This window comes from Neomonachus schauinslandi, chromosome 4 (assembly GCF_002201575.2).
Source record: "Neomonachus schauinslandi chromosome 4, ASM220157v2, whole genome shotgun sequence".
Lineage (NCBI taxonomy): Eukaryota > Metazoa > Chordata > Mammalia > Carnivora > Phocidae > Neomonachus > Neomonachus schauinslandi.
This window is the reverse complement of record NC_058406.1, coordinates 40,640,271-40,784,449: the sequence shown is the minus strand read 5'-3', so window position 1 is coordinate 40,784,449 and position 144,179 is coordinate 40,640,271. Positions and strand designations below refer to the sequence as shown.

General features: G+C 40.5%; 3 protein-coding genes, 1 non-coding gene and 1 pseudogene across 6 annotated transcripts; 3 read left to right on the top strand and 2 right to left on the bottom strand.

Moving 5' to 3' along the window:
• The first annotated feature begins 26,754 nt into the window (after nucleotides 1-26,754).
• Nucleotides 26,755-26,896, top strand: LOC123324636. The gene has a single exon (XR_006539915.1). It is a non-coding gene; the product is annotated as a U4 spliceosomal RNA (small nuclear RNA).
• Nucleotides 26,897-69,101: 42,205 nt separating this feature from the next.
• LOC110575046 lies at nucleotides 69,102-69,419 on the bottom strand (annotated as a pseudogene).
• A 1,812-nt stretch (nucleotides 69,420-71,231) lies between these two features.
• BTF3L4 (basic transcription factor 3 like 4) lies at nucleotides 71,232-101,338 on the bottom strand. 3 transcript variants are annotated; one of them, XM_021684310.1, is made up of 6 exons: nucleotides 101,334-101,338; nucleotides 93,830-93,896; nucleotides 89,844-89,957; nucleotides 75,744-75,945; nucleotides 74,851-74,910; nucleotides 71,232-74,091 (listed from the first exon to the last, which is right to left on the bottom strand). In XM_021684310.1, the coding sequence occupies exons 2-6, from the start codon at nucleotides 93,881-93,883 to the stop codon at nucleotides 74,045-74,047; spliced, it is 477 nt and encodes a 158-aa protein (XP_021539985.1). In that variant the 5' UTR covers nucleotides 93,884-93,896; nucleotides 101,334-101,338; the 3' UTR covers nucleotides 71,232-74,044. The 3 variants fall into 3 exon arrangements, with proteins under 3 accessions (XP_021539985.1, XP_021539984.1, XP_044770448.1); XM_021684309.1 differs by lacking the exon at nucleotides 101,334-101,338 and adding an exon at nucleotides 97,493-97,613; XM_044914513.1 differs by lacking the exons at nucleotides 93,830-93,896; nucleotides 101,334-101,338 and adding an exon at nucleotides 97,493-97,582.
• TXNDC12 (thioredoxin domain containing 12) lies at nucleotides 98,700-132,177 on the top strand. The gene is made up of 7 exons (XM_021684308.2): nucleotides 98,700-98,946; nucleotides 118,679-118,739; nucleotides 125,288-125,340; nucleotides 126,191-126,264; nucleotides 128,528-128,597; nucleotides 129,313-129,396; nucleotides 131,321-132,177. The coding sequence occupies exons 1-7, from the start codon at nucleotides 98,850-98,852 to the stop codon at nucleotides 131,398-131,400; spliced, it is 519 nt and encodes a 172-aa protein (XP_021539983.1). The 5' UTR covers nucleotides 98,700-98,849; the 3' UTR covers nucleotides 131,401-132,177.
• Nucleotides 121,054-122,714, top strand: KTI12 (KTI12 chromatin associated homolog). Its single transcript, XM_021684307.1, has one exon. The coding sequence runs from the start codon at nucleotides 121,092-121,094 to the stop codon at nucleotides 122,148-122,150; it is 1,059 nt and encodes a 352-aa protein (XP_021539982.1). The 5' UTR covers nucleotides 121,054-121,091; the 3' UTR covers nucleotides 122,151-122,714.
• Nucleotides 132,178-144,179: the final 12,002 nt, after the last annotated feature.

The window sequence follows — 144,179 nt, the reverse complement described above, 5'->3', positions numbered from 1 at the left end:
CACTCTTGTCATTACTATTATCTTTGCAAATCCTCCAAGTAGGAAGTGGAATATGATTTTCTAATTTCTATTTTTAATTATGAGAAGTTAAACATCTATTTATATCTTTTATGTTCATTGCCTTTCTACAAATTGCCTATAAATGCTTTATATGTATCATGTTCAGAATCTTCATCCCAGTTTAAGGTTTGTTGTTTTTTACTACATGGAAATCTTCCATTTTTGTGCAAATTCATCAATCTTCTTTATGGATTCTACATTTCACATGATGCTTAGAAAAACCTTCCTCATTCCAATATAATAAAAATATTCACCCATGTTTTCCCTATTTCTATGGTTATTTTTGCTTGTTTTACTCTTTCATCATCTAGAATCTATTTTGGTAGGAAAAGTTCTGTAACTTGCTTTTCTCATTCAGTGATATAGCCTAAATATCTTTCCAGATCCACTACTTCATTTATTTCAACTGTGCATAACAGAATTCTAAAATATACCCATATCATAGTTTATTTAGTTATTTGAATTTATAACTATATATAACTAATATGCTTATTATGTATAATAATAAACTATGTTTATTATATGTAAAATATAATATATATTATATAGTTATATAATATTAATAATAAACTAATATGTTTATTAGTTAAATACAGTTTAGTTTATTAGTTATTTATAGCACTAAGAACACTTACACTTTCCCCTGTTTTTCCACAATTACCAAGAATGCTGCCATGGGGGCGCCTGGGTGGCTCAGTCGTTAAGCGCCTGCCTTCGGCTTGGGTCATGGTCCCAGAGTCCTGGGATTGAGCCCCGCATCGGGCCCCCTGCTTGGCAGGCAGCCTGCTTCTCCCTCTCCCACTCCCCCTGCTTGTGTTCCCTCTCTGGCTGTGTCTCTCTGTCAAACAAATAAAAAATAAAACCTTAAAAAAAAAAAAAAAAAAGAATGCTGCCATGAATACCTTTGTACATGTTTCCTTACATACATTTTTTTTTTAAAGAACAGACCATTTTATTTATTTATTTATTTTAAAGATTTTATTTATTTGACAGAGAGGCACAGCGAGAGAGAGGGAACACAAGCAGGGGGAGTGGGAGAGGGAGAAGCAGGCTTCCCGCGGAGCAGGGAGCCCGATGCGGGGCCCGATCCCAGGACCCCGGGATTACGACCTGAGCCGAAGGCAGACACCCAACGACTGAGCCACCCAGGCACCCCTACGTTTTTGTTTTTTTTAAGATACACATTAAGAAATGAAATTACTGGGCGCCTGGGTGGCTTAGTTGGTTAGGCGACTGCCTTCGGCTCAGGTCATGATCCTGGAGTCCCAGGATCAAGTTCCACATTGGGCTCCCTGCTCGGCAGGGAGTCGGCTTCTCCCTCTGACTCTCCCCCCCTCTAATGCTATCATTCTCTCTCTCAATAAATAAAAATCATTTTAAAAAAAGAAAAAAAAAGAAATGAAATTACTGAGTCATAGTGTGTAACCTTTTTTTTTTTTTAAGATTTTATTTATTTGAGAGAGAGAGAATGAGAGAGAGCACATGGGGGGGGAGGGTCAGAGGGAGAAGAAGACTCCCTGCTGAGCAGGGAGCAGGATGCAGGACTCGATCCTGGGACTCAAGGATCATGACCTGAGCCAAAGGCAGTTGCTTAACCAACTGAGCCACCCAGGCGCCCCAGTGTGTAACCTTTTTTGATACTGACAAATTACCCTCCAAAATGATGTACCTAATACATTTTCATTTTAAGAATTCATTCACACGGGGTGCCTGGGTGGCTCAGTCGAGGCGCCTGCCTTCGGCTCAGGTCATGATCCCAGGATCCTGGGATCAAGCCCCACATCGGGCTCCCTGCTCAGCGGGAAGCCTGCTTCTCCGTCTCCTACTCCCCCTGCTTGTGTTCCCTCTCTCCTGCCTCTCTCTCTCTCTGTCAAATAAATAAATAAAATCTTTAAAAAAAAAAAAAAAGAATTCATTCAGAGGAAGGGGGTTGGGGATGAGCAAAATGGGTGAAGGAGAGTAGAAGATAAAGGATTCCAGTTATAGAATCAATAAGTCATGGAACTAAAAGGCACAGCATAAGGAATATATATATATATATATATATATACTCAATGATATTGTAATAGTGTTGTATGGTGACAGATGGTAAGCAGCTACACTGTGAACATAGCCTAATGTATAAATGTGTCGAATCATTGTTATACATCTGAAACTAATGTAAGATTGTGTGTCAGATATACTTAAATAATGAAAAAACAAATTTTAAAAAAAGAATTCATTCAACAAATATTTAAGTGCTTGCTTTCTTTGTGGTAAGCACTATCCTAGAAGCTGAGTATACAACATAATGGTAACCAACCCAGACAGGGGCACTTGCTGTGGTGATTAAGACTGAAGGCCCTAGAGGGGCGCCTGGGTGGCTCAGTCGTTAAGCGTCTGCCTTCGGCTCAGGTCATGATCCCAGGGTCCTGGGATCGAGCCCCGCATCGGGCTCCCTGCTCTGCGGGAAGCCTGCTTCTCCCTCTCCCCCTGCTTGTGTTCCCTCTCTCGCGGTGTCTCTCTCTGTAAAATAAATAAATAAAATCTTTAAAAAAAAAAAAAAAAAGACTGAAGGCCCTAGAGACAAATTGCCTGAGTTCAAATTTGGGATCAACAAGTACCACATATCTGATCTTGGGCAAGTTACTTTATCCTTGTGCCTCAAGTTCTTTATCAATAACTGATTACTAGTAAGACTGACATATTTTTCCTTTTGTATTTCCTATTCTGTGATCTCTTGTTGAAATCCTTTGTCCATTTCTGTTGGCATGTTGGTACTTTTCTTAATGATTTGACTGTTAAATAGGATACAAATATTTTTTAGCATGACACCTAAGCTTTGACAAATAGGTTATTGGGTTCTATTTGTGGCCAAGTCACAAGAATAGCAATATTGACTGCTGTTTTGCTAAGAGAATTTCAGGTCCTATTTTCCACTTTAAAAGGTTTCTAATTGCTTAGACTTAGGGGAAGGAGGTAAAGAAATACTCTTCAAGCAGTGGAAAATATAAGCTAAAGCTTAGGAGCAATTTCTATCTTATCCACTTTCATCTCCTAAACACCTGGTACAGGTTCTGGCACATAACTCTGGATGAACAATTATTGTCTGAATGAATGCAAAATCTCTTTACTAGGTTACAAGCTCCTTGTGGGCAAGGATGGTGTCATACTCATATTGGTACCACTTCCACAATGCCTCACAATGCTTTTACACAGAAGCAGCATTCAAATGGTTTTACTAAGATCACTATCTCTGTACCTGCATGAAAGTAGCTGAGGTAATCAATGTAAAACAAGCAATCCCTTCCTCATATAAAGATTACACCCTGATTTGCAGGTGCGGGTAGCTCTGTACACAGTCTGGTGTTGTCGGAGTCTCCTTGTATTAAATTCACTACTCATTTCAAGTCTGTTCTAGGGGGAAAAAAATGCCCCAGGCAAGTTATTGTGCCCTGAGCCCATCTAGGCGCTGCTTGACGACATCTGTGCAGTTTTTCTCATGTCTTAGTATCTCTCCAAAGCATTGTTTTCCCTGCATTATTTAAGAATAAGTCCACTTCAGAACACTAGACACAGCTCTTTGGGTCTCCTGATTCTCCCACATACTCTGCCTGGTAGCGCTCTGTTTGGCTAAATTTTACTAGATTGGTTACTTTCCAGATTACCACTCTTGGCGATGTAAGCTTGTAGTTTCATATGAAATAATGAAACAATGTGATATAATGGAAGAACTGCAGGATCCTTACAGCTCGATGACCTGGGTTTGAATACCAGCTCAGCCATTTACTAACTACATGACCTTAATATCCTCAGGTCTCAGTTTCCCTCAGTTTCCAAATGAAGAGATCATCAATAATATCTAATGCACCTATGTCACAAGACTGCCAAACAAGAATTACAAAATTAGATAACAATGAAGAAATGTTTTATAAAGTCTTCTATAAATATGCGTCATTAGTGTATGAAATACGACTCAAAAACTCAACGAAAGGATTCCACCTTGCGACAAGTCACTTCATGAAAGCAAAGAGCACATCTGTCTGGGTCATGGCTGCATCTCCAAAGCCTGGCATATTTATAGAAAAACTAAAAGAATGAAAGAAAATGAAAAAAAAAAAAAAAACAAACAAAAACACTCACCAGTGACCTTAGTCAAATTAATAAATCTCTGAGTTTCAGTTTGCTCATTTGTAAAGTGAGAGCACCACCATCCACATCAAAAGATTGTTAGGAGAATTAAAAAGAAATACTCTCAGGGCACCTGGCTGGCTGTGAGTGGAGCATGTGACTCCTGATCTCAGGGTTGTGAGTTTGAGTCCTACACTGGGTGTAGATATTACTTAAAAATAAAATCTTAAAAAAAAAAAAAGTATCTGTAGAATATAACATAATGGGGGGTGCCTGGGTGGCTCAGATGGTTAAGCATCTGCCTTCAGCTCAGGTCATGATCTCAGGGTCCTGGGATCGAGTCCCGCATCGGGCTCCCTGCTTGGCGGGGAGCCTGCTTCTCCCTCTCCCCCTACTGTTCCCCCTGCTTGTGCTCTCTCGCTCTGTCAAATAAATAAATAAAATCTTAAAAAAAAAAAAAGAATATAACATAATGGATACTTTTCTATTTGCTTCTTCCTAAGCCAGATATGATTTAGAGTTTGGTTATATAAAAGGTAGATACTGTTAATAGTTTAGTAATAATGGGTACTGACTCAAATTATTCTAGGTCAAGAATATCATTTGGTATCAGTAATATTGGCCTCAGAATGAATGGGAAAGTATTGTTTTTTGTTTGTTTTTGTTTTGTTTTCCAGTGTAGTTAACATTTAAAAAATTATTGCCCTTTAATCTCTGCCCTTTAATCTCAATAAAAATTAGTATACTGGTAAAGTCATTATTTAAATACTTTACCTCAGCCATGTTTAAACAGCTACAGTATACTATGACTCACAAGCACATAAAACCTTATAATGAACCACTGCCCCAGTGAAGTTGAATCTTCTCAGAGACAAGTGCTTCTTTATATAATCTAGATGTAACAATTTATTATTAGTCAAAATAATTTAAGCATCAAAGCTATATCAAAACAAATTCCACTTATTGGTCACAGCATATAAGGCACAATGTTTTATTTAGTTATCAACAGTGTTCACACACACAGAATCTAATCCATATTATGCATCAGAGTTAAAGCTAAAGTATGTAGGGCTGCCTGGTTGGCTCAGTCAGTAGAGCATGGGATCCTTGATCTTGGAGTTTTAAGTTTAAGCCCCACATTGGGTGTAGAGATTAGTTAAAAAAATAAAATCTTTAAAAAAATAAAATAAACCTAAAGTATGTAACAACAGAGCCCTAAAATACATAAAGCATAAACTGACAGAAATTAAGAAATAGAAAATTCAACAATAATAATTGTAGGTTTCAATACTCCACTTTCAATAATGAATAAAACAACTGAGGAGAAGATTAGCAAGAAAAGAGAAAATGTAAACAACACTGTAGGTCATCTAGACCTAACAGATATCTACAAAACACTCCATCCAACAACAGTGGGATGCACATCCTTCTCAGGTGCACATGGATCAGGAGAGACCATGTTAAGCCATAAAACAATCTTCAATACATTTAAAAGGACTGAAATCATACAATGGAATGAAATTAGAAATCACTAACAAAAGGAAATTTGAATTCAAAAACATGTACAAATTAGACAACACACTAAATAACCAAGTAACAAATCACAAGAAAAATTAGAAAATACTTTTAACAAATAAGAATGCAAGCATAACTGGGGTGCCTGACCGGCTCAGTCGGTGGAGCATGTGACTCTTGATCTCAGAGTTGTTAAGTTTGAGCCCCACACTGGGAGCAGAGATTAGTTAAAACAAAATCTTAAAAAAAAAAAAAAAAAAAGCAAGCGCAACATACCAAAAAAAATTTTTAAAGCAAAATTTTAAATAATAACCTAACTTTCCACTTTAAGAAACCAAAAAGGAAAAAAAGGAGCAAACTAAACCCAAAGCAAGGAGAAAGAAAGGAAGATTGAAGATTAAAATGAAAATAAATTAGAGAAAAATAAACAAAACCAAAAGGTGGTTCTTTGAAAAGATCACAAAAATTGACAAACCTTTAGCTAGACTGACCAAGAAAAGAGGACTCAAATTACTAAAATCAGAAATGTAAGTGGATACATTACTAAGGGGTGACCTTACAGAAATATGACCTTACAGAAATAAAAAATTATAATATTATGAACAATTGCACACCAAATTAGACAAGCTAGATGAAATGTACAAATTCTTAGAAATAAATTACCAAAACTGACTCAAAAAGACATGGAAACTGTGAACAGACCTATAAATAAGTAAAGAGATTGAATTAATAATTTTTAAATTTCCTATCCAAATCTAGGTGGTTTCAAGCAAATTAATGCCAATCTTCCACAAAAACAAACAAACAAAAAACAGAATACTTCCCCATTCATTCTATGAGGCCAATATTACTGATACCAAATCAAAGACATCCTAAAAAAACTACAGACCAATATCCTTTACGAACATACATGAAAACAACTCCACAAAATACTAGCAAACCAAATCCAGCAACATATAAAAAGGATTATATACCATGAATAAGTGAGATTTATTCTATACCTGCAAGGTTGGTTTAACATATGAAGACTAATCCACGTAATATACTATATTAGTGAAAGAACAAAATGACATGATCTCAATAGACATATTTGACAAATAGAGCATCAATAAAATAATTTTTTAAATGTTAACTACACTGGAATTAAAATAATTAAAACAAATAACCTAATTTAAAAACGGGCAAAGGATTGAAAAGACATTTCTCCAAAGTAAATATGCAAGCAGTCAATAAGCATATGAAAAGATGCTCAACATGATTAAAATCAGGGAAATGAAAATCAACACCCTGATAAGATATCACTTCACAACCACTAGGGTGATTAGAATCAAAAAGATAAACAATATCAAGTGATAGTGAGGATGTAGAAAAAACTGGAATCCTCACACATTGCTGATGGGAAGGTAAAATGCCGCAGCCTCTTTGCAAAACAGTTTGGTAGCTCCTCAAAAAAGGTGAATAGAGAGAGATACCATATGACCAAGCAATTTCACTCCTAGGTAAATACCCAAGAGATTATGTCTACACAAAAATTTGTACACATATGTTCAAAGCAGCATTATTTATAATAACCAAAAAGTGGAAACAACCCAAATATCCATTAACTGATGAATGGATAAATAAAATGTGGTATACACAATGACTACTATTCAGTAATAAAAAGAAATGAAGTACTGATATACGTTACAATATGGATGAACCTTGAAATTATTTTGCTAAGTCAAAGAAGCCAGATGTCATTTATATGAAATGTCCAGAATAGACAATTCCATAGAGACAGAAAATAGATTAGTGGTTGCCAGGGGCTGAGGAAAGATGATGATGGGAAACAGGGAGTGGCTACTAATGGGAATGGGTGTTCTATTTGAGATGATGAAATTGCTCTAAAATTAGACAGTGGTGATAATTGTATAACTCTGTGAATGTACTAAACATCACTGAATTATAATTTTAAGCAGGTGATTTTTATAATATGTGCATTATATGCCAATAAAGCTACTTTTAATTAATTAAAACTAGAAAAAACTATTATTTCTAATCCGCCTGAACTTAACATGCATGCTTGACAATGCCCATCAATCTACCTTATAAAAACCACCATAATGAATCTTTAATTATAAAACAGAAAAATTAGCAATCAGACCTCTCACAACAAATTCACTTTAAGGGCCACAAAACTATTATTTTTCAATGAAATCACATTCTTCAAAACATTCATCAAATGCCAACTATGATAAAATTGCTTAGTTTCTTCAGCAGTTATTTTTAACAAAGGATTTTAAAGTGTTTAGCAAAACTCTATTAAAACTTCCAACTCAATAAATAGCATTTTTTACTTGTTTGGTTTGTTAATCAGGGACTAATACCCTATAATTGCCCAACAGAGCTAAGCAACAGAATTTTAGACATTCCTGAACATTTCCCAAACTTGTAGTTTCATAAAGAGTACCTTCATTAAGCATTGATAATTTTGTCAGAATTAGCTTTCCATGTTAATTTACCATCTTTTACCATGGTGGGACCGCACAAAAGTTGCTTAATTTTTTTTTTAAGATTTTATTTATTTGGGGCATCTGGGTGGCTCAGTCGTTAAGCATCTGCCTTCAGCTCAGGTCATGATCCCAGCCAGGGTCCTGGGATCGAGCCCCGCATCGGGCTCCCTGCTCCGCGGGAAGCCTGCTTCTCCCTCTCCCACTCCCCCTGCTTGTGTTCCCTCTTTCACTGTCTCTCTCTCTCTCTCTGTCAAATGAAAAATAAAATCCTTAAAAAAATAAAAAAGATTTTATTTATTCACTTGTCAGAGAGGGGGGTGGGGAGAGCGCGCGCACACACACACACACACACACACACAAGTAGGATTGGCAGGCAGAGGGAGAAGCAGGCTCCCCGTTGGGCAGGAAGCCCGATGCGGGGCTCGATCCAAGAACCCTGGGATCATGACCTGAGCCAAAGGCAGACGCTTAACTGACTGAGCCACATAGGCATCCCTGCTTAATTTCTTTTTACCTATTTTCCTCCACTAAACTGAGAATAAAAATATCCGCCCTAATCCTTAATTTGATGGCTATGAAAATCAAAAGAAAAAGCACTCTGTAAGGTACAATTATTACCTCCCCCAAATGAAAAAAACTGGTCAAGGAGATGATTAAAATATCAAACACGTCTAAAGAACATAAACCTGGGTGGGATGGGGGTGGCGCATAGTGCTATACTGCGGAAACAGACCTAAAGGTTCTACTTCCAAACAACAAAAAGTAGTATGTCATTGGATTTGCAAAGCTTTTTATATCAATTCTTTTATACTGAACATTAGTAGCTCTTCAAATCTAAAGGAGCATTATCAGTGATAATCTTCCTGGGCAGTAAAGAATCTGTTTTTGTACAAAACAAAAACAAAAACAAAAACAAAAAGGAAAGACTGACTCTTAAAATTATTTTCCTTAAAGCTTTCTAAGCAGCAAGTCACAAAAATGTCATGTTGACCTGTTTAATGTTATTTTTAAAATACTACAAATAATATTTGAGCACAGTAATGCTTTCTCCAACATACCCTAAGCAAACAATACTAAGAACACCATGCTAGGGAGACCTCCACACTTGTCATTAAAGAAACACCAAAAGGACAAATAGAACCATGAAATAACCTAATTTAAATTGCCAGCTGTATCGGGCGCCTGGGTGGCTCAGTTGATTAAGCGACTGCCTTCGGCTCAGGTCATGATCCTGGAGTCCTGGGATCGAGTCCCGCATCGGGCTCCCTGCTCGGCAGGGAGTCTGCTTCTCCCTCTGACCCTCTTCCCTCTCATGCTCTCTGTCTCTCATTCTCTCTGTCTCAAATAAATAAATAAAATCTTTAAAAAAAAAAAAAAAGAAAATATTTTAAATTGCCAGCTGTATCAAATTACCTGACAGTTATATGAGCTTATAAAACACCATGATGTCCCATCCGCAGCCCCATTCCATTCCTAAATACCTTTTAAAAATTATTTTTGTAAAGGAAAAGCTCTGACAGCTTGTACTGAAGACAAAATTGTAAAGAATAACAAAAGAAGAGGGAACACACCTAACGATAAAGGAATTCTGAAAGTATGTTCACAATTTTCAAAAACTCAAACATATTTTCTGGTCAATCTTCTTACAATAAAAGACAACCCATAAGTGGTAAGGAAGACCTCGTTTTACATCAGTTGTATCTTCAAAACATCCAGTAAAATAAATTCGGAGGCTAAAGGTAAACAACTCAAAAAATACATGATTGTGATGCTTCAAAGTAAGGGAGTGGGGACTACACCTAAATACTAAAAATAAAGCTTATAAATTCAAAAACGGTTGAAACTTATCCAGACCAAGAATGTTATATCTGCTGGTATAGGAAATTCCTTCCATTGGGCACTGGTAAATTTATGCATGAACAGAAGGAAAGCCTATCTTTTTGTACAGTCTATGAATTCATCCAAGCATGTATCTACTCAAGCATATATTTACTGATCATCTACCATATATGCTGAAAAGCTGTGCTAAGAGCTCTGAAAATAGGAAACTTTCAGCCCAGTGCAGGGAGGGACCAACAATACAATATAACCCATGACAGATGGGTGCTCAGAGATGCAGCATTTTTTTTTTTAAAGTTAGTTTGTTTGTGGGGCGCCTGGGTGGCTCAGGCGGTTAAGCGACTGCCTTTGGCTCAGGTCATGATCCCAGAGTTCTGGGATTGAGCTCCACATCGGGCTCCCTGCCCAGCAGGGAGCCTGCTTCTCCCTCTCCCTCTGCTGCTCCCCCGCTTGTGTGCTCTCACTCTCTCTGTCAAATAAATAAAATCTTAAAAAAAATAAAGTTAGTGTATGAATATATATATGTATGTATGTATGTATGTAATCTCTGTGCCCAAAGTGGGGCTTGAACTCAAGACCCCGAGTTCAAGAGCCACATGCTCTCTGACTGAGCCAGCCAGGTGCCCCAGAGAAGCAACATATAATTCAACTGAGAGGAAGAAAAACCAAGAGTATCTGAGGTAAACATGGAATCTAAGAAATGAGTCCACTGACTAAGTCATTACTTTTTTTTTTTTTTTTAAGATTTTATTTACTTATTTGAGAGAGAAAGAATGAGACAGAGAGAGCATCAGGGGGGGAGGGTCAGAGGGGGAAGCAGACTCCCCGCCGAGCGGGGAGTCCGATGCGGGACTCGATCCCAGGACTCTAGGATCATGACCTGAGCCGAAGGCAGTCGCTTAACCAACTGAGCCACCCAGGCGCCCTAAGTCATTACTTTTAAGCTTCTCATGTTGACTGATCTAGACTGGTTTTTTTTGTTGTTGCTACTGAGTCATGTAAGTCACATTAATTAGAATATCTTAAAGGGGAGCCTGAGTGGCTCAGTCATTAAGCGTCTGCCTTCAGCTCAGGTCATGATTCCAGGGTCCTGGGATCGAGCCCTGCATTGGGCTCCCCGCGGGAAGCCTGTTCTCCCTCTCCCACTCCCCCTGCTTGTGTTCCCTCTCTCGCTGTGTCTCTGTCAAATAAATAAATAAAATCTTAAAAAATAAATAAAATTGACTTTGAAAGTTCTGTTGGTAGTTGCCATCTTTTCCTTTTTTTTTTTTTTTTTAAGAGAAGTCTGTGCATTTATTGGCTGAACAGGCTACTTGAGAGGAATGAAATGAGAGGAGTGGGTGGCCCTGATGCCAGGCCTGCCATGCTTCACAGCCTTACAGGTGATGGAGAACTCACCAGATAGTGGTCAATCATCTTGGGCTTGATTTCCACTTAGTTGAGGGTCTTGACATTGCACTCACCCACCACACTGCCCACCATCTCAGGCAGTGTTGCTGTTTTAATAAATTATAATAGGGGCGCCTGGGTGGCTCAGTCTGTTGAGCGTCTGCCTTCGGCTCAGGTCATGATCCTGGCGTCCTGGGATCAAGCCCTACATCCGGCTCCCTGCTCGGTGGAGAGCCTGCTTCTCCTTCCCCCTCTGCCTGCCACTCCGCCTACTTGTGCTCTCTCTAACTGTCAAATAAATAAATAAATAAATCTTTAAAAAAAAAAAATTACAATAAAAATACATCCCATTTATAATTAGCCCAGTCAACTTGAGATTAAGTTATCTCCCAATACACTAATTAATTTTGCAATCAGTCTATATGCCAATATACACTGAGTACCTATATCCTCTGTCTTCTCAACTTCTTCCTCTCATGGTCTATAAATATCTTCAGATATCATTTCAGTATGAGATATCTTTTAATCTTTTAATAACAAACATTAACCCTTCTTCAACTCTACATTCCCCTTTAGTTACTACTTTTTGTCTTCTCTTCACAGCCAACTTCTTTTAAAAAAAATAATTTACAGATCCATAGGCACCTGGGTGGCTCTGTCAGTTGGGCTGCTGACTTTTGATTTCAGCTCAGGTCATGATCCCAAGATCCTGGGATCAAGCCTCCTATCAGGCCCCGTGTTCAGAGGGGAATCTGCTTGAGGATTCTCTCTCCACCCCCCCTCCTCCTGCTCACGCTCGCATGCACATGCTCTCTAAATATTTTTTTAAAAATTACAGATCCAACTCTCATTTTCAATCCACCGAAACTCATCAACTTCATCAGTGACTTTCTAATTGCCAAGCCCAATGGACAATTCAAATCCTCATCTTAGTCCATCCACTGGAACAGCACAGGTGACCACGCCTTTTAAAAACTCTTCTCCCTCTCTTCTTTAAAACTTGATACTTTTGGGGCCCCTGGCTGGCTCAGTCAGAAGAGCATGTGACTCTTGATCTCTGGGTTTTGAGTCTGAGGCCTACGTGGGGTGTAGAGATTACTTAAATAAATACTTAAGAAAAAAACCCCAAAACTTGGTACTTTCTGATTTTCCTCCTCGGTCTTTTCTTTTTCTGTCTTCTTCTGTAGGCTTTCCCCCTGTGTATTTCTCAAATATGACTTTTATCCAGTCACGTTCTCAGACCTCTTCTGTCTTTATTCTACTTGTTTTTACTGGATGGTCTCATCCACTCTCATGACTTTAACTACTTCTCCCTAAAGCCTATTATATTTCCTGTATTCCCCAAGTAAAGGTTTCACCATACATTCAGTAATCCAAGGCCAGACATCTAGGAACCATTCTCTTCATCAACTACATCCAATCAATCTCAACAAGCCTTTTTTTTTAAGATTTTATTTATTTATTTATTTATTTGAGAGGGTGGGGGGAGCAGAGGGAGAGGGACAAGCAGACTTTGAGCTGAGCGGGAAGCCCGAGGCAGGGCTCAATTCCACAACCCTGAGATCATGCATGACCTGAACCAAAATCAAGAGTCGGAGGCTCGACTGACTGAGCCACCCAGACATCCCTCAACAATTCTAAGTCTTAATTACCTCTCACACCAGTCTTTCTTCTTTATCTCAGATACTATTACCCTAATTCATACTCTGATTTCTGGCTTAGATTTATTCGATAGTTTCCCAAATGGTATACCTGCCTCTATTCTGGCCCTCCTCCAATCCATCTGCTACACTGACACCAAAATAATTTTCTAAAAGCTCAAATATGACAAATTGGTCTACTATTTTAAACTCTTCATTGGTTCCTCATGCCCTACTTAAGAAAAATAAAAATTCTAACTCCTTTAAATAGTATAATGAAGCTTTTGTTCTTCTAGCCTCGTGCCTTGGTTTTCCACCCCAACTTCTGCCCCTCAACCTTTTCAACCTACAAAACTACCATGCCACACTATTTGCAGTCCCCCAGATATGATATGTTGTTCCACATACTTCCACACATTTGTATACCCAGGCTTTCCTTTAAGATGTCCCTCTCTTTTTTATCTTCACAGAAAACTCCTGCTAATTATCAATACTGAACACTCTTCAGTAAACTCTTGATAGAACTTATCATCCTCAGTGCATCTGGTGCATTTACTTATTCACATATCTGCTTTCCCAACAGCCCTTTAATTCCCAGATGACAAGGCCGTCTTATTCCTCTTTTTTCTTCCTTAAGATTTATTTATTTATTTGAGAGAGAGAGTGAGAGCGGAGGGAGGAGCAGAGGAAGAGAGACAAACCAACTCCGCGCTAAGTGTGGAGCCAGAAGAGTGGCTCAGTCCCAGGACCCTGAGATCATGACCTGAACTGAAATCAAGAATCGGACGCTTAACTGACTTAGACATCCAGGTGCCCTCTTATTCCTCCTTCTATCTCCAGCACTTAGGCACAGTCTTGTGAGAGTAAACATGTCAATGTAACTGTTGTTAAATGAACAAATGAATGAATTAAATACTTCACTGGGCACCACTAAGAAATATAATTTTCCTTTCTCAAAAAGCTTATTGATATGTAGTAGAGGACTAGGAAGACATACTCATGAAAAGTTAGGTAACAATATAAAGTCAGAATTCAGAAAAAATTACCCAATCTTTAAATGGAACAGATGTACAAATATGTTATAAAAACTCAGAGGAAACAAAAAATCACTACAGCTTAGAATAATCTGAGACGACATGGAAAAGCTTTGAAATGAGTATTGAGAGGTAGGATTTGGAAGAATTAGAAAAGAGGAAAAGAATTTTGTTTTAATCTCTAAAAATCAAAACTAATCCTAGGCTGTTTCAATGTATACAACTGTTGCATCATAAAACAAAAATATGTTTCTGCAGAAAAAAAATTGAGCTTTCCTGATTAACAAATCCATCAAATCTATTCAATGAATATATATTTGAGCTTACTATAAGGCCAAGATCATATTGAGAACAAGCGAACAGGGAGCTAGGATGAAAGACTTCATAAGTGCAAGCTTCTGGGTCAAATCTAATAACAAACAAGATTACAATAAAAATCTCTACACAATTTGTGTTTATATGATATATTCATTTATATGATATGTTATATAAATATTCATTTATATGATATAAATATTCATTTCGCCAATATTTGAGCAACTGTTGTGCTCTCAGCACAAGTCTAAACACTGAGAATAAAGCAGCAAGCACACAGGCAAAATCCTGGCTTTCTTGGAGCTTACATTCTAATGGGTAGAAATGGATAATAAACAACATAAGTATGTAAAATATGTGACATAACAGATATATGCCAAAGAGAAAAATAAAAAAAGGAAAGATTGGGGGTTATAATTTTAGACAGAACAGCCAGAGAAAGTCCCAATGACAAGGTGACATTTATGTCAAAACCTGAATGTCAGGGAACAACTCTAAAAATATCTAGGGGAACTCTCTTCCCCTAGAAACATCCAAGAGAAAATAACTAAGAACAGTAACTAATAACAAGAACTAATAACACCCAAACGTCCCCAAAAACATCCAAGAGAAAATAACTAAGAACGTCTAGAAGTTTTTACTTATAAAGGATAAAAGCAACTAAGATAAATTTAATCAGAAGATAATTATAACAATAATACCTAACAATTCCTTTACACTTATGTGTGGCAGTCATGGAAGTATGTCGCTTGTATCTCCCTTCAAGAAAGAACATGCTATTCAGCTGCTAGGCATGCAGTAAGCTGACAGCCTCCAGCTGCAGTCTCTTCAAGATCCCTAGAACCTGAGACCATTCTCTTCCAGGGCAGCCAGCCCCAGCCAACAACTGGTCACATCACAACCATTTCTGTCAAATGCAGGACTCTCTAATGAAGAATTTTTGCTCTAGAGTCTTCACTGGGTCTGAGACTCTGTCAGATCTGAATCACAGTGAGGCCCTCCCTGCCAATTCTGTTCCCTCCCCCTTTACTTTCATAGGAGTTTTCCTCCTCCCCCATATACCTCTTGTATTCCTAACTCTGTCCCAGCATCTGCTTCCAGGAGAACTCAAATTGGCACAGTTGGTACCAGAAATGGACTGAGAAAGCAAAAGGTATAAACTGGGTTTGGAAACTAGATCACTTCCTATCCCACTGCAATGAGGATTTCATCCCGTGTACTATGTGAAATATGGACAGGCCCTTGCACAAGCTAGTGGCCCAAATGCTAAAACTTTCTTAAGAAAAGTGCTAAACTTTCTTGGGAGAATATTCCCAAAGAGGAACACTGTGACTGGTATAATGATTCTGATGTTTGAAATGTGTGAGGGGAACAATGCATGTAAGCACAATGGAAGTGGCTAGCTGTTACGCTGCACTAACTCCTTAGAGAGAGCAGCTAATTAAATACTTAGAAACTAAGTGTCAGGGGCGCCGAGTAGCTCAGTCCATTGAGTGTCTGCCTTCGGCTAGGGTCATGATCCCAGGGTTCTGGGATCGAGCCCTGCATCAGTCTCCCTGCTCATCAGGGAGCCTGCTTCTCCCACTCCCTCTGCTGCTCCCCCCCACTTGTGCTGTCAAATAAATAAATAAAATATTAAAAAAAGAAAGAAAGAAAGAAGCTAAGTGTGAAAGCCAGAGGGTTCTCTGGTAGCTCAAAAGAGGTCCTTATGGCTTACAGTGGGAGAGCACCAAAAGATGAAGATCAAACTCACGATGGTTAGAGACTGCAATGCTTCAAAAATGACTGAATGCTCAGCCAGGACAGGTTTGTTATGTCAAGGTCTGGTCCTGGATTGGAAGACATGGAAGCATGATAGATGGGAGAGGGACATCTAAAATGGTTGCCCCCAAAGATTTTGATTCTCCAGACTGCTCTAAACCCTGAGAGTCTGCAGGGATGACACTGGCACTTCCCACTGTATAGAAACACACTTCAGAGGCCTCTCACCTACAAGCAATAAAAGGCTCCCCTCAGGAGGGACACCCCACCTACACTCCTGGTTGCCATGATAATAACTAATGTAAATCCTGCCAAGGATATCTTGGGCCTAATAAGGAAGAAAAAAGATAACAGCCCAAAGCTGCTGCAAATATTCACCAACATATACCAGCAGAATCAGGGGGAATACTCACAGTGCTAGATTTTGAGGGAACTTAGTCAAGGAGGTCAGAATATTAGACTTATAAGGTAGAGCTTGACTGGGGGTGAGGACACCATTTCAGAATATGGAGTTCCCCACTGTGTCAAGAACCCAGGGTCTGGTATAAACTTGCTGCTACAGTGACTCCTAGAAACCTGAAAAAAAATGGCCCACACTGAATGAAACTGAAATGCCTGAATTGTAGTGCCTAGGTGGCTCAGCTGGTTAAGTATCTGACTCAGTCTCAGCTCAGGTCTTGATCTCAGGGTCATGAGTTCAAGCCCAGCGTTGAGCTCCATGCTGGGCATGGAGCCTACTCAAAAAAAAAAAAAAAAAGGGGAAAAACCTGAATTGACACAGCAGAGGGTAGAACATGGGATTAAAGGGCTCAGGAAAGTGGGTATGCTAGAGTGAACATATTTTGTGAGGTCAGAAGACCCACCAGAGGATTATGTACCATAAAAGGGTGCATAAGACACACCATTCACCAAGGCCATCAGGAATATACTGGTGAGAGGGACACCAGCATCACTAAGAAGTGGTCACTCTCTTCTAAAATACAGGTTGTCACTCTGAAAAACGGTATGGAGGTTCCTCAAAAAGTTGAAAATAGAGCTAGCCTATGACCCAGCAATTGCACTACTGGGTATTTACCCCAAAGATACAAATGTAGTGATCTGAAGGGGCACGTGGACCCCAATGTTTACAGCAGCAATGTCCACAACAGCCAAACTATGGAAAGAGCTGAGATGTCCATCAACAGATGAATGGATAAAGATGTGGTGTGTATACACACACACACACACACACACACACACACACACTGGAATATTATGCAGTCATCAAAAAAATGAAATCTTGCCATTTGCAACAACGTGGATGAACTAGAGGGTATTATGCTAAGTGAAATAAGTCAATCAGAGAAAGACAAGTATCATATGATCTCAGATGTGTTGGAGGAATTTGAGAAACAAGGCAGAGGATCATAGGGGAAGGGAGGGAAAAATGAAACAAGATGAAACCAGAGAGGGAGAAAAACCATGAGAGACTCTTAATCTCAGGAAACAAACTGAGGGTTGCTGGAGTGGAAGGGGGTGGGAGGGATGGGATGGCTGAGTGATGGACATTGGAGAGGGTATGTACTATGGTGAGCGCTGTGAATTGTGTAAGACTGATGAATCACAGACCTGTACCCCTGAAACAAATAATACATTATATGTTAATAAAAAATAAAAATAAAAAAATACAGGCTGTCGGAGTTTGGCTCATTGATAGCAATAGGGATAATGATGCGCTGAAGCAACAGAAACCAGGTGATGGCACTTAAAACCAGAAGCCAGTGGACCACAGTTATCATCATAACTGGCAAGATGGGAAATAGCCAATAAACTTTGACCCACAGGGCGCTGTGGAGATAGTTAACAGAACACGGTGTCATTACAGCAAAACAGGCAGTCAACAGTGCTGCTTAATATATACAATCAAAATAAGGCAAGAATGTATAAGCACAAGGCTAAGGGTGGTGCCCTTAATTAAAAAAACTACTATCCCTTGCCTAATTCCTAGACCTGATCTAGTTTTCAGATCCAGACCCACCAGCTTAAAGAGATGGCTGGTTCCCCAAGAGCAAAGACCCTGCAACATATATATATGTTAAATATATACAAATATATATTTAAATGATTACCCCCAAGTCCTTCTCCAATGACATCTACGGCTATTTACTCCAGTGACTATACAGTGGGAAAAGGAAAATACCCAGACATTTAAAGAACTATTGGTCACAGAGTCTGAGTTGATGTTGATATCTAGACACCTGGAACATCATTATTGCCCTATTATAGGAAAAAGAATACAGGAACTAAGCAAACTCCAGCTACTATAGTGGGGTCCACTGGTCTACAGACCCACCTAGCAGTCATTTTCCCAGGCCCTGAATATAACAAGATTGGCATCCTTAGAAGTTGGGTTAATCCCTACCCTGAGTCCTTGGCCTCTGGAGTAATAACTATCATAGGGGAAAAAGCCAAGTGAAACCTGCAAATATCTAAATGTTTCCCCACCCCTTGGCCAAAATGGCAAATCAAAAACAGTACTGTATAGGGGGTGAAGGTAAGAGGAATGGCAGAGATTAGTGCCACCCTTAGGATCTCAAAGATGCAGGGGTAGTGGTCCCTTTCATGTTTCTTTATTGCCTCTGCAGGAACCAGCTGTATCGTGGAGAATGATTAGAGACTACCACAAGCTCAACCAAGTAGTAGCCATGACCACAGCTGCCCCTACCAGATGTATTATGTTTGCTACACCTGATAAATATATATAGCCTCAGGTGTATGGCATTTAGCTACTGATCTGGCAAATGAGTTCTTTTCTATACCAATCAGAAACAGTTCCTTTCACATGGAATAAACAATCGTATACATTCATGGTTTTTCTTCAGGGCTACATTAATTCTCCTATTCTGTCATAATAAAGTCTGAAGAGAACTAGATTCAAAACAGCACACTGATCCATTTAATCATGCTGATCGTGCAAGATGAACAAGAGATGGCTAGCATGCTGAAGTACATGGTAAGATATACATGTGCTCCAAAGGGCAGGAGAAAAACTACAAGTATCTGAGGACATGTCATTTCAGTGAAGTTTTAGGAATTCAGGAGGTCACAGTCATGCCAACCCATTCCCTCCAAAGCAAAAGACAAACTGCTGTATCCTGCATCTCCCACTACAAAAATGGAACCACAACATCTGGTAGGCTTCTTCAGATGTTAGAGGCAACACATTCTAAACATAGGAATATTGCTGTAACCCATGTACTGAGTGATATGAAAGGCTCACTGCCAGCTTTGAGTAGGGGAAACAACTCTACAGCAAGTCCAGGTTGTAGTGCAAGCAGTCCCTAACCTGTTGGAGATCTAAATGTTGGGAAAAGATACAGTAGAGAGTTTATAGCAAGCCTAAGTGGAAGAATCACAATGCAGGCACCTGGAGATCTGCAAGACAATCATGCTATTACAAAAAAGCTCCTGGTGTGCTACTGGGCTCTGAAAAGAAATTACTTGACCGTTGGGCACTGCATGTCCACAACTGCTCATAATGAGCTGGGTTCAACAGGAATCTCCAAGTTAGAAAGTCAAGTGAGCTCAGAAACAATCCATTATGAGATGGAAATGGTACATCGAAAATCAAACCCAAGTGGGGAACCTGGGTGGTACAGTAGGTTGAGCATCCGACTCTTGGTTTTGACTCAGGTCATGATCTTGGGGTCATGAGATCTAGCCCTTCATGGGGTTCTGCACTCAGCAGGGAGTCTGCTTGGGGTTCTTTCTCCCTCTCCCTCTGCCCTTCCCTCTGCTCGTGTGCTCGTGCTCTCTCTTAAAAAAAATAATAAATCTCAAAAAAAAAAAAAATCAAACCCAAGCAGAATGAAAGGGCCCAAGTAAGCTGCGTAAGTAGGCAACCAAGAGTTCCCTAACGCCTACCACAATTGTTCCAGCACCCATTCCTCAGTTCACATCTATAGCTGTTTGGGGGATCCTATATGACCACCTTGAGGAAGAGATAAAAGCCAAAGCCTGGCTTATAAATGGCTTATAAATGACTCAGTATGTGAATGCAAGCTGAAAAAAGAAACAACTTCATTATAGCCACACTTAGGGCTGACCTTGACAGTGGAAAGGGAAAATCTTCCTAAGGATAGAGCTTCAAATGATGCATCTGGTCATGAACTTTGTGTAAAAAAAAAAGTGGCCAGAGATGAGAATATATACAGACTCATGGGCAATTGCAAATGGACTAGCTAACTGGTCGGGGCCTTTAAGGAAAAAAACTATACAATTATTATAAGAAGGCATGAGTGGAGGCAAATGAATAAACATATGGGAATGTGTAATAGTGCATAAAGCGTGAAAATTCTTTTCATATGTTAATGCCCCCCAAGAAGCATCCAATGTAGAAGAGACATTGAATAACTAAGTGAACAAAATGACTCAGAGAGTTGACATGAGCCACCCCAGAACTGGCATGATGGGGACATGAATAAAGTAGCCAGTGTGGCAGAAACCAAAATAGAAGCAAAGAAGGAGGCATGGACTCCCACTTAGCAAGCCCCAATCAGGCTACCACCCCCTCTGAACATCCAATCTGCGAGTAACAGAGACCAACACTGAGCCCCCAGTATAGCACTATGCCTCAAGCTGACCAACCAGTTACAACATCATATTCCATCCATCTTGAAAAGGCCAGCAGTTGATCACCACAGGTATTCAATAAATACTTATTCCAGGTACGGGTTTTCCTTTCCTGTCCACAGAGCCCCAGCCATACCACTAGCAAAGGCCTTACAGAGTACCTGATCCACAGACATAGAATCCCATATAACATAGCATCCAACCAAGGGAACCACTTCACAACTGAAGGAATTGTGGCAGTGGGCCCATAACCATGGGTTCCAGTGGTCTTATCACATAACAGCAGCATACAAAAGCATCCAGCCTTAATAGAGTATCGAAATGGCTTACTGAAGACACAGCTGATATACCAGATCAGAGACAAGAATGGTGTGCTATCCTCTAGGATACTGTATATGCACTGATTCAGAGCTATGTTCCCAGTAGGACAAACACACAGGTCTGAGAACCAAGGCAGAAGCAGAAATGGCCTCCACTTACCATCATTCCCAATGATCCACTGGAGGACTTGGTGCTTTCCATATGTACAATGCTGGGCTTCAGAGTTAAAGATCCTGGGCATGCTTTTGCCAGGAGACATGTCAAGGATCATACTGAGCTATAAGTTATAGCTGTAGCCAGTGCATTTGGGACTGTCCCTGGACCAAGAGGCAAGAAGAGGAATCACCATCATGGCAGAGTAAATTAACCCTCATCCTCAGAAGGAAGTAGGTCTGCTGTTACATTAATAGGAGCAACAAAATATATGTGGAACTCAGATGATCCATCTGGATACTATTTGATACTTCCTTGCCCAATTGTGACTGTGAGTGGACAAATGCAACCACTCCAGCCTGAGAAGAGTATGGTTCTCAGATACCTCAAAAATGAGGGGTGGGTATTACTAGGTAAACCACCCAGACCAACAGAAATGATAGCTAATGGCTAGGAGAATTTAGACTGAATAGTGAAGGAGACAATGAGAACCACTGTAGCCCTGAGACCAGCTACACAGATGGGGGCTGAAGCCTGTCTCACTAACCCATTTCTTTGAAGTTTCCCATCAAGAAGGGAAGTCCAGGGCTCCTGGCTGGCTCATTGCGTGGGGCACGAGACTCTTGATCTCAGAGCTATGAGTTCGAGCCCCACGTGGGTATAGAGATTACTTTAAAAATAAAATATTAAAATGAGAGAGAGAGAGAAGTCCATGGAACCCTGCAAGAACGGTTTTCAGAAAATGTTTGGAGACCTAGATCCAGCAACATGAGAAATGGACTGTGGCAATTACTTGGCTCTCCCTTCAAGAAAGAATCTGCATTAGGGCGCCTGGGTGGCTCAGTCGTTAAGCATCTGCCTTCGGCTCAGGTCATGATCCCAGGGTCCTGGGATTGAGTCCCACATCGGGCTCCCTGTTCGGCGGGAAGCCTGCTTCTCCCTCTCCCACTCCCCCTGCTTGTGTTCCTGCTCTCGCTATCTCTCTCTCTCTGTCAAATAAATTAAAAAAAATAAAATTTTTAAAAAAAAAAAAAGAAAGAAAGAAAGAATCTGCATTAAAAAAAAAGAAGAGGGGCATCTGGGTAGCTCAGCTGGTTAAGCGTCCAACGCTTGATCTCAGCTCAGGTCTTGATCTCAGGGTCATGAGTTCAAGCCCTGCATTTATAAAAAAAAAAAAAAATAGGGCGCCTGGGTGGCTCAGTTGGTTGGGTGACTGCCTTCGGCTCAGGTCATGATCCTGGAGTCCCGGGATCGAGTCCCGCATCGGGCTCCCTGCTCAGTGGAGAGCCTGCTTCTGCCTCTCTCTCTGCCTGCCTCTCTGCCTACTTGTGCTTTCTCTCTGTGTGTCAAATAAATAAATAAAATCTTAAAAAAATAATAAAATAAAATAAAAGAAGAATTTGCATTTAGGTGCAAGGAGACAGCTAACAGCCTTCAGCTGCTCATCTTGGTTTTCCAGTTGAGGCCAGACTCTTCTGGGGCAGCTCCTAGCCAGTGACTAAACATGATGGGTATACTAGAACCTGGCCATTTCTCCCCACTGCAGAACTCCTCTAACAGGTGATTTTTGCTCTGGAGCTCCCTGTTGGATTGGCTGAGTTTTGTTGTGGTTGTTGTTGTTTTAATCTGTATCACAGATTGAGGCTCTTGTAGGTCAGTTCAGCTTGGACTCCCTTTCCTTTCACTGCATTATCTACTCCCCATAAAATCTCTTGCATTAATTGCATCTCAATATCTGCTTCCCAAGGGACCAAACCAACATATTACGTAATTAGCTCTTTTATGAATCATTTCATTTAACTAAGGTATTACTGCTATTCCCATCTCACAGATGAGAAAACCGGGGCACAGAGAAGTTAACTAACTCACCCAAGATCACACAGTAAAAGCAGAACTAAAATTTGAACCCAGGCAGTCTGATTCCAAAGCCTGAGATTTTAATCACTATGCTAGCCAAGGCATCTCAAGATACTAAGATGAGAGTATTTATTTTACATAATTTTAGGAAGCAAAACAAAAGGATAGATATTACAGAAAAACAGCACTTACCTAAATATAAAATAATTTTTTCTAATAATTATCAGTAACGAACAACAGAAGAGGTGCTTCAGGAAGTAATCAGGGCCTATCACCTGAGGGTTGAAATAGTCATGGATATTGTGAGAAACTTTATAAAACAGATGAAAGTTCACCTAAATCAGTAAAAGATGTACTGCTAAGCATTATGTGGAAAAAGGGTTCCCTGGGCGCCTGGGTGGCTCACTCGTTAAAGCATCTGCCTTCAGCTCAGGTCATGATCCCAGGGTCCTGGGATCGAGTCCCACATTGGGCTCTCTGCTCGGCGGGAAGCCTGCTTCTCCCTCTCCCACTCCCGCTGCTTGTGTTCCTGCTCTCGCTATTTCTGTCAAATAAATAAATAAAATCTTTAAAAAAAAAAAAAAAGGAAAAAGGGTTACCTAGCCAATAAACTGGGTAGTATACTGCTGAACAAAGTTAAACCAGTTTCTTTACTTTTACTCTTCAATTTTTTTTTTAAAGATTTTATTTATTTATTTGACAGAGACACAGCGAGAGAGGGAACACAAGCAGGGGAGTGGGAGTGGGAGAAGCAGGCTTTCCCGCGGAGCAGGGAGCCCAATGCGGGGCTTGATCCCAGGACCCTGGGATCATGACCTGAGCCGAAGGCAGACGCTTAACGACTGAGCCACTCAGGCGCCCTACTCCTCAATTTTTAAAACAGTAAAGTGTATTTATAAATCTCTATCTGAGGGATATAGTAAATTGAAAAACCCAAACTTATCTGACTAAAGAACACTTCCTTGCTCCCGGCCTAGGATGATTTAGTTCCAAAATCAAAATTCACTGATCAAAGTCTCCAGAAGTTAATAAGGAAAAGAATGACAATTTTCTAGCTGGTTAACAATTTTCCAACTAGCCAAAACATCACCTATCTATCTATATGTCAAAATAAGCACCTCTAGGGTCGCCTGGGTGGCTCAGTCAGTTAAGCGTCTGCCTTTGGCTCAGGTCATGATCTCAGAGTCCTGGGATCGAGCCCCGCATTGGGCTCCCGGCTCAGATAGGGAGCCTGCTTCTCCCTCTCCCTCTGTTGCTCCTCCTGCTTGTTCTCTCTCTCTCTTTCTGTGTCAAATAAATAAATATTAAAAAAATAAAATAAAAAATAAGCATCTCTAATACCTTAAGGGTAGAAAGGCTATATAAAAGTTTTGTCACTAAAATGCATTTCATCTTTTATGCAAAACATGCCCTTCTTTGCTTTATCAATAAATCTCTAAAGATCTACAATAATGGGTTCACATTTTAATTACTGAATTCTCACTTTATGAGCAATACGAAAGCTTTATTTCAAGTGTGCTGTTGGTGACCTGGTTATTTTCATATAACACAGCTCTAGATGCTTTTTTCTCAAACGCATATACACTATCACAAGAAAGGACAGAAGAATGGGGGTAACAGGTAGGGAGGAAAGAGGCATCAGTTAAAACTACTCATCCGGCTAATTCCCAAAGTTTCCGTGTTTTTATTTAGAAATATATTCTCTTTACTTATTACAGGGGAAATTTCTATGTAAATTACAATCCCTTGTTTTAATTCTCCTATTTTCCTTGGCCCATTGCCGCCTATTCTTTTTCTCCATTAATGATACTATCGCCATTGCCTGGAGCTGTCCATATGCCATCTATCTTCTCATTCAGTTCTTTGGAAATTTGAATGGAAAATTAAATGTGAAAGGGGCATTAACATCTAGTCCACCACTCATTTTCAGATCATAGAAATGAAGCCCAGAGATCAGTTATTATATTTTTCTAGTAATAGCAAAGCAGTCATTTATCTATTTCAAAAATACATATATGAAAGCTGAAATTCCCAAAATATATGCACATACTTTTTTTTTTTTTGAGAGAGCAGAGAAGAGGGGCAGAGGGAGAGGAAGAATCCCATGCAGGGCTCAATCTCAGGACCCCAAGATCACCACTGGAGGTGAAAACAAGTCAGACCCCCAAGCCGAATGAGCCACCCAGGCACGCCACATTTTTTTCTCAAGCAAAATGCTACATGCCAGTAGTACACTTTAAAGGCAAAAACCACCAAAGTCAACCAACTGAAGTTGAACTCTCCTGATACTTCCTAAAGCACTATGGAATTTTTTTTTTTTTAAGAGGGAGAAGGACAGAGGGAGAGAGAGAGAACCCCAAGCAAACTCCCCGCTGAGTACAGAGCCCAACTCTGGGCTTGATCTCAGGACCCTATGATCATGACCTGAGCTGAAATCAAGAGTCGGACACTTAACCAACTGAGCCACCCAGACACCCCTGGAATATCTTAAGATAAAACAAATACAAAACACATGGAGAGGTTCACATGATGAAAAAGAGTGTAGACTTTGTAGTCAGAGACATATGGTTTGAATCATGGATGTGGGCTTAGGAAAGTCAATAAAAATCTCCATGCACAGTTCCCTTAGTTATAAAACGTGCATGACACTATGAATATTATAGGGCATTTTAAGAATTAGAAATAACATATGTGAAACACCTACCAGAAAGACAGCATACAGTGGTCAAAATTTTTATATTATACAAATAAGTAACAGAAGGTAAAAGAAATCAAGGAAAACTCCATAAACCTGGAATCTTTTCGGGGGGGGCCCTCTACGCTGAGCATGGAGCCCAATGCAGGGTTTGAACTCATGACCCTGAGATCAGGACCTGAGCTGAGATCAAGAGTCTGGCACTTAACGGACTGAGCCACCTAGGCACCCCAAACCTGGAATGTTTAAAGGACTGGATAGTGGGGCATGCAGAAACAGAAAGTGAGGCATGATGATACTGGAACCAACTCATAAAGCGCTGTGCCAGATTAAAGAATCTAAACCTTGCTTTTTATTTATTTTTAACAACTGATAATTTATTAAAAAGGTTGATTTAAGTATCTGCAATAGTGACTTCAACACTGACTCCTGGCTCAATACTGATGAAAGTAATCTGTTTAACAATCTCACAAGGACTGTGCAAATCAATGAGTCACTTGTAGATCCCCATCTGAAAACAATCCCAAATCTTAGCACCCTCACCACAAGGAAGTTTTTCTTGTAGTGATTCTCAGAGTCTTGGTGGGCATCAGAACTGGTCCTTTCACTTTGAGATTCTTTTCCTTTGAACCTCTGATAAGTCAGCACATACCTTCTCCAAATACTTTAGGTTGCAGCTGGTTAGTTCTAATTCGATGAATCACCACCTCTGGTTCCACGGGTGCCTTCCCGGTGTCTTTAAAAGCCATGGCTGAGGGGCGCCTGGGTGGCTCAGTTGGTTAAGCGACTGCCTTCGGCTCAGGTCATGATCCTGGAGTCCCGGGATCGAGTCCCGCATCGGGCTCCCTGCTCAGCAGGGAGTCTGCTTCTCCCTCTGACCCTCCTCCCTCTCATTCTCTCTGTCTCAAATAAATAAATAAAATCTTTTAAAAAAAAAAAAAAAAAAAAAAAAGCCATGGCTGAGCCTTGCGCAGTGGCAGTATCATAGCCAATGAGGTTTATCCAAGGCGCGATTATTGCTAATTAAAAGCCATGGCTGTGGCGAAGTGCAGCTTCCTGACCAACTTGTTCCTTGGTGAGAGCGAGTGAACAGTGGTGAGTCAGGAGCAGGAGCGGGGCGCTCAGAGCTGTAGCTGCAATAGCATCTTCCTCCCAATAGCACCTTCTTTTTTAGACATTGAGCAGAACCTTCCAAGAATGACCTCACAATAATCTCAAAAATAGTTTACTTCAGCTACTAATTAAAAACAAAAATATGGGCGCCTGGGTGGTTCAGTCAGTTAAGCGTCTGCCTTCGGCGGCTCAGGTCATAATCCCAGGGTCCTGGGATCCAGCAGGTATCTGGCTCCCTGCTCAGAGGGGAGTCTGCTTCTCCCTCTCCCTCTGCCCCGTCTCCCCACCCTCCCAAACCCCCCCTCATGTTCGTGGTCTCTCTCTCTCTCAAATAAATAAAATAAAAACACAAAAACACCTACAGGCAGTTATATCACCAGAATCACAAAAAGGTCTAGACGATGTATTCTTAAGGTTTTTCTCAAACTGGCAGTGTTTTGCTTCAACTACTTTTTAAGGGTTGTTTCTCTTGTTCAATTGAAAATGAAAAATGGAGACTAAAATTTACATAAACCCTGACAATGTTTCCACAAAACTTTTAAACTGCTTGCTCTTTATTTTAGTAATGAGAATTGTGAGAGAGCTATGTTCTGCTTAGATATAGTAACAAAAACATATACCATTTACTTTTTCATTTTAATAAACTCTGGCAGAAAAACTACCAAACTGTAACCATGAGAGGTTAGAAAAGAACCATATTACAGGGGCACCTGGCTGTCTCAATCCACAGAGCATGCAACTCTTGATCTCAGGGTTGTGAGTTTGAGCCCCATCTTGGGTGTAGAGATTACTTAAAAATAAAATCTTTAAAAAAAAAACTTAAAAAAAAAAAGAACCATATTACAAACAGAAATGCATACCTCTTCGTTAATCCTAGTTCAAAAGGCTCCAGAACTATTGTTTTTGGTAATTTTCTGTAGAAACTGACATTCAAAACAACTAAAAGACTGTATAACAAATCAGTGAAGCCTTTTAGCTCACTCAGTTGAAAGACCTGAAAGTGATCCTAATCAGGTGGGAAAATACTGTGGGTGATCCACTGCATGTAGAATGAAGGTTCAAACTTGCACTTTGTTTGCTCAAACAATAGTTCCTTGCAGTATTTCCTAACTAGTTTGAAAAAAACTTTAGAAACATTGGCAAGTCATTATTGCTGACTTTAAACTGTGTCCTACAAAACCTCATAGAAAAGCTTTAATATCTTGAATGGGAACAAACAATAGCAGACTATGCTATGTATAATAATAAAGAATAGGGGCACTTGGCTGGCTCAGTCTGTGGAGCATATGACTCTTAAACTTGGGGTTTTAGGTCTTAGCCCCACATTGGGTGTAGAGATTACTTAAAATCCTTGGGGGTAAAAAGAATAAAGAACAATGACTCAACTGTATTTATATAGAATTACATATCATGGAGAGGTAATGGCAATCCTTAAAATCTGTCAGACCTCACTGCTTAGAAATGTAAATGGGTAAACATGCATTGGACTCTATCTTTTTAGAAATTTTTAGCAATTAAAGGAAAACTAAACCTAATGTTTACAATTGCCTTTTGTTAAGAAATATTCTTAGAAGACAGTCTTTCAGTTGGAAATCCCCATACCACTATCCCCATTACCACCCAAAGCGGTTAACTAGTTCTGTCGAGTTCACTGTTTACTAAACAGGAAACTGGAAAGTTCACAGCTTTTATCCTCAAGGTAAAAAAGACTCCATATTATCAAAGAATCTGGCAATTTATCTGCAAGTAAAAGCTTCAACAATTTACCTAATGACTGTAAATGGAAGTTATAATCCTCAAATAGAGGCTTAACTTACAACTTCACACCCACTAGGATGGCTCTAATCAAAAAGACAGTAACAAGGGTTGGTGAGGATGTGCAGAAACTGGAACCCTCTTACACTGCTGGTGGGAATGTAAAATGGTGCTGGTCCTTGAAAAGATTTGAACAAAGAGTTACCTTTTGACCCTGGCAACTAGGTATGTACCCAAAAGAAAGGAAAACATTTGCACATTAAATGCTCATAGCAATATTATTCATAACAGCCAAAAAGAAAAAAATAACCCAAACTGACAAAGGGATAAATAAAATCTGGTATATCCATATAATGGAATATCATTCGGCAGTATAAAGAAATGAAGTGCTAATACATGGTACAACATGGACAAACCCTGAAAACATTATGTTAAAAGAAAGAAACCAGTCACATATCCTATGATTCCATTTATATGAAATGTCCAGAACTGATAGGTAAATCCATATAGGCAGAAAGCGCATTAGTGGTTGCCTAGGGCTGGGTAGATTGGGAGGAAAACAGGAAGTGGATTTCTTTTTGGAGTGATGAAAATGTCTAAAATTTGATGGTGGTGATATCTGCATAATTCTGAGTATCCTAATAGCATTGAACTGTACACTTTAAATCGATTAACTGTATGGTATCTGAACTATATCTCAATAAAGCTGTTATTTAAAAAAAAAGAGCCTAGGGCGCCTGAGTGGCTCAGTTGGTTAAGCGACTGCCTTCGGCTTGGGTCATGATCCTGGAGTCCCTGGATCGAGTCCCACATCCGGCTCCCTGCTGAGCAGGGAGTCTGCTTCGCCCTCTGACCCTCCCCCCTCTCATGTGCTCTCTCTCTCTCTCTCTCTTTCATTCTCTCTGTCTCAAATAAATAAATAAAATCTTTAAAAAAATAAAAAAAATAAAAATAAATAAAATAAAAATAAAGAGCCTTACGTAATATTTTAAATTTAGCTGAAATACATGTGTTCTTAACTTCACATCTTAAAGTTAATACTATTTCTCTAAAGTAAATATTATTTCAAATAGCCAGGAGAACCCAGGACTGAATATACCTCACTTTTCCTAATTAATGAAAAATTCTAGACTCATTTTACCATTTCCTTAGGTCTTATTTCCTAAGACTCCTTCCCTCAAAAGATACTAAATTTTCATTTAAGCTTAATTAATCTTGAAAACCTAGGGCATGGACTTACTACTTCTGTATTTTAAAAAATGCAAAAGAACTACCATCATAGATATTAAGTCACATATCCTTAAGGATACATTATCATAAACAATCAGAAAAAAGATAAATCACCATAGAATTATCAACTAAACTATTATAGTCCAAAGCCTAGAGCCACAAAAGCATTTTTTAAGCTTAATTAGACAAATGTAAGGATTTTCAACTAAAAGATAATTTATAGGAAAAAATTAACATTTTTATAAATAGTTCTCTAATATAAAATCCCAAATGCCTCAAGATACCCATCAACACACATTAAGTTCTCCTTTTCCCTTGCCTAATATGAACCCAGTAACTTTTTCTTGATTTCAATGTGTCCACAGAGATTTCCTCATCTTTACCTTATTTTAGTAAAGGCTGTCAAGAAATATTTTGTAAGTATAAAACATTATAACTGTTCTCATTTTTCCAACAGTTCAGTTTTATAAATGGGCTACTTATAATAATTAAAAGAATTTTAAGTACCACTTAATCTGTAAAATAGGAAATATTTTATAAATAGCATTTTGAATTGTTTTAATTAAATAACATTTATTTATAAAGCATAAAGCCTTCCACTAACTACACCATTAAAATACTAACTCTACTGATACCTTGGTTTCTCCTTAATTTAGCAATCTCTAATAGTTCAAAATTAATCATACTGATTTTATTTCCTAGTTGTAAACTGTATTAATAATGATCTTTCAAGTTCTTTCAAACAGAAGTAAACAAGAAGTATATTTTCCACTTTCAGGGTAACGATGATTTACCAGGACTCACGGGACTGAATTGCAGCTCTGACTTACACATTATATCATTTAATCATCACAATAATCCTATAAGATGAGTTATTAAAGCTTCATTTTACAGAATAATAATTGAGGCATAAAGGGGATAGGAAATTTGTCCAGGGTCCTCCAGGGTATAAGACTGAATCCCATATCTGACAGCTATAAAAATCTAGATCTAATCTACTATAGTTTGTAAGGAAAAGTCTGTTTTGAAAACCCTTCAATTTTTAAATAATGTAAGTTTAATAAATTGATCTGTTTTTGAAAACTAAGTATATGAACTATTTTTATTCAATAACTGCATCTACTTTCTTTTGTTGATTATTATACACTAAGAATGTTGCTCTATATAACACAAGTCAGGTACACCCAAGTAAAATAAAAAACCATGTAAAGTCTGAAAATGAGTAATGGAAAATGAATAAAACTCCAACAATGTAATTAGTGTACCCTATACATAGAGAATAGCTCATTTATTCAGTAAAAATGAAATGGGAAATATGTATAACCACGATCAAAATTGTTTTCTATAAAAAAATTTTTAAGAATTCTAAAAGTAGATTCAGTGTCTAAAAAAATTAAAGCTACCATGTTTTAAGTCACATAGAAATTCTAAACCTTAATTTTTGTTTTTGTTTTTCCCAAAAGAAGGAATGGATGTGAACATCTATTGGGCACCTTCTAAGAGACAGATCCTGAGCTAATTGCTTTTTATTATTTTTTATCTCATGGAACCAGTTCTACTTCTCTGTGATGGGAACTATTACTCCAATTATTACTACATAAGAAGCAACTCAGGATCTAAATGTCGCATTGTTCTAAAAGTTGTAATAAGGATTCCTGCCCACATCTGACTCCATACTCTGCACATCATGCAGTTAACAACCATAGAACACCACACACACACACACCATCCTTTAGGAACATAAGAATTTAAGTTAAAATCCAGGCAATTATCTTTTAAACAAGATTTGTGCCTTGCAACTCGTCTGTGGCCAGCACATAACAGGTGCCAAATAAAAGTTTACTGAATGGGATGAACACTGGTAGAAATGGGATCATCTTCATTCATTTTGTCTATTGTCTAAGCAACTATTGCTTACCAAGCAACATATACAACTTCCTCCTTACAGAATAAAACACTGAATCAGGAATTGGAAGATAAGGGAATGACCACATATAAAAATTACTAATATTCTTAAAAGGTAAGCTATTGGATTAAATATTAGAAGCCTTAAAGAGAGATCCAGCATATTCAACTCAATTACCAACTCTTGTCTGACGCTGCTTTTTAAGAGTTAAACATGTTCTGCTTCCACAGTTGGCTAGTTGCTAGCAGAGACCACTGTTCATTTTTGTGTTTCCTAGAACACCAAAGACAGGACCTGACACTTAATAGCTAAAATTTTATAAAGATCTTCTACAAATTACAAAACCGGTTCAGATGACTTCACCCTAAAAGCCTTGCAAGGCAAGTATAATATCTATCTACATTTTTATAGACAATGACTTCAAAGTCCAAGGAGAGATTAAGTGCAAGATAAGTGGCCAGGTATCCTTCTATAATACCACAGCTACCAGAAAAGGCTCTCAATATATGTTAAAGGGTATTTCAAGGGATAGCTGATTCAATTTTCTTTCTAAGATTGTAAACACCATTATCTGTTGCTATGAGAAATGACTGTATTGCCACTTAAGATTGATAGCTTTGCTAGAAAACAGATACTGTCATTAGGCTTGACAAGGTTAGTTAACTTTTTTTTTTTAAGATTTTTTTAAATTTATTTATTTGAGAGAGAGGATGAGAGGAGAGAGAGAGCACATGAGAGGGGGGAGGGTCAGAGGGAGAAGCAGACTCCCTGCTGAGCAGGGAGCCAGATGAGGGACTCGATCCTGGGACTCGATCCTGGGACTCCAGGATCATGACCTGAGCCGAAGGCAGTCGCTTAACCAACTGAGCCACCCAGGCGCCCCAAGGTTAGTTAACTTTTAACTTATTAGATGGTGATTCTCAAACTTTAGTAGGACTAAGAATCAGGAAGCTTGATAAAAATAAAGATCCTTGGGGCACCATTATCGCTAGAAATTCTGATTCAAGGCACCAGGAATCTGCAAATTTTAACAAGCACTCTCAGCTGATGCTAATGAGGGTAGTCTTCAGAGACACATTAAGAACTGAACTAGGCTTCTGAAACTTAATCTCCCCAATTTTTTTTTAATCAAGCCAGTTTTTTACAGTTATAAATATTTAAGCAAAATCTTACAAAAACAATCCAAGGCTACTCCATCTAACAGGATAGGTCCTCAAAAATGTTTACTACACCAAACCTCCCTAGAACTCATGAGCTCTCAAGTCAGAGGTCTTTTAGGTAGTTACCCAATGTTACTCTGTTTAAGTTGATGAATTCAACTATGACCACAATGTAATTTAGTACAACATTTTTATAAGTCTTACACAAATGACTGGGTGTTAAACAGTAAAAGGGAACAGTTGAACTCTGAACCTAATAGAAATAATAATTAAATCATAATAATTTGATTAATAAAGTAATCATAAATCAATAATTTTTAAATCACCAATAGTGCAAGCCCATTTAAAACTTTAAATGACCATCAAAATGTACTAATTATAGGGGCGCCTGGGTGGCTCAGTCGTTAAGCGCCTGCCTTCGGCTTGGGTCATGATCCCAGAGTCCTGGGATCGAGCCATGCATCGGGCTCCCTGCTCGGCCCCTCTCCCACTCCCCCTGCTTGTGTTCCCTCTCTAGCTGTCTCTCTCTCTGTCAAATTAAAAAAAAAAAAAAAAGTACTAATTATAAAATTATGGGTGACTTTTCCCTCACTATTAAATATTTATTGAATTGACACAGTACCTTTCTGTTTCAAATTTTCTACAGTAAGCATATTTATTTTATTCACGATTATAAGTTTTAGAAGTACTTATTAATCCTACAACCTTCACATACATAATAGGAAAACAAGAATAACCTGTAACCACATTTATCATAAACCATAAACACCCAAACACCTGACTTAAGGTATCCAACTGTAATCATCCCCTTTTTTCCACATTAATACCAGAACATATCACTTAACCTCCAAAATTCAGACCATGTCCCATTTCCATCAGGTATGTTATTAGAATAGTTAGCACGACTTTTTAAAATCCTCTTGTCATCCGTTCTGTGGATCTATTTAGGTGGAACATTTTTGTACCAAGAACTGAGGCATTAAAATATTTACACTCTCTTATTAGGGAGAAGGGGGAAAGACCATTGTAAAAATATATATATATTTTTTATAATTGTATTTATGTAGGAAACTTGGCGCAAAGATAGAATGGGGCTTTCTCCAAGCCAGACCACTCTCAGAGGCAAAATATAATGTAATAGAAAGCGGCGGGGATGAGCCACTGGCAGGTGATGAAATTTCAGCTCAAATAAAACGCAAACGGTTGTTTTCAACGCAGTCAGATCGGTGAAGGACACTCGGGAGTACTGGGGGCTCTCAGGGCCCCGCACTTTCCGCACTCCAATTCTCACCAGCCCTCCCGACCCTCCCCCCGGGACTTTGCGGGACTCGGTATGGGGCGCGGAAAAGCCTACGCTGTTTGCAAACAGGCGTCCTCTGCCTCCCTCTAGGATGTACGTGCCGGGCCCGGGATAAGAGGCTGCGCTCGGCCCGGGCCCGGGGCCAACCTGAAGGGTGCCAGTGCCCCCGCCAACACCCCCGCTCCACACACCCGGCCGCGCCGGAACCAAGGCCAGGGCGAGGGCTTCCCGGCGGCGCGGGGCCTAGTCGCCCCCCACGCGCCTCCCGCCTCCCGGGGGACGCGGAGAAGAAGGGGTGAGGGCCCAGAGCCGCGGGGTGGGGGAGGCGGCCGCAGCAGCAGGACGCCCCGTCCGCCCGGCCCGAGGGCTGCTGCCAGGGCCCTTCCCCGCGGCGGAAGGCCAGAGAGCCCGGGACCGCGCGGCGCCACACGCACCTCGAACAGCGGCCGCCGCCGCCACAGCATGGCCGAGGGGGTCGTCCCTGAGTCGACAGTCTCCTCCGGAGGGCACCGGCGCGGCCCCAGGCGCCGCCGCGAAGCCTCCCGCTCTTGAAGGGGTTGTGGTCGCCGCTGCTACTGAGGCCCAGCGCCCGCCGAGCCTCATCGGGCTCACGGGCCGCCGCAGCCACGCGGTTCCCGGAGGAGCGCCGCTGAACCAGGCCGGGGCGCAAGGCTGCGGCGGGACAACCGAGGTGCTGCAGGCGGGGATCCTCCGCGAAGCCTCCAGCGTCGCCGTGGCCGCTCCTGCCGCCGGCGCCGCTGGGCCACAGCGCCCCCTGGACCCCACGCCCGGCTACGGCGCCGGGACTGCGGCGGCCGCCCGGGCACGAGCCGCAGGGAACGCGGGGGAGCGTGGCCTGGGGATGGCGGGGGCCCGGCGCTAGCCGCGCTGCCCTCGGCCCGCCCCCGACAATGCCTCCCGGGAGGCGGAAGCCCCTCGATCCCCACCGACCGTGGCGGGTGTCCGCCCCACCCCCCACTCCTCAGGCCGTGAGCGCCTTTGCACCTTTTCCTTCTCTCCAGAAGGTACATGAACGTTTCTGTCACTCGGACGTTCACCTGAGAGCAGGAGGTGAGGGAATCTGCTCGTTTTCATCTCTCATGATTCGAGAAGGATCCCTTCTAGCCCTTCAGTGTGTCTGGGTGTAAGAAGAGTGACCCAGAACTAGCAGTTTTTCCATACACACACACAAAATCCTCTCCCAAAACAGATGAATTGTCTTTGACCTTAACTTTTTTTGGATCTAGAAATTTCCTACAGATACCAAATCCTTAATCCCAAACTGCCCCAAAATTAGAGGGGAAAAAAAAAATATATATATATATATATACATATATATATGCTGAGCAAGAAAATAGCCAACGGGTTGTCCTGAAATTCATAAACAACTTAAAGGTAAGAAAAAAACACCCATCTTTTCTAATTTACCCTTCCCCCACCTCTACCTCTTTCATCCCAACCCCTGTCAAATCCCAGGTAAGTCTCTAAAGGAAGGAAATCGTTACATAGCAGGGGCTGTGCAATGGTTTACAGATACCCCGTATTCGATCCCATTCAAGCTCTAGAGTGCAAACATCAGAACCAAAAGAAATAGAAACAAAAAGACCGTCAGAAGGGAAATAGGGCAAGAAATTCTCCAAATCCTCTGGACCCAATTTCCCAAGTAACAGTACATTATTTTATCATAGAGTGCTATAGTAGAATGAGCAGGGACTTTGGTGGCTGACTCTTCCTGATATTATCAATTCCAGCTCTGTCATGTTTAGCTTTATGACCCTGGGCAAGTTATATAATATTTCTGAACCTGGGTTTTCTAATCCCTGCCTTGCTGGTTGTTGTGAAAATTGGAAATGATTTATGTGAAGGAACTGGCCCAGAGAAGATAGTCAATGTTAGTTCCAATTATTGTTGGTTCCAAAACACCCTCTCCCTCTTTCTTAGATTCAAGATTGTTCCCATCTGTTTTTGTTCTTTCTCAATCTCTGTGTGTAAATATATCCCTATCAAAAGATGAGTGCACCAAAAAGGGAGGGGGGGAAGATGGTGCATTGTTCTTTGTCATGCCTGGTCTGGGTAAAGTTTTCCTAAATTTCACTAATGGATTTATATAACATCCCTCCACTGAGGAAAAATAGAGCTTAATACAATGGATGCTATAATATTCTATTGCATAGCAGATTTTAGCATAAAGCTAGTATATTTTTCTGTACATAAAAATTACAAGGCAATCTCACCTTACCTTGGGTTATGTCCTAATAATAATAAATCTTTATTTATTATTTTTTTAAGATTTTATTTATTTATTTGACGGAGAGAGACACAGCGAGAGAGGGAACACAAGCGGGGGTGGGGGCGGAGAGGGAGAAGCAGACTCCCCGCTGAGCAGGTAGCCAGATGGGAGGCTTGATCCCAGAACCCTGGGATCATGACCTGAGCCAAAGGCAGACACTTAACGACTGAGCCACCCAGGCGCCCCTAATAATAATAAATCTTAACAAGAAAATTATATAAGGTCTCTGGAAACTTTCAAATAATAATTTAGCAGCCACCTTAGAGAAAATATAACCTTACAGCTCTCTTCCAATCAGTAAGCTGTTCCTGTTCCTATACAATCCGGACTGTGCCTTCACCACCTACTTCTGAGTCACATTACCAAAAAAAAAAAAAAAAAAATCACTATCCCCTTTTTATAACAAGAGAAACTGGGGTTCAGAGAAACTATGATTCATCCTTATAACAACTCCATGAATTAAGTACTCTACTACCACCATTTTACATGTGAAATACATCCAACCTAGGGGAAAGCTGGAAGTGGAAGTAGACCCTGAGATTCTTTCAGTCTCCCATCTGATGCCCTAACAGTCCTTTTTGCAATATTTAGAAAATGCTATAAGAGTAAGTTACTAAAAATTTTCAATCTAGAGAAATGGGCCCTTTCATTTAGATTAGTTTGGCAGCCCAACATTAGCAGTGCTTTCAAAGCCTGGTTCACTACCACCACAGGAAATCTGCATTTGTTTATGCATAATCATGCTACCCAGGGTGTAGCTACTACATGAAGATGATTCATTTGTTCCCAAGACCAGTTTCCTCTTGCTTCACACTTTCTCTCCTTCTATTCAAATATGTTGCTGAGAGAGACTATCTTTATCATCACTACCACTTCCTGATCATAGTAGTCTACTGTAAATAATTTCATCTATAATTTCATTCCATCATTCAACTCTTCCTACCCAGTTTGCTCTCTGCTCCTGAAATATCACATCTGTTTTCCTCTCCTCTACTATAAATCTTTTTCATTTTAATCTTTTACCTGCTGTCAGTTGATTTGGTTACCGCACTCTCAATTTTGCATTGATTTCCACAACTATGCAGTGACTCTAAAATACCTCTTTATTCCCAATCTGGTAGACCTTTCCATTTTCATTTTTATGCCATATACATTCTGTAGAAAGCCAGTATTCTAAGAATAGTTTCTTCACGTGAGTTTAAGCTGTAGCACCCCGATCAAAATTTTCTTTGCCTTTAAAATTTGTTCTTAAAAATTGAGGCCTTGGAGCACCTGGCCGGCTCAGTTAGAGAAGCATGCGACTCTTGATCTCAGTGTCCTGAGTTTAAGCGCCGTGTTGGGTGTAGAGATTACTAAATAAATAAATAAATAAACTTTAAAAAAAAAATCAGGCCTTTTACTTGTCACTTATACCTCAATAAAATGGAGGGAAATGAGGCCAAAAAGATACCTATTTCCTGGCTTTGTGAAAGGCAGAGGAGTCATCCTTAACTCTCGTGTTTCTGTCATGGACAATTGGTCACTGAGTCTAATAAATTCTACTTCTTGCTGTTATTGAAATTTCTCTCTTGGGGCGCCTGGGTGTCTCAGTCGGTTAAGCGGCTGCCTTCGGCTCAGGTCATGATCCCTGGGTCCTGGGATCGAGCCCCACGTCTGGCTCCCTGCTCAGTGGAGAGCCTGCTTCTCCCTCTCTCTCTGCCTGCCTCTCTGCCTACTTGTGCTTTCTCTCTCTGTGTCAAATAAATAAATAAAATCTTTAAAAAAAAAAAAGAAACTTCTCTCCAACTCCACTGCCACCCACTTTGGTCTAGGGCATATGGTTAATAAATTATATGTGCAGTGAATGAAAAGGAGGAAAGAGGAATGAATATTATATTTGTGTATGAGTATATATATTGTATAAGAGTTTGTTTAAAAGAAGGCACAAAACCTCTTTCATGTTCCCAATAATCCTTGTGCTTCCCAATTTATAGCACTTACTACACTGTCAATCTCTGTTTACTTATATGTCTCTCCTATCAGATTTTGAGCCCTGTGAGCCAGGTTCAGTGTTTCATTCTTCTCTGTGTCCCCACAACCAGTCTCAGCATAGAGTACAGCTTAGAGAAAGTTAAACTGAACTAGGCTGGTTTAGCCTGATGTGCATCAAGCTAGTGCATTCCACACATTCAGTGACTTTTTAGGTCTTTCTCTTTAACTTTCAGGGCCCACCAAAGAGTAAGACTCCCCTCCAACAGGTGATTGCCCTGCAGCCCAGAACTGCCCCTAGCCTGCTGTCGCTGGGTTCCTCCACACCCCTCTGAAATCACCAGCCACAGCCAGGAGTCAAACCCAGAATTCACAATATTACCAAACTAGCCCTAGAGCAGACCATGAGTCAGTAAAGCAGCACAAACTTAAAAACGGTATTGGGGACGTTTGGGAGCTTGTTTGGTCAATTGAATCATTTAAAAAAGAACAAAGCAATTCCCATTTTGGGAATCAAATATAAGTAGGTGATTAAATATGTGAACAAAGATATATGCAAAAAGATGTTTATAATGTATTTTATTGTAGTTTAAAACAAAAATAAAAGGAAAACTGTAAATGAGTTAAATGAATTATAGTATACTCAAAGAAATACTATTCATTAATAATTGTGTTTTTAAAGAATTTTAAATGACATTGAAAACTGCTCATGATGGGATGCCTGGGTGGCTCACTAGGTTAAGCAGCTGCCTTCGGCCCAGGTCATGATCCCAGGGTCCTGGGATCGAGTCCCACATCGGGCTCCTTGCTCAGCAGGGAGCCTGCTTCTCCCTCTCTCTCCCTCTGCTTGTGCTCTGTCAAATAAATAAAATCTTTAAAAAAAAAAAAGAAAACTCATGATTCAATATCAAATTAAGAAAAACAGTGTTAAGGGGCATCTGGGTGGCTCAGTCAGTTAAGCATCTGCCTTCGGCTCAGCTCATGATTCTGGGATCGAACCCCATATCAGGCTCCCTGCTTAGCAGGGAGCCTACTTCTCCCTCTGCCCCCCATTGCTTGTGCTCTCTCAGTTTCTCTCGTTCTCATTCTCTCTCAAATAAATAAGTAAAATCTTTGAAAAGAAAAGAAAAACAGTGTTAAGTAAAAAAGGCTAGTGTATGATCCCAATTATGTTTTTATATATTTATTTAGAAAGAAATAGTTGAAAATGTCATAATTTATGAGGTTTTTTTTTTTAACTTTTTTAAAAAGTTAATTTCAGGGCCCCTGGCTGGCTCAGTTGGTAGAGCATGCAATTCTTGGTCTTGGGGTCACGAGTTCAAGCCCCATGTTGGGTGTAGAGATTACTTAAAAAAAATTTTTTTTAGGGGCGCCTGGGTGGCTCAGTCGTTAAGCGTCTGCCTTCAGCTCAGGTCATGATCCCGGGGTCCTGGGATCGAGCCCCGCATCGGGCTCCCCACTCTGCGGGAAGCCTGCTTTTCCTGCTCCCACTCCCCCTGCTTGTGTTCCCTCTCTAGCTGTGTCTCTCTGTCAAATAAATAAATTTAAAAAAAAAATTTTTAAATCTTAAAAAGAAAAAGTTAAAAAAATAATTTCAAAATATAATTTCAGATGTAAAGAAAAGTTGCAAAAATACTACAAAAAAATCCTATATATTTCTCACCCATATCTAACCACATTTGCTTTATTATTTTTGCTCACTTTCTTACATTTGCTGTCATTCTTGCTCTTTCTTCTATCTCTATAGATAGATACACTTATAGATGTATAAGCAAACTATTGTAATTATTTTCTGACCCATTTATCCCTAAATATTTTTCAGTGCATTTCCTCAAAACAGAGTACAAATATCACAGTGCAATTAGCAAAATCAGAAACTTATCATTGATACAATACTATGATTTAATCTATGATATTATTCAAATTTTGCCAATTGTCCCACTAATATTCCTTTACAAAATAAAATAATTGTTTTTTTCTGGTCCAGGATCCAGTGCAGGATCACACATTATAGTTAGTTGTTAAATCTCTTAAATTTTCTTTAATCTGGAACAATTTCTCAGTCTTTGTCTTTTATGATCTTAACACTTTTAAAGAATACAGGCTATTTATTTTGTAAAACACCCCTCAATTTCAGTTTGTCTGATTTTTTTTATTGATTAGATTCAAGTTATGCACTTTAGGCAGGAATACTGCAGAACTGATGTTGTATCTTTCCTAATGCATCAGGAGGCATGTGAAATCTGTATGTTCCTTCACTGGTGATAACAACTTTGTTCACTTGTTTAATCAAGGTGGTATCTGCCAGGTTTATCCAGTGTTAAGTAACTAGTTTGCTTTTTGTAATTAATAAATACCTTGTAGGGAGATCATCTGAGACTACACACAGGTTTTAACATTTATTGACAATGCTTGCTTGAAACAGTTATGACTGTAGTCATTGCCAAATGGTAATTTTGTAATTCCATCATTATCATTCCCCATACACTTTTTTTTAAAGATTTTATTTCTTTGACAGAGAGAGACACAGCGAGAGAGGGAACACAAGCAGGGGGAGTGGGAGAGGGAGAAGCAGGCTTCCTGCTGAGCAGGGAGCCCGATCCCAGGACCCTGGGACCATGACCTGAGCTGAAGGCAGACACTTACCGAGTGAGCCATCCAGGTGCCCCCATTCCTTATACATTTTTTATTTGCCTTCCTACTGCACAGGAGAGCTTCTTGCTTCTCCCGCATTTATTCATTTATCAATTTATTGATTTATTTCAGAATGAACTCATCAATTTTTATTTTATTCTATGGATTGTATAATCACTGTAAAAATACTTTCAGATTTGGCTGGCTTCTATGTTCTTTTATCATCTTATCATCATTTTTTAAGCATTTCCCTTACTTTCCAGCACTACATCCCAGAATTACTTTGTGCTTTCCCAGACTCTAGAATCACCCATTTCCTCTTTTTTAAGATTTTATTTATTCATTTGAGACAGATACAGAGAGAGAGAGCATGAGCAGGGGGAGAGGCAGAAGGAGAGGGAGAGGCAGACTCCCCGCTGAGCACGGTGCCAGATGAGGGGCTCCATCCCAGGACCCCGGGATCATGACCTGAGCCAAAGGCAGATGCTCAACCATCTGAGCCACCCAGGCACCCTAGAATCACCCATTTCCTCTTATAACTCTAGTTCCATTTAATGAAGAATGATGTTTAAAAATCAAGATCTAGGGGCACCTGGTTGGCTCCGTTGTTAAGCGTCTGCCTTCGGCTCAGGTCATGATCCCAGGGTCCTGGGATTGAGCCCCGCATCGGGCTCCCTGCTCAGCGGGAAGCCTGCTTCTCCCTCTCCCACCCCCCCTGCTTGTGTTCTTTCTCTTGCTTTGTCTCTCTCTGTCAAATAAATAAATAAAATCTTTAAAAAGAAAACTGTGATCTGATTTAGCAAATAAGTCACTCATATCATTGACAAATGAGTGAATTTCCAATAGAGGTCTTCATTGTTTCACTTTCTTCTTTTTTTTTTTAAAGATTTTATTTATTTGACAGAGAGACGCAGCGAGAGAGGGAACACAAGCAGGGGGAGCGGGAGAGGGAGAAGCAGGCCTCCCATGGAGCAGGGAGCCCAATGCGGGGCTCGATCCCAGGACCCTGGGATCACGACCCAAGCCGAAGGCAGACGCTTAGCGACTGAGCCACCCAGGCGCCCCGTTTCACTTTCTTCTTACTCAAGAACAAAATATTAACCTTCATGTCAGAACTATACTCTGAGAGCCAGTAATTACATATTATTTAATTACTTGTTAAATTTATTTACTTCTTATCTAATTAAACATCTACCATCCTCCTAGCCAGGAACATCAATGATCCTAGAATCCAGCATCTCCTACCGTTTTACATGATGAGGGTGTGAAACCCAGGACCTGCCCTAGGTCACAAACAAGTGAATGGATGGATGATCAACATTTGAATCATGTGTTGCTTTTACATTTTAACCCACCTACCTGAGTATCTAGGAAAATATGTTTTCTGTGACATGCCAGAGTGGGGATGGGCAGTGCAAATATGTGAAACTGTTGTCACTCATTTAGCTAGTAAGCCCTTCTCTCCAAGGTTCTAACAATGCTGTGTACCGGGCAGGAGTCAGAAGAATCAGGACACAGGAAGAGACTAAGTTCCTCTCCCCATCTGGGCAGACAGCAATAGGGCAGGCAAACAAGCCATGTCTTACTTTTGGACTTTTCTCTCCTCTTCCTACACCCTGAAGCATTGAAGAGATTGGGGAGACAGTCAGGCTTCCCTCAAGTCAGGGATTTAACAGGCCTGGCCCCAAGAGAAAGGATCAGGTTCAGACTTGGCCTCCAGACCAAAACTCTCCCCTTGGCCTCAATCACTTAGAACATCACTTCAGTGTTACCTTATTTACTCAGTGTATGTTTGTGAGGTGAGCCAAAGATTATTAATAATAACAGACCTTTACTTTTGCATACAACCCTTTGTACATGTACCGTCCTGTTTGAGCCCCATAATAGCCCTTTAGAGTGAGTAGGGTAGGGGTTAATAAACCTATTTTATAGATGAAGAAATGAGGCTCAAAGACCAAGGGTACCCAAGTTCATGGAGTCAATTTCAGGACTGAAACTAGGAATACTGACACAAATTGTAGTCGTCTTCCAGGTACTGTAGCACAGGCCTAGAAGCATTCACAGAATTATTATTAGTGACAGTTATCAATAATAATAAATAGCTACAATTTATGAGCATTTATTGCTCATTGCACTAAGTGCTTCCTTTGCATTCTCATTTAATCCTCGTAACAGTCATTTGAAGTTGATGCTGACTTCTCCATTTACTAAGAACCTGAGGTTCAGAAAGTTTAAGGAATGGGTCCTTGATCACATAGCAGAAGTCTCAGAGCAAGGATCTGAACCCAGATTTCAGCTTCCAAAGATCATACTCTTAAGCTCTTGAATATTATGAGATCATGAGGGGAGATCATAATGGGAGCAGGGAGATGGTTGAGAAACAATTATTCAGGAGGGTTCGGGAAGCTCTTTTTGAGGAAGTGACTTGTAAGTTGGGATCTGAAGGCCAAGTCCCAGTTAGCCAGGAGACAGCATGTGGAATGGCCTGATGTGAAAAAGCACCTGGGGAACTGAGAGTCACCAGTGTGGCTGGAGTGACGTGAGTAAGGAGTGAGCGTCAAGAAATGAGACCCAAGAGAGTGGGCAAAAAATCAGGTCACAAAGGGCTGGTAACCCATGATAAAGATTTGGGATTTTCTTCTCAAGAAAAATGGGAATCCTTGGAGGGTTTTCGATCAGGGAGGGATGTAATTCAATTTATGTTTAAAATATCACTGGCTTGGGCGCCTGGGTGGCTCAGTTGGTTAAGTGACTGCCTTCGGCTCAAGTCATGATCCTGGAGTCCCGGGATCGAGTCCCGCATCGGGCTCCCTGCTCAGCGGGGAGTCTGCTTCTCCCTCTGACCCTCCTCCCTCTCGTGCTCTCTGTCTCTCATTCTCTCTCTCACAAATAAATAAATAAAATCTTTAAAAAAAATAAAATAAAATAAAAAAATAAAATAAAATATCACTGGCTTGGGGCGCCTGGGTGGCTCAGTTGGTTAAGCTTCTGCCTTCAGCTCAGGTCATGATCCCGGGGTCCTGGGATTGAGCCCTGTGTTGGGCTCCCTGCTCAGCGGGAAGCCTGCTTCTCCCTCTCCCTCTCCCTCTGTCTGCCACTCTGCCTACTTGTGCTCTCTCTCTCTCTGTCAAATAAATAAATAAAATCTTAAAAAAAATAAAATAAAATATCACTGGCTGCTAAGAGGCAATGGAATTGTAGAAATAAGATTTGAAGCTTTTTCAGAAATCCAAGCAAGATGGCGGCTTGGATAAGGTCTCAGGTAATAGCAGTGAAGAAGGACAACTTTGAGTAGATGAATTTGCAGTATGTGCCAGATACTGTCAAATGTATTTTCTTATTTAAGCCTCACAACAACCCAGTTGTGTGTTTCACAGATTTTTTATTTTATAGATGAGGAAGTTGAAATTCAGAGAGGTTCAGCTTCCCTATCATGCTTGCCTCTGTTTAACAATGATCATCTTGGGGTGTCTGGCTGGCTCAGTTGGTAGAGTATGCAACTCTTAATCTTGGGGTCATGAGTTTTGAGTCCCACGTTGGGGTAGAGTTTACTTAAAAAGAATTTTTTTTAAATGCTTAAAAAAAAAAAAAGGATCATCTTATCTGCCAAGTAAAGAAATGGATATTCTGAACCCAGAGTAGGTGTCAGGGTGATTAGCATGTTAAAGCCTCTGTCTAAAAGATTGCAGTCTTTTTCACAAGAAAGAGGTCAGTCTAGCTAGGGAATGTCTGTGGTTAAACAAGATTACATAAACTAAAGAACTGCGTTTGTGACTTAGCACAAAATCAGACTATCGGGACCTCTAGATTCCAGTCAGTGTGTAACTTCCTATTGCTGCACAACATGAACAATTTAGGCTCCAGAAAGATAAAACTGTAGATTGATAGAGTTTGAAAGGCTCCTTACAGACAGCAGGACACAAGTGAGAAAACTAAAAACTAAAGTTCAGAAATGGGGAAGAGCTTGCTAGGGTCACTTAGAATGATAGTGGCAGAGTTGGGGCTAGAACTGGGTCTTCTGACTTCCAGCCCACAGTTCCCACAGAACCAAGCTCTGCCATCTCTTTGATAGGCCCAAAGATCCTTTTACATTGGGATATTCTGTACCAAATGAATTCCAGGTAGAGAAAGTGTGCTTTTGAGTAGAGGAAAGAAGGCAAATCTCACTTCTGCTCCTAAGAGGTCCCTGCTAGAAACACAAGAGTCACTATCTTCCCACATTACAGCCTCTTAAATCCCCAAACATAGCCTACTCCTGAGAATGCTGGAGAAGGGGCCAGAATTTTCCCTAAGATTCTGGGCTCCTATTCCTCCCTCTCTATTCCCTTCTTACTCCAGGTATTCTCTTTTCTCTTAAAAGCATGCTTCTGGGAAAGCATCTTCTATCAGTTACCTTCATTTGGGCATGAATTAAAGAGAAGTAAATACTAATAAGGCAAGGGTGCTAAATTCTGCCTCTCACTGCTGTGTGACGCTTGGGCAAATCATTGCTCTTCTCTGGGCCTGTTTCCTTATCTGTATCATGAGGGTACTGGACTTAATTTCTGAGAGTCCTGCTAGTTCTGATCTAATGGAATCAGAACTTAGTTCCCCCAACTCCAGGTTCCTGGCACAGTGTAGGTTCACCAGAGCTCATGGTTACCAGGTGAAGTGAAGCCTTATCATCAACTGCTGGCCCTTTCTGCTTCCCAACCCCCTCATTGCTCCCCTAGAGTCTCAGCTGATGACTGGAAGCTTCCAGGATTCAGATTCTTTTTCTTCTCTGTATTCAGCGAAGGAGCCTCAGCCCCCACCCTTGGTCTTCATACTCATACTCTGAGTATAATTCTAAGGAGGCATTTTCCTGCCTTAAAATGTCTCCTCTCTCCACCAGGAGGAAGTGAGCTGTTGGTGAAAGAGCAAGAACATTGGAATAAATAAGACTAAGTTTAAATCTTGACCCTGTCATTTTACCAGCTCTGTGACCTTGGGCAGGTTACCCCTCCATCCTTGGATCCCCAGGCCTTGCATGCTGTGAAGATTAGAGATAATGTCTGTAAAATACCTGTAGAAGAAAAGCATATTGGGGCACCTTGGTGGCTCAGTCAGTTGAGCGTCTGCCTTCAGCTCAGGTCATGATCCTGGGGTCCTGGGATTGAGCCCTGCATCTGGCTCCCTGCTGGGCAGGGAGCCTGCTTCTCCCTCTCCCATTCCCCCTGCTTGTGCTTTCTCTCTCTCTATCCAGTAAATAAAATCTTAAAAAAAAAAAAGAAGAAGAAGAAGAAAAGCACATAATCTCCTTTTCACATAAGGGGGAAAAAATCACATTAAAAATAGAGTATTGGGGGGCGCCTGGGTGGCTCAGATGGTTAAGCGTCTGCCTTTAGCTCAGATCATGATCCCAGGGTCCTGGGATCGAGCCCCACATCGGGCTCCCTGCTCTGCGGGAAGCCTGCTTCTTCCTCTCCCACTCCCTCTGCTTGTGTTCCCTCTCTCTCTGTGTCTCTCTCTGTCAAATAAATAAATAAAATCTTAAAAAAAAATAGAGTATTAAGAGAGCCGATCTTCTGTTTTCTTTCTATGAGGTTTTTTTTTTTTTAATTAGGGTAATGCCATCTAACAGTTTATTTTCTTTTTCTTTCTTTTTTTTTTTTTGAATGTGAAAACTCTATTTATTATTATTTTTTAATGGGCTCCACACCCAACCTGGGGCTTGAACTCACAGCCTTGAGATCAAAAGTTGCATGCTCTACCAACTCAGTCAGCCAGGCGCTCTGTGAAAACTCACTTTAGTTCTGGCTTACTTTCCCCACATTCATTTTCTTTTTAATCCTTCCCTTGCTTTTAAAAAATCTTGTTGAATTATATATAGTTTTGCAAGTCATCTTTAATCCTTCCTGGATAAGGTTAGGTTATAAATAAACATCATTTTTTATTTTTAAATTTTTCTTTTTTTTCTTCTTTCTTTTTAATTTAAATTCAATTGGTCAACCTATAGTACATCATTAGTTTTTGATGTAGTGTTCAATGATTCATTAGTTGTAACAGTTTATTTTCTAAAAACAAAATGCAGTGTAGTTTTTCCTCCTTCCACATGCCTAATACATAATTAGTGCTCAATAAATTTTTATTATCATTAGAATTACAACTGTTGATTGTAAGTCCAGTGAATCCACTCAGAAGGTTCTGAATTCTCTCTGAAATAGAAATCTGATTCAAAACTCTCTCCTGCTGCGGTGCCTGGGTGGCTCACTCATTGGGCGTCTGCCTTCCGCTCAGGTCGTGATCCCAGGGTCTTGGGATCAAGCCCCGCATCAGGCTCCCTGCTCAGCGGGAAGCCTGCTTCTACCTCTCCCACTCCCCCCTGCTTGTGTTCCCTCTCGCTGTGTCTCTCTCTGTTAAATAAATAAATAAAATCTTAAAAAAAAAAAAAAACAACTCTCTCCTACTGAAAAATCTTCTGTGGCTCGTCATAACCTGTATGGTATAAAGCCCAAACTCTATACTGTCAATTAGAGTTCTTAACACTCTGGTCCCAACTTGCTTTTGCAATCTGGAGCCTCTGATATAGTTAAAAATCAATCAGTCAATCAATCAACCATAAGATTTTGCATCCCACCTTAGCCACTTAGCCTTTTTCTTTCTCTATAGTACTGGGATAGTACCTTCTACCTTACAGATTAAATAATAGTAGCTTATGTTAATGACTAATTATTGCAGTTATTAAGTGCTGGCTACTGTGTAAGAATTTGACAGATTTACTTAATTCTGACAAGAATCCAGTGAGGTGGGCACTTTTATTTTCAGAAGAGAAAACTGAAACTTGGAGAGGTTAAATAATTATTAAATGTATCGGTTATCAAATATAACACAGACTTAAACCTGGGTCTAGCTTCTATAACAGTCCATGGTGTCAACCATTGTATTATAAAGTCTTCCTTGAGCCTTCTTTTTTAAAAGGACTTTGTACACAGGGAGGCTGTGAATATTGGCTATTAATCACTGTTTGCACTTCCTCCTTCCATGGACCTGATGCTCTGATTAACAGAGAAATTTAGTGCTCAAAGGCACTTTGTGGGGCTTGAACTCTCGACCCTGAGATCAAGACCTCAGCTGAGATCAAGAATCAGACACTCAACTGACTGAGCCACCCAGACACCCCTCAGACACTTTTATTTATTTATTTATTTATTTATTTATTTACTTACTTACTTACTTATTTACTTATTTATTTATTTATTTAAGTTTAGGGGTGCCTGGGTGACTCAGTCAGCTAAGTGTCTGCCTTCGGTGCAGGTCATCATCTCAGGGTCCTGGGATCGAGCCTGCGTCGGGCTTCCTGCTCAGTAGGGAGTCTGCTTCTCCCTCTCCCTCTGCCTCTCCCCTCTGCTCATGCTCTCTCTCTCTCTCAAATGAATAAATAAAATCTTTAAATTTTTTTTAAAATAAGGTTTTTTAATTTAAGTAATCTCTACTCCCAACGTGGGGCTGGAACCCACAACCTCAAGATCAAGAGGCACATGCTTTTCCAACTGAACCAGCTAGGCGCCCCTCTCTAAAGCACTTTTACAGTTCTCTGCCTTTGTTCATATTGTTTTCTTTGCCTGGAGTGCTCTTATTCCCTTCTCAAAATTATACTCCTTTCACAAGGTAGGAGATCACCTGATCTGTGAAGTCTTCCCTAACATACTGGCATATCCCTCATCCCCTCAACTCTAGGCATTAAGACTTCTCCATCTTTATCTTCTTGGCCCTTTCCACTTGGCAAATGTTCAGTAGGTAATTGTTGAACTCACTAATCGCAAATAATTTATTATAAATTCAGTGAAACCAGTCAAGGGGGTTTTCTTTCTAATGGGTCTTCAAGTGTGCCAGAGAAAATCTAAAGTGATTGTTGGACATTGCTTAGGAGAAAAATAGCAGTGTAATTCAAGCCATGTCCAACACATGGCACAGCAGTCATGGTCAAAGCAGCTAGAGAAGTGCTCGTTAGAAGAGAGTGAGGGAGAGGGGTAATAACAATAACCAGCATTGCATAATTGCATAATATTCACATTGCTCTTCCATATATATTATCCACATAAATTTTTATTCCTATTTTACAAATGGGAAGGGAAATGAGGGAATTGTTCCAAATCCCAGACTCTTTTTGGAACATAATACCAATCAACCAGGTAAGGTGATTTCAGGGTCCTCCAGAGGCCCTGTGATTTTCTTTCCAAATTACCACTCCTATTTCTTAAAAGTATGTGAAATGTCACATTAGGAGCTTCAACTCTTTGGCTGAGGCTTTAAATTTTAAATATTTAAACAGAGGAGAGGGGCACCTGGGTGGCTTATTCCATTAAGCCTCCAACTCTTGGTTTTGACTCAGGTCATGATCTCAGGCTCTGCGCTCAGCTCTGAGTCTGTTTGTCCCTCTCCCTCTGCTCCCCCCCCAACTCATGTGTATGCTTTCTCTCTCTAAAATAAATAAATTTAAAAAAATAAATAAATGGAGGAGAGGAGAAAGAGAATGTATGAAATATTTTGATTCATTTATACTTTATTATAAAAAGTTTCAAATACATTCTTGAGGGGCACCTGGGTGGCTCAGTCATTAAGCGTCTCCCTTTGGCTCAGGTCATGATCCTAGGTCCTGGGATCAAGCCCTGCAACCTCGGCAGGAAGCCTGCTTCTCCCTCTCCCACTCCCCCTGCTTGTTTCCTTCTCTCGCTGTGTCTCTCTCTCTGTCAAATAAATAAATAAAATCATATATATATATATATATATATATATATATTCTTGAGAGCCACTTACTTGACCTAAGTGTGTTGGATGGATGCATTGAGAGTGCATAAGGGAACTGGGGACCTGAAGAAGAGCCTCAAAGTTGAGACAGTAGGTGGGGGAAAGGAAGGGGAACTGTAAGAAGTTTCATTAACGGGGCGCCTGGCTGGCTCAGTTGGTTAAGCGACTGCCTTCGGCTCAGGTCATGATCCTGGAGTCCCTGGATCGAGTCCCGCATCGGGCTCCCTGCTGAGCAGGGAGTCTGCTTCTCCCTCTGACCCTCCCCCCTCTCATGTGCTCTCTCTCATTCTCTCTCTCAAATAAATAAATAAAATCTTTAAAAAAAAAAAAAGAAGTTTCATTAACGTAATAATTTTGTCATGGGCCAAGCTGGTTCCCTATTACTGTAGCCATTGCCAGAGGACTCCATTCATCAAGGAATTTGTTATCTTAGGAATATGAGAGCATGATTCAGACGGTGTATAATTAAGTAGTAATGCCTGGGAAATTCTCAAGAAACCTTTCTCAGCATCCTCTGATAGAAACTAGAAAACGAAGAGTCAAATCTGGGGTTATATGAAATCTGGAGTAAAATAGTAAAATCTGCCATTCCAAGTTTGACACTGTAATTTAGTGTTAGAATCTCAGACATTGATAGAACTTGGAGGTCAAAAATAAAATACAAAAGTCACAGATTAGAACTTGGTGTTCTAAATATAGATCTTGAGGGGTGCCTGGGTGGCTCAGTCATTAAGCATCTGCCTTTGGCTCAGGTCATGATCCCAGGGTCCTGGGATGGAGCCCTGCATGGGGCTCCCTGCTCAGCGGGAAGCCTGCTTCTCCCTCTCCCACTCCCCCTGTTTGTGTTCCCTCTCTCGCTGTGTCTCTCTCTGCCAAATAAATAAATAAAATCTTTAAAAAATAAATAAATATAGATCTTGAGTTGCCATTATTGAAATTCCTAAAATAAAATTTCTGGTTGTGATTTAGGAATCTAATTATAAGGATGCCTGGGTAGCTCAGTCTGTTAAGCACCCGATTCTTGATTTCGATTCAGGCTGTGAGTTCGAGCCCCGTGTCAGGCTTCACACTGGGTGTGGAGCCTGCTTAAGGTTCTCTCTCTCCCTCTCCCCCTCCACACTCCTCATCTCTCTCCCTCTCTAAAAAACAGAACAGAAAAGAAAAGAAAAAAAAAGGAATCTAATTATAGGATTCAAGTTCAAAGAGTAGAGCCTATACTTTCAGTAGCAGAATTTTGGATTCCAAGTAGCAGCTGAGTTCTATTGATAGAATGCTCAGGTTCAGAGAATGGAACCTGAAGTTTCAGTAGTAGATATTGGAGTTCAGTATCCAAATCTCAGGCTCTGAATTTGGAGCCTAGAGTTCTAATTGTAGAATGTCAGGTTATGAGAGTAAAATCTAGAGGTCCAATAGAATTTCAGTTTCAGAGAAAGAACCTAGAGTTCCTGAACTAGAAACTGGAGTTACAAGATTAGAACATGGAATTATATTATTAGAATCTTGGATTTGGGGATGGGAACTTCAAGTTCCAATAATACAGTACTGAAGTTTGAAGGCTTAGCTTGAAATACAAGTATAAAATATGGGATTCAGATAGCACATCTTGAATTTCAGTAGAGACTCTTGAGGTGGTGTAATGGAACCTTGAGGTGCAATATTAAATTATGAATTTTGAAATTGGAATCTAGCTTACTAGATTACTATTAGAATCAGTGATAATGCTAATGGCTAACATTTATCAAGTGCTTACTATGTGCCAAGCATTGTTCTAAGTGCTTTACATGTATTATTATTATTGTTGTTGTTATTACTGCATTTAATGCTCACAAAAAAAAATCTGCCAGGTGAGTTCTATTATTACTATTCCTGTTTTACAAATGAGAAACTGAGGCACAGAGAGGTTAAATAACTTTCCAAAAGTCACACACCTGGGAAGCACAGAGATGGTATCTGACCATAAGCTGTGTGCTTCTAGAGCTCATGCTTTTAACCACTATAAGTACCTCTAGATACTAGAGTCTACAACTTTGAATTCCATTAGTAAAGCTTGAGGTTTAACAAATAGAACCTGGAATTACTCTACTCTGGATTCCAGTAGCAGCGTCTTGAATAATCTTTATGTCCGATGATAGAATGAGGGACTTACACGATAGAATCTGGAGTTCCAAACATAAATTATTCATTTCTGTTGTTAGAGTTCCAAATGAAGAATCTTGATTTAGTCTCAATAATGGGAGTCCAAAATTCTGCTACCAGAACTTCAGCCTCAGCTCTGAACCTTCAGGTCTAATCCCAATAATAGAATCTGTATTTCTGAGACTAAAGTGTAAGTTACTATAGTAGAATTTTAGTTTCTGAGAATGAAATCTTGAGTTTTATTTTATTTTATTTATTTTTTTAAAGATTTTGTTTGTCAGAAAGAGAGAGAGCAAGCATACAAGCAGGGGGAGAGGGGGAGCAGCAGGCAGAGGGAGAAGCAGACTCCACAGTGAGCAAGGAGCCCAGTTCGGGACTCAATCCCAGGACTCTGGGATCAGGACCTGAGGCTAAGGCAGACACTTAACCAACTGAGCCACCTGGGTCCCAAAACCTTGAGTTGTTTTTGTTTTTGTTTTTTAAGATTTTATTTATTTTTGTGACAGAGGGAGAGAGCAAGAGTGGGGTGGGGGGAGGGGAGTGGGGAGGGGTAGAGGGAGAAGCAGACTCCCCACTGAGCAGGGAGCCCAATGTGGGACTCGATCCCAGGACTCTGGGATCATGACCTGAGCCAAAGGCAGACACTTAACAAACTGAGCCACCCAGGTGCCCAAACCTTGAGTTTTAATAGTAGAACCTTCAGGGGAGACAAAGTCTTGGGGTTTTAATAGTAGAATCTAGAATTATTAAAGTAGATTCTTGAGTTCCAAGACTGGAAACTGGGATTCCAGTAATGAAATCTTAAATTGTAATAGCAGAATGTAATGTCCAATATTAAGATCTTGAGTTCAAAGAGTGCAACATTTTGTTCCAAAAGTGAGATATGTGATTCCAGAAATAAAACCTGGAGTTCCAATGTTAGAATCTTGAGCCTTGACAATAGAATCTGTGATTATTAGGATATTAGAATCTGGAATTTAGGGAATAGAATCTGGAGTTGCTAAAAAGAAGTTACAATTCCAAAAGCAGCATCTCGGGTTGTAATAGACGAAATTGTTTGCTGAATGGGAGAATATGGGACTCAAAGAATACAACCTGGAATTTTGAACATAAATTATTAGGTTCCTAGAGTAGAATCTGTAGTCCAACAGTAGAATGATGGTAGAATGTGGACTTCCAGTAGTAGAATCAGGTATTCTCAGACCTGGAGGTCCAATATTAGAATCTGGGGTTCACAGACTAGAACCTGGGGATTCCACTAGAGTTGCCATTGAAGAATTCTAGGACTGAATGTAGAACTTGGAGTTATATTGGTGGAATCTTGATGTAGTTAGTTTTCATCTGTTTTCAACCCTTATCCTGTATTAATGGTGAATTTATTGTGCCTCAGCAACAATCACTGTTTGCTGTTCACTGAGGGAGGACTCTTTTATTTTTTTATTTAAGATTTTATTTTCAAGTAATTTCTATGCACAACGTGGGGCTTGAACTCACATCCCCAAGATCAAGAGTCACATGCTCTACTTACTGAGCCAGCCAGGCACCCCTCAATGAGGGAGGACTCTTAATCAGAGAGTAGGATTTTGACGGCTACTCTCAGAAGTGTATAGAATTGAATGTAACCTCCCAGTGTTATTTGGCTCTAGAGGAAAGAAGTCTTCCAATCAATGAGCCATGTGATTAGGCCTATGTTATGTGCTCTGAGGCATTCCAAAGAGAAGACCCTGTCCTTGTCGTGAGAAGCTAACCATGAATAAGACAAGACAAGCCCAATATAGAACAGAATGTAATCCAGTGCTAAACTGCGTGGGCTGGCATTATTCAAACGGAGGGAAAGAGATCAGAATAAGCTGCAACAGTCAGGGAGACTCCACAGAGGAGCCTTTCAAGGCATTTCAAAGGTAGGTAGAGGATGTGAGGGCGATCTGGCTGCGACATCTGTCACCCCATTGATCGCCAGGGTTGATTCGGCTGATCTGGCTGGCTAGGTGGGTGTCCCCTTCCTCCCTCACCGCTCCATGTGCGTCCCTCCCGAAGCTGCGCGCTTGGTCGAAGAGGACGACCTTCCCCGATAGAGGAGGACCGTTCTTCGGTCAAGGGTATATGAGTAGCTGCGCTCCCCTGCTAGAACCTCCAAACAAGCTCTCAAAGGTAGGTAGAGTTTTTTGTTGTTGTTTTGTTTTTGTTTTTTAAGATTTTATTTATTTGACAGAGAGAGAGACAGTGAGAGGGAACACAAGCAGGGGGAGTGGGAGAGGGAGAAGCAGGCTTCCCGTGGAGCAGGGAGCCCGATGCGGGGCTCAATCCCAGGACCCTGGGATCATGACCTGAGCCGAAGGCAGACACCCAATGACTGAGCCACCCAGGCACCCTGGTAGGTAGAGTTTAAATAGGCAAAAGAAGGCAGGGCATGTCAGGTGGGAAAATACTCAAAGAAAACATGGAAGTATGAGCTAACATGGTATGCGCTAGCAATTTTTCAGCGAAGAAATATTTATGGAGTGCCTACTACTCACCAGGCACAATGTAGGCCCTGGAAAAAGAAAAAGAAAAATCACAAGTAGTTTCTGCCCGAGGACATCATGTGGAAAAACAAGTATAATGACTTTGGCATTAGACATACCTGGGTTTGAAAAGCAGGCTCGTTAACCTACTAGCTATGTGACTAAGCAAGCCCCTTTATATCTTTGAGCTAGTCTCTTCCTTTATACAAAGAGGATAATGATACCTTCCTTAAAGTGTTATGTAAGGATTGTGTTCTTTTTTCTCCACATTCTCACCAACACTTGTTGTTTCTTGTATTTTTTATTTTAGGCTGGTCATATTATTATTATTTGCTGAACCATTTGAGAACAAGTTGCAGTCTCATGACCCTTTACCCATAAATAACTTCAGCATTTATCTCCTAAGCAAAAGGACATTTTTAAACATAACACACGTCTCAATTTCAGGAAATTTAACATTTGTTAAATATTTTTGTCTAATATATAGTCCTTACATAATTTTCACTCATTGTCCCACTGATGTCCCTTAGGTCAAAAAACAACTCTCCACAAATATTTTCACTTTTCTGCATGGTTAGGGCTTTCTGAGGAAGAAAAAAAATCTATAAAACCTGGTTTGAATAGCAACCCTAAAGAGAGAGACATCTGGAGAAATAAAAAGTCTTACCTTCCTCACTTCTCAGCTACTTGTTAACATTCCACCAAGGTGAAGTCAAGATCTTTCCTACCTTTCCCCAGATAGGAAGTGTATACATTCCAAGCCAAGATCTCTCTGTCCATCTCTGGAAGGAAGGATGGGCAGCAATGAAGGCCATTCTAGATAAGCTTTGACTCTCCTACTTACTTAGCTCTGTTTCCTTGAGAAGGCTGCTAAATCAGTTGTGGTTCAGCTTCCTCATCTATAAAATGGAAATGATAAGAGCACCTACTTCATACAGCTGTTGTGAGAACTCAAGAAATATGAGCTATACTTTATTCATAGAGCTCAATAATGATTAGCTGTACTTTATAACTATAATTTTTCTAAATTCCAGTTTCTTTATATGGAAAAGAGGGCTAGTAATATCCATTCAATAGGGAAGCTGTTGAGGACTAGGTGACATAATGTCTATAAGGCACCTAGCATAGTAATGAGCACAGAGAAGCAATCATTAAATGGTAGTTTTCAAGGCTGGGGGCAAAGGAGGAACATGATTACTGGGAGGATTATCAGTATTGTAAACTCCCTGAGGATTGTACTGTTTATCTTACTCATTAGCTCAGGCCCAAACACAATACCTGTCATGTTGGCTTTGGAGTTAGACAAACCTATTTGTGTTTATATTCCAGCTAAGACACCTGCAAGCTGTGTGATCTTGGACAAGTTACTCAATCTCTCTGATCCATATTTTCCTCACTGATAAAATAGGGATAGTAGTACCTATCTCAAGGTTGTTGTTGGAATTAAATAGAATGATGGGTGTAAACCTATCTGATCTCACCTTAGATGATGATTAAAAAAAAAAAAAAAGTAAAGCCCATGCCTGCCCATTTATGTATGCACTGCAAAATATTTTTCTGATTACCTTCCTGTGGTGGCCATGAGAATGCGACTTGCAAGCCTCCACCTCAGTGCCACTTCAAATTTTGCCTCCAAAACAGGACTTTTAAAGTGCCTGGAGATCTGTATATGCAAACTTGAAAGCTAAAATAAATCAAAATTAAATTCTAATTCATTAAACAAAGTCATTATAAAAAGTAACTATGTAGTTTAGTAAATTCGAAGTCATGACTGGATCATGTTCTGGGGGATAGGGCACAATCAAAGCTGTGGAAAAGTTCACATCCTTAGATTTTAGTTCTATTTTATTAGGCTCAGGCAATAAGGTTAAGGAAATGACTCTCACAAGCAACCGCCAAATGAGTTTCATTGTTCTGCTTTATTACCACCACCCCCAAAACATCCTTCAAGCCCCTGAGGAAGGAAGAAAAGGCAGATAAGAGACAAAATAACACAAGGGTCAAGGTAAGAATCCTCTTGTACCCTTCATGAAGGTCAGGGCTGGGGAGTCCCTGGTGCCGGCAACTAGTGCCTGGGCAGGGAGCAGAGAGTTTTATTGAGGAAGCCATTTAACGCAGAGCCACCTCTGGGTCCTATTTGCTGTCCCATTTTTTCTAGGAGGTGGGAGTGGGCGAGGTATCCCAGTACCACTAGAAGGTCTAATTAGACAAAATGAACATTGAGAAGTTTATCAATGGCCTAGATTCTGGCTCTCTGGATTCAGTCATAGTCCAGATAACCTGACCTTGGTGGCCAGTCATTCCACAAAGATACATAAGGTATGAATGTTCTTATACCCATTTTGTAAAACAAATGTCACACTTTCACAAACATTTTTTGTTATCTGCAGAAAGGAACTTCGATTTCTTTTATTACGTGGTATACATTTTGCAAAAATTAGGGAGACATATATTAAAATCCAACACATGGTATTCAGTCATAATAGAAACCTGACAGTAAAATAGAAGTCTGGCATCTTAAGGACCAATTTTCCGCCTGTGCCTCATAGTGACCTAGTTCCTTTGTAAGTCATTGAATGAATGGGGGCGCCTGGGTGGCTCAGTTGGTTAAGTGACTGCCTTCGGTTCAGGTCATGATCCTGGAGTCCCTGGATCGAGTCCCTGGATCGAGTCCCTGGATCGAGTCCCGCCTCGGGCTCCCTGCTCAGCAGGGAGTCTGCTTCTCCCTCTGACCCTCCCCCCTCTCATGTGCTCTCTCTCTCTCTCATTCTCACTCTCTCAAATAAATAAATAAATAAAATCTAAAAACAAAAAAAAAGTCATTGAATGAATGAAGTAGCAAAAACCAGATTTGAATTTATGTCTAATTCCTGGACCCTTTTTCATTTTACTTGGCCATGTTATACTTAATAAGCAGTCCTCTCTAAATCCCATGAAAATTATTCTGTGAGAGGAATAAATGCTAATGAGTAAAATAGAAAGCTGTCATTCTTGTGCAAAGCTAAAGCACTGACCCTCCATAAGTGTTAAATAACAATGGTAGTAATCCACCAGTGGCAGCTGGCTTAGAAGTTACAGAATCACATAGAATTCCAGGGGGTAGAAAAGATCATTAAAGTGATCAAACCCAGGGATTTTCAAATATGTTCATGTAATAGAGGTCCCAGAAGTCACAGGGCTCTTTGCAAAACATCACATTACTAAGAGCTAATATCATTACATAAACAAGAAATGATTTCACTAGCAGACACAGCATGGTGTAATGGGAAGAACCAGCCTTTGAAGTCTCACAGATCTGAGTTTTCCATTCATTAGCTTGTGACTTTGAGTAAGTTAATTACTCAGGTTGGTTAACCTTTCTGTGCCTCTGACCCTTCATGTGAAAAATGGGGAAAGCAAATCCCTGTTTCAGGCTTGTTAAGGGTTACTTTTGACATGTGTATGGTTTACACATTGACAAGTGGTAGCTATAGGTCCATAATTTTGTACCCAAAATGCTCAGAGCCAGATTTATTTCAGAATTAGGAATTTTTTTGGATTTAAAAAATGTAACCTAGGACACAGGTCATACAAGTAAGACCGCAGGTGAGTCCAATTTTTATGTTTCTGCAGCTTGTACCAAATTTATTAAATTTATTTAAATATTTAAATATATTAAATTTATTAAAAATATACTTTTTTTCAACCCATCTTGTTTTTTTTCAAAAATTGTATTTATTTTTGCAAGAAAGAGAGAGAGAAAGAGCGTGCGCACAAGTGGGGGAGGAGTGGGAGAAGCAGACTCCCTGCCAAGCAGGGAGCCTGATGTGGGACTCAATCCCAGCATCCTGGGATCATGACTTGAGCCGACGGCAGATGCTTAACCAACTGAGCCACCCAGGCACCCCTCAAACCATCCTGAATTTAGTTGGGATTTTGGACTTTGGATAAGGGATTGTAAGCATATATTATTATTTGAAGATAACATGACTGTTATATATATGTAGATCTCCAAAGTCTAAGAAAATATGTGTTTTTTATGAAGGCTGTGTTGGTGGCACATTCAAATCCTTTTTACCAGTTGATGCATCCATTCTCCAGTAACTGCCAGTGTTGGCTGTTAACAACTCAGTTTTTCCCCTTCTTGGGAACTTGTCCTCAACCAAACAAGAGCCATCTCTCTTGGGGGCTAGGGAGGTGGGGAGAATTGTCAATTGTCTGACATAGTCCCATGTCTGAAGAGATTAATTTTGGGGTACAATTCTTGTTTCAGAGTTTCCCTGTGGGATTAGATTGAAGCTGGTCTTCAAATCTACACTGTTCCTTAGTCTTTCTCCCCTCTCCTGTGTTGCTTCTCTCTCCTTGTTTGAGCAAATCCTTCAATAAATCACTTGAACCAGAATCCCTATTTCAGGCTCTGCTTCTAGGGAACCTAACCTAAGACATCTGTTGCCAAGAGTTGCTCCTAGAAAGCAGATTCTAATGATAGTGTTCTGGATTTGGATCACACGAAGACTGTAGTACATGGGGTATGAGATTACCTGACATAATGTAGAGGTAATTGCAGTCTTTCACCTGTAGTGACTTGGGGTGGGATACAGCTAGAAGGGAGGGGATGCTCAGTGTAATAGGTGCAATGTCTCAAGCATTTGAAAGATACATGGGAAATAACAACTATAAGGATTGTGGAAGTGGATGACTGTTGCTAAGAGCCATTGATTAATTGATGAAAGAAAATGACAGGCTGAAATCTGTTAATCAACAATTCAAAGCAAAGGACCTCACTGTTAGTATTTAAAGAGACCCTCATCTCTTAGGCACCTGGGTGATGCAGCTGGTTAAGTGTCTGACTCTTGGTTTTGGCTCAGGTGTTGATGTCAGGGTCGTGATCTCAGGGTCGTGAGTTCAAGCCCCGTGTGGGGCTCTGCGCTCGTTGAGGAGTCTGCTTAAAATTCTCTCTCCCACTCCCGCTCTCTCTCTGTCAAATCAATAGAGAGAGAGAGAGAGCGCACACGCACGAACACAAGCAGGCAGAGTGGCAGGCAGAAGCAGGCTTCCAGATGAGCAGGGAGCCCAACGTGGGGCTCGATCCCAGGACCCTGGGATCATGACCTGAGCCGAAGGCAGGCACTTAACTGACTGAACCACCTAGGCACCCCAATAAATAAATCTTTTTAAAAAAGAGAAAAAAATAAAGAGACCCTTATCTCTTGCAGCCAATGGTCAGAGACAATTAATTACAAAGCTGAATTGTGAGAATTGGAGAATTTTAGAAAAGGCTGAATTCTCAATGTAGGAGAGTCTCCTCATAAAATTTGGGTCCTGATAGGGAAGAAGTAGGACCCGGAGATTTGAGGTAAAGATATCTAAGTAGATGCACTTGAGAAATAAGGGAATTTTGAATCCCAAAATTCCTCTGAATCTTCTTGTAACTGAACTAACATGAATTCCCTTCTTAGTGAGTCACAGGTAGAAACTATACCAGGTGAGTTGTCATACAAATGAAACTTTATTTGCAGCAAATAAGGAGATACAGGGAATAACTTCCAAAGCCATGACTCTCTGAGCAAGGGTGAATGGGTTTCTTTTATTTAGGGTCAGGATAAATATTTAAATAGGGAAGCTTTATCATGTGTGTAGAGGCAAGTATAAGATCACATTTGTGCCTTAAGAAAACATGCCTGAACAGATATTGTATGTAATGTAAAGGAAGCTTATACTCTTCCTTGGGTGGAGATTTTAATACTATAATGAGGTAAAGGTAATTGTCAGTCATTCCAGAGGTCACGCCACAGCTTCTCTGCACAGGTGCAAGTTGGGGGCTTAGCTCAAACTGGTCCGGGTGATCCGGGCCACCAGAGCTCTTCTGCTTGCAGAATAGTTTCGGTTTCTATCACGGGATGTTATACCAGTCTTTTGTTTGAGTGAAGAAATGAACTGGAAAGAAGAGGTTAAGGGAAAATGTGGGACAAAGGTCTGTGGGTACAAGCAGGTGAGCAATAAAAGTCAGATCTTGGGGTCTAGCTGGTGACACTCTGGGCCTATAGAAATGACCCAGTCTCTCAGGAGGGAAGATGAAGGCTCATCCCTCCCCACTTTATAGGTACCTTATAAAACAATATAAGTCCCCCTCAGGATCTGTTCCAATTTCTCTTCCTGGCCATGGATCCATAACTAGAATCAAATAGCCCAACTAGGCAAGATTATATCCCAAAGTAGCTATAGGACCTGACTTACGTATAATGACAAGTACCAGGAGAGCATGCCTGAGAGCTGGATAAATGGGGTTGGGATTTAAGGCTGAATAAAGAAGAATTCAGGAATATCAGGGGACTCTTCTACGAGTGAATTAATACTCTGCAGGCTCCGAGAGATAGTTTTACACTGCTGGGATGGTTCCTTGAAGCTTGAAAAAAGTGATAACCCAAATCTGTATTAAATCCAGTAGACAGGGGTGCCTGGGTGGCTTAGTTGGTTAAGTGTCTGCCTTTGGCTCAGGTCATGATCCCAGGGTCCTGGGATTGAGCCCCGCGTCAGGCTCCCTGCAGGGAGCCTGCTTCTTCCTCTCCCTCTGCCCCCCACTCCGCTTGTGCTCTCTCACTCTCGCTCAAATAAATAAATAAATAAATAAATAAAATCTTTAAAAAAAAATAAGTAGATATGCCAGAACTGCCAAGAAAAACTATGGTTAAAGGAATCAAAAGGCTCAAAGAAGTGGGCCTACTATAATGAATCTATTATCTAAGACTGAAAAATCCACCAGTTGATCATGCTTTATGGAAGGGCCTGGAGGACACTCCATTTACTGAAGCAACAAGGAATGCACTAGATAAGGAAAGTACTAGCATCATTGAGAATCTTGTAGCAACTGTTGTCTCTAAGTCTGGACTGATGGCGGGAAATGAGCTCCTTAATAGCAATGGGGATAAGATCTCAGACTAGCATAGGCCAGATGGCAGTACTTAACCATTAGAAGAAGGGTGGACTTAACGTCAAAATGGTAGCCAGGGGGGTGCCTGGGTGGCTCAGTCGTGTAAGCGTCTGCCTTCGGCTCATGTCATGATCCTGGAGTTCTGGGATCGAGCCCCGCATTGGGCTCCCTGCTCAGCGGGAAGCCTGCTTCTCCCTCTCACACTCCTCCTGCTTGTGTTCCCTCTCTTCCTGTGTCTCTCTCTGTCAAATAAATAAAATCTTAAAAAAAAAAAATGGTAGCCAGGGGGGCGCCTGGGTAGCTCAGTCGTTAAGCGCCTGCCTTTGGCTCAGGTCATGATCCCAGGGTCCTGTGATTGAGCCCTGCATCGGGCTCCCTGCTCTGCAGGAAGCTTGCTTTTCCCTCTCCCACTCCCCCTGCTTGTGTTCCCTCTCTCACTGTCTCTCTCTGCCAAATAAATAAAAATAAATTTAAAAAAAATGGTAGCCAGGAAGGTCTGGCTGATGGATTTTGGAGATAGTTCAGAGAATATGTTTTTCTCAGGGCCAGTATAGATGGACTGCCTATTATATATAACTAAAGGAAGTCAAGAATGGATAAATAGGGCGCCTGGGTGGCTCAGTCGGTTGAGCGACTGCCTTCAGCTCAGGTCATGATCCCAGGGTCCTGGGATCAAGTCCCACATCGGGCTCCCTGCTCTGCAGGGAGCCTGCTTCTCCCTCTCCCACTCCCCCTGCTTGTGTTCCCTCTCTCGCTATGTCTCTCTCTGTCAAATAAATAAATAAAATCTTTAAAAAAAAATAAAAAAGAATGGATAAGTAGACAAAAGACGAATAATGTATTATTTTACTTATATGAGGCATCTGTAGTAGTCAGATTCATAGGAACAGAAAGTAGAATGGTGGTTGCCAGGGCCTGCGGGGATGGGTAGATAGGGAGTTATTTAATGGGTATAGAATTTTAGTTTTGCAAGCTGAAAAAGTTCTGGAGATCTCTTGCACAACAATGTGAGTAAACATTACTGAACTGTACATTTAAACATGATTAAGGTGGTAAATTTTATGTTGGTTCTTTTTACCACAATTAATTTTTTTAATTATTAAAACAAAGTGGATGAGGGGCGCCTGGGTGGCTCAGTTGGTTAAGCAACTGCCTTCGGCTCAGGTCATGATCCTGGAGTCCCGGGATCAAGTCCCACATCGGGCTCCCTGCTCGGCAGGGAGTCTGCTTCTCCCTCTGACCCTCCTCCCTCTCATGCTCTCTGTCTCTCATTCTCTCTCTCTCAAATAAATAAATAAAATCTTTAAAAAAAAAAACAAAGGCATTAAAAAAAAAAAAAACAAAGTGGATGAGAAGGCTGAAATCAGCTGTCCTACTGGAAAGTCAAAAATCTTTGCTTGTTGTCAGACTCAGAAGCTATCAACTGAAGGAGACCAGGATTCCATGAGGAAGGACCCTGCAAAATCACAGCAAATAAATATGGTAGTGACTCCCCCAGCCCATCCCCAAGGGGAACTAAGGCCATTTATTCAGATAACTCTATATTAGAGTAAGGAAAATACCCGGATCTTTTTAGGGTTGTTGAATACAAGGTCCAAGTTAACACTGATACCTGGGGACATAAAGCATTAACATGGTTCTCTTATTGAAATAGGAGCATATGTGAATCAGGTAATAAATAGAGTCTTTGGCCAGGTATGTCTCACAGTGGTTCCACTAGGTACATGGACCTACCCAGTTATTTTGCCTGTTCCTGAATGTATAATTGGAAAGGGCATACACAGAAATGGAAGAACCCTCACATTAGTTTCTTGACCTGTAGAATAAGAGCTACTAAGTAATATTAAGAAAGGCCAAGGGGCGCCTGGGTGGCTCAGTTGGTTGAGCGACTGCCTTCGGCTCGGGTCATGATCCTGGAGTCCCGGGATCAAGTCCCGCATCAGGCTCCCTGCTTGGCGAGGAGCCTGCTTCTCCCTCTAACCCTCTCCCCTCTCATGTACTCTCTCTCTCTCTCTCATTCTCGCTCTCTCAAATAAATAAATAAATCTTTAAAAAAAAAAAAAAAAAGAAAAGCCAAGTGGAAGCCCTTGAAACTGCTCCTCGACAATGGCCAACATATATAAAAAAACCTGTCACATTTTAGGGGATTGACAGAGTCAGTCCTTTAAAGAATGCAAGAATGATGATCCCTGTCATATTCACATTTAATTCACCAGTCTGCCTCTACAAGAACTGGTAGATCATGGCAGATAACAAGTAGACGAACACAAACTTAATCAAGTAGTGGCTCCAACTACACCTGCTGTGCTAGATGTGATACCTTTCTAGAAGAGATTAACAGGGGTGCCTGGGTGGCTCAGTCGTTAAGCGTCTGCCTTCGGCCCAGGTCATGATCCCAGGGTCCTGGGATCGAGCCCCGCATCGGGCTCCCTGCTCAGCGGGAAGCCTGCTTCTCCCTCTCCCACTCCCCCTGCTTGTGTGCCCTCTCTCGCTGTGTCTCTCTCTGTCAAATAAATAAATAAAATCTTAAAAAATAATAAAATAAAAAATAGAAGAGATTAACAGAGGCTCAGGTACATGGTGTGAGCCATTGATTTGGCAAATGTGTTCTTTTCCACACCCATTTGAAAAGATGATCACATAAGATGAGCAACAGTAAGCATTCATGGTCTTTCCGAATTGTCATGTTAATTCACATGCTCTCTGTCCATAATATAGTCTAAAGGGATCTGAACTTTTTGAACATCTTGCAGAACATGATATTGGCCCAGTATGTCAATACCATCATGTTAATCAGACACCATAAGAAGTATGTGGTGATTACTCTGGATGCCTTTGGTAAGGCATATGCACTCCGGAATGTGGGGGAGAAACCATACAAAGATTTAGAAGTTGGTGAAGTTTTTATGGGTTCAATGATCTGGAACTTTTGGGGACATTCCCTCCAAAGAAAAGAACAAACCATGCAAAAGTACCTCTTTCCACCAAGAAGGAAACACATTTGGTACGGTTCTTCGGATTTTGGAGGTGGCATATTCTGCACTAGGAAATACTGCTATGACCCATTTATCAGTGGATACAGGTTAGTGCCTTTGATTGGGTCCCAGAGCAAGAAAGGACTCTGAATGGTCAAGACTGAGCTACAAGCAATGTTGCTGCTTGTGCTATATGACTCAATAAATCCCATGATACTTGAGCCATCTGGGGGAGAGAATGACACTGTGTGTCTCTGGCTACCAGTTGACTCAAATATTTGGTCATCTATGCATTTCTAAATTAAATTGATTCAAGTTTACCTTATATGTGCTTACTGTATTCCAGGCCCTGTCCCGGACACTGAAGACACACAGATGTAATAAATCCTATTCCCTGTTCCCAAGTAACTCAGAGTCTAATTTTACTCTTACTCTTGCATGCTATTTGATTCATCCATTCCTCTTTCCTTTCTGGCATTTGCTAAGATTCAGGTAGTAACAAAGAGGGGTCAATGGGGAAAAACTTCAGAACAATTCTATTAACAAAAACTATACTACAAATTGGGTCAAGACCACCATAATTTGATTTGAACAAGCCATATTAGTCATGCTTTAATAATAAAAACTCATTTGCTGAGTCCCTACTATGTGCACACACTTCATATGCATTTATTTTCCCCAATAATTCTGCAAGGTATTATCATCTCTCACTCTCCACATGGAAAAATGGAGGTCTAGGCAATTAAGTAAATCATCCAAGTCATATACAGAGTAGTGGAGCTAAGATTTGAATGGACGACCACTGCTGGCACCTCAAACCCTCTTAACATTACATACCGTACTACCTTCGTGCTACTTTCAGTGGTCCATAGTGTTCTGAAAATACCGTAATCTATTCCAACTCCTTCATTTAACATTAAATTCTCATCCGACACTCTCCAGTGACAGTGAGCTCTTCAAAGCAGTCCTTTTCATCTATGATCAGGAGATTCTTATAGAGGAAATGCAAATGTCTTCTCTCTAGGATCTTTTAGTTACATGGAGTGCTCACTCAAGCTAGCTTAAACAAGCAGTAATGGTGGCAGAGGGAGGTATTTTAAAAACACAAAAATCTCACTGGCAAGTTAGCAACCCAGGGACAGAAAAAGGACAGCTAGACTTCATGAGGACAGGACTTTTGAAGCCATTTTCTGAGGCTGGTCTTTCTCTAGGATTGTATAACCTACCATTGCGCTTCATTCTTACCAGCTTCCCCAGCTTGCACATGATGCACCATTAGTACTCTAGCCCCATCCTTCTTGACTTTTAGTTCAAGAGTCCATTATTATCTGACTCAGTCTAATTTTAGTAGAAAATCTTTAGAAATAAACGGATTGGCCCAGCTTAACCTATGGATTGGATCTTGGATCATTGTTCTACCCTTGGTCTGACCACCTATGCCTGGGGTGGAGTCACCCTGAAAACATGGCTGTCTGGGCTTGAGCAGGATTTTTGGATCAATAAAACAATTTCAGAGGAGGGTCTGAGCTGGGTTTAACACACTATGGTAACAACCTTGTATAGAAAACATAAAGATGAACATCTTCTATGACACTTAAAGTCTGTGGCACTTACCGGGTTCATGGTATGATCTTTTATTTTCTCTGTTTGCTGTTTTCTAACCTTACTGTAAGTACCATGGAGGTAGGGATTTGCTCCTATCCATCTCTGTCCCTCAGAGCATCTATCCGAGGGTTCTCAACGTTGTGGCCTTGGGGACAACTTGATGCTGAGGTAAACTATTCATAGTATTTGTGATGGGGTACAATCACCTATTATTGGCTGATCTCTCAAACATGGGGTACTGAGAGGCATGCTGACACTTTTTTTTTAAGAGGGGGTCGGCAGGGGGAGAATCCTAAGCAGGCTCTGCACCCAGCACGGAGCCAGACGAGGGGACCAATCCCACAACCCTATCATGACCTGAGCCAAAATCAAGTGTCAGATGCTTAACCGACTGAGCCACCAAGGTACCCGGCACTTTTTTTTTTTTTTTATTGTGGTAAACTATACATAAAATTTACCACTTTAACCATTTGTGAGTATACAGTTCAGTGGTATTAAGTACATTTATGTTGTGCAACCACCACCACTATCCATCTCTAGAACTTTTTCATTATCCCAGACTGAAACTCTATCCATTTCCCTCTTCTTCCAGCCCTTAGTAACCACTGTTCTGTCTCCATACATTTGACTACTCTAAGTTACCTCATATAAGTAGGATCATACAATATTTGTATTTTCATGTCTGGCTTACTTCACTAAGCAGATTATCAAGGTTCATACTTATTTTAGCATGTACCAGAATTCCATTCCTTTTTAAGGCTGAATGATATTCCATTGTATGTATATGCATTTTGTTGATTCCTTTTTTTTTTTTTTAAGATTTTATTTATTTGACAGAGACAGCGAGAGAGGGAACACAAGCGGGGGGAGTGTGAGAGTGAGAAGCAGGCTTCCCACTGAGCAGGGAGCCCGATGCCGGGCTCGATCCCAGGACCCTGGGATCATGACCTGAGCCGAAGGCAGACGCTTAACGACTGAGCCTCCCGCATTTTGTTGATTCTTTCATGTGTTGTCAGACGTTTGGGTTGTTTCTACTTTTTGGCTATTGCAAATAATGCTGTAATGAACATGGGTGTAAAAACATTTGTTTCAGTCTCTGCTTTTGAGTATATACCTAGAGGTAGAATTGTTGGATCATATGGTATATCTTTAATTTTTTGAGGAATCACTATACTGTCTTCCTCAGTGACTGCATCATTTTACAATCCCACCAACAATGCACAAAGGTTCTAATTTCCCCACATCCTTGCCAACACTTTTTTTTTTTTTAAGATTTTATTTATTTGCTTGAGAGAGAGAGAGAGCATGAGCAGGGAGAGGGGCAGAGGGAAAAGGACAAGCAGACTCCCTGCTGAGCGGGGAGCCTGACACGGGCCTGGATCCCAGAACCCTGAGATCATGACCTTGAGCTGAAGTCAGACACAACCAACTGAGCCACCCAGGCACCCTGACACTTCCCCCCCGCCAAATAACCATTCTAATAAGTGTGAAGTGGTAGCTTATTGTAGTTTTAATTTAATTGCATTTCCCTGATGATTAGTGTTGTTGAACATTTTCTCATGTGCTTACTGGCTATTCGTGTATCTCCTTTGGAAAAACATCTATTCAAGTCTTTTGCTCATTTTTGAATTAGGTTGTTTTTTGTTATTGAGTTGTACTTATATATTGTAGACATTAATTCCTTGGCAGATATATGACTTGCAAACATTTTCTCCTATTCTTTTTTTTTTTAAATTTTATTTATTCATTTGAGAGCAAGAGCTCGAGAGAGCACAAGCCGGGGGGGGTGGCGCAGAGGGAGAGGGAGCAGACTCCCTGCTGAGCAGGTAGCCCTACGAGGGGCTCCATCCCAAGATCCTGAGAGCAGGACCGAAGCCGAAGGGAGAAGCCTAACCAACTGAGCCACCCAGGTGCCCCTCAGTGTAGAAGTCTTTTGCCTCCTTGGTTAAGTTTGTTTCTAACTATATTATTCTTTTTGCTGCTGTTATAAATGGAGTTGTTTTCTTAATTTCCTTTTTAGTGTATAGAAATACAACTGATTTTTGTATGTTGGTTTTGTATCCTGCAACTTTGCCAAATTTATTAGTTCTAACTTTTTTTGTAGACTTTTGTTTTTTAAATTTATTTTTAAAGATTTGTTTGAGAGAGAGAGAACGAGCAGAGGGAGGTGCAGAGGGAGAGGGAGGAGAGGGAGAGAAGTAGACTCCCTGCTGAGTGTGGAGTCAACATGGGGCTCGATCTCACATAGTGATCTGAGCCGAAATCAGGAGTCAGATGCTTAACCTACTGACCTTATTATTTTTTTAAATGATCTCTACACAATGTGAGGCTCGACCTCATGACCCTGAGATCGAGAGTCACATGCTCTTCCAATTGAGCCAGCCAGGCACCGCTAAACTTGTTTTATTTTTTTGTTTGTTTGATATTTAAACAGAAAAAGTGTGTCTGCAGGATAAATTCATCACCATCTTGCTCAAGTTTACAGAATATTTTTGACAAGGTATGCCTAAAAGGTGGCAAAATTTTCAGAAGAAACACCAGTGTCAAAGAGATCAACATATGCAACCTAAGAGTTTTTGCCCAAACACTTCCAACTAAGGATCCTATCCCAGGTATGCAATATATCTAAGTTTATAAAAGTCAATTCCTGAATATACAAAAAATTACAAATCCTACTTTAAAAAAGCTTCAAACTTACTTTTTAAATAAGTCTTAAGATAGGTTTGACTTACAGACTAATGTTGAGTGATATTTGAGTATATATGAGGTTATCTGTAGGCCACATAATTTTTATTTCAGTAAACATTTGTTGAATGGTGTGGGGTGATGTTTAGTGTTTAGACTCTAGAATTTGATAGATCTAGATTGGAATCCTTGTTCTCCCACCAATCAGTTGTGTAACTTTTGGCACCTTCCCTAAACCATTTTTTCTTCCTCTTTAAAGTAGGATGGGGGCGCTTGTCTGGCTCATTTAGTAGAGCACGCAACTTTTTTTTTTTTTTTTAACATAACCTCAAGATTTTATTGTCTTCATAATATAACAAAATATGAAGCTTAGAACTGGATCACTTGGCCCTTTTTCTTATCTCCTCCCAGTTCAAAATGCTTGCATCTCTTAATAGCCAGCATCCTCTTAGATCTGCAGTTGGGCTCAACACATTCAAGCCTCAGCACAATCTTCTTTGTAGTTTTAGACTTTTTCTGGAAAATTGGCTTAGTCTGCCCACCATAGCCACTCTGCTTCCTGTCATAAAACGCCGCTTTCCCTGGGCATAAAGAGAATCTTTACCTTTCTCGTGCTGTGTCACTTTGTGGTTGGTGCTTGCCACACTTCTTGCAGAAAGTTTGGCAGGTTTTAGGAATGTTCACCATGTTTGCAAGAGTGCTATCGGCACGGAAAGTAGAGCATGCAACTCTCGATCTCAGGATCATGAGTTCAAGCCCCATGTTAGGTGTAGAATTTACTTAAAAAATAAGTAAAAATAAAAAAAGTAGGATAGAGTATCTGTCCCACTGGACTGTTTGAGAGTTCAATGAGATAACTCTATATCCAACAGTTAAGTATTCACTCTGTATTAGTTATGATCATGAGTAGACTACATGTTGGTTACTATACTATATGTTGGAGATAAAAGATGTATGACACCCCATCTGCCCTCAAGGTGCTCATGATCTAGAGGGCAAAGCATAAAGAAAATTAAATAATCTTAATATTGTACCATAGTAAAAATATGTGCAAAGGAATGGAAGCTTGAAACAGAATGGCATGTTGGAGATAAATGTTTAAGGCTGTGACATGCTCAGATATGAAATTTAGGTAGTTTGTCTCCTGTGTAGAGAATGAACTGAAGGGAGTAACTCATAAGCAAGACCAATGGGGAGGCTATGATAATCCAGGCAAACTCTTATCTGGCAGAGCAATAAAGGTTGAACTGGAGGGTAGCAGTGTAGAACAGAGCCTTGCTATGCCTAGAACCGTGAACTTTCTGCCATGGCTTGGGAGATGACACACTTGAATCCTCTTTCATCTTCACGTTAACCATTTAAGGAGTTCTAAGGAACCCTATTTGACCATTTTCCAGGCACCATTTTACAGAAGAGGAAATAGGTTCAGAGACCAAGGCCATCACTGCACTATTACAGGGGCACTATTCACACTGTATTCTATGAAAATGGTGCTCCCTGGAACACAACAAATATGAATGATGGCCCCTGAAGTTGTGCACTACAGCAGCCATGTTGGAAAGGTTACAGCACGGTAGGTAATGACACTGACCTCTGGCGCGAGCCAAGCTACTCATGCTGTTTGACAAAGTCCAAGTATGGGGGACGATCCTGAAAACAGGAGACCCCACAGCTGGCTCCTGCTATTCTCCTTCATTTTGTTTATGGCAATCTTTATAATTGTGGGAATATTTCTGGGGTTTCATGATAAAGTGACTACTCATCTTAGTTACGCCTATCTAAGCAATCATAATGAAACTAATTCCACGAAGATTTAGTTTCTATAGAACAAAATAACAAGACGGTCACGCTCTGTCTAGCACCTTTCTCTTTGCGTACTGTTTTTTAGTTTTAGTGAAAGCCAATAAGCAGAAATCAATAAAGGTCATGTTAATCATTACAAAGGAAAAATGAAAGAAGGCTATGGCTATAATCCAGAAAATGATCTAAGATTTGGAAAAACAAAAATATCTTAACATATAAATAAAGTTCCTCCGAGGCTGTCAGGAGGAGATGCTTGCAACCTGATCCTGTGTCTGTGTCTCCTCATTCGCCGACGCCGTCCTTTCCTACGAGAGACCCACCCCGGCTGGAGCTGGACTCCGGCAGACCTCTCTCTAAAAACCTGTGCATTTCCTACTATACCATACTGTCTAATCATGATGTCATTTATGGACATATAGCATAGTTAGGTTAAACACTGAATTACAACAAAGAAGCAAATCAAACACAGCCCAATATGGGTCTTCTCAGGAACCTGGTATGCATATTAAATTAATAGAATCCCATAAATACTACTTAACAACAAATCAAAGTGCTCGATGTATTCTTTTTTTTTTTTTTTAAGATTTTATTTGTCAGAGAGAGAGCACAAGCAGAGGGAGCGGCAGGCAGAGGGAGAAGCAGGCTCCCATTGAGCAAGGAACCCGACGCGGGACTCGATCCCAGGCCCCTGGGATCATGACCTGAGCCAAAGGCAGACGCTCAACCGACAGAGCCACCCAGGCGTCCCAATTCTTAAACCATTACTTAATAGGAAGAGTAAGATTAAAACAAGTATAGGGTCCCAACTATTTCCTTTGGGCCTCCCCAAGACAGATAAATGAGGACCTTCACATGAATGGAAAGGACTAATCACAAAAACTAAGACCATGAATCGATTTTGTACAGACATTTCTTGAATTATTCCCAAATTTTAAGGTGAATTTTCCCAGAAAATGTTTATTCTATAGTTATCTTGGCAATAAATACATGATCTTCGTAGAAAGTATACATTTAGTAACTACCTTATATTAAAAAGCTGTGTAATTAATATTTATGCCAAGAACACTATTTACAAAAGTTTCATCCATACTCTTATCCATGCTTGCTCACTCTGAAGGCAGGAACACTTCTTTGGATTAAGATCTCAATATGCTTTGTCCAGGAAAGGGGAAGGTATGAAAATACAAAACAAAAAAGAATACTGGCTCATTGCACCCAAAGGAAGCTAGCCATTAAGAGTTGTTGTCCATAGGATAAAAGGAAGTACTGACCAGAGCTCCTCTGGGTGAGTAGTTACAATGTGATCAAAAAGGAAAAAGAGTAGAGTATATACATACAAAAAAGCTTTATGGGTCTTGATAAAAACAGGCATTTCTGAAAATATATAAAATCAGTTCCTTGAGAATTTTCAGAAATGAGATTCACCGAACTACAGGAGCAGAAAAAATATTAAGCTTTAGAAACATCTTACTTGTCTGATGATGAACTTCAGAGTAGTTAGGTGACCTGCCCAGGTCACATAGTTAAATGCCAAGCCTGGACTAGGATCCAAGTATCCTGACTTCCAGATGAGTGCTCTTTTTTCATTTGCTATACTATCTCTTATATGTCCTTAATCACTTGGAAGTCTACGTAACTCTCTCTGATCCCACAATGTGCCCATCAGGGACAGTCAGAGGAAAAGAATTCTGGACTATGTAGATCATTTAGAGCTACTAACCTAACAATGGATGAAACATTATTTCAAATAATGACTGGGCTGAAATTCATCTGGGGTTGGGGAGTAGAGAGGAAATACAAAAGAAGGAAATTCTGTAGACAATAATAAGAGAAGCACAAGAGGAAATATTTTCCTCTTTTGTTATTTTATTACTGTTACTTTATTTTGTAGTTAAGTTCATATATTATATAAAACAGCAGGAAAAACGAACAAATTTATAAAATAAATTGAAGTGTCTGGATGAAAAAAATAGAAGAGCTTTGCCTTCTTGTCTATAGATCTCTTGATATGTTGTTGGTCTTGCACTTTAGATATCAAATAAAGATATCTAGCTTGAAACAAAAGTAGATATGCTGCAAGGTTAAGCCATAGTTAGTTTGCTGGTGGGCCAGGAAATGATAGATTTTCTAAATCTTATCCTTAAATATTGGCTGTAACAAATGCTGATATAGCAAAATGCAAGCTTTTATCATCAGACAGCAAGAGGGAAACTTGAATTAATGAATGCAACTTACCTCCAAGTCCTCTGAAAGGAGGTGAAAAAAATAAATACTGTATTTTACTAGTGTTCCCCCAAAAGCATTACTCTAAGCATGCAGGAGGATGCTGTGAGCAGCTACAACAGTAAGATCCAATCCAGAGGTAGGTTCAAGACCAAGAGTAGGAGAGTGACTGAAGAAATCCTCCTGGAGCCAGTACCATTTCATAGAATGACCATTTGTGCTGGGGAATGAGTCTATGGCCTATCTTTTTCTGACTCAAAAGGACACTCCTAATTTTAACCTTGCTGAAAACAGGCATTTTTGCACCTGCTATTAAGAACAGCTAGTATACAGGATAAGGCTGGCATAAAATTATTTAGCAAACACATGCTAGCTATTCCAGTTTGAAATCTACCAAACTATAGAGTCAAGGGGGAAATAAAAAGTTGAAGATGGAGCTGCTGTTCCTCAAGATGAGGGAAAAATGTCTTACCAAAAGAGGGATTAGGCACTCACTTAACTCTATATGGAGAACATCCTTCTCAGGCTAGGTAGAAGATGAGGAAGAGCATTACCAAAGGCTGACCAGGCCACTGGGAGACCAAGAGGAGAGGGAAAAAGGCATTTAGGAAGAAAGCTAGAAGAAAATCTTCTGGGTCTGACTAGGTAAGTGAATCTAAGGCAAATGCACCAAAGATACGCTACCCCCTATGCCAACACAGAGCTGGTGGCAAAATATCTCAAGACATTTTAAACCCAGAGAAATGTATAAAAAATATGTTAACAAAGCAAATTAAAACCAAACTTCCAAGGGTAAAATCTCCTCAGATCTGAAATCCAAGATACTCACTTTTCATTAATTCTGTGCATTATTAGAAAAAAATTAAAAATAACAAATGTAAAGATTTGTTTTATTTTCTACTGGGGGAAGAAGGAGGATAAATAGAACTGTTTTCCAATTTGCTCTCCACTGTATACACACATACCCACATACATACATAAACATACACATACCAAAAATACCCCAACAAAAAAAACAAAACAGAAAACTGAGAATCAAACACCAAAACACCCTCAAACTGCACCAATACTTCGTATTTTGACCGAAAGAATAGATCCTGGGAGGAAGTGCAAAATGCAAAATCAAATGACCGAAAAATGCTGAACAAACAGCATTATTAATATACAAAATATTTATATTACTGAACTAGTAACAGTTGATGTTCTCCATGTCTGTAAAACTTTGGAACCACATAGCTGATTTGTTAAATCTAGTCCATGCCAGCTTCCAAACTCCAGAAAAACTTTTAGTTAGCTTCATTCTTTGATGCCTCATCAAAATTTTCTACGAGATCTGGAAAAAAAAAGTAAATGAGTTAAAGATATAAAAAAAGAAAAAGAGGTAAATTAAATTCCTAACTTCTAACCCTAATAAAAACCAAATTGTGGCTATTAGAATTTGCCTAAAAACATACAGGACAAGAAGCAGAAATGAACTAGTGGCATTTCACTAATAATGCTTCATTTACCTGCTTTTAAAACAGTAATCCTAAGGAAATGTTAGTCTTTTTTTGTCTGTGCAAACTAAGGTGAACAGCATTTTCATATGTCAATCACAATTCCCACAGAAATGTTTTAACAATAACCATGCAAATTTAAAATCACAGTGATTCTAATTTAACAAATGCAGACAGCAGAGCTTTGTGTGACAATTTCTAAGTTCTTTTTTTTAATTTTTTATTTTTAAAGATTTTATTTATTTATTTATTTGAGAGAGTGAGAGAGAGAGAGCACATGAGAGGTGGGGAAGGTCAGAGGGAGAAGCAGACTCCCTGCCGAGCAGGGAGCCCGATGCGGGACTCGATCCCGGGACTCCAGGATCATGACCTGAGCCAAAGGCAGTCACTTAACCAACTGAGCCACCCAGGCGCCCCAATTTCTAAGTTCTAAATGGGAGGACTTTTATTCTTTTTCATTACATTGTATCCATATTATTGTGAATCAATTTATATTCATGAACTCACCATCAACAAAAATTAAAAGTCATTATACAATGAATTAAATGAGATAGACAGGCTGCTAAAAATCTTAGAGCTAAGGAAATGTCACTTACCTGGAACATCATCATCCTCTTCATCAATGTCTTCTGGTTTTGGTGCTTTGCTATCCAACACTACAAAACGTTTATTTTAATATTAGTTCTTGAGAACAAAGGCCTTTACAGAACACTTATAATGTTCATTCTTTTCTCCTGTCTAAATCTTATATAGTTGTTCAGAAAAAGCCAAAGATTGTCTGATCTAATACCATATTTTTTACTTAACACTAAAATCAATAACACTTTAACTTCATTAGGTATATACTAAATATAGTTGGCAGTTTCAATGGGCAGTGAAGGTAAAATTTATTTGGAAAATGAAGTAATTCTGATGAGCTGGAATAAAAAGACATTATAGTTAATTTATTCTACAAATTCCATATGCTTGAAATCAAAAATCAATATTCAAGACTTTCCATCTCTTCTGGTGTAAGAAAGTACCCAGCTATGTAGTATGGGCACTGATGTAAAAGGCTCTTTGATTTTTAGGGGTGACAAGACACATTTGAAACCAGGGCTATTGTGGAAATTCACAACTTACAGTTACCATGCCTATAGTTCAATCAACAATATTAAACAAAAATACAGTTCTCTAATAACAATATCTTCTTCTTGTCATTAGTCAGAAGTGAATATCAAATACTGTCTGTAAAATGTGGTCTGTAGATCTTTTAGGTAGTTAACCTCTCAACTCTATTATTACCAGAATGTATCCATATATTGTATATGCTACATTGCACAGTTTTTAAAGAAACAAATTCAAAAATTTATGAAGCATATGAGCAACATTTTTAAAAGTAAAATTTACATACAAGTAAATCCTTCCAGCATAAAATGGGACACCTTTTAAATCATTAGGTTCTTTAGATTACAGTGGAGAAGGAAAGATACTAAACTGAAATACCTACCTTGCCGAGGGAACTGTTCAGCTAACTTCCTAAGACTTGTTAAGCTGTCAGCACCAAGCTGACTTAATATTCCAGGAAGCATTTCTGTGATTGGTTTGGCTTCTGCATGACCAGTAATTGCAAAGGTGTTAGCAGAAAGGGAAGCTTGGACTTTGGGATTGTTGAAATGAATAACTGTCCCATCATCTTTAATCATGTTCACCTGTATGATCATAAAAGAAAAATGTACTTCACATATTTGGTACAACTAAAACAGTATCTGTTTAAATAATAATTTAGCCAATTATTATTATTTATTTATTTATTATTTTGAACAATCCCAAGGTAGTAACTGTCTAAGCTGTAGATATGGGTGGAAAAAGACCCTAGCAGCAACAAAGTAAAATGGTGTAGATGGCACAAATTACTAGCATGGTCAAGAAACAGTCATTTTATTATAGAATCTAGATTTTAAATTCAAAGACTTCTACTATGAGAAAGAAGTTCATGCCACATTTTAAAAATAATGGAATTATCAGCCAAGAACTGGCTTCTTAATGAAATTACCCATTGTCTTACCCAATTTACACTATCAAACTAAATTGGTACATTTGGTGGGTGGGGTAGCATCATACTTAGGCAACAAGTTGTAAAGGGGTAATAGTGTATGGTAAAAAATAACCACTGAAAATCCATAAAGAACACTCAGAAATTTAACCAGATGTTTCACTCCTTTGAACACTTAAGTAAATTTACAAAAATTTCAATTTGTTCTCCTCATGTCATTCTTTTTTTTTTTTTTTTAAGATTTTATTTATTTATTTGAGAGAGAGAGAATGAGAGACAGAGAGCATGAGAGGGAGGAGGGCCAGAGGGAGAAGCAGACTCCCTGCCGAGCAGGGAGCCCGATGCGGGACTCGATCCCGGGACTCCAGGATCATGACCTGAGCCGAAGGCAGTCGCTTAACCAACTGAGCCACCCAGGCGCCCTCATGTCATTCTTTATAAAAGATTTTGTCAGTTCCTCTAACTCTTTAAGTATAGCTTCTCAACAACCTTCAATAAGCCTTGTAAATGTCAAAGAAGCTTTCCAACCCACTTGCCTGGCCACTTGAACACGCTTTATCAATCACCTTTAAAATCATCCTCACAGGGCGCCTGGGTGGCTCAGTTGGTTAAGCGACTGCCTTCGGCTCAGGTCATGATCCTGGAGTCCCTGGATCGAGTCCCGCATCGGGCTCCCTGCTCGGCGGGGAGTCTGCTTCTCCCTCTGACCCTCCCCCGTCTCGTGTGCTCTCTGTCTCTCTCATTCTCTCTGTCTCAGATAAATAAAAAAAAAAAAAAAAATAAAATCATCCTCACATTCTTTTGGTAGCTTTCACCCACATGAATTGACTGTTTCAGATTTGATTTTTTTTTTAAGATTTTATTTATTTATTTGACAGAGAGAGAGCAAGAGAGGGAACACAAGCAGGGGGAGTGGGAGAGGGAGAAGCAGGCTTCCCACGGAGCAGGGAGCCCGATGCGGGGCTCGATCCCAGGACCCTGGAATCATGACCTGAGCTGAAGGCAGAGGCTTAACGACTGAGCCACCCAGGTGCCCCTCAGATTTGATTTTATCCACTGCCTGAAAAGGAAGGTTAAACATGCGCTATTTAAAGTATTATTTTTCTCTCTCACTCATGCACTTTCTTATTGTGTTTTAGTAAAGCTAAATTTGCATAAGTTACATGTATAAATAATGTGATTCCACTAGTAGTTGATTCCACTGGGTAAGTTACCTTGATGGTAACATACTTATTATATAAAAAAGGAAAATTAACTCTTGGCTACTTTAGAAGCATTTCATGATCCATCCAAAAACTGCCCTTGTCACAATCAAGCAGAGATGCTGAGTGTTCTCCATGGTCAGTGGAAGTGGGCTTTTCTTCCCAGTGATCACCACCACTGATAGCACCAGAAAGGAAGGGGAACAAAGGGGCTTCTAAATTTCAGGCAAGACCTGGAACACAGAGAAAATAAAGGCAAATCCCCTGGAAAATTGTAACTAAGATCTACAAATAATTTCCAAATTTTCTCTGACAAAAATCACTCTCTGAATTCTATACCGTTCCCTGTATCAGTATTGCAATTAAGGTTCTATTACACACATTACACACAGTAAGCATTCAATCCAGCTGTTCTAAACAAATACCATTGTGAGTTAAAAACAATTTATATTGACTTTAGAAAAAGATAAATTATACAGTTCTGAAGAGAATTATAGCTTAGGTAGAAAAGTTTAACAGTAAAGTGGCCGAAAATTTGGAAGAGGAATGACTTGAGAAGGAGGTGGCATAGTGGATATGGAATGGAATGCTGTTCTGTATCTATCCTAGAGTCACATAATTCTAGTATGGGAAAAGAATAAAGATATGGTAGGACTCTATATTCTAAATCAAGACCAAATCTCTGTAATATGTCCAGGCATGAAAAGAGTCTGAAATATTAGTATTTGAGATATTATTATTTACAAATGTTAAAGTCACAAGAGATGTGAAATCAATATTGGTCCCAAAGTCAGGCCATATATTTGTTGAACTTGGAGGTTTTCTAGTTCAAATCCCTTTTAGAGAAATAAATACTAAAGACAAGAGCTCTTGGTTAAGCAACATATCCAAGGACAAATAGTTAGTCCTTGAACATGGGTCCCCAACATTCCATTTAGTTTCCTTCCTATGATGTCATTCCCATTCTTTTTTTTTTAATTTTAAGATTTTAATTTATTTATTGAGGGATATAGTGATAGAGCATGAGGAGGGGAGAGTCAGAGGGAGAAGCAGACTCCCCGCTGAGCAGGGAGCCCGATGCGGAACTCGATCCCAGGACTCCAGGATCATGACCTGAGCTGAAGGCAGTCGCTTAAACAATTGAGCCACCCAGGCGCCCTGTCATTCCCATTCTTTTTTTTTTTTTTTAAGATTTTATTTATTTGACAGAGACAGACAGCGAGAGCAGGAACACAAGTAGGGGGAGTGGGAAAGGGAGAAGCAGGCCTCCCGCCGAGCAGGGAGCCCGATGTGGGACTCGATCCCGGGACCCCGGGATCATGACCTGAGCCGAAGGCAGACGCTTAACGACTGAGCCACCCAGGCGCCCTGTCATCCCCATTCTTAAAAATGTTTATTTGCCTATAAAAATTCAATTCTGTGGCCCTGTGAAAGCTCGCCAGAGAATTATTTATCTCAGAACATAGGCTAAATGGAGAATATATGGATATATATATATATCCATAGATATATGGATATCCAAGATATATGGATAATATATATACAAAACAAGTAAGAAGCTAATACAGCCCCCCCCCGCACCCCCATCTTGAATTTTCCTCTGTTTAAGCTTCTTTACCAAAGGCTAAATGTTAGGTCATATTTTACAACCTGATAAAGGTCTTTGTAGTTTAAAATATGTTGAGTTTAGTGTGAAAAGCAGGATGAATCCCATCTTAGGCTGTGAAATAGAAATAAATTTATAAATGGTTGTTTTAAATAGGGTTGCACAAAAGATGTAGCTTTGTGAATAGAAAGGTCCAGATAGGGGTGGAGAGTTTAGTTCATTTTAGAATAGAGAATGAAGTATTAGAAGTTAAAGGCTAGAATATTTTATTTCTAGCTACCATTCCTTCCTCTCTACTGAGCAAATAACATGGTTACATAAGGCTCCTAGATGCAAGCTATATTAGAGATTATCAAAGGATGAATTGTTGGGCTGAGCAAGATCAGTTAGACACTTCCCCACCAAAAGAAGGGATAAGGAACATGTTAAATTCACAAAGCAAATTGTATGCATTTCATATGGAGACTTCACTTTTTCTAGTGATTTTACTGCTGTGTGGTCAATATAAGTAGATCTATATATAGTATAAAAATAAGGAGCAGACAAGGAAACAAAGACTATTAAACTAGCTACTGTACCAGCTCAGGTCCTTTTCCAATCAAACTCCTTTATATCAAAATGCTTTTTCAACTTTAACAGGTAGCTGAAGGTAAAGAATGCTACTTGTGTCATGGAGGAAGTAGCATTTTTTAGACCCCAGTCCACACCACCAGATGCCCTTGCTCTTATTTTTTGCTCGGATAATACTGACATGTTTTGTAGTTATCAAAAAATATTGTCTCTCATGCCTAGAACATTTACATATGCTGTTCTCACTGTTTAGAAGAACCTTTTTCTGCTTCTCCATCTTGCAAATTCCCATTTATCCAAGACTTGGATCAGATGCTTCTTTGTGAAGATTTAGGATTGTTTATGCACTTTCTGCACTTCATGGATATTGCAACTATATAGAATTGTCTTGTAGTATAATTGTGTTTGCAAATCTTTGACTTTATAGAAGGTGAACACCTTCTGATCAGAGACCACGCCTTACTAGACACAGTACGCCCCCAAGTGTCCAGTACATAATAGTCACTCAAATTTGCCAAATGAATGGACACCTCAAATATAATTTATTTTAAAATCTTGGATGCTGTCAGACTTCAACTCCCCAAATGCTAAAGGGTCATCTCAAGTTTTAGAAATAGCTCCAGTAGTGCTCTTAATGAAGATGCCCAGAACCTCCTGAGCTATATTTTAGGCTTGGCTTTTCCTACTGTTCTGACTTTTCAGAATCAGCCAGAATGCCCTACAGCATTCAGGGGCATTTTAAGTCATTCTTGGCAACAGCTAGGTGGCCCCATTATGCTGTTATCAAAACCTTACAACTCCTGCCTTCGCTGATCTCTGAGTAGGGCACATGTATTAATCACAGGAACCTTCTATTTGTAAAGCTGATGCTTGCTTTAGTTCTACACAGCAGTAAGTTTTTATGGCTCTAGGAGGCTCACCAAGTTACCACTGATTCTACAGCTCTTGCTGATAACTGCCCTCTCAGTTCAGAGAGGAAGTTTAAATTCATCCATGTGATTTTTTTGTATCCAAGTCCCCATAGGCAGGGTGGCTGCAGATCTGAGAATTGACAGTTGTCTTAAAAATCAAGTTTTACTGCTACTCCTTCCTGCATGTAGTGGCATTTATTTATCTATTTATTTTTAAAAGACTGTATTTTTAAATAATCTCCACACCCAACGTGGGGCTTGAACTCACAACCCCGAGATCAAGAGTCATGCTCTACCAACCGAGCCAGCCAGCCGCCCCTGTAATGGCATTCAAATGTTTATCAGGCAATTCATCTTTTATTGCCTTACTCCTATATCTTAATGGGTGAAATAATAGACATTTTAAGAATAAGGCACATAGGGGCGTCTGGGTGGCTCAGATAGTTAAGCGTCTGCCTTCGGCTCGGGTCACGATCCCAGGGTTCTGGGATTGAGCCCCGCATCGGGTTCCCTGCTTGGTGGGGAGCCTGCTTCTCCCTCTCCCTCTACTGTTCCCCCTGCTTGTGCTCTCTTGCTCTGCCAAATAAATAAAATCTTTAAAAAAAAAAAAAAAAAAAGGCACACAAGGGATGCCTGGGTGGCTCAGTCAGTTAAGTGGCTGCCTTCGGCTCAGGTCATGATCCCTGGATCCTGGGTTCAAGTCCCGCATGGGGCTCCTTGCTCAGCAGGGAGCCTGCTTCTCCCTCTGCCTGCTGCTCCCTCTGCTTGTGCTCTCTCTCTCTCTCCCACGCGCATGCACTCTCTCTCTCTAGCAAATAAAAATAAATAAAATCTATAAAAAAAAGAATAAGGCACACAAGCATCTGCAGTTTTGTGAGGCTAACGGACTGTAAAAGTTTGAAGATTCTGGCCTTGGCGCATACTTCCATAGGTATCTTTCACATTCAGTCCTTCTAAGCTCAGCACCTGCTTATTTCTGAAGGCTAGTATGAACATAACCTATCATTGTTGATATGAGCTAAAGCTAACAGCTGTCATTAAACTGTGATAATGCTAGGATCATTTTCTCTTATGCTCTGGAGGCAAGAGTCTGATGAGATGGATTCTCCACAGCTATGCTTGTAGATAGTATAAAATGGCACAACCTTTTTGAAAAGCAATTTGGCAACATGGACGAAGAATTCTAAAATGTTCATGCTCATTCAGCCAGTTAACTGTATTTCCAAGAATCTCTCTGAAGGAAGTCAGAGATAAAGATACGTATTATGTATATTGAAATCAAACGTGATTCTTTTATTATCAAAGCAGTATTATAAATTAAGAAATGTTAAATTATGGTATATCCATTTATTGGAATATATGTAGACATCTACACTGATGATTAAGAAGGGTTTTTTTTTTTTCAAGATTTTTATTTATTTGAGAGAGAGAGAATGAGAGAGAGCGAGTACATGAGAGGGGGGAGGGTCAGAGGGAGAAGCAGGCTCCCTGCCGAGCAGGGAGCCCGACGCGGGACTCGATCCAGGGACTCCAGGATCATGACCTGAGCCGAAGGCAGTCGCTTAACCAACTGAGCCACCCAGGCGCCCCGAGAAGGGTTTTTTTTTTTTAAGATTTATTTATTTTAGAGACACAGAGAGAGAGCGAGAGAGCATGAGCAAGAGGGGCAGAGGGAGAGAGAGAGAGAATCCCAGACTTCACACTGAGCGTGGAGACCCACATGGGGCTCGATCTCATGACACTGAGATCATGACCTGAGCCAAAACCAAGAGTTGGACATTTAACCGAATGCACCACCCAGGTGCTCCAAGAAGAGTTTTTTAGGGCGCCTGGGTGGCTCAGTCATTAAGTGTCTGCCTTTGGCTCAGGTCATGATCCCAGGGTCCTGGGATCGAGCCCTGTGTTGGGCTCCCTGCTCCGCAGGAGGCCTGCTTCTCCCTCTCCCATTCCGCCTGCTTGTGTTCCTTCTCTCACTGTATCTCTCTCTGTCAAATAAATACATAAAATCTTTAAAAAAAAAAAAAAGAGTTTTTTAATGATATGAAACAATTTTTTTTTTTAAGGTTTTTATTTATTTGACAGAGAGAAAGACAGCCAGAGAGGGAACACAAGCAAGGGGAGTGGGAGAGGGAGAAGCAGGCTTCCCATGGAGCAGGGAGCCTGATGCGGGGCTTAACCCCAGGACCCTGGGATCATGACCTGAGCCGAAGGCAGATGCTTAACGACTGAGCCACCCAGGCACCCCATGAAACAATTTTTATAATATAATGCTATTTGGGAAAAAAAAAAAAAATCCAAATTGTGCAACTAGCTATAATCTCAAACATGTTAAAAATACATGCATATAAAGATGGGAAAGAAATACAAAACTAAAAGTAGTTATTTCTGGGTAATGGGGATTATGATCAAATGTTAGTATCGTCTTCATATCTTCTGTATACCCATAACTTCCTACAATAACTATATATTTTAAAGATATTTGTTTATTTGAGAGAGACTGCAGGTGCATGAGCGGGGAAGGAGCAGAGGGGGACAGGAAGGGAGAAAGAAAGAATCTCAAGCAGACTCTGCACTGAGTGTTAAGCCCAACACGGGCTTTGATCCCACCACCCTGAGATCATGACCTGAGCTGAAACCAAGAGTCAGATGCTCAACCAACTGAGCCACCCAGGCGCCCCTACAATGACAAAATATTTTTATATGGAGGGGGGAAGCTATTTTACAAACAGAAAATGTTCATCAACAGATGAATGGATAAATGTGGTATTATCCATACAATGGGAAATTATTCAGCTGTAAAAGGAGTGAAGTTCTGATACATGCTAAAACATGGATGAACCTTGAAAACATTATGCTAAGTGAAGTAAGCTAGACACAGAAGGACAAATATTGTATTACACGATATATCTACAACAGGCAAATTCACAGAGACAAAAAGTAGGTTATAGGCTATCAGGGGTTGGGGAAGAGGGGATGGAAAATTATTGCCTAATGGATATAGAGTTTTGGTTTGGGATGATAAAAAACTTTGGAAATAGGGGCACCTGGGTGTCTCAGTCAGTTAAGCGTCTGCCTTTGGCTCAGGTCATGATCCCAGGGTCCTGGGATCGAGCCCATCATCAGGCTCTCTGTTCAGCGGGGAGCCTGCTTCTCCCCTCCCCCTCTGCCTGCCAGTCCCCCTGTTTGTGCTCTGTCAAATAAATACATAAAATCTTAAAAGAATTTAAAAAAAAAGAAAAATTTTGGAAATAGATAATGGTTGTGGTTACATAACACTGTGAATATAATACCATTGAACTGTACTTAAAAATGGTTAAAATGGCAAATTTTACGTTACATATATTTACCACAATAAAAAAAATAGTAAAAAATAAAACAAAAACCCAAAAAGCGGGGATCTTAAAGTAAGGCTGCTATGGAATAAGGTGAATGGGACATGGTGTTTCCCTTTTACTCCCCTGAACTCAGAGCTGTCCACCCATTGGCACCTGAGGCTCTGGATGGAGGAAGAAGGAATTGTGGTTAAGGGTCAACCAAGGTCCTCCTTCTGGTATAAGTGGTTCAGGAAAAGTAAGAACCAGGAAGAAGAAAATATAAACAGTAATATTTATGTGTACAATTACAATATTTACATTCTCAGCCCTAAGTGTTTTCCTGAGCTCCAGCATCCTATGGCTAACTTTTTTTTTATAAGTAATCTCTATGCCCAACATGGGGCTTGAACTCACAATCCTGACATCGAGAGTTTCATGCTCCACTGAATGAGCCAGCCAGGCACCCCAATGACTAACTTCTTGAGAACAATTCCATCTCAAATAATCAGTATCCCTTAAGAACTTAATAGGCCCCAAACAAACTCATCATGGGAGTCAGCATGCTACAGACTATAAATGAATAAACACGGTCCCTGCTATCAAGACTCTTACAATCTGAAAAAAAGACTAATTGGTTAATAAGTAACCTTTATATCCCACAATATGAGGTTGTCATTAATAAATGTATTATGGCAGAGCAATTTAAGCTAAGGGCAGTGGAAGTACAGAGAAAGGGTTGATTAATTAATTAGGCCTGGAAATAAAGGAAAAGTTTCAATAGAGGCAGAATTATATCCTAGTTACAACAGAAGATGTCCTCTGAATATAAAACTCTATGAAGCAACTAGGACATCCGGATCAGAGATTCAGATATTTGATGACATTTACTACCAAATAAATCTGATAAAATCAATCATTTCTGGGAAATGGAACAGATCCCATTGTTGACAGATTTATGTTATCAGGTAAAAACAGGTGACAGCATAGTCACTATATTCAACTAGATTACCAAATAAGCTCACCCAAATACCTTCAAATGTCATAGAATATAAAACATTTTTAGAAACTTAGTTCTGGATTATAAATCTCTTGGCATCTGCCTAGGAATGACCTCCTAAAACCTAGGCTTTTGTATGAAACAGTCTCTGACACTCCCATATCCCTACTTTTTGACAGCGTTGGATTTCTCTGTCTTTGGTAACATGTGAAAGAAATCTATGATTAATTTATTACACCAAATCAACAAACTAATGAATACATAAAAGAACAGAGAAGCTTGACCTAATCAAAACAGTCCTTCAGTTTTTAAAGTTTCTAAAGAGGATATAAATTAAGCTTTGGGAGGGAGAAAAAAATCACCAATACCAATAGCTTAGAAAGTAAGATTAGAACTTTTCTTGGCAGAAGTACATTCCGTGAATTTTTGGAAGCCACCACTAATCTCCCTGTTCCCCACCCACCAAACTGAGTACTTTCTACTTGTTTGATGTTTTGAAGGTCTAAGTACGGAAAACATTGTAATATTATTTTTTGTTTTACAACAATGGCAATGGTGTCTTCTCTTTTTGAAAGGTTTTATCTGCTTTTCTTAAATTCCTGAAAAACAGAAAGATAGTACGTTCCTTAAAGGTCAGGACTTTTTTTTTTTTAAGTAAACTCCATACCCAATGTGGGGCTCGAACTCATAACCCAAGATCAAGAGTCCCCTGCTCTACTGATGGAGCCAGCCAGGTGCCCCAGAGTTCAGCACTTTGAAACAGGTTTCAAACATTCCAAATAAAAAATAACAAAATTATAATTAATGTGTTTCTTCTATTCTAAGATATATTTTTTCACATCTTAGTTCTGAAAACTTCTGTACATATGTTTTCATGTTTACATTTAATGCAGTAGTTTCTTTTCTCCTTCCAAAGAGCTGTTTTTAAACCAAGTGTGTGTCATTTTCTTTAAAAAATTTTTGAAAAAAACTCTACTTTAAACTTAGTAACACAAACATAATGTTTGAGGCAAGCCAGGTTATATATAGTATACTAGATATTCCTACACAAAATCTGCAAAGTGTTACATAAAGTACAAATATCTTAGAGCTCTCAAAAAAACAATTTTAGAAAGAGGGAAAGAAGGAAAAAAGTAAAACTTCCCATCTTAGCTTCAAATATTCAGAAATTTTACAGCTGTTACCTTGCATTGTTAATTATCTTTATGTATATTTTCTCTGTATAGTCTGTGAGGGCTGGAAGACATCACCCAGGGTTGGGTGCAATGAGAGTGTGTATGTGCTTATTATGTAGCACTAATTTCTTTCCTTTTTTTTTTTTTTTAAAGATTTTTTTTTGGGGGGGGGGGGGAAGGAGCAGGGGGAGGGGCAAGCAGACTCCTCACTGAGCATGATCCCAGGACTCTGAGATCACGAGCCAGGGGCCGAAGTCAGACGTTTAACCGACTGGGCCATCCAGGCGCCCTTGTAGCATTAATTTTCTGTGCAATGTTTTGGAGCTATGACTCCTCAAAAAGTTAGAACTGCCATCAGTAGTAGCAACAAAAAGGAATTCACATCACAGTTTAATAAATGCTGTAATAAAAGTAAATACAGGGCATTATGAAGGCATATAGGAAAGGCATCTGACCTTTCTTTACACAAATGTGTAAGTGTGCTACCAGGAAGGTTTCTGGGAGAAATAATGCCTGCATTAAGACCTGAAAAAAGAGAAACATCAATGTCCTCGGAAATACTTACAGGGATTTTTTTTTATATGTAATAGTGTAACTAATGCATTCTGCATGGTAGGTGTTCAATAATACAAGGTATAAGGCAGATTCTTTCTTTCTTTTGGTGGGGTGTTGAGGGATAAGCGGGGGAGCAGGAGGAGAGGAAAAGGTCAAGAGAGGATATAAGAAAGTGCAACTGAAAAGACCAAAAGCAGGATAAATTGATGAACAGAACGAACTCTGGTTTTAACACTCAGAATCCAGCACTTACTAGCTAAGTGATCTTGGGCAGGTACCTAATTCTGTCTCAGCTTTCTTCTCTGCAACCAGTAACAACAACTGACTCAAAGAGAGTTATCCCCCTGAAATGGGATAATACATATTTGTCTCTTATCTAATTAGTTTCCCTACTAGACTGTAAGCTCCAAAGGACAGAGACTGTGAATAATAACTTATAAACTACTATCTAGCAAGTCCTTGGCAAAATGCTTGGCACACAGTAGATGTCCACTAAGTTTTGACTATCATTACTTTATTAGAACAATTTTAACTACAAAAATATCTTCACCTCAGCACTGCATTGTTAACACGTTTGGCTGTATTCTGAAAAGATCAAAGACTGTTAACTGATTGGTTTCTTTATTTTATTATAAAACATTTATAAAATTAATGCTATCTGACCACAAAAAGTTTTATTAATTATAAGAACCATAAAGTGTCCCAAATCTGAACAAAAACATTTAGAAAACCATGCCCTTGGAGATATTACATAGTTAAATCTATACTTCAAGGAGGTATAAATAGAATCTTTTCCTCTCTCTAAAGGGTGTTTTTCAACCAAGGGTGACTTTGTCCCCTAGGGGGCATGTGACAAAGTCTGAGGACATTTTGGTTGTCATAACTGGGCGGGGGGGTAAGTGGGGCTACTGGTATCTAGTGGGTAGAGGTCAGGGAAGCTGCTTAAACATCCTATAATACACAGGACAGTTCCCACAATAAAGAACTAGCTGGTTCAAAATGTCAATAGTGCTGAGGTGGCAGGGCGGTGGGGGGGGGGGGGGGGGGGGGGGGAGTCAGAGAGAGAAATGTATGCAAAGATAGAAGATTGCCAGAACAAGGGCGCCTGGGTGGCTCAGATGGTTAAGCGTCTGCCTTCGGCTCAAGTCATGATCCCAGGGTCCTGGGATCAAGCCCCACATCGGGCTCCTGGCTCAGCGGGGAGCCTGCTTCTCCTTCTCCCTCTGCCTCTCTCCCTGCTCATGCTCTCTCTCTCTGTATCTCTGTGTCTCAAATGAATAAATAAAAAAAATACATATTAAAAAAAAAAAAAAAGAAGATTGCCAGAACACTTATAAGTTGTTTAGGTTTAACATTATCAGAGTTATTGTCCATTATTACTACTTTTTTTTTTAAACCAAGCTTTGGATTTTTTTTTTTTTTTAAGTTTTTTTATTTTTTATTTGACAGAGAGAGAGTACAAGCAGGGGGAGAGGCAGGCAGGGGGAGAGGCAGGCAGAGGGAGAGGGAGTCGGAGAAGCAGGCTCCCCACTGAGCAGGGAGCCCGATGCCAGGCTCGATCTCAGGACCCTGGGATCATGACCTGAGCCGAAGGCAGACACTTAACCGTCTGAGCCACCCAGACACCCCAAAGCTTTGGATTTTTTTAAGAGAGGTTTAGATTTTTTTCCCTCATATATACTCCAGATAAAGAGAATGATCTCTCTGAGAATTATTTTAGGTCAATAAAAATATATAAAAGCTTTCAATAGCTCAAAAGAAAAAAATGCATATAAAATGTTTAATTTCAAGACTTGCAAATGAAGTTCTAATCTTTTTTTTTTTTTTAAAGATTTTATTTGAGAGAGAGAGAGAGAGAGCGCACATGAGAGGGGGGAGGGTGAGAGGGAGAAGCAGACTCCCTGCTGAGCAGGGAGCCCGATGCGGGACTCGATCCCAGGACTCTAGGATCATGACCTGAGCTGAAGGCAGTCGCTTAACCAACTGAGCCACCCAGGCGCCCTGAAGTTCTAACCTTTATCAGAGTAAGAATGCACAGGCACATCAAGCTAAAAGGAAGAAAAGATACATGTGTCTTACATTTTCTATTTTATCAGTATACTAATTTTGAAAGTACAAAGCAGATTAAAATGATGTGTTAATATTTATTCATATATGCACAGTAGAAGGAACATGTAGCCATTTCACTGCCTTTTCTTTGGTACTCTGCTATTCATTAGTGATCCTTGCCTTCACATTATTTCTGATCTGTTTTATAGCACATATGCATTAATGATCTGTTAAAAATCGTGAGGTGGTACCACACATAGTAATGATATCATTAAATACAATTTAACTTAAACATTCAATTTAATTTATAGTAGTGAAAATTTAAACATTGGTTACTATTAGAAATGGAATTATTAGGTAGAAGTGAATCTAGATGGTAACAGATCATAAATAGCTGATGTTATCATTTTTCTTGAGTATCTTTTGAAATAACATCAGTCTTTGGCTTCATATTTGAGAAAAGCAGTATCACCAAAATATAATAAGATGATTTAAAAAATTTAACCAATAATTTCTGGAAAAGGTCTAATAAGAAAACCAATCCAAGTAAAGCTATTGCTAGAGCTTCTTGGCTGAGGTAATAAAGAGATACTGCTGAGTAGAAAGGGGAAAAAAAATCCACCTTATTTGAAGAAATCTTGGAGTTTCTTTATTTCTATGTTATTAGAAAAAAATATCTTATTTTGCATGAAAATTCAAGAGCAGTTCCATAATTTTGTCACATATGCCAAATATTTTGAGTCAGAAAAGTATGATGAGGGCGCCTGGGTGGCTCAGTTGGTTAAGCGACTGCCTTCGGCTCAGGTCATGATCCTGGAGTCCCTGGATCGAGTCCCGCATCGGGCTCCCTGCTCGGCAGGGAGCCTGCTTCTCCCTCGGACCCTCCCCCCTCTCATGTGCTCTCTGTCTCTCTCATTCTCTCTGTCTCAAATAAATAAAATCTTAAAAAAAAAAAAAAAAAAAAAAGTATGATGAATTCCTTATCTGTCAACTAAAAACATTTTTTTACAATCATCCATTTCTATACAATAAGCAAATTCAACAACTAGTCCTTCAAAGACACGTGACTGACAATATCTGATTCTTCTAAGCTGATATTTTACATTTGAAAAGTGTAATTATTTGTGAATGTGCTATTTGTCCACATAATTTAACAATTTATAAAATGATCATACCTCTTCAATACCAGCTATATTATTCACAGCCAGTTTTTTTAGAGAACTCTGAAGTTTTTTGTCATCAGCCGTAGCTGTTCTATGTACCACCTTCTTCTTTCTGCGAGCTGTACCCTGAAAAATAACCAAACAGAAGTGTTAGGATGCCTAGCATCTGGCAACTGCAGTCACATGTCTTCCTACTCACAATACTCTAATTAAAAACCACATAAGAAATCGCTGACTTAATAGTAATGACTAAGAAGACTGCTCAGAGTTGTGATTGTCAGCCTAACCCAAATTTCTGAGGGCCAGTTCTAGTCAGTTCTTATTTTTTCCAATATCCATTTATCATTTCAATATATTATATTTTAAAACTTTTCTAATTAAAAAACAATTGTGTTTTATAACAACTTCCAAACATTACAAGGAATGCTTTTTACAATACCTACCATTCCCTGACAATAAAGTTAAATCTAAAGATATTCTGAAACATTGAAGATTCTGACATAATTAAGAATCAAATGCCTACAGCTGAGTGTTCTACATTCCTAGAATCTAGGAATGAAAAAAATCAAGTTCTTAGTTCAAGGAGCATACATTATAGCGGGATGGAAAAGTCAATAAATATATAAACAAATTAGATCCTTTCAAATGGGATAAGGGTATTAAGGGAAAAAAAACCCAACACAGTACTAAGAGTATTTATTGGGTGGGGGCAGAGCACTACTTTATTAGAATGTTCAGGGAAGGCCCTCTGAAGAGGTGACATTATGAGCTGAGACCCATAGGAAGATCTAGGGGAAGAGTGATCCAAGCAGAATGAAACAAGAGTGAACCTATTGTTTCTACAGAAAGAAAGCAGGTCAGTCATGGTTTTGGCAGAGTGAACAAAGGGGAAGGAGGAGGAAAATGCAATCAGAAAGATAGGCAAGGGCCAAATCACGTAGCCTAGAATGCCATGGGCAGGAGTTGGATTTTATTCTAGCTGCAATACAAAGGTTTAAGCATGGGAATGATTTGATCTCATTTATGATTTTTGCAGATGACTGACACTGCTGTGGAAAATGAACTATAATGAGATCAATCAGGAAGCTACTGCAGTAGTCTTGATGAGAGGAAGAGTTCTGGCAGTGGAGATGGTGAGAGCTTAGACTGTCAGAAGAATCAACATGCTGATGGACTGGACGTGGGAAACGAGGAAAAAAGGAATCTAGAATGATGCTTAGAATATTGGCCTGAGCAAACAGTTTGACAATTATACTATTCACTGAGATAGAAATAGCTCATTTCTAAATGGTTACTTTGAAACTCTAAATATATATTTCCACTGAAAAACTATTTAAAATAATGGATTAAATTCCTGGGCCAATTAAAAAAAATATAACCTAAAGCAGAAATAAAACATTACCCAAAGAAGCCTAAGTCTTGAGGGCTAAATCTTTCTGAGACCTGGCAGGAGGAAAGGAAGAGAGGTTTCCATCTCTGGGTAATTCCTGCAGTACTCAGGGAATCAGCTTTATAGAGAGTAGGTATGGGCTTCAGTGTCAGCAATGCTGGTGGGAGTGGAAGAGACTTCTGTGAGTAGCAGCAGAAGTTGTGACAAAATCCAGTTGCTGAAGGATGGATTAAGGGTGACTACTTTCATAGATGGTCATTTATCTGTGAAGTGTTCCTGACTCAGGGATAGCTCAACTGCTTACTGTATGCCTCAAATGAAATGATCCTCAGGTACCTCAAATTCAACATGTCTAAAAGCTTATCAGTCCATCAAACTATTCTTCCTATATTTCCTAAGTTTTATAGCTGGTGGTACCACCATATACCTAGTCTTTAAAACCAGAAATCTGGGGGTCATCCTAGACTCTTCTTTTTCCTTTTCGTATGAGTTATGTCATTCCAACTCCTAAATTTGTGTTCCATATACTTCAGCAGCAGCCTCTCAATTGTTCTCCTCTATGCCAAACTTCCATTTCATTCCATTTTCCATGTTGCCAGCACCTACTTTTCTAAAATGACTGTTCTTAAAATCCTTCAATAGTTGCCCCTTGCCTATAGGATAAAATCCTATACTCCTTAGTATGGCATATACAACCTCAAATTACCTGGTTGTTTCATCTCCTACCATTCTTTATCCATTACATAGTCTAAACTCTTTTTTTTTTTTTTTTTTAAAGATTTTATTTATTTATTTGAGACAGAGAGAATGAGAGAGACAGAGAACACATGAGAGGGGGGAGGGTCCGAGGGAGAAGCAGGCTCCCTGCTGAGCAGGGAGCCCGATGCGGGACTCGATCCAGGGACTCCAGGATCATGACCTGAGCCGAAGGCAGTCGCTTAACCAACTGAGCCACCCAGGCGCCCCATAGTCTAAACTCTTAACTGTACCAAACTAAAGCAAGCCATTCCGTTAAGCACCATGCTATCACAGCATGCCTTAGCATGTGTGAGAATGACGATCCCCTTTTCACTCTACCCACTTACCCTCACCTTTCTACCTATTGATAAATTCATTTGTTCTCCAAATCTCAGCTCAGTAATGACTTCCTTGCTCTCCTAGGCAAGAGCACCTTATACTTCATTTTAACATTTACTATTCTGAAGTGTAACTGTGAGCATGTCTCTCTTCCAAGCTAAGCTGTGTCAAGAGAAGAAAATCTTGGGCACCTGGGTGGCTCAGTTGGTTAAGCGACTGCCTTCGGCTCAGGTCATGATCCTGGAGTCCCGGGATCGAGTCCCACATCGGGCTCCCTGCTCAGCGGGGAGTCTGCTTCTCCCTCTGACCCTCCTCCCTCTCATGCTCTCTGTCTCTCATTCTCTCTCTCTCAAATCAATCAATCAATCAATCAATCTTTAAAAAAAAAAAGAGAGAGAAGAAAATCTTGACTAGTTATCTACTATGTGCTTGGCACATAGTAGGTGCACAGTAAACTAGTTAAATGAATGAATGTGCCAACCACCTGGTTTAAAATATATAATAGTGATGTGCTGAATCAAGCTCTTCCAGGTATATTCTATGGTTCCTGAATATCCCTAGTTTTTGCATCGGTATATTACATTACACTTGATGCTACAATGTGACCACTTTGCTTACATGAATGTGTTAATATGACTCCAGAGTCCTATAACTGTATCGCTATGGAAGGAGAAAGTACGAGTCACTTCTTCCCTTCCCCTTCTATCTCCATCCCTAGGAGCTATGGTTATCATCAAAGTAAATGAAAAGGAGAGCTGCTACACAGTATCCTACCTACTCCCTTCCCAGGTCTGAGCTGAGTACTATTCTCACTTTTCCCTTTACAAAGATTGTACTGGGCAGAGATAAAGGCAGAGTATTCTCCTTGAGCTGGGGGCTAGAGCTGCAGGGAATCAAAGATTCTCAGAATGAGCTCTTCCTTAGCCTTCAAAGTACATGGAATAAGAATGTTTGTGCACATATTGACCAACATAGAAGAATAGGCAGGAATTTGGGAGGAAAACCTAGCAATGAACAAAACGTACAATCAGCTTGAGCATTTCCAGTTAAACCTAATAAACCTAACTGTAGAAGTAGGTGTATCCAGTCAAGATGAGGTAAACTCAACATCTGGGATGCCCTGCAAATGAGGGCATAACAGCTATCATTTATTAAGTATCTACTCTGTGCCAGACACCATGTTAGACGTTTTATAAGTATTACTCTAATCCTCAGAAGCATCTTATGCAGGATTATGTCTATTTTGCAGATGGGAAGATGGAAGCCTAACAAGGTCAGATAACTTGTTCATGTCACATAACTACCAGATGTTAAGAGGATTCAAACAAAGGTGGCTATTTCCATTGCACTACCAGACAAAGAAGTTTTCTAGTTACCTATTTTAAATCTAGACAAGTTATTTTCAAATTGAAATGTGGTTTGATCTTGATTATTGAAAAGATTTTAGATTTTCAATGACCACAAATCCAAAATACTACTACTGTCTGGTAATAATACATTCTCCTCTCAATTTTTCTTATGCCACACTCACCTTGCCCCCTATCCGGACCTGAGCCTGAAGTTTGGCTAACTTTTCTTGATTCATGCTGTTGGTAAATCTAGGGGAGAAAAATAGATTTGTTAAAGTTACCGTTTACCAAAATAAAATATCTGTTTATGCAACAGTACCTTCTGGTTCACTAGGCTTGCAATATTCATCACCACCATGATCATATTAATACCGTCTATATATTCTTAATAAATATTAATAACTTGTTCTAGCTTCATAAACCAGATATTGAGAACCAAAATTAAGTGTAAGACCACAAGGGAGTCAAATATACGAACAGAAAATAGAATGGGACTCAAAGTTACCTATTTGAAGATCCCTCCTTAAAAACAAAATTCACGGGGCGCCTGGGTGGCTCAGTCAGTTAAGCGTCTGCCTTCAGCTCAGGTCAAGATCCCAGGGTCCTGGGATCGAGGCCCACGTCAGGCTTCCTGCTCAGCGGGAAACCTGCTTCTCCCTCTCCCTTTGCCCCTCTCCCATGCTCATGCTCTCTCTCAAATAAATGAATAAAATCTTAAAAAAAAAAAGACACCAAAACAAACAAACAAAAAACCCACATCAAAATTCAGTTCTTTGGCATTCAGTAAAAGCTACCCAATTAGAAAATCTCTAGACAAGCCAGTTTTTTTCCCCCGGAGATTTTTACAGCACAGAGCAGTTACCAAATGTTATTAACACAACCTTTAAGCAGACTTTTTTCTCCCAAATCATAAATGAACATATATAACCTTGTAACCATAAATAGAACCCCCCCCCAAAAAAAGCTGGACAAAGAAGAAATTCAACAATAGGCTCTCTAGCTGTCAAGATATGAGGTAGTCATATCTTCTATTCAAGGTCAGATGGTATGTTAGTAACAGGAAAAGAGAGCCAGATTTTCAGACATTCAGCACTGTAGCAGCCCTTTCCACAGAGTTCATTCAATATCTTGCACTGATATAGTATGTCACACTTGTCAAGATATTCTTGCATACATGGTAAAATGCTTCACTGCACAATTTGATAAAAACATCTCTGCTACATTAATTCTAAATTTTTGTGTGTGTTTGGTTGGGGGGGGGGGAAGAGATTCTTAAAAGTAAGCTTTTTAAGGTGAATTTTGATTTTGAAAATTTTAAGAAAACTGTAAAGTCATAAATCCTAATCCGATCAGTGATATTCCTACCAAAGAAAAAAGTTCTTACGTTTATAATGGGTTGTAACATTCCACACTATATAAACAAATAAAAGCCAAGGTTAAGGGGCATCTGGGTGACTCAGCTGGTTAAGCATCTGCCTTCAGCTCAGGTTGTGACCCCAGAGTCCCTGGATTGAGCCCTGCATTGGGCTCCCTGCTCAGCGGGGAGTCTGCTTCTCCCTTGCTCATGCTCTCTCTCTCTCAAATATATAAAATTCTTTAAAAATAATAATAAACCAAGTCTTCTTTTACTTGTTCTGTGGACCAACAGACCATTACTAAGATATGAGGGAATAAAAGCTGTTAACTAAACTTTTATGACCAATTCTCTAACCTCTTTATAATTATCATTCACATGAAAAAGATAATGTCTTTGAGAGATGAAAGAGAATCAAAGATTATATAAGTACTAACTATTCTGTATTTTGACACTGTACTTTAGCACTAACCCATATATATATGTTTCAAGGCTAAAGTCCAGTTCCCAAATAACATTCAGAATTTATGATTCCTCAATCTTTGCCCAGCACTGTATCACAATGCTCAGCAGCTAAAAACATTCCTTTACAGGAGGAATACAAAGCCAGAAGGCTTAGGTGTGTACCAATCTCAACTCAGCCACAGACTTAAATTTGCTGATGCAAATCCCAATGTCTATACTCAATATCCACAGAAAAGGATCAATATTCACTTTTCCCAAAGGAATATGGCCATGAAAGTATAGCGAACTAACAAGAACCTAACATTTTTTTTTTTACAAAAAAAGGGGCTAAGTGAAAATATTAGAACTAGACACAGGGTAAACCTTCGGGAACTCTTCTACATTTGAAGTAACAATCCCAAGAGAAGAGATGGAAGACAAGAGATTGAAGTCAAGATGAAGAGCCTTGACTTGTTCGAAACAAAAGCAAAAACAAAATTAACTCTTTATATCAATGTGTAGATGAAAGAACAGATTCCATTCCATGTAATCAGTACAACAGAAAACTTGTTCCCAAGAATTATCTCAGAGAAAAAGCATTTTAGGGAGGTTATAAACTCGGGGGGTGGGGGGAGAGGAAGAAAGGTGGTCCTTTGGCTACTAACAGGTTGGGATGTGTGGAATTGAAGTAGTAAAGAGGACTGGACTCAGTGTATGAGAGATGAGCTGCCAAGCTCGAATCTGGACTAGACCTCAAAGATCACCTGATTTAATTCCCTATTCCTCAATAACCTTTACTTCATTGTACCCATTATTTCTGTTTTGTATGTGAGGCCATCTCAAATACCTGCAAGCAACAGCAGGGTATAAATAAATTATAAACAAATAAAATAGTTCACCTCCCTCCTAATTTAATAAATCTGGAAATGAGGGTCCAAAAGTGAGAAGTAACTTCCTAAGAACATAAATTATTGAATTCTTCCTTGGGGATCCTAGGATCGCTTAGTCCTTTACTCAAGGACTCAAGAAAGATGTAAATAATGAGGTTATAATCAGTATTTATTGAGTGCCTAAGTTCCAAGCATTACGGTAGGCACTTTCACCATGTTTACATATCATGTTTACACATAGATAAAATAATTTCAACCTTTAGTCCCAACTTTTTATTATGTGGCATTTCTCTAAGAGAGGCACAAGTTTTGGAATCAGAAGGATGAAGGTTCTACCGCTTAGGACTTCAGAAAGGTATTTTACTTTCTGAACTTGTGTTCCTTCTGTATTAGAAAAGGTTTATCACCACACAACTCATACGGTTGTTTTTAAGGGTTAAAGGTTAAGTTATCAAGTACAGGGTATGGCTCACAGTAGATACTCAAAAACTGGTAACTATTGTTACCACTCCCGAGGGGACAGCTATGGTGTAAGTGAAAGAACGTGGGAACGGAAGTTGAAACCGCCATTCACTAGCTGTGTAACAGGGTGCCCGTCGGTCAATTTCCTGACAGCCTACTATGCATCAGGCAGTGTGATGGGGCTATCGAGATGGTCAAGGCAATTTCTCAGGGAGGGAAGCAGAATTGTAAACAAATACTGCCATTACGAGGTGAAGAGAGCTGCAACAGAATTCAGTCCCAAGCGCTTCGGGCCGGGGGCTGCTAACCTCAGTTTCCCTATCTGTAGAGTGGGAAGATCAAATGAGATGACAACAGATAGGCTGTTGTCAGAGCATTGTTGTTGTGAATAAAGTAGGGTAACAGGAGAGAGGCGGGAGGCCACCCGCCTCCTGGGACTGAATCCGGGCGGCAATAGCGCGGGCCCCCGCTGGCCCCCACAGGGAGCGGTGGTGCTGGGGACCTTCCCTCAGGTGCCGACCCCCAGCTGCGCCGCCGGTAACCGACAAGCCAAACCAGCCGCCTCCGCCCCCACTCGGCGCGCCACAGCGGAAGTGGCAGCCCGAGTGGTTGGCGGGTGTCGGAAGAAGAGGGCGGGGGGAGACCGTGCGCAGCGGCCTATGGCCGTGGAGTGGCGGGACCGCCGGGGGTCTCACCTGAAGCAGGGAGGGTCCTCCAACAACAGCACGCGGCAAGAGCAAGATGGCTGCCTCAGTCGAGACAGAGAAAGACGACGGCAGCAGCGGCGGCGGGAGCGGGGCCCACGTGACACAACCGGCTCCGCCTCTCTCTCTCACCAGAGCAGCCTATCCCGGGGAAGGCATATACGAACTACAAAACCCAGCCTGCTCTGCGCCTCCCAATAGAAATGCGACAGGCGCAGGTGGCCGCATTGCATTCTGGAGCTTGCAGTCTCCCGAGAATTCCATTGTGTCTGTGCCTACAAATTTGTAGGGATCCTAATTAAAAAGAGGTGTGTGTTTTTGTTTGGTTGTGTACTTTTGTCGCGTGTCTTTCACTAAGCATTAACTCCGCACTGTCGGACTCAACTAGTGCGGACTCATTAGTATGGAGACTCAACTAGTCTCCACTCAGAGAGGAGACGGGAAATTTTGACCTGTTATGTTGTTTAAGAAAAAAAAAAATTGAGAAAGAAATATTCAACCCACAAAGTTTAAAAACAACAAGGCAAGTAGATTTAACCAGAAGAAGCTTTACGCTTTAAATGCCTGCAGTGACTTTTGTCCTAGTTCCCTGAAGAGCTAGGTCAGTTTTGCAGTAAGAGATCCGAAGTTTGGTTTTCTCGGAGCTTGCATCAATTGGTTGCATCATCCCTGAGTGGAAGAACTGCTGCTGCAAGGAAAAATAAGGTCCAGCGTTGCTTCTCCAGCAGGAAGAGGGCATTCTTGTATGGCTCGAAACCATGCACTGCAGAACAGTTTTGCCAGGTCTCCTCGTGGCCCCGGCAGGAATTTAAGAATGAAATCTGGTTGTCTAGTCTTTTTTTATTTGCGGAGCAAGAAAGGGGAGGCCAATGGCAACACGCCCACTGTTGGGAGCCGCTTACTTCACCAATCAATAATTGGCGTTGTGAATATTAAGTGCAGCGGTTCTTGGGGGGAGGGGCTCGCTTGCAGGCAGAAGCAACCAGCAACCAGGTTCTCCGGAGGCCTCTCCCCACCGCCTACCCCCGCTATCTCATCCACCTTTTCCATCTCGGTCTTCCGACTGAACACCCAGAATCGAAGGGAAGCAGCTCGCGCTGGAGAGCAATTCCCTCACCCTTCTACGTGATCTGCACCTTTAAACTTACTCCATCTCAAACCGGACCCCGGAGGCACCACCCACATCCGTCTAACATCACTTCCTCCAGTGTTACGGGGGGGGGGGGGGGCGGAATCTGGGAATGCGAGGGGTTGGGCTGAGCCGCACTTGGGGAACGGCGCGGACCTTGTGCTAGGGCTCTGGCCGTCCTCCGCCTGCTCAGCCCAGTGGCCCCGTGCATCTACCACCATGGAGCTGCGGTCTCATCTCGGGGCCACCTGTTTGCTGGGCTTCAGTTTCCTGCTTCTCGTCACCTCTTCTGCTGGACATATTGGGCTTGGAAAGGGTCAGACCAACTTCTTATCTTAATCTTTACTCATACCGGGCCCAGCCCAGTTTAGCCCTCTTCTTGTGCTAACACGATTCCCCTCCCGTTCTATCTCTTAAGCCACGCCAGATTTCTTTTTATCCTCCCTAACCGCTCCTGGATTTTGAGGATTTCTTGGGGGTAGGGAGTAGCGGGTTTGGGGAATGTTGAGATGAGGAAGTTGTGCTGGAGGCCTCCCTAAATTCTTGGGTTGGGAGTGAGGAATCACCCTTAAATTAGGGATAGCATGTTTAAGAGTCCAGCATAGGTGCCTAGCACTTGGTAAGTCTTCAGGAACATTCAATTACCTTCTCTTCTGGGAGAAATAGGGTCTCTGGACAGCTGCATATGCAGAGATCCTTTCCCTGGCTCTGAGATCCCCCTTCTTACCTCTTTCCTGAAGAGCTGGGTTATTGCCTCCTCTGTACAGGTCTTGAGGAGAATAGGACCTGCCTACCAGGAAGGTGTGACTGGTATATAAAGAAAGGCCAGATGAAGGGTAGAAGGTCTGATGTTAGAGGGTAACTAACAATTGTCCTTGGTGTGCTTCAGTCAGTGTGTCTGAAGAAACTGAATTTTTTTGAGGAGTGAGGGGATATGGTTATGAATGGGGGATGGGAGGTGTGACCCCCTACTCCATCCCCTTCTCTACATCATTTGTACTCAGGGTTTGTGCTTTTTCTAAGTGGAAGAGTAGTAGCATGGATTCCTTTCTTCCATTTTTTGTACTGACCTTACTGGATGGAATGATTCTGATGCAGTCCTGCTGTTTTAAATTCTTTTTCTATATCCTCCCTATTTGCGTATTTATTGGTAGGTGATGAGTTGGGTGGACATTCAGTGTGCCTGAATGTGGTCACTCCAGCAAATAATTTTTGATCACCTACCGTATTCCAGGCACTGCCCTAGGCACTAGGGATATAGCAGTGGACAGGACAGATAAGGTGCCTGTTCTCACAGAGTTTATATTCAAGTCAGAGATACAGAGAGTGGACACATGAACAAGAACAAATTAAGAAGCAAGATAATTTCAGCTAGGGACAAGTGCCATAAAGAAAGCGAAACTGTGATGGAGTAGGATGGCTGGGGAGGATAAAGGAGCCAGCATTACATGAGCTAGAAGCCAAAGAAGGCTTCTCTGAGAAGGTGATATGTAGGTTTCCATCTCAGTGATGAAACTGCACGGTGAATTCTACTGGGCCAGAATGTTTTCAGTACTGACAATCCCGTTTTAAAACAGATTACTGTATATTTAGCACAAAATTATAAGTACCAAGGGAGGCAGAATATGGTGTTAGGAGTGTGAGTGTAGATCTGAGTTTTATTTTACTCTGCTATTGACCATCTGAGAGACTTAGGGCAAGTTGCTTAACCTCTCAAAGCTCAGTTCCTTATCTGCAAAATGGGCATAATAATAACTACCTTGGACCCTCAACAAATAATTTATTCTGTTCCAGTTACTGTTAGGTAATACCTTGGAGTCACCTATTTAGTATCTTTATTCCTTGTTAGATGTTAAGTCATGTGTGGTTGTTCCAGTTGCCATTGCTGCATAATAAATGACCCCAAAATTTAGTGGTGTAAAGAAATCATTTTATTATGCTCATGATTCTGTGGGTCAGGAATTCAAACAAGGCACAGTGGGAAAGGTATGTCCCTTGGTTCCATGTTTGGGGCCTCAGCTGAGCAGGTTTCTTCTCCATGTGGTCTTTCTTCATGGTCTCCATGTGGGCTTCCTCACAGTATGACAGCTGGATTCTAAGAGTGCCGCCCCAAGAGAAAAAGGTGGAAATGTGTTGCATTTTTGTCATCTAGCCTTACAAAGTCACATAGCATCACTTCCACTGTAAGGGCATGTTCAAGGGGAAGGACCCCCATGGAAGGAATGTTGAGGTCACTTTGTAAGAAAAGCATGTGGAGTGAGAGAGATTATTGAAAGTGTGGTCTGCTGCAGTAAGCCAGGACCATTTCGGTCTCATTCATGCTCAGGAATAGTGTTGGAAGAAGAAATGAATGGTATACCTGATCACTGAGATCCCTGTCTTTTTTTCAGCGTATAGTCTGAAGACTGTCAAGGCAAGTAAGCAAGCAATTGCATACACTGTGTATCTAGTGTAGGAGGGCAACTGGAGGCAGGAGGGCTGTGTTGTGAGGATTAAGTGAAAAAATAGACACTTCATATCCTGTTACAAACTTAGAGAGTATTTAGTTAATATTTATCATTATGCCCTCCCAAGGAAGAATATTTAATTGTTCCTGAAAGGAATTAATAATTTTTCAAACTTTTGTTTTTTTGTGTCTCTTGGGTACAGATTCTTGGGAAATAAATTATAGCCCACCTACCCCAGCTCCCCAAAATGTGCTACCTGAAGCAGGGTTCCTGAAAATCTTCATGAGTTAAGATTTCTTCCCAAATGTAAAAAAAAAAAAAAAAAGATTTCTTCCCAAATGTTTCCAGAAGATAGCCTGTTGGTTTGCAGAGAGGAGAAACTAAAAGACTAAAGAGACTAAAAGAACAGGAAGTACGGTGGTGTGCTGTGAGCACTGGATGGGAATCAGGAGGCCTGCATTTTAATGCTGGTCAGACCAGGTAGCCAGCTGTGGTCTTCCCTGGGGACTCTTTATTGAATGAGAATATTGAACTAGAAATAATTCCTAAGAGTCCTTCCAGCTCTAACATTATAGTGTGCTCAAATACAGTTGACTCTTGAGAAACACAGGGGTTAGGGGTGCTGATCCCCCCACACCCTATAGCCAATCAGCATATAACTCCTCCAAAACATTACTGATAGCTTTCTGTTGACCAGAAGCCTTACCAATAAGATAAACAGTCGATTAACACATATTTTTATGTTATATGTATTATATAATGTTTTTATATAATATTTATTTTATTTTAATTTTTATTTTTTTTAAAGATTTTATTTATTTGACAGAGAAAGCACAAGCAGAGGGAGTGGAGAAGCAGGTTCCCTGCTGAGCAAGGAGCCTGATGTGGGACTCGATCCCAGGACCCTGGGATCACGACCCGGGCCGAAGGCAGCCGCTTAACCGACTGAGCCACCCAGGCGTCCCTGTTTTTATATAATAAAGTAAGCTAGAAAAAAGAAAATTAAAATCGTAAGGAAGAGAAAATATATTTATAGTAGTGTACTGTAAAAAAAAAAAATCCATGTATAAGTAGATTCATGTGGTTCAAACCCATGCTGTTCAAGGGTCAACTACAATTTTGTTGTTCTCTGTGTCCTAAAAATTTGGAATATATCACCTATGGGGAGAATTGTAATGAGTAACATTTTCTGTACATTCACTATATTCCAGGCACTGTACTGTGCATTTTTCATGTATTGACTGGTTTAATCCTCATATAACCCTCTAAGAGTAAGGGTAATACCTTTTCTCATCATCCTCATTTTACAGAAGAAGAACCTAAAATGGGGCAAGGGAGTCACACAGCTAGTAAATGGACTCTCTGGTATACAAATCCTAGAGGCTATGCTTTTAACCAGAACACCATTCCTGCCTCTGAGTGCAGAAACTCCTTTGAAGACTTCACAGGAGAAATGAGAAAGCTGTTAATGGAGACGGTTCATGTGCTCTCCAGCCTGAAACAGAGATGGATGACTTTGTCAAGTCTCTGGAATAAAAATTTGGCACTGACACATATGAAGTATTTACCTTCCACACTGTGCATGTTCCCAATAACCCTATGGGATAGATCATTTTGTTAGTCATATTTTGCGTTTGTGAAAATAGTCAGAGGATGGAACTAGGCTTCCAACCCAGGTCAGTTCCACGACAGTTGGACTCTCCTTTCTTAGCCACTGTGTTATTCTACCTCTCAGGTACGGTGTTGCTTGTTTTAGAGGCTTGGCCACCAGCTCTGACACTTGACCTTTTGTTTCGTCAGCTTGGGAGGGGGTGGCTAATACTTTTCTGATGTCTTTCACTTACATTCTTGAAAACAATTTTAAGATGAAGGGCTTGGGAATTCTGATGTAAATTCTGTGTTTAGAAATGGTCCCTTCCCCTCCCCCCTTCTAAAATTAATGTTTTAGGAAAGGAGCAACTGGATGTGGGAGCCTTCAGCTCACTTTGCAGATAGTGGCGTAAATTAAGTGGCTGTACGTGTGACACTAGGAAATTGGACTGTCTTCCGATGTTCCACGTTGGCATGTGTGCATGCATGGGTGGTGTCAGGGAAGTAGGTGATTTTTTTTTTTTAAAGACTTTATTTATTTGACACAGAGAGATAGTGAGAGAGAGCACAAGCGGGGGGAGGCAGGCAGAGGAAGAGGGAGGAGCAGGCTCCCTGTGAGCAGGGAGCCCGATGCGGGACTCGATCTCAGGACCCTGGGATCATGACTTGGGCCGAAGGCAGACGCCCAACGACTGAGCTACCCAGGCACCCTCAGATCTGAGTGTTTTCATTCTGCTTTGGTGAGGCCATATTCATTCATTTGTTCACTTAACCTTTGCTAGAGAGGCAGTATAGTAGTGTGTGGTTAAAGTACAGACTCTAGAACTTTACCACCTAGGTTCTAATCCTAGCTTTGCCATTTAATGCCAGTGTAACCTTGGGCAAGCTGTTTAAAGATTTTATTTATTTATTTGACAGAGAGAGACACAGCGAGAGAGGGAACACAAGCAGGGGGAGTGGGAGACGGAGAAGCAGGCTCCTTGCTCCACGGAGCAGGGAGCCCGATGGAGGGCTCGATCCCAGGACCCTGGGATCATGACCTGAGCCGAAGGCAGACGCTTAATGACTGAGCCACCCGGGCGCCCCTGGGCAAGCTGTTTAACTTTAGCTTCCATATCTGTAAAATGGGGATAATTAGGGCACCTGGGTGGCTCAGATGGTTAAGCATCTCCCTTCAGCTCAGGTCATGATCCCAGGGTCCTGGGATGGAGCCCCGCATCGGGCTCCCTGCTCAGCGGGGAGCCTGCTTCTCCCTCTCCACCCCCCCCCACGCTTGTGCTCGCGTGCTCTCTCTCTCTCTCTGTCAAATAAATAAATAAATAAAATACTAAAAAAAAATAAAATGGGGATAATTAGAATTTCTACCTCATAAATTTATGTGAAGATAAGTTAACACATGTAAAAGCATGGAAAACAGTACCTGGCATATAATGAATGCCATATGAGTGTTAGTCATTATTAATATTATTGTTGTTATCATTGTATTATGGTGATTATCACAAAGTAAGCATTCAAAAAATGGTGTGGTGATTACTACTATTATGAAAAATCCAGTGTACTTTTTAAAAAAATTATTTTTATTTAAATCCAGTTAATTAACATATAATATATTATTAGTTTCAGAGGTAGAGGTCAATGATTCATCAGTCTTATATAATACACAGTGCTCATTACATCACGTGCCTTCCTTAATGTCTATCACCCAGTTACCCCACCCCCCTCCCTCCTCTCCCAACCAGCAACCCTCAGTTTGTTTCCTATGATTAAGAGTCTTTTATGGTTTGTCTCCCTCTCATCTTGTTTTATTTTTTCTTCTCTTCCCCTATGATCCTCTGTTTTTTTTCTTAAATTCCACATATGAGTGAGATCATATGATAATTGTCTTTCTCTGATTGACTTATTTTGCTTAGCATAATGCCCTCTAGTTCCATCCACGTCATTGCAAATGGCAAGATTTCATTCTTTTTGATGGCTGAGTAGTATTCCAGTGTGTGTGTGTGTGTGTGTGTGTGTGTGTGTGTACACACCACATCTTCTTTTTTTTTTTTTAAAGATTTTATTTATTTATTTGAGAGAGAGAGAGAATGAGAGACAGAGAGCATGAGAGGGAGGAGGGTCAGAGGGAGAAGCAGACTCCCCACCAAGCAGGGAGCCCGATGCGGGACTCGATCCCGGGACTCCAGGATCATGACCTGAGCTGAAGGCAGTCGCTTAACCAACTGAGCCACCCAGGCGCCCCCACACCACATCTTCTTTATCCATTCATCTATCAATGGACATCTGGGCTCTTCCCATAATTTGCCTATTGTGGACATTGCTGCTATAAACATTGGGGTGCATGTGCCCCTTCAGATCACTATATTTGTATATACCCAGTATATATATATATATAGTATATACCATTATATACTGTAAATACCCAGTAGTGCAGTTGCTGGGTTGTGGGGTAGCTCTATTTTTTAATTTTTGAGGAACCTCCATACTATTTTTCAGAGTGGCTGCACCAGCTTGCATTCCCACCAACAGTGTAAGAGGGTTCCCTTTTCTCTGCATTGCCAACATCTGGTTTCCTGAGTTGTTAATTTTAGCCATTCTGACTGGCGAGAGGTGGTATCTCATTGTGGTTTTGATTTGTATTTCCCTGATGCCGAGGGTTGTTGAGCACTTTTTCATGTGTCTGTTGGCCATTTGGATGTCTTCTTTGGAGAAATGTCTGTTCATGTCTTCTGCCCATTTCTTGATGGGATTATTTGTTCTTTGGGTGTTTAGTTTGATAAATTCTTTATAGATTTTGGATACTAGCCCTTTGTCTGATATGTCATTTGCAAATATCTTCTCCCATTCTGTTGGTTGTCTTTTGGTTTATTGACTGTTTCCTTTGCTGTGCAAAAGCTTTTTATCTTGATGAAGTCCCAATAGTTCATTTTTGCCCTTGCTTCCCTTGCCTATGGAGACGTGTCTAGCAGGAAGTTGCTGTGGCCAAGGTCATAGAGGTTGCTGCCTGTGTTGTCTTCGAGGATTTTGATGGATTGCTGTCTCACATTTAGGTCTTTCATCCATTTTGAGTCTATTTTTGTGTATGGTATAAGGAAATGGTCCAGTTTCATTCTTCTGCATGTGGCTGTCCAGTTTTCCCAATACCATTTGTTGAAGAGACTCTTTTCTTTTTTTTTTTTTTAAAGATTTTATTTATTTATTTGACAGAGAGATAGAGAGAGAGCACAAGTAGGCAGAGTGGCAGGCAGAGGGAGAGGGAGAAGCAGGCTCTCCGCTGAGCAGGGAGCCCGATGCAGGGCTCGATCCCAGGACCCTAGGATCATGACCTGAGCCGAAGGCAGCCGCTTAACCGACTGAGCCACCCAGGTGCCCCGAGACTGTCTTTTTTCCATTGAATATTCTTTCCTGCTTTGTCGAAGATTAGTTGGCCACAGAGTTGAGGGTCCATTTCTGGGTTCTCTATTCTGTTCCACTGATCTATGTGTCTGTTTTTGTGCCAGTACCATACTGTCTTGATGATGACATCTTTGTAATAGAGCTTGAAGTCTGGAATTGTGATGCCGCCAGCTTTGCTTTTCTTTTTCAACATTCCTTTGGCTATTTGGGGTCTTTTCTGGTTCCTACAAATTTTAGGATTATTTGTTCCAGCTCTGTGGAAAAAGTTGATGGTATTTTGATAGGGATTGCATTGAATGTGTAGATTGCTCTAGGTAGCATAGACATTTTCACAATATTTGTTCTTCCAATCCATGAACATGGAACATTTTAACATTTCTTTGTGTCTTCCTCCATTTCTTTCATGAGTGTTCTCTAGTTTTCTGAGTACAGATCCTTTGCTTCTTTGGTTAGGTTTATTCCTAGGTGTCTTATGGTTTTTGGTGCCATTGTAAATGGGGTCAATTTCTTAATTTCTCTTTCTTCTGTCTCATTGTTAGTGTATAGAAATGCAACTGATTTCTGTGTATTGATTTTGTATCCTGCCACTTTGCTGAATTCGTGTATGAGTTCTAGCAATTTTGGGGTGGAGTCTTTGGGGTTTTCCACAGAGTATCATGTCATCTATAAAGAGTGAGAGTTTGGCTTCTTTGCCAATTCAGATGCCTTTTATTTCTTTGTTGTCTGAGTGCTGAGGGTAGGACTTCTAGTTCTATGTTGAACAACTGTGATAAGAGTGGACATCCCGGCCATGTTCCTGACCTTAGGGGAAAAGTTCTCAGTTCTTCCCCATTAAGAATGATATTCACTGTGGGCTTTTCATATATGGTTTTTATGATATTGAGGTATGTTCCCTCTATCCCTACTCTGTGAAAGCATGCTGTACTTTATCAAATGCTTTTTCTGCATCTATTGAGAGGATCATATGGTTCTTGTCCTTTATTTTATTTATGTAGTGTATCACATTGATTGATTTGAGGATGTTAAACCACCCTTGCAGCCCATGAATAAATCCCATTTGGTCGTGGTGAATAATCCTTTTAATGTACTGTTGGATCCTGGGGTGCCTGGGTGGCTTAGGTGGTTAAGTGTCTGCCTTTGGCTCAGGTCATGATCCCAGGGTCCTGGGATCATGCCCCACATCAGGCTCCCTGCTCAGAGGGGAGCCTGCTTCTTCCTCTCCCGCTCCCCCTGCTTATGCTCTCTCTCTGTCAAATAAATAAATAAAATCTTTAAAAAAAAATGTACCATTGGATCCTATTAGCTGGTATCTTGGTGAGAATTTTTGTATCCATGTTCATCAGGGATATTGGTCTGTAATTCTCCTTTTTTTTTTTTTTTAAAGATTTATTTATTTATTTGAGAGAGCGAGAATGAGAGAGAGAGAGAGAGTAAATGAGAGGGGGGAGGGTTAGAGGGAGAAGCAGGCTCCTCGCTGAGCAGGGAGCCCGATGCGGGACTCGATCCAGGGACTCCAGGATCATGACCTGAGCCGAAGGCAGTCGCTTAACCAACTGAGCCACCCAGGCGCCCCTGTAATTCTCCTTTTTGGTGGGGTCTTTATCTGGTTTTGGGATCACGGTAATGCTGGCCTCATAGAGTTTGGAAGTTTTCCTTCCATTTCTGTTTTTTGAAATAGCTTCAGAAGAATAGGTATTAATTCTTCTTTAAATTTTTTTTTTTTTAAGATTTTATTTATTTATTTGACAGAGAGACATAGCGAGAGCAGAACACAAGCAGGGGGAGTGGGAGAGGGAGAAGCAGGCTTCCTGCGGAGCAGGGAGCTGGATGTGGGACTCGATCCCACGACCCTGGGATCATGACCTGAGCCGAAGGCAGACGCTTAACGACTGAGCCACCCAGGCACCCTAAATTTTTTTTTAAGATTTTATTTATTTATTTGACAGAGAGAGACACAGCGAGAGAGGGAACACAAGCAGGGGAAGCGGGAGAGGGAGAAGCAGGCTTCCCACGGAGCAGGGAGCCCAATGCGGGGCTCGATCCCAGAACCCTGGGATCACGACCCGAGCCAAAGGCAGATGCCCAACGACTGAGCCAACCAGGCGCCCCCTTCTTTAAATGTTTGGTAGAATTCCCTTGGGAAGCCATCTGGCTCTGGACTCTTGTTTGTTGGGAGATTTTTGATTACTGCTTCAATTTCCTTGCTGGTTATGGATCTGTTCAGGTTTTCTATTTCTTCCTGATTCACTTTGGTAGTTTATATTTCTTTCAGATTGCCTAATTTGTTGGCATATAGTTGCTCATAATATGTTCTTCTAATTGATTGTATTTCTTTGGTGTTGGTTGTGATCTCTCCTCTTTCATTCATGATTTTATTTATTTGGGTCCTTTCTCTTTTCTTTTTCTAAGTTTGGACAGGGGTTTATCGACCTTATTAATTCTTTCAAAGAACCAGCTCCTAGTTTTGTTAATCTGTTCTACTGTTCTTTTGGTTTCTATTTCATTGATTTCTGCTCTAATATTTATTATTTTTCTTCTCCTGCTGGGTTTAGGCTTTATTTGCTGTTCTTCTCCAGGTCCTTTAGGTGTAAAGTTAGCTTGTGTATCTGGGATTTTTCTAATTTTTTGAGAGAGGCTTGTATTGCAATGTACTTCCCTCTTAGCACCACCTTTGCTGTATCCCAGAGGTTTTGAACCAATGCATTTTCATTCTCATTAGTTTCCATGAATTTTTTAAATTCTTTAATTTCCTGGTTGAGCCATTCATTCTTTTAGCAGGATGCTCTTTAACCTCCAAGTGTTTGAGTTCCTTCCAAATTTCCTCTTGTGGTTGAGTTCAAGTTTCAAAGCATGGTGGTCTGAAAATATGCAGGGAATAATATCAGTCTTTTGGTATCGGTTGAGACCTGATTTGTGACCCAGGATGTGATCTCTTCTGGAGAAAGTTCCTTGTGCACTTGAGAAGAATGAGTATTCTGTTGTTTTAGGATGGAATATTCTGAATACATCTGTGAAGTCCATCTGGTCCAGTGTATCATTCAAAGCCCTTGTTTCCTTGTTGATCTTCTGCTTAGATGATTTGTCCACTGCTGTGAGTGGGGTGTTGAAGTCCCCTACTATTAATGTATTATTATCAATGCGTTTCTTTACTTTGGTAATTAATTGGTTTATATGATTGGCTGCTCCCATGTTGAGGGCATAAATATTTACAATTGTTAGCTCTTCTTGTTGGATAGACCCTTTAAGTATGATATAGTGCCCTCTACATCTCCTATTACAGTTTTTGGTTTAAAATCTAGTTTGTCTGATATGAGGATTGCTACCCCAGCTTTCTTTTGAGGTCCATTAGCATAATAAATGGTTTTCCACCCCCTCACTTTAAATCTGGACGTGTCTTTGGGTCTAAAATGAGTCTCTTTTTTTTTTTTTTTTTAAAGATTTTATTTATTTATTTGAGAGAGAGAGAATGAGAGAGAGCACATGAGAGGGGGGAGGGTCAGAGGGAGAAGCAGACTCCCCGCTGAGCAGGGAGCCCGATGCGGGACTCGATCCTGGGACTCCAGGATCATGACCTGAGCCGAAGGCAGTCGCTTAACCAACTGAGCCACCCAGGCGCCCTAAAATGAGTCTCTTGCATACAGCATATCGAAGGGTCCTGCTTTTTTATCCAATCTGATACCCTGTGTCTTTTGATTGGGGCATTTAGCCCATTTTACATTCAGAGTAACTATTGAAAGATATGAATTTAGTGCCATTGTATTACCTGTAAAGTCACTGTTTCTGTGTATTGTCTCTGTTCCTTTCTGGTCTATGTTACTTTTGGGCTCTTTCTTCACTTAAAGGATCCCTTTTAATATTTCTTGCAGGGCTGGTTTAGTGATCACAGATTCTGTTAATTTCTGTTTGTCCTGGAAGTTTTTTATCTCTCCTTCTATTTTGAATGACATCCTTACTGGATAAAGTCTTCTTGGCTGCATATTTTCTCATTTAGCACACTGAATATATCATGCCAATCCTTTCTGGCCTGCTAGGTCTCTGTGGATGGTCTACTGCCGGTTGAAAGTTTCTACCCTTGTGGGACCTCTTGTCCCGAGCTGCTTTCAGGATTTTCTCTTTGTCGCTGAGATTTGCAAATTTCACTATTATGTCGGGGTGTTGACCTATTTTTATTGATTTTGAGGGGGTTCTCTGTGCCTCCTGGACTTGAATGCCTATTTCCTTCCCCAGATAAGGGAAGTTCTCTGTTATAATTTGCTCAAGTATACCTTCTGCCCCCCTCGTCTTTCCTCTTCTTCTAGGATCCCAATTATTCTAATATTGTTTAGCTTTATGGTATCACTTATCTCGTGAATTCTCCTTGTGATCGGGTAGTTGTTTATCTCTCTTTCTTTCAGCTTCTTTATTTTCCATCATTTTGTCTTCTATATCACTAATTCTCTCTTCTGCCTCATATATCCTAGCAATTAGAGCTTTCATTTTTAATTGCATCTCATTAAAAGCCTTTTTGATTTTGACTTGATTTGATTTTAGTTTTTATTTTTCCTGAAAGGGATTCTCTAGTGTCTTCTAAGCTTTTTTCAAGCCCAGCTAGTATCTTTATAATCGTCATTCTGACTTCTAGTTCCGACATCTTACTAATGTCCACACTGATTAGGTCCCTGGCAGTCAGTACTGCCTCTTGTTCTCTTTTTTTGAGGTAAGTTTTTCCATCTTGTCATTCTGTCCAGAGAATAGATGAACAAGAGAACAAAGTACTAAAATGGCAACAATGACCCTAGAGAAATAAACACTAAACAAATCAGAAGAGACCCAAAATGAAAAAAAAAAAAAGAGAGAGAGAATATAATCAGACAGGTGAACAGAACAGAGCAATACACTGGATCCTGTATGTATTTTGGTCTGTTTGTTAGAAAACTGATCCCAAAATTGAAGAAAGAAAAACTTACATATGTATAAACATAAAATTAAATATAATGAAAGGATAGAATGTAACTGTAAAAATGAAAATTAAAAAACAAAAAAAGGAATATAAACAGACAGGTGAACAGAACAGAGCAATACACTGTATCTTGAGTGTATTTTGGTCTGTTTGTTGGAAGAAACTACATCCCAAAATTGTAAAGAAAGGAAAACTTCTATATATACAAAAATAAAATGAAATACAATGAGAGGATAGAATAACTGTAAAAATGAAAATTAACAAAGATTTTTTTAAAAGTTGATAAAATAAGATATTAGTCGAAAAAGGAAAGAGAACAAAAAAATTAAAAGACCAAAGAATCGTGGGAAAAAAACCGTGAATTCTATATACTATTTTCCCTTAGTGCTGGAGTTTTGCAGTTCTGTGTGATTGGTAAACTTGGTCCTAACTGGATGTTCTCACTGATTTTCTGGGGGTGGGGCCTGTTGTGCTGATTTTCAGGTGTCTTTTCCCTTGACGGAACTATACTGCCCTTGCCAGGTGAATTGTTTCAAACTATACCTCTAGGCTTATTCTTAGGGATAATGCAATAGGGCAGTTATGCATATATTGGAGCACTGAGAAAACATGTTAATTAGGAATCAGGAGACCTAAATTCTGGTTGTGGCTTACTTTGTGGTTTTGGGTAGCCTCTTCTTTTTTCTAGATCTTCCTAATATGAGAGGATTGCACTAATCTCTAAGTTTGTGCTATCCTAATACAGTAGCACTGGCCTCATGTCACCTTTAAGTTTTTTTGTTTTTTTTTTAATTTATTTTTTTATTATGTTGTGTTAATCACCATACATTACATCATTAGTTTTTGATGTAATGTTCCATGATTGATTGTTTGCATATAACACCCAGTGCTCCATACAGTACATGCCCTCTTTAATACCCATCACCGGGCTAACCCACCCCCCCACCCCCCTCCCCTCTAGAACCCTCAGTTTGTTTCTCAGAGTTGATAGTCTCTCATGGTTTGTATCCCCCTCCAATTTCCCCCCCTTCATTCTTCCTGCTATCTTCTTCTTCTTCTTTTTTTTTTTTTTAACATATAATGTATTATTTGTTTCAGAGGTACAGGTCTGTGATTCAACAGTCTTATACAATTCACAGCGCTCACCATAGCACATACCTTTAAGTTTTAAATTAATTAAAATTGTAAATTCATCTCTTCAGTTGCATCAGCCACATTTCAGGTATTCAGTAGCCACTTGTGGCTAGTAGCTACCATCTTGAACAGTGTAGATATAGAATATTTTCATCATTGCAGAAAGTTCTATTGAATGGTGCTTGAACAGGGTCTTTCTTAATAATAACCCCCTATGACTTTTAGCTCTGTCAGCTAGCTTCTTTTTTTTTTTCTTTTTTAAGATGTTATTTATTTATTTGACAGAGAGAGAGACAGCGAGAGAGGGAAGGTGGGAGAGGGAGAAGCAGGCTTCCTGCCAAGCAGGGAGCCTGATGCAGGGCTCAATCCTGGGACTCGAAGATCATGACCTGAGCCGAAGGCAGACGCTTAACCACTGAGCCACCCAGGCACCCCTGTCAGCTAGCTTCTTAGTAGCTCAGGTTTATGGAGAAATTTAATTTTACCTGATACTAATCTAGCTTCTCTGACTTTCTTTTGGGTGACATTTGCCCAATATATGGTTTTAATCAACTTACTTTGAACTTTTTCAAGTCCTTGTTTTAGATACTCTTCTAAATGTTATAGGGGTAGTTTTTTTTTTTAAAAAAAACTAAAATCTGACAATTTCTTTTAACTTTAACTGACAAGTTTAGTCCACTCATTTTTATGGTGATTATTGACAGAACTGGTCTTTTTTAAAAAGATTTTATTTATTTATTTATTAAGATTTTATTTATTTGACAGAGAGAGACACAGAGAGAGGGAACACAAGCAGGGGGAGTGGGAGAGGGAGAAGCAGGCTTCCTGCATAGCAGGGAGCCCGATGCGGGCTCAATCCCAGGACCCTGGGATCATGACCTGAGCTGAAGGCAGATACCCAATGACTGAGCCACCCAGGCACCCCTATTTATTTATTTATTTATTTATTTATTTATTTATTTGAGAGAGAGCGAGAGAAAGCACATGAGAGAGCTGGGGGGAGGAGCAGAGGGAGAGGGACAAGTCGACTTTGCGCTGAGTGTACAGCCTGATGGGGCTCCATCACATGACCCTGAGATCATTTCCTGAACCAAAATCAAGAGTTGGACACTTAACCGACTGAGCCACCCAGGCACCCTGACAGAGCTGGTCTTATTCCTCTCATCCGGTTTGCATTGCTACTGTTTTTTCTGTGCTTTTTTCTCCCCTTACTTTAAGGGTTGAGTATTTTATTGTTCTTTTTTGTTTTATCTCCATTATTAGTTTGGAAGTTGGCACTCTAGTTTTATTCTTTTGGTGGTTACTTTTGAAATTTTACTTGCATACTTACAAAATCTAACATTAATATCTTAAGCCTCCAATGGTAAGAGGGTCTTAAGAATTTCAACTTGAGTCACCTCCTCTTTACTTATAAGCAAGTATTCAGTGCTTTAGTTTTGTCTTTTCTTTTAACACTACAAATTGAGTATTAGCATTTTTTGCACAGATATTATTTAGATTTATCTACATTTTTACCAGTTTATTTGCTCACTGTTCCTTGTATCTAGGTTTTCTTCTGGAATCATTTTCTTCCTGAAATGTGCCCTTTATTTATTCTTTTAGTTTCTCTGGTTCTTTTCTCCTAGGTGACTATTTCATATTTCCCTTTGTCTTGGGAAGTATTTCCCAATACTTCCTGTACAATCTTTGCTCTCAGCTGGTGACCATACTTCCTATTTAACAGAAAACAGAAGCAATTGGAAGAGGACTTTCAAAAATTGTCATCACTACATCTACCCACCTTCTAACACCAGTGTCCATATATTTTTCCTCCCCTGTCTGTGCTTCTAGCAAAAGCCAATCCCTCTATTTGGGTACTCACTTCCATTTCCTTTCACCTACTCAGGATATTTTTGACTGTTCATTCTTGTCCTATAACATCAATTGTCCTACCTTTATTATATCATTTCTGTCAGCTTTCAACATCCCTATACTTTCCTCCATATTGAATTAAAAACTCTTCCTCAACTCACTGCTCCCTCTAGCAATTGTCCCTCATACAGCAAAATTCTGTGCAGGAGTTGTAGGTACTCCTCTAATTCTTCCCCTGGGTTACCTTGATTTTGCTCTAAATAACACTAAAGTCTTAATGTTTCTTTCCAAAACTCAATCTAGGGGCGCCTGGGTGGCTCAGTCGGTTAAGCGTCTGCCTTCGGCTCAGGTCATGATCCCAGGATCCTGGGATTGAACCCCACGTCGGGCTCCCTGCTCTGCGGGAAGCCTGCTTCTCCCTCTCCCACTCCCCCTGCTTGTGTTCCCTCTCTCGCTGTGTCTCTCTCTGTCAAATAAATAAAATCTTAAAAAAAAGAAAAGAAGGACACCAGTTATAATGGATTAGGGCCTACACTAATGACCTCATTTCAATTTAATTATCTCTTTAAAGACCCTGTCTCCAGATACAATCATATTCTGAGTTACTGTGGTTTAGGACTTCAACATATCAATTCGGTGGGGTAGACACAATTTAGTCCATAATAACATATATCTGCCATTACAGAATCATACAGAATAGTTTCACTGCTATAAAAATTCTTTGTTCCACCTACTCATCCCTCCCTCCCTTGTGAACCCCTGGCAACCACTGATCTTTTTACAGTCTTCATATTTTTGCCTTTTTCAGAATGTCATATAGTTGGAATCATATATTATGTAGCCTTTTCAGGTTGGCATTGTTCACTTAGCAATATGCATTTGAGTTTCCTCTGTGTCTTTTTGTGGCTTAATAGCTCATTTCTTTTTATCACTGAATGTCCATTGATTTTGTATTTCAACAATTTTTTTTTTTTTTTTGAGACAGAGTGGGGGGGGGGGGGGGGAGGGGCAGAGGGAGAGGGAGGGAGAGAGAATCCCAGGCAGGCTCTACACCCAGCGTGGAGCTTGATCTCACAACCCTGAGATCATGACCTGAGCTGAAATCAAGAGTCAGACACTTAACTGACTGAGCCACCCAGGAGCCCCAACAAATTTTTTTATGTAGGCTCCATGCCCAATGTGGAGCTTGAACTCACAATCCCGAGACCAAGGGTCAGATGCTCTACCGACTGAACCAGCCAGCCACTCCTGTATGTTTAATTTCTAAAAGGTCTATTTGGTGCCTTTATAGATTTGCCTGTTTATTTCCTGTGTTGCATTCCCATTTTTGTGATCCCCTGTGTTATTTCTTCAAATATTCATACATAGTTATTTTGTATCCTATGGCTGATCATTCTAATATCTGAAGTCCTTAGGGTCTAAATCTATTTGTTGCTTCTGTTGATTCTTACTTGTGGTGGCTTGTTTTCATACATGTTTGGGGATCTAGGATTGTGAACTCATAATTATTGTTCATCTTTGGCTGTTCTAGAGCCCTAAAGAGGGGAGTACTTTCCTCTAGACAGGTTTGGCATTTGATTCATCTGGAAACCTAAGGGTATTACCTCTTTAGTCTTTTTTGAGTTGGTTTAATATGAGTCTCAGATTTATCTCCTCCATTTTGCTCTATTGTAATGGATATTTCTTTGAGGTCAGTCTTCCCTTTTGCTTGTTGCTCACTATTCCTCATCTGGTTTCAGTTTATTTTGTGTTTGTGTTTATCACTGTGAACCCAGTGAGTACATTTTGAAAGTCCATTTTATCTGGGATTTTATTGTTCTGTAGGTGGATATCCCTCCAGACTGTCTAGTTGGGCATCCCACCAAAGCAGGATTCAGTTTCCTGAGTTTAGGTATCGACAGGTAGAATGATCAGTCACATTAGGCACCTTCCAGTTCTCCCAGTTTCACTCTCACTTAATCACTGACTCGTCAGGATTGGACTTTGGGCCCTAGGCAAATGACACATTTTCTCTTGGCTAGCAACTCACTGCTGTTGGGAATGAAAAGTGATGATGATTAGTTTGGACACTGCCTCCCTTTGCTAATCTGGATGATCTCTTTATTCCCCTGCAGTAACAATGATGGAAATTTGAATTTATTTCAAGGAAAGAAAGGCCTGAAAGATAGTATAATAACTGAGAAGTCATAAAATTGAAGTTTAAATCCCAGCGTGGGCATTTACCAGCTATGTGACCTGGTACAGGTTGTATAACTTCTCTGAGCCTCAGAAGTCTCAAGCTGTAAAGAATAACAAAGCTGTGGGCGCCTGGGTGGCTCAGTCGGTTAAGCGACTGCCTTCGGCTCGGGTCATGATCCCAGGGTCCTGGGATCAAATCCCACATCGGGCTCCCTGCTCCGTGGGGAGCCTGCTTCTCCCTCTCCCACTCCCCCTGCTTGTGTTCCCTCTCTCGCTGTGTCTCTCTGTCAAATAAATAATAAAAATAAAATCTTTAAAAAAAAAAAAAGAATAACAAAGCTGCTATGTACTGATCATTTATAAAATGCTGAGCAGTGTGCTAAGATAATATATACAGCATTGTTTTTTAAGATTTTATTTATTCATTTGAGAGAGAGAGACAGAGAGTACAAGCAGGGGGAGAGGCAGAGAGAGAAGGGAAGCAGGCTCCCCGCTGAGCAGGGAGCCAGATGCGAGCTTGATCCCAGGACCTGGAGATCATGACCCTAGCTGAAGGCAGACACTTAACCATCTGAGCCACCCAGGTGCCCCATATATAGTGTTTCTTACGTAATATTCAGTAACAATCTTATGAGATGTAGATATTATTATACCTGTTTTACTGATGAGAAAACAGTATAGGGGAATATACAAAGGGTTATTGTGGGACGCCTGGGTGGCTCAGTCAGTTAAGCGTCTGCCTTCCGCTCAGGTCATGATCCCAGGGTCCTGGGATCGAGTCCGCATTGGGCTCCTTGCTCAGCAGGGAGCCTGCTTTTCCCTCTGCCTGCCGCTCCCCCTACTTGTGCTTACTCTCTCTCTGTCTCTCTCTCTCTGACAAATTTAAAAAAAAAGAAAAAGAAAGAGTTACTGTTCAGGCCAAATTTAAGTGAGATAACATGTATTTAACATGAGAACATATAAGGTGACCAATAAATGACAGCATTATTATGATCACTCAACATTTTCCAGATACAAAATTAAGTCACTTACATGATATGACCTAAAGAAGATTCATTTACTCAATAAATATAATGGAGCACTTACTATGGCCATGTGTAGTGCTCAATGCTGGGGAAACTGGAAGGAATAAAAGAGATATGGTCTCAGCCCTTAGGGAAGGTCTCAGCCCTTTAGAGTGAGGGAGACAGGCACATAAACATTTACAGTTCAGCCTGGGAAGTGCTGTGATGGGGCAAGAAGGTGGTGCTTTGGGAGTCAGAGAAGATTTCTTTTTTAATATTTTATTTATTTATTTAAGAGGGAGAGAGAGAGAGAGCGCGCACACGCACGCTCCCGTGAGCAGGGGGAGGGTCAGAGGGAGAAGCTGACTCCGGGCTGAGCAGAGAGCCTGATGCTGGGCTCAATCCCAAGACCTGGGAGCATGACCTGAGCTGAAGCTGGATGCTTAACCGAGCCACCCAGACGCCCCGGGAGTCAGGGAAGATTTACCAGAAGTAAAGATGCCCTCTAGGAATGAATAGGAAGTGAGGGTAGAAGAAAAGACCAAGGAGGCAGCCAGTTTAAGGAAATGAAAGTAGTTTTGTATATAGGATTTTAGAAAAAGCCTGGAAAGTGAGCCTGAGGAGATGGGCAGATGTCATATTCTGAAAGGCTTTGTAAATCCTGCTATCAGATTTTGACCTTTCTTTTTAGGTAATTGGGAAGCCTCTGAAAAGTTTTTACCCAGCAGAGATGTGATTTTTTTTTTTTAAAGATTTTATTTATTTATTTGAGAGAGAGAGAATGAGAGAGAGCACATGAGAAGGGGGAGGGTCAGAGGGAGAAGCAGACTCCCCGCCGAGCAGGGAGCCCCATGCGGGACTCGATCCAGAGACTCCAGGATCATGACCTGAGCTGAAAGCAGTCACCTAACCAACTGAGCCACCCAGGCGCCCTAGAGATGTGATTTTAAAAGATCACTCTGGCAGAAGTGAGGGGAATAATAAGAGTAGCTTTAAATACATTATCTCATTTAATCTTTACACCAATGCTTGAAGGTAGATATTATTATCTGGACTTAGAGAATTTACTACATTCACACATTTCATAGGAAGTAGAGCCACATACCCATGTATTTCTGACCCTAAACCTATGTTGCTGTATTGTCTCCAACTAGTAATGATTTGTATGACCTACTTTATGTTTACTCTATGGAAAATTCTCATTCATTCTTATAGTATTATTTGCATACTCAGTGTTAGTTTACAAAGCACTTCACAGCCATTATTTAATCTCCTTAAAAACTATGGATTAGGTGGTGTTATCTCTATCTTATAGGATGAAAGAAAACTGAGGCTTTAGGTGGGATTGTTCATGGTCCCATACACCTAGAAAGTGGTGCAGCTGGGACTTGAACACCATGCTTTTGACAGACAAAAGCTTTTTTATGCGTATCTTGTGACCATGCCATGTTTCTTTTTTGGGTCTTTGCCCTTTGTTCATGGGTAAATGTTTATAAGGCTCTTTCCTTCCAGGTTTTGGAGATCACATTCATTGGAGGACACTAGAAGATGGGAAGAAGGAAGCAGCTGCCAGGTACAAGATATGGTTTTGGTTTACTTATGGTGGAAGGGGCACCTGGCTGGCTCAGTCAGGTAGAGCATACAACTCTTGATCTCAATGTCGAGAGTTCAACCCCATGTTGGGCCTAGAAATTACTTTTAAGAAAAATACATTCAATAGGTTATTTATGCTGGTGAAACATTTTCCAGGCATCACCTTAACATTAATTTCAGGTGAAGGGATATGCCAAAACAGAGCCAGAACTGAGTAGTTGCCTGATGATAACAATACTACTATTCCTACTACTACTAAATGCTTATTATGCGCCAGACACTGAATTATGTGAATTAACTCATTTAATTCTCACAACAGCTCTTTTGAGGTGGGTATTGCTGTTACCTTCATTTTAGAGATGAGAAAACTAAGACACAGAGCAGTTAAGTAACTTGCTTCAGATCACACAGCTAGTAAGTGGTGGAGCCAAGATTCAAACCCCCAGGCATTCTGGCTTCAGAGCCTGCACTCAGCCAGTAAAGCATACTGCCTAACAGTCTCAAGTTGAATAGTCTTTTTTTTTTTTTAAGATTTTATTTATTTATTTGACAGAGATAGAGACAGCGAGAGAGGGAACACAAGCAGGGGGAGTGGGAGAGGGAGAAGCAGACTTCCCGCGGAGCAGGGAGCCTAACACGGGGCTCGAAACCAGGACCCTGGGACCAAGACCCAAGCCGAAGGCAGACGCCCAATGACTGAGGCACCCAGGCGCCCCTCAAGTTGAACAGTCTTAACTTTCAATTAGTTTTAGTGTATGCACTGATGCAAATAACTGATAAAGGAGGAAGAAAAGGCAGAGCAGGGGAGGGAAGGCTAAAGCACTGATCTAAGTGCTTTACATGCATTAATTTATTTAATCCTTATAACCTATGAGGTTGGTTCAGCCTGTGAAATAAGAACTGTTGTTATTATTTTATGAGAGAGGAAATTGAGACACACAATGATTAAATAACTTGTCAATAGATTACACAGTAAGTGACAGAGCCAATACTTGAATATTCTCTACTATACTGTATTGGAGAGACACAAAGACCCAATATATGTGCATCTACTTTTTATACACACATACTTGCACAGAAACACACTTCTGCACCTGCAAAATTACGTTGACTTCTGAACAATGCTGGGGGGTTAGGGGTGCTGACCACCCGCTTAGTCAAAATCTGCATATATCTTTTGAGTCCCCAAAAACTTAACTACCAGTAATCTGTTGACTGGTAGCCAACCGATAACATAAATAGTCAATTAACACATATTTTGTATGTTATATATATTACATACTATATTCTTACAACAAAGTATGGTAGAGAAAAGAAAATGTTAAGAAAATCATAAGGAAAAGAAAATACATTTATTGTACTGTGCTGTAAAAAAAAAAATCTGCATTACAAGTGTACCTGTGCAATCCAAACCCATGTTTTTCAAGGGCCAACTATATTGTGCTTGTTTTTGCTAGAACGGATCCTACAGCTTCATGGCTTTGAGTCTCACACATTCTGTAGAATAGGGTTGCCAGATTTAACAAAAATAAAGATGCCCAGTTAAATTTGAATTTCAGGTAAACAAGAAGTAATTTTAAATATGTCCTGTTCAATATCTGAGACATATTAAAAACATTTTTTTGTTGCTTATCTGAAGTTCAAATTTAACTAGGCATCCTGTATTTTACCAGGCAACCTTACCCAGGAGAAAAATTTGTTAGCTTTCAAGTTCCTATTCTTAGATAAAGTCGTAAGTGATTTTTGGGGGCAGTTTGTTTTTCTCCTCTACTTTTACATCCCAACCTACTCTATCCATAATAGTATTATCTTACTCAGCTTGTAGGTACTTGATTTTTCCCATTCAGACCCTTAATCTCCTACGGGGGAACTGATGTTCATTTCAGAATTCCCAGTCGTGGAGACGTTTAATGATTGAAATGGCTATTGAGTAAACAGTTACTGAGAGTCACTGGGTGTAAGGTATGAAGGGGAACTAGCATTTATGAATTGTCTTTTTGTATGCTAAATATGGTGCTGATTGTTTTTGCAATGTTTAATGCTCATTAAGGCCCCATTATAAATGGTTGGGCATAGTCTTTGGCCACAGGGAGATCACATTCTTTGGATGCCTATTTGACATAAATAACTGATGTCATTCTAGTTTCCATCACCCTTCTGAGACAACAGGTCCTAGATTTAGTTGGAGTAGAACTCGTGTTTCCATAGCAACAGTAGGTCCTTTAAGAGTCGAGAGGACAGGAAGTGCAGTTTGCCCTTCCGGTTTGCGTCCGTGACGTCGACACCCCGGAAGTTGACGCTACGCGGATGCACATGGCCGCGCCCTGTAAGGATGCCGCTCGTTGTGTTTTGCGGGCTGCCGTACAGCGGCAAGAGCCGGCGCGCGGAGGAGCTCCGTCGGGCGCTAGCGGCCGAGGGCCGTGTGGTGTACGTGGTGGATGACGCGGCGGTGCTGGGCACGGAGGACGCGACCGTGTACCGCGATTCGGCCCGTGAGAAGGCGTTGCGCGGGGCTCTCAGAGCCGCGGTGGAGCGGCGCTTGAGTCGCCACGATGTGGTCATTCTCGACTCGCTTAACTACATCAAGGGATTCCGCTATGAGCTCTACTGCCTTGCGCGGGCGGCGCGCACCCCGCTCTGCTTGGTATATTGCATACGGCCGGGTGGTCTGAGCGGGGGACCTCGGGAGGCGGTTGCGGCAGACAACCGAGGCCAGAACCTCAGTGTGAGTTGGAAGCCGCGCACTGAGGAAAGAGGGAGACCTCTGGCGGCTGGCAGTAGTGTCCTCAGGGAACCCCAAACAGTGGACTTTGTAGTAAGTGGAAGAACCCAGTCCGACGTACCTAAGGAACTGGAGCAGGAGGAAACCAAGGCGCCCGATCTCCCAGCTCTTGTGACTCCAGATAAATCTGCAAAGCGTGTGTCTAGTGCCTTTTATCCTCCAGAACTTATGGAAGCCCTAATGCTGCGCTTTGAGGCTCCCGACTCTCGGAACCGCTGGGATCGGCCCCTGTTCACCTTGGTGGGCCTGGAGGAGCCGTTGCCCCTAGCAGAAATACGGGCTGCCTTGTTTGAGAACCAGGCTCCCCCACCCCATCAGTCTACACAGTCCCAGCCCCTTGCGTCTGGCAGCTTTCTGCACCAGTTGGATCAGGTCACGAGCCAGGTGTTGGCGGGACTGATGGAAGCGCAGAAGAGCGCGGTCCCTGGAGACTTGCTTAAGCTTCCTGGCACCACGGAGCACCTGCAGTTTACCCGGCCTTTGACCATGGCAGAACTGAGTCGCTTCCGTCGCCAGTTTATTTCCTACACCAAAATGCATCCCAACAATGAAAACCTGCCTCAGCTGGCCAACATGTTTCTGCAGTATCTGAGCCAGAGCCTGCACTAACCAGAGGGAGTGGATGGGGGGGTCGAGGGGAGACATGGCTCCTCATCTAACCTCCACTGCTCTCTGTTTTTCTTGATAGGGTAATCTCAGGGTCTGCAGAGCATTTTGGTGTGTGGTACTAGAGCTGTTGTGACTGATTTACTCACGCTTTCCTTTATGCCAGGCCTTGAGTTTACAGCATAAATTGAGACTAGAAAAAAAGTGGAGAACTGGCTTGGAGGATCTTGGCAAATTTATCCAGGGGACAGTGCTCAGGTGGACACGGTTTGTTTAGATTGGGTTCTACTTGGGGTATCACACACTGTTGATCTCCCCCATCTGAATTGTGGGAGAGCAGATTGGATGAATTGTTTTAAAACAATTAGGAACAAGAACTGAAGATGGCCCAGTTCTGCATCTGCACTGTCCCTTTGTTCATACCACAAACGATTTTTTGAGTACTGTGCCTACTTTTTGTGAGTCTATCCTGGGGCCAGGGGTCACAGATAAATCCACTGGTTTCTGTCCTTGGGAAGCTTTGGTTTTAGTGGAAGTGAAAGACGTTACTAGATTATTTCATCTAATAAAATCTTTTAGAAGAAGAAAGTCTGCTGGAATCTTTTTCACTTAATGTAACTTAATGTTATGCATGTAATTTACATAATGTAATATTTAGATACACGAGTATCACTATTACGCCTTTGACCAAAATAGTACTTTAATAGTGCTTAGTAAGAGACTAGATATTTGGTCTAACCTAAAGTAGTTATGACAACTGTAGTGCTTCATTCTGTATTTCAAGGCAGATATCACTTTAAGCTTCTTTTCATTCTTCCATTGATTTCATTAAACAAATGGTGGGTACCTAACTTGCCAGCATTTGTGATTTTCAGAGATGAATGAGATACAGTCCTTGCCCTTGAGAAAGTAATAGTTTGGTGAAAAGTACAGACAAGTAAACATGATTATGGGATGAAAAGAGTTGGCAGTTGCAGAATGATGACAGAATGCTTTGGAACCCCAGAGGAGGAAAGGACTAACTGTTGAGAAAAGGTAGTTTTGAGAAGGCTTCCTAGAGGGGTTAACATTCGAACTGTCACTCTAGAACATGGGTCATCAAAGGGTCAAATAGTAAATATTTTAGGCTTTGTAGGCCATAAGGTCTCTGTTGCAGCTTATTAACTGTAGCACATTGTATCATAAAAACAGCCATATACAATAAGTATACAACTGAGTATGAGTGTGTTTCTATAAAACTACACTGAAAGGTGAATTATATTGAATTTTAATATCACAAGGTACTATTTTTTAGATTTGTTTTTCAACCATTTAAAAATGAAACTCCCAAGTCTGTTGTAGGGAGACAGGTAGGTAATAAGAGTTCAATGTATTAAATGCAGTGATCATCTTATACAGTGTATGGTGGTGTGATGATACTGGGGTTGGATGATGGAGAAAGCCAATGGCTGCTTACATAGGACTCTCCTACAAGTTGGCATCTGAGCCTTGAGAGCTTAAGAGCTTCATCTGGTCAAGACTGGTTCAGGTGGATTATGTTGCTCATCATTTAAAAAAAGTTTTTTCGGGCGCCTGGGTGGCTCAGTTGGTTAAGCGACTGCCTTCGGCTCAGGTCATGATCCTGGAGTCCCGGGATCGAGTCCCGCATCGGGCTCCCTGCTCGGCAGGGAGTCTGCTTCTCCCTCTGACCCTCCCTCCTCTCATGTGCTCTCTCTCATTCGCTCTCAAATAAATAAATAAAATCTTTAAAAAAAAAAAAAGTTTTTTCCTCCCTAATTATAAAAATTACATTTGATTATAGAAAAATTGGGAAATACAGAAAAAGTATAGTTAAATCCACAATCCCATTATCTAGGGATAACAGCTATTATGTTTTGGTATGTGTCTTTCATTTCCTTTTAGGAATGAAAAAAACACATTTGTATCTTACAGCTCTACAGAAGCAGGCAGTGGGCTGGATTAGGTCTACAGACTATAGTTTGCTGATCTCTGCTCTAGAAGGATAAATAGGAGTTTGCTTGGGAGAGGAGGTAGCAAGGCATTCTTAACTGCTCTGTAAATGCATAGAGCTATTAAAAGGATGGGCTGCCTTGGTTGGTGATGTGTTTCTTGCTCATCAGGCAATCTGGACCACCTTTTGTTATACTAGATATATTGGATGTGTTATAATTACATATGATATATTAGATGATATATGATATATTAGAATTCCTGGGTGAAATGGAGGCTTGGACGAGGCCTAAAAGCCTTTAAGGCTTTTTCCAACCTCTATTCTCTGATTAAAAGTTAGTTGATTATTGGTTGTGGATTGCATCCTAAATTGAAGTAGACCATAATGGTCAGAAAGAACATTGGTTTTGGAGTCAGAATTAATGAATTAGCTAGTAAGTGGCAGAGCCTAGATGTTATGTGGTCAGATATTTAATCTCTTAGGGTCTTAGTCTAGGTTTTCTCCTTTCTTTTATGAGAACATTAATAGTATATACCTTAGGATTGTTGTGAAGATTTATTTATTTTTAAAGATTTTATTTATTTATTAGAGAGAGAACATGAACAGGGAGAGGGGCACAGGAGGGAGAAACAGACTCCCTGCTGAACACAACGAAGGGCTCTATCCCAGGACCTGAGATCATGACCTAAGCGGAAGGCAGATGCTTAACTGACTGAGCCACCCAGGCACCCCTATGTTTGTTCTTTAAATTTATTTTAAAGTAAGCTCTCTGCCCTACGTGGGTCTTGAACTCATGACTCCAAGATCAGGAGTCACATGTTTACTGACTGAGCCAGCCAAGCACCCCTATTCTAGTTTTTAATTTGACATACCAATGAAAAGTTTTATTAACATTTTCAATGGTTATATAACCATAACATTTAGAAGTACTGTAATTTGATGTTTTCTTCTCTTCTAGTCTTTTCTCCCTAGCTTTAAAACCCAAATTTGCAGAATTTACAGGAATGTCAGAACTTACCAATAATTGTATTACAATAATCTATATTTAATATTTAGGTCACCTAAAAATTTTCTTAGTCTAGAACATCTTTATACATTAACCTTTGTCTTTATAAAGTGGTCATTTTATTAGGATAGACTTAAAAGAAGTGGAATTACTAGATTGTAATTTCTTCGTTTTCTTTTTAAGTGGCTTGCCTCTGATGGTGATTATCCACAAGTCCTGGTGTGGAGCTTGCAAAGGTAAGTGCAAATAATCAAACCTCCAATGTGTTCTTAAATATTAACACTTAAAAAATATTAGCACAATAAAAAAAAGAAGAAAAAAAAATATATTAGCACAGACTTTGTCCCAGCACTGCTGATAGCTTTAAGGAATACCAAAGAAATATATGACATAGATTCCCTGCTCTCAAGAAGTTTGCAGTTACCTATGCAAGGGATTAGAGGGTGAAGCAATTGAGATATGGTTAGGGAGAGTATAGGATTAAGTGCTACAGTAGTCATATGGACTGTAAATATAGGAAACAGAAATATACAGAGACATGAGAAGTGACTAGGGAAGTCTTCCTGGAGGAGGTGGGAACCAAATTAGAACCCAAGGTTATTTGTGGCATATATTCTTTCTGCTGTGCCCCCTTGCTACTTCCCAGTCAGGTTTTTTTCTTTTGTTGGGTATGCTACACTCAGCAGAATCCTAGTTGGAAAAGGAGTATAAAATTAGTGTAAATAGCGTACTTATATATATACATGTTGTGATGTTACTCTGTTGTCTTTGTCTATTACTTCAATAGAAGTTACTGAAATGTGGCTATAAAAAGCAAATAGAAATAATTTTTTTTCATTTGTATGCCATTATCCATATTTTATAAATGGGATAAAAGCCAGAGAAATGAAGTCAGTCATTCCAGTGATATACCTGTGTGAGTAAGTGGCAGAAGCACGACCAGAATTCAGGTGTCCTGATTTCTGGTTCTTAGGAGTTAAAAAAAAAAAAAAAAAAAGTTTCATTTCTCTGAATCAACTCAGCAAATTAGGGTTTGGATATGACAGTGATGTTTTCATCTATGCTAAAATCTTTTTCCCCTCCTAGCTTTAAAGCCCAAATTTGCTGAATCTACAGAAATTTCAGAACTTTCCCATAATTTTGTTATGGTGAACCTTGAGGTAAGACTTTGAGAGTTTCTCCTTTCTACTATGATTTTAAGTCTTTGCTGTTTTGAAATTATCATCATTAATGGTGTAAAATCATATTCAGCAGAGCTGGCTTCTCGTATACAAGTGTTTTCCTCTTGACCCTCTAATACTAAGGCTTGTGTGTCAGCTGTAGAAAGCCATCCAGCCTCCACTTGTCAGAGGAATAAGAGTAGAAATTGGATAAGATGACTACGTTTTAAGGTCCCCTCAATTTTAGTCCATGATTATGACATGTTTTACATCATTGTATGGATGAACTAAAGGTATAAAAACACATGCAGGACACAGATCCCTGCAAAATGTGATGCAGTTGAGCCCCTTCTCTGTGCGGGGCTTGTATATACAATCTTCCTGTTTCTTCATTAGATATCCTTTATGTACTTGACATAGATTATAGGTCTTTTAATCTCAAGTCAGAATATCAGATCTTAGAAGGGATTTTTCGGCCACTGGGACTATATCTCCATTTTACAGAAAGAACATCTTGGGACCGAAGGAATTAGGTGATTTAGTCAAGATCAGAGAGCCTAATAAGTGATAAGAATAGGTACTGTGACCTAGCTCTGCTGCCTTTTAGGGTGTACTCTTCAAATAAGGGATGCTTGGATGCTTTATGATGAAACTTCTAGCCCTAAGTTTCTGTAAAGATAATATTTACTTAAACATAGGACTGGAAATCTTTTGAGGACACTAACGGGGAATGTTGAGGCAGCTAAGGGTTTGTAAAGGATTGCTTATATAACTAGTGGATAGCCTGAATGCTGACACACCGCACTCAAGCCAAAATTATATTACAGTTTGAAGAAATTCCATTTAACTCCTGAAATGGGATCCACACCAAAAATGACAAAATTACTGTTGATTTCTTATGCATAAGAACTTCTCATCACTTTCTGAGTTAGAATCACCACTCAAGGGAAACAGAAATGTCTTAACTGAGCATTCTCCAAATTTAGACATTTCTTCAAAAGAAAGCTAACTGTGTGGTCATATCTCCTGGGAGGACTATAACTCCATAATTATGGCTAAAATGTCAGCCTCATTAACTCATTGATTCAAGAAATACTGTGTGCAAGTCAAGGATGTGGGTATTGGGAATCAGTGATGGAAAAACAGATAAAATTCCCCACCCTATTGAAATTACATATGGGAAAATGAATATGGGGAGACAGACAAATCAGTTAAACAAAATATGTCAGATGGTGGTAATTGCTATGGCTAAAAATGAAGCGTGGAGGGCATACTTTGCAATTTTAAATAGATGGTTAGAAAAGAAGGTGACTGGGGCGCCTGGGTGGCTCAGTCGTTAAGCGTCTGCCTTCAGCACAGTCATGATCCCAGGGTCCTGGGATCGAGCCCCACATCAGGCTCCCTGCCCCGTGGGCAGCCTGCTTCTCCCTCTCCCACTCCCCCTGCTTGTGTTCCCTCTCTTGCTGTGTCTCTCCCTGTCAAATAAATAAAATCTTTAAAAAAAAAAAAAAAGAAAAGAAGGTGACATCTGAGCAAAGATTTGAAACAAAAAAGGGAGTAAGCTATGTGGATAATGGAGGAAGTAAGTCCTGGCAGAGGGTAAGAGCAAGTGCAAAGGCCTGAGTGAGGTGCATGCCTGGCTTGTTTAAGGACAGCAGCAGCAAGCAGGTCAGCATCATTGAAGAAGACTGAACAAGGGGTAGGACATAGAGTCAGAAAAGTGCCCAGGTGGCAGATTATGTAGGGCCTCTTAGGCCACTTGGGACTTGAGGTTTTACCCTGAGTGAGAGGGGAAGCCCCTGAAAGGTTTTTTGTTTTTGTTTTTAAGATTTATTTATTTATTTGAGAGAGAGACAGAGACAGAGTGGGGTGAAGGGGCAGAGGGAGAGAGAGTCTTTTTTTTTTTTTTTTTAAGATTTTATTTATTTATTCATGAGAGACAGAGAGACAGAGAGAGAGAGAGGCAGAGGGAGAAGCAGGCTCCCAAGGAGCAGAGAGCCCGATGCAGGACTCAATCCCAGGACCCTGGGATCATGACCTGAGCCGAAGGCAGACGCTTAACCATCTGAGCCACCCAGGCGCCCGGGAGAGAGAGTCTTAAGCAGACTCTGCACTGAGCATGGGGCCTGACTTGGGGCTCAGCCTTACAACCCCTAGATCACAACCTGAGCTGAAACCAAGACAGCGCCACCCAGGCACCCCGCCACTGAAAGGTTTTGAAGAGAGAAAGGACATGATCTGACTTAACGTTTATACTTAATAGGATGAAGAGGAGCCCAAGGATGAAGATTTCAGTCCTGATGGGGGTTATATTCCGCGAATCCTTTTCCTGGGTAAGGTGAAATCTTAATCTGGGGATCTGTGATGTGATAAAGAGATAAGGGAGTCGAGACACTGACTCTAGTGAAGCTATACGAGGGTGGTTAAAAACAAAAATGAACAAAAGCCAGTTTCAAGAAAGTGTGGGGGAGTTCCGAATGCCAGAACTTCAAGTCTGAAGGAAAATTTTTTCCATTAACTAACTGTTTTTGTGAGCAGTGACAGAATACTGATCATCCATTATTCGTTTGTGTGTCAGTCATATGTCAAGCACTGTGCTAGGCACTGCAGGGACAGAGATAAGCCACAATTCCTACCCTTGACCTCATAGTGCAACTGAGGCAGCAGAATACTATAACCAGACAGATGTCTTTCCACAAACAATTTATAAAAGATGTTAAGTTTAATGACAATCTAATCTTTGCTCAGCATTCCGCTGGATTCTGTGGGGGAGACAAATAGAAATGTAGGATCCCACCATCATCAAGAAGAAAGGGAACATGCCAGGAAGTGAGAACAGCATATGCCAAGGCATGGGGGACTTGAGTTCAGGGAGCTGCAAGGAATTCACTGTGATTACAGCATAAAACACAAGTGGTAGAGTGGTGAGATAATGGGCTGCAAAGATGGGCAGGTCTCATTTTCTAGAGGGCCTAATGTACTATAGAGAATTTGCAATACCTCTCTGTTATCATTATTGCAATCCTTGTGCCATTTCGTCTACAATAGATCCCAGTGGCAAGGTGCATCCTGAAATCATCAATGAGAATGGAAACCCCAGCTACAAGTATTTCTACATCAGTGCCGAACAAGGTATGGTTATGTTGAGAGAGTGGGAGAACTGCTGCTAGATTTAACTAGAATGAACCACATTCAAGGTCTATGAGAGGAGACTCGATGCTGTGTGTTAGCTGAGCATCTCCAGCATGACTAGCTTTTGGCTAGAACCTGTGTAAAATACAGGAGAAAGATGAGACCGAGCCCCTTCCCTAGCTGCTTACAATGCTGTTTGGAGCTAAATGAACCACGGGAAATTGAAGAACTGAAGCTCATGGAGGTAGTCTCTTGCCTGTGGTCTCAAAATTAAGTGGCAGAGCCGGAATTTCAGTCCAGAACTTAAGTTTTTTCCCACTGTGCTAATGCTGCTCTTCCTATAAGAATTCAGAGGAGAGGGAATGCCATTAGGTGATCAAGTCTAAAAGGTTTCATCAATAGTAAGCTTTAACTGGACCTAGAAGGATAAAAATTTGTCTCTATGAACAGATACGAGGACATTTCAAGCTATGGAAGCAAGGGTGGGGAGTGTAGCCCAATATGGAGAGTACGGCAGGCTTGCTAGAAGAGACAGTGACTGGACTGAATCCTGAAGAATGAGACCTAGCCAGCAGAAGAATGCAAAAAGCATGTTCCAGGCAGAGAGAATAGCATCAGCACCAACAGGTGAAGGAAGGTTGAAATCATGTCAGGCCTTCTTGTTCTCTAATCCTTGAGCACCGTCATTCTAGAGGCAGGGGTTGGAATTCATGCTAAGTACTGTCCCTGTTTTCCTTCCAAAGTTCCTCCTGTTATCTATAAGAGGGGGTTGTTTGCTAAGTTGCCATGTGTCCTGCATTGCCATGCTGCCAGGTTGTTGCTCACTTTATGTTCTGAGTCCTTGGAACTCTTATTTCTCAGAATAGGGAGAGGAAAGAGATCTGGAGAGGTTATCTCCTTCCCATAGGTAAGGAGAATGTCATCTTCCTTACCCAAATGCAGATCACCGGAGGCTGGTGTTAGAGGGAAATTTCCCACATGGGAAGGGCAGCTAGATTTTAGGTCCCCAACTCTTGACCCTAGAGATTCACCTTCCCTTTAGAATTTCATCCAACTTGCCATTGCCATCATCTTTTAACACATTAGTCCAAATGTGGACACAAGACCCTTGCCTGGATCCCCCATGGCTCAGCTGACATGAAACTGGAACATCAAGCCTGGCTTTACTAAAGGCTTAGGCCCAGCAAAAGGGAAATAACAAACTCTACTACCTGGCTCTTACAAGGTTATAGGCTTGCTTTCTGAGATTTACAGACTCTGGCTCAACCCAGCTCCTGGCCTGTCACTCTATAGAGAGCCTGTCCCAAAACAGCTGCCCTCGACGCTGAGTCGACAAGAGAGCTGTCCTGAGATAGTTCAGCTCTTTTTTTTTGACTGAGAACTTGGTTGCTTCTCGGTATGGTTGATGCTAGAAATGACTGCCTCCTTCATTGAAGACCATACCCCCTCTGAGCACACACACATGCTCTCCTGTAACTTCCACAGGAAATGAAAAATAAATGCAGCATTCATCAAAAGACTATCATGGGGATGGTAGGAGGTTGTTTTTTATTCCCTTAAAGACAAGTGAACATCTGTAGTCTGTGACAGGGATTCAGCCCTAATCCTGGAGGATAAGCCATAGTAACTAGTAGTATCTTTGTAGTATTTCATCATTTATAAAGCTCTTTTATTATCCATTCATTTATTTTTATACTAATCCTGTGTGAAGTAAGTAACGTTACCTCATTTTATAGATGAGGAAACAAATATATACCTGGAAAAGAGGTAAATAACTTTCCAGGACTAAAACCAGAACTAGATCTAGAGTCCAGATCCTGTGCTCCTATCATATTTCTCCTATAATAAAAATCTATGTTAGTTGTCAAATGTCAGATATTAAAAACCTACTTCATACTTTCTCCCCCCAACCTTTATTTCACAGTTGTTCAGGGGATGAAGGAAGCTCAGGAGAGGCTGACGGGGGATGCCTTCAGAGAGAAACATCTTGAAGATGAGTTGTAACATGAATATATCCCTTCTTTCATCAGAGTTAGTGTTCTGGAAGGAAAGCAGCAGGGGAGGGAATATTGAGGAATCGCTCAGAACAATTAAACCAACCAGGAAACCTTGCTCCTGCCTACATGGGGAGGAGCGCTCTCACTGTGGAAGACTTCTGCTGACAGGAGCTGGTCTCCACGTTTGTGGATCCAGTGGAGCACAGCAAACTTCCTTCTCCTGCCCCCTCCTAGATGTCTGTTTGTCATGGAATGTAAAGAATGACAGCTTTTGACACAAAACTTGAGCCATTTGGAGGTGTACTCCTCACACTTCAATATTTGAATCTTTTTCCGTTTCCTCCCGCTTTATTCACCTTGGTGGTGAAAGGAGACCAGTAGCATCTTTTCTACAGTATTAAAATTGCAGAAATAGTTTATCATTTAAAAAAACAAACTTAAATGTAAATCAGAAATTCTACCCCCGTCGAGGAGACCAGCCTGTTTCTTCTCCCTTTCTCCTGGGAATAATCTTGGGCTTCTTCCTGAATCCCGGCAACTTCCATCCTCTTCTGCTTGGGCTTCCCTGTTCGCACGCATGTGTATGCAGGAGTGGCTGTGTGTTTGGACTCAGCCCCAGCTGGAAGCATGCTTTTCCCTGTTACTATTACAGAAACAGAAACCTTCAAGCCCTAGGTGGAGCCAGTTTTGTCAAGTCGTCAACTGTATTTTTGTACTGAGGTTACCAAAAAAATTTACAAATATTAATTGTTCCTTTAAACTTTAATAAAACTTTGAAAGGAAATGTGTTGTGATGGCCTTTTTGTTATTGGAGAATGGAGGGAGGGATGGAGATCACTGCAGGAAGAAAACTAACCATGAGGACCTCATCTAGGACTCTTCCCACTCCTGCTCCTCCCACATTCAAATGGGCATCAGAGCTCATCTCTTCTGCTATTAAAAAGCTGAATTCCCTCTCTCCTCATAGTCACTGTTTTCGGGCAGGGCAGGCTTTTTCTATTTCCTAGACTACTTATTGTGACAGCCTCTTGAGTCCAACACTCTCTCCTCCTACAATCCATCCTCCTTGCTTGCCTCTGCTGATCTTTTCAAAATGCAAATGTGACAGTGTCACTCCCCTGCTTAAAGCCTTTCTTGCCACCTCAAGACAGTAGTATTAACAGGAGGAGATATTTGGGCCTCAGTATGGGCCAGGCACTCTTCTAAGTGTTGTGTGTGCGTTATCCTATTTCGTTTGTGTTTAATCCTAACAGCCGTATGAGAAAGGTATACAACAGTCCTCATTTTACAGAAGAATTTGAAGTATACAATGAAACCAAGGCACAGAATAAAGTCAAGATCTTTCCCGTGGCCTTTAAGAAGCTGCCTGCTTGTTCCCTTTCATGTCTTTGCATTTTGTGTTGTGGTGACACCACATTTAACTGTTCAAGTTCCCCTCGCAACGTGCTTTTTTATGCTTTTGTGTCTTTGCTTGGCTTGCTTCTACTGCCCCCTCTTCCTGAGACCTTTCCTGACCTTTCTCATGTACCTACTCTGCCAAGCACATCAGTCCTGGCCCCACACTACATTATATTGTATTCTCTGCACATCTGTGGCTGTTACCAGGTGGCCTTGCTTCTCCCTGTGTCCCAAGCTCCCACAACAGTGTAGCTTCAAGTGAATTGTCGACCTCTCCGGTAGGTTCCTTTCATCTCTTCTCTTTATAGTTCTGTGGGATAAGTATTGTTAGCCTCATTTATGGAATAGGAAACTATGGAGAGGGAATTGGCTTGCCCACAGTTTCTAGACTAAATACTGAATTCTAACCATGCCTCTCTGACTTCAAACTCATGCTTTTTTTCCCACCACACATTGCATTCCCTCCCTTATGTTCCAAGGTGTGACTCAGAACAGGAGTTTTCAATCTGGGTACAGACTTTATAAGAGATACATAGACACGGAAACTTTAGTGAATTGATATTCAGATCATTTTCTTAAAAGTGATTTCCCAGGATTCCTCAAAAAATTAAACAGAAGTACCATATGATGCACCAATTCCACTTCCAGATATATACCCAAAAGAATTGAATGCAGAGACTTGAATAGATATTTGCACACCCATGTTCATAGCATTTTTCACGATAGCCAAAAGATGGAAGCAATCCAAGTGTCCATCCGTGGATGAATGGATAAACAAAATGGGATGTATGCATACAATGGAATGTTATTCAGTCTTAGAAAAGGAAATTCTGGTGCATGCTACAACATCAATGAATCTTAAAGACATTATGCTAAGTAAAACAAGCCAGTCATGAAAGGATAAATATCATATGGCTACACTCATATGAAGGTACCAGTCAAATTCATAGTCAAAGTAGAATGTGGTTGCCAGGGGTTAAGGGAAGCGGGGGTAGGGAGCTAGTGTTTACAGAATTTCAGTTGAGAAAGGTGATAAAATTCTGGAGATGGATGGTGGTGATGGTTGCATAACAATGTGAATGTACTTAATGCCATAGAAGTATACACTTAAAAGTGATTATATCTTATCACGATTAAAAAAAATTTTTCCCCAGGGTGCCTGGGTGGCTGTCGTTAAGCGTCTACCTTCGGCTCAGGTCATGATCCCAGGGTCCTGGGATCGAGCCCCGCATCGGGCTCCCTGCTCCGCGGGAAGCCTGCTTCTCCCTCTTCCACTCCCCCTACTTGTGTTCCCTCTCTCACTGTGTCTCTCTCTGTCAAATAAATAAATAAATAAATTTTTTTTTTTTTAAGATCATGACCTGAGCTGAAGGCAGACGCTTAACGACTGAGCCACCCAGGCGCCCCATAAATAAAATTTTTTTTTTTTAATTTTCCCAGGAAATGTTATCATTCCCACCTCCCTTTTCATTATTCACCTTTCTCCACTTCACAGGAAAAAAAGCATACCTCTCACCTTGAATCTTAATATGGTGCATTGCTCTATTTACCAGAGGTAAAAACCTCTGGGGTACCAAAGGAAAACTGAAATAGTACTAAGCTTCCATGATTAAAGGCTTTTTGTCCTGTCCATAGTTCTGTCTTAAGCATAGTTCTTTTTTTTTTTTTAAAGATTTTATTTATTTATTTAATTGACAGAGAGAGAGAATGAGACAGCATGAGAGGGAACACAAGCAGGGGGAGTGGGAGAGGGAGAAGCAGGCTTCCTGCTGAGCAGGGAGCCCGATGCGGGGCTCGATCCCAGGATCCTGGGATCATGACCTGAGCCGAAGGCAGTCACTTAACCAACTGAGCCACCCAGGCGCCCCAGCATAGTTCTATTAGGAGCAAAATTTGACATTAGAAATGGGCAATTTGCACCATTTGGAGATGTTTTGAATTCAGACAAGTTGTATAGTGGAAATGTTGAAAATTTGCTTCTTCCAGTCCCCAATTATTATTTAAAAAGGCGTCTTTCCCAAGGGAGAATTCTAAGGAAGCATAGAAGAAAGTTTGAGTCATCTAGGTGACAAACTCAGGACAAGCCTTCACCTTTTAGAATTCAGAATTAATCTGTGCTCACTTCGGCAGCACATATACTAGATTCAGAATTAATCTTAGAATTTGGAGCTAGGATAGTTGTCAACAGAGATTCATGTTAACATGTTTATTTTAAATTGAAAAATGGAATTACAATGTTGCCACTGGGCAAAGACTTAAATACTTCACAAAAGAAGATATGTGAATAGCCAATAAGCATATGAAAATGTGTGATATTATTAGGCATCAGAGAAATGCAGATTAGAACTAGGAGATACCATTTCCTACCTGCTGGAATTGCTAAAATTGATGATATCAAGTGTTGGAGAGGAAGTAGAGCAACTCTTCTATACTGCTGGTGGAAATGTAAAATGGTACAACCACTGTGGTAAACAGTTTGGGAGTTTAACTTTATAAAAATGTACTTACTGTGGGGTGCCTGGGTGGCTCAGTTGGTTGAGCGACTGCCTTCCGGCTCAGGTCATGATCCTGGAGTCCCTGGATCGAGTCCCGCATCGGCTCCCTGCTCAGCAGGGAGTCTGCTTCTCCCTCTGACCCTCCCCCCTCTCATGTGCTCTCTCTCATTCTCTCTCTCTCAAATAAATAAATCTTTAAAAAAAAATGTACTTACTGTGTAACCCAGCAATTCCAAGATTATGACTATATGGATTATATGAAACAGAGGTCCACAAACGAAAACAAAAACTTGTAGGGGCGCCTGGGTGGCTCAGTCAGTTAAGTGGCTGCCTTCGGCTCAGGTCATGATCCCAGGGGCCTGGGATGGAGCCCTGCATCAGGCTCCCTGCTCGGCGGGAAGCCTGCTTCTCCCTCTGCCTGCCCTTCCTCCTGCTTGTGCTCTCTCTCTCTGTCAAATAAATTAAAAAAAAAAACTTAAAAACCAGGAAAACCCACAAAAACTTGTACAAGAATGTTCATAACAACTTTATTCATAATATCCAAAATCTGGAAACAACCTAAATGTCTATCAACAAATAAATGGATAAATTGTGGTATATTCACACACAGGGATACTTCTGAGAATAAAAAAGAACAAACTACTGATACATGCAACAACATGGACGCATTCTTAAAAACGTGTGTGAAAAAATAGACCATAAAAAAGAAGAGTACATTTGTATGAAGTTTTGGAACAGGCAAAATTTACCTGTAGTCTAAGAAATCAAATAGTGGTTACCTGGGAGGGGAGTAGCAGGGGGCGGGGGTCACAGGAGGGAACTTTCTGTGGTGATGGAAGTGTTGGTTACATACGTGTATACATTTGTCAAAACTCACTGTACTGTAAACATACATTTTACTGTATGTAATTTATATGCCAATACATTTGATTTTAAAACACCTATTCCAACTCTCCAAACTGAAATCTCTGAAAGTCTGATGCAGCTGATTGATTTAACGTGAAGACTGACTTGGCCATTAGGTAATACATAAGATTTTTCCCATAAATTGAATGAAAGCTAAGTGTTTGATTAAAACATACTTAAATCACATAAAATAAATAGATTTTTATCAAAGTATATATATTTTTTAAAAGTTTTAATTTAAATTCCAGTTAACATGCAGTGTAATATTAGTTTCAGGTGTGCAATACAGTGATTCAACCCTTCCATACAACACCTGGTGCTCATCACAAGCGCCTTCCTTAATCCCCATCACTTATTTTACCCATCCCCCACCCACCTCCCCTCAAAGTATATCAGATTGGCAAAGATTTTCTTAGCCATTTCTGAGAAATTGGGTTATACAATATATCTCAAAGGCAAGTGAAAAAGTCTGGGATGTAGTTAACAAGTATTTCGTAAGTCTTTGTGGTATACTTCCCAGAAATTGAGAAAGTGAATGACTAATGAATCGGCAACAAATTCTTTCACAAAGTAGATGTTTTCTACTTCTTCGCTTACAACATGATTGAAAGATGACCTAATTGAATTATCAACTGATATATCATTTGAAATTTTTGATGTTAGATCACTGTGACTTTTGGGTACATCACTCAGTTATGAGTTGAAAGACTTTAATGCCATTGCAATAACAAAACTCTTTCCATTCCCATGTATTTATTTATGTGAACATTTCTCAGCACTTTTTTTTTTAAGATTTTATTTATTTACCTGACAGATCAAGAGCACAAGTAGGCAGAGCAGCAGGCAGAGGGAGAGTGAGAAGCAGGCTCTCTACTGAGCAGGGAGCCCGACAGGGGACCCAATCCCAGGACCCTGGGATCATGACCTGAGCCGAAGGCAGCCGCTTAACCAACTGAGCCACCCAGGTGCCCCCATTTCTCAGCATTTATATTTCTAAAAATAATAACTAGTGTTAAGAAAAATTGTTTGGAACTCAATGTTTTTGTAGAGCATTGTTGTAACAAGCTGGCATAAAGGGTTATCTGATTTTCCAAGAGAATATAACTTAATTTGATTTACCATTTACTATTAAATAGGGTACAGACATTTTACAACTCAATGGAGTTAGGTGTTAACTTATAAGAAAACGAATAAGATGAAAATGATTTCTTTCCCAGGGAGAAGAGAACCTTAAATGTGATAGCTCATTAACCAGTTATGTATTTGATTTAGCAGTCTTATTTCAGTATTCCTTTGTTACTGACAATATATATGTACATTTCTTATACCCTCCTTTGAGTTGGTTTTGTCATTTTGCTGGTCCTCATTAATGAGTTAATAAAAAATTTGGCACGTGCTTAGAAACTGAGAGTGAGGGTTTTTTTTTTTTAAGATTTTATTTATTTATTTGACAGAGACACAGAGAGAGAGGGAACACAAGCAGGGGGAGGGGTAGAGGGAGAGGGAGAAGCAGACTCCCTGCCGAGCAACTTAACGACTGAGCCACCCAGGCGCCTCAGAATGAGGTTTTTAACATTTTGAGACTTACTTTTGATATAAAAGAGTTAATGCTGAATCCTGCTAAACCATAAGTAACATTCTTCCCACAGATACATGAACCACATTTTTAGAAAGTTGTGTCACTGGGGCGCCTGGGTGGCTCAGTCGTTAAGCGTCTGCCTTCGGCTCAGGTCATGATCTCAGGGTCCTGGGATCGAGCCCCGAATCGGGCTCCCTGCTCGGCGGGAAGCCTGCTTCTCCCTCTCCCCCTCCCCCTGCTTGTGTTCCCTCTCTCGCTGTGTCTCTCTCTGTCAAATAAATAAATAAAATCTTTAAAAAAAAAAAAAAAAAAGAAAGTTGTGTCACTAATAGATGCACTTTCAATAGTTATACTTTTATATTTAACAATTATCAGCATTTGTAATGCTTATTGTTTTGATTGACATCCTAATGATTCTTATAGTGATAACTGAATCTGGAAAGATGTTTGAAAAAAATTTAAATTAAAAAAAAATTTGTTAACTCTTTTTTTTTTTTAAGATTTTATTTATTTGACAGAGAGAGACACAGCAAGAGAGGAAACACAAGCAGGGGGAGTGGGGGAGGGAGAAGCAGGCTTCTGGCGGAGCCGGGAGCCCGATTCAGGGCTCAATACCAGGACCCTGGGACCACCACCAGAGCTGAAGGCAGATACGTAACGACTGAGCCATCCAGGTGCCCCCCAAAATTGTTAACTCTTATGTTTTTAGCTTAGGTTCCCCTAAAAGCTGGGCCTGAGATAAGGCCTTCTATACAAATCATAGATTTCAGGAAGAGATTCTAGAGAACAGAAGTGGGAAACTGAGGAGAGTGAAGCCCAGGAGGGATAGTCAAAATAGGGTTTATTATTGAGCTGGTTATCTTTATTGATCAAGGATTGCCTCAGAGAAGTTAATTTCCTGAGGGAATATACGTACAGAAATGGCAGAGAACCTTGAGGCAGAAAGCAAGAGATAAGAAAATGCATCACTCTTTTTTTTTTATACTACCCTACAATCCAGTAATTGCACTACTAGGTATTTACCCAAAGGATACAAAAATACAGATTCAAAAGGGTACATGCACCCGATGTTTATAGCAGCTTTATCAACAATAGCCAAATTATGGAAAGAGCCCAAATGTCCATCGACTAATGAATGGATAAAGAAGATGTGGTATGTATACATGGAATATTACTCAGCCATCAAAAAGGATGAAATCTTGCCATTTGCAATGATGTGGATGGAGCTAGAGTATATTATGCTAAGCGAAATAAGTCAGAGAAAGACAAATACCATGTGATTTCACTCATATGGGGAATTTAAGAAGCAAAACAGATGAACATATCAGGGGGAAGAAAAGAGAGGGAAACAAACCATAGAGATTCTTAATGAAAGAGAACAAACTGAGGGTTGATGGAGGGAGGTAGGTGGGGGATGGGCTAGATGGGTGATGGGTATTAAGGAGGGCACTTGTTGTGATGAGCACTGGGTGTTGTATGTAAGTGATGAATCACTGAATTCTATTCCTGAAACCAATATTGTACTGTATGTTAACTAAATAGAATTTAAATAAAAATTTGAAAAAAAAAAGAGATAAGGGAATGCAGTTATAGCTACGTGTCCTCAATCTCCTAATATAGCAGGTCACCACAGTGACAGCTAAAAGGGAAAGAAAGAGGGCAAAAGATTGTAAAATAAGTTATGCAAGTTATCTAACATAGCTTCTTACAAAGAAAATTTTAGCATTTTAATTCCAATTAAGTACATATTTTTACTATAGAGAAGTATGGCATGGTGATCAATAAAATACTTTAAAGTATATAAAGCATTTCATTAGGTTAAAATTCTGTGAGTAGAGTGAGAAAAATACAAGTTTAAGGAGGAACTATGATATCAAATTTATAACTATTAAGAAGAGCTTATGCATGTATTAGTTTTAGGTGGATAAGGTGGGTATAAAATTTCTGTGGTACTTAGATTCTAGTGGATACATTCTGAAAAGTGACAAATTTTATTTTTAAATGTTAATATTTACAGTATGCCAGAAATTATGTCCTTGGCAGTTATTTATTTATTTATTTTATTTTTAAAGATTTTATTTAATAATTTGACAGAGACACAGCAGAGAGGGAACACAAGCAGGGGGAGTGGGAGAGGGAGAAGCAGGGTTCCCGCGGAGCAGAGAGTCCGATGTGGGGCTCGATCCCAGGACCCTGGGATCCTGACCTGAGCTGAAGACAGACGATTAACGACTGAGCTACCCAGGCACCCCTTTGGCAGTTATTTAAATAATGAAACTTTTAAATATCAAGATATTTAAATATTTCATCCTTCCATGAAAGCATATTTCATCCTTCCATGAAAAGCATCTGCGGAGATGTCTAACTTAAAAGTACATAGTTTTCCAAAATTCTTTCAAGGATCATTCAACCTAAATTTGTTTCAAGACTACTGATTTCAAACATTCCTCATCTGATAATGCAAATATTTATATAGCACTATGTGCCAGGAACTGTTCTAAACCTTCCGGTGATATTTATTCATTTGATCCTAATAACCTGGTGGATTTAGTTCTATTACCATCATTATCATCTATGCTTTATAGATACAGAAACTGAGGCACACAGTGGGTAACTAACTTACCCAAGTTAGTAGGTATCAGAGCTGGGATTTGAATGTGGGCAGTTTGGTGAATCCGTGTTTTTAACCACTATATCATCCGATGCAGTTTCTATTTTTTTTTTAATTTTATTTATTCATTTGAGACACAGAGATACAGAGAGAGAGAGAGCATGAGCAGGGGAAGAGGCAGAGGGAGAGGGAGAAGCAGGCTCCCACCAACCCAGGAGCCTGATGTGGGGCTCGATCCCAGGACTCTGGGATCATGACCTAAGCTGAAGGCAGACGCTTAACCACCTGAGCCACACAGGCGCCCCCTGAGGCAGTTCTAGTCAACCAACTCAAGGAATGCATCAATGCCTATGCTATATAGTGGGTCTACATTTTCAGGATAACTAATACATTTGCAAAAAAAAGGGAACATATTTGTATATTCCAAAAGTTCGTTCTGAAACCCCCCTTCTTCATGAAAACAGAGAACTTTTTTATAGTCAGATCCGAGATTTTTAAGGTATTTGAGGTTTAAATTGCCAGCTTTTAAATTTTTTTTTAAGATTTATTTATTTATTTTAGCGGGGAGATACAGAGGGAGAGAGAGAATCTTGAGCAGATTCCCTGCTGAGTGCAGAGCCCCACACAGGGCTCTATCCCACAACCCTGAGATCATGACCTGAGCCAAAATCAAGAGTCGGATGCTGAGCCAATGCAGCCACCCAGGCACCCCTTACATTTTTATTTTCTTCTCCCTTGAGTGGCATCTAAATCTCAGAGAATTATGCAGTGTCATGACATCAGATAGGAGACACTGCCCCTGCTGACATCTTCTGAGATGTAGGGTATCCTACCTGGTCCTGGCACATCCTTCCATGAAAGCATCTGCGGAGATGTCTATTTTCTTATCAGCCTCCAGTGGGCCGTCTACTCGCTCTGTTCCTTTATCTTGTCGGCAAGATCCTTCTGGCTCCATCAGCTCCTCAATACCACTTCCACTCCCTTCTGTGGGCAGGAAAATGTGACTGCCCTCCTGGGCCGCTCAAGGCCCCGAGGAGCAGGACGGCATCAGGGCTACAGCTCACCATGACACAGCTTCTCCAAGACTGACACTGTTGAGTGCCCACCTCGCCAGCAGCAGCAACCAACACTGAGCCCCTGGACTTGGTGCCACAATCCAGAGGCTCCAGACAGGCATTGAATCAAAATCCATTCGATTACACTGGTTGCCTCCTATCATGGACGAAGCAGTGATTTGACTTTATTGGAAGAGAGTCTTTCTCTCCCACCAAGCTTCTTTCTACTATAGCATCACTCTTGGTGGATTTACAGACTGCTTTATTTACCATCATGCTACCTTGCTCAGTATTGCCTTTGAGCAGTGAACTCACTTTACGGTGATGCTTGCATGAGGGACCTGAACTGGGAAGAGGGGGAAGAGTTGGCAGAGTACGAGGCCTTCATTTTGCTGGTACGACCACGACCTTGCTGGTGAGACATGGCTCTGGAGCTGACAGTTCCGGCAGCAGCTTCCTGGTCCCAGCTTGTAGCTATGGTCGTGTATTTCAGGAGGACAGTGGCCTCCTTATCCCCAGATTTTAGCTAAGGTGCTATGATCCTGGGACCAGAGACTAGGAAGGTAGATTCCTGATTTTCCACCTTCCCTATTGATGTAAAACTTTCATGTCCTTTTTCAGGACAGTCTATGATATTATAGGAGTCATTCCTTGAGGCCCAGCCCAGTATCTTTTCCTATAGCCCTCCCTCTGATTTTTTAGTACCTAATTCTCTGTATTAAAGGCTTTTCTGACTAAAATAGTTAGAATGGCTCCTATTAACCACAACAGAACCTTGCTGATTATAGTGGTAAACTTTCTAATTAAGATATCACATTTACAGATGTGACTCCAAGGTCATCACTTAGAGGTTTTAGATTTGTAACTGGATGTAGTAAATGAAGAGACTTTGGGTTGCACCATCTTAAGTGAGTGGGTAATTGCACTTTGAGTTGCATTATATTTTTTTTTTTAAAGATTTTATTTATTTATTTGAGACAGAGAGAATGAGAGAGAGCGAGCACATGAGGGGGGGAAGGTCAGAGGGAGAAGCAGACTCCCCGCCGAGCAGGGAGCCCGATGCGGGACTCGATCCCGGGACTCCAGGATCACGACCTGAGCCGAAGGCAGTCGCTTAACCGACTGAGCCACCCAGGCGCCCGAGTTGCATTATATTAACTGGGATTTTTCTGAAGTGTAAATATGGGGCAGGGGTGGGGAAGGATAGAGTTCATGTAGGGCAAACAAATTAGTGGATTATATGGACATTTTAAGATTCTTTTTGGCCACTGCATTAAAATCCCATTCTTAGATTTAAGAAATCCTTCACCTTATAAATTTTGAAGGGAGGCAAAACCCCCTTTCCATTTTAGAATTTGGAAATACCAGATAATTGCTTTCCTAGCCTCTGCAGCTAGACTGTTGGTGCATGGCCTAGGCTCAGCCAATCAGACACACCTTCTGCAGCTTTCTGTAGCAGAAATTTGACTGAGTTCTTGGGAGAATGGGGTCGTAGTGCCCGTGGTGGGGTGCAGGGTTGGAAGCTGGTAGTGTTGGCTGTACGAGCTTAGGGTTAGTGGCGACAGCCGTGGTGTCTTCCCTAGCATGTCTGCAACACATACCCCCAAACCTGGTTCTCCAGCCTCCCTGGATATTTTATGATCTATTCAATATTATATAATAAGTTCTTTTCTTCCATAAATAAGCCAGAGTAAGTTTCTGTGGTTAACCACTAACCGTGACTGATTTGGTTGCCAAAAACCATTGTTTAAAAGGTTATAGCAGCATCTTCAAAAGTGTATTTCATGGAACAGTAAGTCCCCCCAGAGAAAGAGTCCATGGCTCACTAAGTTTGGATGGCATGGTATCTCTTGGAATGATTCATAATTCAAAGGAATATTTTAGAACTTCTGAGAGGTCTCCCAGGAAAGGGACTTGTACTTGTTAGCAGACTGAGTGTGAAGCTGACACAGTGAGGGAGGGGACACACTGAGAAAACTGCAGTGAAACATGGCTGGAGCCAGTGGATTAAGTCAAGGTTGAATTCCACTTTGGTTTTGGACTTTGAGATATGTGAGGTAACATTCCCCTATATTTAATACAGCTGAAGCTCAGCTTCCAATTACTTGCCGTGAAAAGCAATGAAAAACATCATCTAACATCTTAGCCGCTCATTTATTTGGCTTTCTCATCGCCAATGACCTCCACTCTATCTCAGCCACCCCCTCCAGTGGCCTCATCTTGTTGTCACTCAAAACCGTTCTACCTTTGAAATCTTGAACTCGGAAATTCTATTCTTTGACCACAACCATCTATCTGTCCTTCCAACCTAACCGATCAACATCTTCTATTACACTTTGACCTTATCCAGAGGAAGTTAATTTGTGTTATTTAAGTCACCGGGTCTGTGGTACTTGGTTATGACGGGCCAAGCCAACTAACACATTCTTCGTCTCTGTCACCACCACCAGCAGCATTTGCTGCCTAGATTTTTGCAGTATAAGATCCATCAGGGAAGGGCTTTTATCTGTCTCATTTGCTGCTATATCCTCAAAGCCTAGGATAGAATCTGGCACATAGTAGGCATTTAATAAATATTAATGAAACAAGGCGCCTGGGTGGCTCAGTGGGTTAAGCATCTGCCTTCACCTCAGGTCATAATCCCAGGGTCCTGGGATTGAGGCCCACATCGGGCTCCCTGCTCAGTGGGGAGTCTGCTTCTCCTTCTGCCTCTCTCCCTCTTTCTCTTTCTCTCTGTGTCTC

What these genes read in the sequence shown, in the direction of transcription:
- BTF3L4 (XM_021684310.1), bottom strand. Translation starts at nt 93,883, where the DNA reads ATGAATCAAGAAAAGTTAGCCAAACTTCAGGCTCAGGTCCGGATAGGG. An exon ending in ATATAGCTGGTATTGAAGAG is followed by an intron (nt 75,946 to 89,843) that starts GTATGATCATTT and finishes ATGATCATACAG; the next exon opens with GTGAACATGATTAAAGATGA. An exon ending in AGAGGATGATGATGTTCCAG is followed by an intron (nt 74,092 to 74,850) that starts GTAAGTGACATT and finishes TTTTTTTTCCAG; the next exon opens with ATCTCGTAGAAAATTTTGAT.
- TXNDC12 (XM_021684308.2), top strand. Translation starts at nt 98,850, where the DNA reads ATGGAGCTGCGGTCTCATCTCGGGGCCACCTGTTTGCTGGGCTTCAGT. An exon ending in ACATATTGGGCTTGGAAAGG is followed by an intron (nt 98,947 to 118,678) that starts GTCAGACCAACT and finishes CTTTCCTTCCAG; the next exon opens with GTTTTGGAGATCACATTCAT. An exon ending in CTGGTGTGGAGCTTGCAAAG is followed by an intron (nt 125,341 to 126,190) that starts GTAAGTGCAAAT and finishes TTCCCCTCCTAG; the next exon opens with CTTTAAAGCCCAAATTTGCT.
- KTI12 (XM_021684307.1), top strand. Translation starts at nt 121,092, where the DNA reads ATGCCGCTCGTTGTGTTTTGCGGGCTGCCGTACAGCGGCAAGAGCCGG.